Here is a 144,179-nt window from a genome sequence, read left to right as displayed (position 1 = left end):
TGCCCACCTTTGAACAAAACCCTGCCTGCAAAGGGGACAAAATATGGGAGCCTGAGTTCCATTGCAACATTTTGTCAAGGACCTGGGGAGAAAACACTTTCTGCATGTTGTCAGGAATCATATCTGGGACATGGGTCGATAGACAATAATGCATTAAATCAAAGGTAAAATCCATGTTACAGGAGTCTTCTGTATTCACTTATGCTAGGCCAACTTTCGATCTACCTGGGCTATACATTTCTGTCAAATGATCCACCCACTGCTGTGGTTGTACACAAAGCTCCGGTGGACTAATATTAGTGCTACTACTGTGTGGCAAGATGTGCAAAAAGGCTTTAGTATCTTTCTGCCTTGAAGCTTCAAATAGAGTGTTCGAATTGGAATCAATCCCGCCCTGTTTGGAGGTGGCCACCATGCGATTGAATTGTGCTTGCCCCACCCTAATAGCCTTTCAATCTTTTGACTTGATGGCTAAAGTTAATGCATTTTTAGTCATTCAACATTCTGCAGAGAACCAAGGAAAGGACTGATGAACCACTGGTTTGATAAAGGAAACATCCTTTGTACATAGCCCTTGCAAGGGACTAAACAAGAGATTATGAGAATCAAATATGAGGATCATTTTAGCCAGACAAAACGTGTGAAAAGCTTTAACAAACTCACTATAGATTTGTGATATTAAATTTTTATTATTTAATAGGTTACACCATTTCACAATCCTCCTGTTATTCCCTTGAAAGAAAACCACCTCTGACTGGTTATATTCAATGGTTTCGTTAGCAAATAAGCTCCCCCTCAATGTAAGCTGTAAGGCCTTGTGGTCACTATCAGACTTAATATTACAAAGTCCAGGGCTATATGCCATAGATTAATATTCAGTAAAATATAATCAATGCAGTTCTGACAGTTCCCTTTGGAGAATGCCCTGTGTCTGGCTGAATTGAATCTTCCATTAGAGACATGCAGACTATGCTATAAAGTTAGGGACAGTAATTGCATGGCAGAGATGGACCAGGGGCATAAAGGGGCATATTTATACTCCGTTTGCGCCGGATTTGCGTCATTTTTTTTTACGCAAATTCGACGCAAAACTAACTCCATATTTATACTCTGGCGTTAGACGCGTCTAGCGCCAAAGTTCATGGAGTTTGCGTCATTTTTTTGCGTGGACACCTACTTTGCGTTAATGATATGCAAGGTAGGCGTTCCCATCTAAAAAATGACTCTGAGGCATGTGCGCCGTATTTACACTCCCGGGCAAAAATGACACCCGGGAGTGGGCGGGTCAAAAAAAATGACGTCCAGCCGCTTTTGCGTCGTTTTTTAGCGCCTGGTCAGGGCAGGCGTTAAGGGACCTGTGGGCTCGGAAGGAGCCCAGAGGTGCCCTCCCATGCCCCCAGGGACATCCCCTGCCACCCTTGCCGACCCCAGGAGGACGCCCAAGGATGGAGGGACCCATCCCAGGGAACTTAAGGTAAGTTCAGGTAAGTATTTTTTTTAATGTTTTTTTGTGGCATAGGGGGGCCTGATTTGTGCCCCCCTACATGCCACTATGCCCAATGACCATGCCCAGGGGACATAAGTCCCCTGGGCATGGCCATTGGGCAAGGGGGCATGACTCCTGTCTTTGCTAAGACAGGAGTCATTTTAATGGGGGTTGGGAGTAAAAAAAAATGGCGCAAATCGGGTTGAGGCGAAAATTTTGCCTCAGCCTGACTTGCCCCATTTTTTGACGCCCAAGCTCCATATTCCCCTACGCCGGCGCTGCCTGGTGTACGTCATTTTTTTTAACGCACACCAGGCAGCTCCGCCGGCTAACGCCGGCTAATGTCATTGAATAAATACGGCGCCCGCATGGCGCTTCAGAATGGCGTTAGCCGGCGTTAGATTTTTTGACGCACAACTGCGTTGGCGCAGTTGTGCGTCGAAAAGTATAAATATGGCCCAAAGTCTCTGAATCCAGCTTCTGAATGCCCAAAGCTTCATCTTTCAACCCGATAATGGAGGGGATGGCATCTAAAGGCTCAAAGGTAGTGTTGAAGTCTCCTTCAGTAAACGGTGGTGATTTGTCTGCCCTACTTACAAGCTGGTGCATAAGTATTTTTACTGTAGGCATTCATACATTTTTAATTGTGGAACAATTATAAGCGGTTACCTTTTCATCATGATGGCCTTTTAGCTGCAATCTCAGAATAACTAAATTGTCATTTTCCAACTTTTTAATTCTTAGGTTCAAGGAGTTTCTAACCCAAATTAACAGCCCCCCAGAATGACGATCATTGCTAGACGCAACTGCATCTCACTAACAGTTGAAAACACTGTTCTGAACAAGGCTTCCAGGGCCCATGTTTTCTGCGTGAATCATTCATTAAATTAATCAATATAAGTTTCCCATTCGGGCAATAAGATTTTTCCCCATAAGCCTGTAAAATCAGAAGGGGGAGGTGAACGATGTTCTAAGGATACTGACAAGCATTTGTCTTGATGATCAATGGCTAATGGGACGGACAGGGGAGACGTGTTGGCAACACTGAAACAGGAGCAATAAGCTCTATTGTCAATCAGTCAATCAATCTCTGCCAGGGGTGAGTGATCCTACCTTGTTGTAACAGTTGGCAGCTGAGACCGATTTCTTAATACCAGATTCTTAGCACAAGACAAATTAAAGGTACAGGGTATTGCAGGTTTGCTAGACGTCCATGATTTCTGGGATTGTGAAACTGCAATAACTGTAGATCTTAGGCTACTTTTGAATTAAATATTAGACCCAAAAGTTGGAAATGTACGTGTATCCAGAGCCAAGAGTCCATCTGCAATGCTGAAATCTCTCACTGTTAGCTTGACAATATCAAATCAGAATTATCTGTGGTCAAGCGCTGGACATTAGTAATATTTGAATGAATTAGGGAAAACAGTGACGCTGGAACCATATTCAATAAGACACCTTATTTATCAGTGATTCTGTTTTCTCTTTGCCCCTCCTTTAGCTTTGGTATGCTAATCATATAAGCTATGGGTTCCCTTGGGACTTGCAAGTTGAGTACAGGGTGTCTGGGCTGGTCGCTGAGAAAGGGACCCTCATTATTCTGGCTAACCCCACCAATCTCTTTTCTGTTCGGTTCCGAGGTCCTGGTGCTATAGCTCGACGGGAAAGAGGAAGCACTCCTGTGATTGGAGTTGATTATAGTCGGTGTAAAACCTTCCTGATGGTTGATAGTGGGCGAGATCATTCTAGCTCATCCACCTGCTGGCCCCAGGTAATTACCAGTGGCGTTGCCCCTCGATTGTGTGGGAGTGATTAGATGGAACGACTCTCTGACCCCAGTGACCTGTCTGCCCCATAGCCTACCAACATCGTTGTGCCAGAATGATGACTCGAAGGTTTTCTAGGGTGGACAGTTTGGTCATAGGCTGGGAAGTCGTGGGCCTCTCAGGGAAGGTTTTACTAGCTTCCAAAAAACGGACAGCTTCACACAAAGCTTAAAAACTGCTTCCTTCATCTCTTTTAGGTCACTTGTCAATCAACAGCAGCTCTAATGCTGTCGCACCATTTTATGTAAAGCAATGGCTCAGAGTTTCTTATCTTCATCTAAGGCTGAAAGAAGTGAGTAGTGATTGGAGGAAAGCACTGGGGGCCTGCTGGTAGGCTGGTTAGTCATAGGAGCTGCAATCTGCAGCAGGCCATAGGTGGGAGATATCTGGGCACTGTGTGCGGCTATGGGGATTGGAAGTCCATTTCACTTCACAGGTTTGTGGAACGTCAGGAGTTTTTTTTCTGGAGCCTTTAGTGTTCAAAGTTCCTTTGTAAAGTTGAGTAATTTTAGACTCAGTCTTAGAAAGATGCACCGGGAGCTTTCTCGCACTGTTATTAAGGATGTCCGCTACATCCACAATACGATTACCAATGTCCTGCAAAGTACAGTTTTCTACCGCGTGCCTCCTGGCTGACTTTGGCTCATTTCCAGCACTCGATGGGAGGTCAATCGCCTTTCTTTACCCATGCTTGGAGCCCTCTAAATCAATAACATACATTAGGTACTTCACAGACCACAGTTCTTTGTGACTTGTTAATTTCATTTTAATGAGATTAATATTGCAAAAGACAGAGGGAACCCAGGGTCCAGTTTCGTAATGCAGCAGCAGACTTTTTGTCAAACACTCCAATAACTAGGCAACGAGCTAAGAAAAGGGTCTTACCAGCAAGGACCATGCTTGAAACTTAAAACCAAGAGGAGTGGCCCATTCCAGCCTCGTCCAGCCGCAGATGCCTGGGCCAGCCCGGTGTGTCCTGCGCTGCAGGGAAACACAGGGCCTTATATGCACTCGCCAGCTTCACCGTCACCTGACCATTCTGGCGCTCTGGGAGATGGAGTGCTGAATGCTGCATCACATGTAAAACTCACCCAAAGTGGCACACCACCGGTGGTGTGTTAACCAGAGTTCGGAAATTCATCAGTGTCTCAAAGCTTGTCAGTTAAGTGGATCATCGACCACGTGTCTTTGCCACGCAAGTCCATTACAAAATTCTAACTTATCACCAACAGATCACAGGAGACCAGTCCATAGAGGGAAGGATGTTGAAATCTGCACTCTATGGAGAAGACAAGGAGGTCCAGTTCTAGTATAACCCTAAGAAAAAGCTATTTAGTAGAGTTTGAGAGCCATGCCACTTGAGTAGAGCCACTACCAACATTTATCCTGCTGTTGTTGTCTGAGGCAAACAGGATTGTCTCGTGGTGGAATCTGCTCAGTTCAGGCCAGTCCACTAAAATCAAGTGGGAGATCAAAGCAGAGGCTTAATAGCCAAAAACATTATAGAAAGAGGATCCTCATGCTTGGGTACTCCATATGTACAAAGGTGGTCTAACCCTTGATATCATGGTGTGAATGCAGCCGTCCCTGCAATCACTGAGACGAGTCCCAGCTACTGTAATCAGTGTATGCTACAATGATACACAAGGAACTATTTACAGGTTAAGACAAACATTTTGCTAGCCAGAGGTACTGAAAATCTCCATGCCCAAGTAAGGAAGGCTTCTATAACGTCACTTTGTCTCAAGTTTTAGGGTAGCATACCAATCCATTTGTATTTGAGAACTGGTTTGGCAAATAAGGATAATGGACTGCAAAACTTGAGACTTCTCTCCTTCTGCTCAAGAATCCAGTTGTGGGGGCGTGGCCTGGCTCCTGCGAAAATGGCCGCCAACTAAACGAGCTCCGCTGCTCCGAAATAAAAACTCCTGAAATGAAGACATAATCCGGCAACATCCTGCCCTAAGGAAAAAAGGTCAAGAGACCAAACAAATTGCTGAAGTGTGAGGCCCTGAGAAATATGAAAATGGCCCTGAGGGCTCCCACCGTGAGAGGAGGTGACCCGCACATGGGGAGTGGAGCGGAATGAGCGCCTGGGCCCCAGTGTGTGTAGGGCACATGAACAGCGAGAGTGGATGCCGCTTCCAAAGCCCAGAAACCAAATAGGCAGCCACAAGAAGACAGTGGCGCGTACTTGCCCCGGCACCCTGACAGTGCGGTGAGGAGAACGGGGCCCAAGGCGGTGACCGGCTCGAGTGGGCCGGGGCGGAAGACCAAGCGGTCCCCAGAGTGGGACTGCCGAGTGTCTAGGTCCCATGGTGGGCTGCAATGAAGGAGATCGTGAGTTTCAGACCCATCAGTCGAGATTTGAGGAGGCTCGGCCTAACCCCCTGGAGATGGCAACAAGAGGGGCCGAGTGAACTGCAGAGACGAACCGGAACAGGCCTGGGACGGATAACTACATGATGGCGAGCGGCCCCGAATGAGACAGCCGTGTACCTGGGTCTGCCACTGAGTCGGAGGGGCCAGTAAACGGCAGGCAGAGTCCCTGACCCTCTAGCCCAGGGTCCAGGCACGATAATGAGGGATAGGAATGACGGAGACTCATTCTGACTGCTGAGAGAGAGTAGTAAGAGGGACCAGGTGAGCGACAATGGCTGGCTGAGGAGGGTGACCCTCTGAGCGGAGCTTCAGAGGGCTGGCAAAGACGAGAATAGGTTGGGGAAGCAGGTGGAGGGGAGTGCTGCACTTGTGCCCCTTCATCCAGGCCATCAATGACGGGTGCTTGCAATGGTGGATAGCCTGCACTGGGGAGGAAGCCAGAAGTCCTACAACCAGGCCGAGCAAGGAAGAACGTTCGGGTCCGCAGCCTGAAAGAGGGAGCACCCGTCCCATTAACAGAGGAGGCATCCGAGAGAGGGGAGTGGTGGAGAAACACCCCCCCCCCCCGGACAGAGAGGCCTGTGAGAATCACTCGCTGCAGTGGAGAGACCTAAGAATAGGAGTGCTAGTGAGGGAGCCTGAGAGAAACAGTGGACCTACCAGTGCAGACGGAAAGATCCTGGAGGATAAAAGAATCAATGGTGCAGAGGCCTGCTTGGCCACATGTTGAAAATCAAAGCCATCTGCAATCTAACATGATGGACAATTATGCAATCGACAAACAGGCCCCTACTTCGTCAAGGGCAAGACTCACCCAGATTAGGGATATCGAAACCTTCACTGGGAGCTATAATGGTGGCAATCTCAGATCTCAAGTCCACTTTAGAGCCCAAGTTGGACTCAGTGACGGCTGACATCTCCCTTCTGCATGCAGATCTACAGAAGATGGCAGACAAGATGTCCACAGCAGAATCCGAAATACAGACACTCAGGTCGACCTCCAAGAGCTCAAAAGAACAAGTGACCAGCAAGGCCACGCAAGACAGAATAATATCTGGGTGGATGGGGTCCTGGAAGGGGCAGAGAGGACAAGTGTGGACCTCTTTCTCGAAGACCTTAAAAATGTAAAACCCTTTGCCCCAAGAGATTATCAAACTTTTTCTTAGTGGAAAGAGTACACCTGCGCCATTACCGCCTCCAAGAACGAGGCTCCTCCAAGAACAATGATTGCTAGAATTTTTAACCACCGGGACCACAATACCATTCGACAGGTGGCTCACACCAATGGGGACTTGCACCACGAAAATGGGATCATGAGTTTTTTTCAGGACCATACACTCCAAGCCCAGAAGCAACGCTGTAGGTTCGACGAAGTTAAAAAAGTACTGTGCACCAAGGAACTCAAATATATAATGCTCTTCCCAGCAAACCTCTGTGTAATAGCAGAGGGTAAATCCTTGTATTTTACCTCGACATGGAGGCCGTGAGAAAGGGAAAGATGCACACTCGAGAACTCAGTAGCAGGCTGGCTCCTCCGGACCACCTCAAGACCATGGCGCCCGGGAGGAAATGAAAAGGGGCCAGCCATAAGGCCTACACAGCAGAAGGGCTAAGAAGCCGGATGAAAGCGGGCAGGATGTTGCAAAATGAACTGACTGATCAAATCAATAGGAGAGACGTATCCTGCCATTGTTCGGCATGTCTGAGCGGAGCCAGCCAACTCTTAACACATTTAGGCCCTCATTACGACTTCGGCGGTCTTTCTGAAAGACCACCGAAGCCACTGGCGCCACTATACCGCCAGTGCTGGCGGTATACATGGCTCCCTATTTTGACTTTTCCGCTGGGCCAGCGGACGAAACAGTGTTTCCGTCCACTGGCCCAGCGGAAAAGTCACATCAACTTTGCCGCCGGCTCATAATAGAGCTGGCAGCAATGTTGATGTGCAGGGGTGCAGCAGCACCCCTTGCGCATTTCACTGCCCGAAATGTGGGCAGTGAAATGCGCCAATGGCTGTGGCTGGGGGCCCCTGCACTGCCATGCCAAGTGCATGGGCAATGCAGGGGTCCCCAGGGGAACCCCAAGTCCCTCTTACCACCAGCCTTTCCATGGCAGTGTTTACCGCCATGGACAGGCTGGTGTTTGGGGATTATGACCGCCAGGCGGAGGGGCCGGCGGCAGGCCGTGGCTAATGAGGCAAGGTCCGAATACGCTGGCAGTACACCGCCAGCCTGTTGGCGGTGTTACCGCCAGCCGCCAGGGTCGTAGTGAGGCCCTTAATGTTACAGTTGGGGCAACAGGCACTCTGCATGCTGGGGGGTGGGCAGTTCTGAGCCTACTGCGCAGGGTAGCAGGGAGGGGGGATTTAGTTGGGAAGATGGGAGGTTAAGTCACTTCACAACCGTTAATGTTTATCTAAAGAGAGCTCAGGAAGTTGGTACTCAGGAGAAGATGGGAGGCCTTAGTGGGGAGGTTCGGGAGGGAGATCAGTCTGCAGGGGCCAATAGGCTTGAGCTGCCAAAGTATTGGATCCGACATGATGACCACTAAGGTGGTCATTACAACCCTGGCGGACGGTGTTAAAGGTGCAGTAATACCGCAAACAGGCCGGCGGACAAAAAAAAGGAATTATGACCCTGGCGGAAACCGCCAACAAAGACAGCCACTTTAACACACCACCCGCCACGGCGGTACAGACAAGCAGCGCGGCGGTTACCGCCAACAGATAGGCGGCAGACAATGTACCGCCCACACTATTACAACCCGCCAATCCGCCACCTTTTCCGGGGCAGAATCACTGTGGATAAAAACACGGCGGAAACAGTTTCTGCAATGGGAAAACGCTCACCTTAGCACATCCCACGAGGAAGGAGGACACCATGGAGCCGGAATTACAAATCCTACCTGCCCTTGTTTTTCTTCTCCTTTACGACCAACAGCTCCATAGGCGCAGAAGATACCAGTGAGTACTGCATCTACGACACTGGGGAGGGGGGAGGCAAAAGTCAGGGGGACACCCACCAAACACCCCCACCCTCGCATTATACAACATACACACCAATGCAGTCACAAAAATCACAGTAACAACCCACAATCCCCCCGGAAGAATGCAAAGACAATACGAAATTCGGGCAAACATTGTAATGTGCCAATATACATGTCATACAAAAATATACAGATAAATATCTCAAAATCACTCTTATTTACACATACAATCCGAGAAGTAGTGCAGATATGTACACAACAATGTCCGTGCACCAACAGTCCAAAAAAGCATGGGCGAGGCCCACAATAGATACCTGACCAAAATCGGAGAGAACACTGCCGGAGCATCAGATAGAAACACTACAGGCACCTCAGGGGGAAGGGAAGGGGGGGCACCTCAGCCAGATGAATGCGAAGCCAGATCCACGACGGGGCTCCATGCCCATTGATGTATCCTGGGGAGTGCAAAGCCACAGTCTTTCAAGTCTCTACAGTGGGTGGCTTGTCCACTGTACCATCCTGGGGAGTGCAAAGCCACAGTCTCTCAAGTAGATGCAGGTCTCCACTGGTTCTGGAGGGGGACTGGTGCCCAGACTGGATGAGTCTCCCCGTGAAAGTACCTGTCCTGTGACTGTCCCAGCTGCAAATGGGATAAGGATGCCTGATGTGGCGGTCCATTCATTCCTACACGGTGCATGCCCTGTTCAGCGGTGCTTTGCCATGGCGGTCTTTGCCCTGTTCAGCGGTGCTTGCCTTTGCTCTGTCTGACCTGGTCAGCGGTGCTTTGCCATGGCGGTCTTTTCCCTGTTCAGCGGTGATTGCCTTTGCTCTGTCTGACCTGTTCAGCGGTGCTTTGCCATGGCGGTCTTTGCCCTGTTCAGCGGTGCTTGCCTTTGCTCTGTCTGACCTGTTCAGCGGTGCTTTGCCATGGCGGTCTTTGCCCTGTTCAGCGGTGCTTGCCTTTGCTCTGTCTGACCTGTTCAGCGGTGCTTTGCCATGGCGGTCTTTGCCCTGTTCAGCGGTGCTTGCCTTTGCTCTGTCTGACCTGTTCAGCGGTGCTTTGCCATGGCGGTCTTTGCCCTGTTCAGCGGTGCTTGCCTTTGCTCTGTCTGACCTGTTCAGCGGTGCTTTGCCATGGCGGTCTTTGCCCTGTTCAACGGTGCTTGCCTTTGCTCTGTCTGACCTGTTCAGCTGTGCTTTGCCATGGCGGTCTTTGCCCTGTTCAGCGGTGCTTGCCTTTGCTCTGTCTGACCTGTTCAGCGGTGCTTTGCCATGGCGGTCTTTGCCCTGTTCAGCGGTGCTTGCCTTCGCTCTGTCTGACCTGTGCAGCGGTGCTTTGCCATGGCGGTCTTTGGCCTGTTCAGCGGTGCTTGCCTTTGCTCTGTCTGACCTGTTCAGCGGTGCTTTGCCATGGCGGTTCTGATACGGACATTGGTGTGTGGCATGATGATCTCTACACTGGGCATTGGTGTGTGGCATGACGATCTCTACACTGGGCATTGGTGTGTGGAATGAGGATCTATACACTGGGCATTGGTGTGTGGCATGACGTTCCATCATTGCCCAGCGGGGCATGGCATCCTGGCCCCTCATGGGCTGTGACTCCGGCGGTGGTTTCTGGACCAGTGACGATACTTGTGCCCTCCTGGGCTGTGACTCCGGCGGTGGTCTCTGGACCAGTGACGATACTTGTGCCCTCCTGGGCTGTGACTCCGGCAGTGGTCTCTGGATCAGTGACGATACTTGTACCCTCCTGGGCTGTGACTCCGGCGGTGGTCTCCTGACCAGTGATGATACTTGTGGCCTCCTGGGCTGTGACTCCGGCGGCGGTCTCCTGACCAGTGACAATACTTGTGCCCTCCTGGGCTGTGACTCTGGCGGCGGTCTCCTGACCAGTGACGATACTTGTGCCCTCCTGGGCTGTGACTCCGGCGGTGGTCTCCTGACCAGTGACGATACTTGTGCCCTCCTGGGCTGTGACTCTGGCAGCGGTCTCTGGACCAGTGACGACGGTGCTGGCGGTTGTGTCTGGACCGCCGCTAATGATGGCGCACTTCTCCGCCGTGACACTCACAACAGGCTGGGCAGACTTCCTCTGGACCTTCCCCACCTTTGCTGGAGTTACAGCTGACTCACCAATCCCCTTCGATCCCATGTCACTTGTTGTCCCACCAGGAGTCTTAAGACGGTCCCGTCGTCCACTCTCAAATCTTAGAGCCTTTACAGGGGGTGGGCTGCCAGTGCCTTGGCTCCGGGTCCTACTGTCTGCCCTGGTGGCCGGTGCACTCCAAAAACCTGGAACACGCACCACTGGTACTGGAGGCTTTTTGGCTGAGGCGCTACGACGGGACTGATGAATTGGAGGGGGGGGGGTGTGGGCAAAAAGGTCAATTTGACATAGGGACAGTTTCTGAGGGACACTGGGATGGGTAGCTGGAGGGGGTCTGGGAGTGGAGGAAGAGGAGGTGGTTGTAGGAGGTGTCACTTAAGGTGTTTTTGGGCCCGGTGCAGGTACTGGAGGCTGTCGTGAGGTGGATGGATGTTGGGTGAGTGATTGCCGGCGTTTGTGTACTTTGGGAGGGGGCGTCACAGACACACTGGGAGAGGACACGGGATGTGTAAATGGGAGTGGAGGTGGTGAGTGCAGGTGAGCGGGGTGTGGTGCTGGGTGTCCTGGTGCGAGTCCTAATGCCTGTAGATGTGGCGCATGCAGGTGTGTGTGTAGACGACACTGGGAGGGAGGAGGGAGAAGAGGAGGAGGGGGACACAGTGGAGACAGTGGATGTTGCTGTGTCTGTATGTGGGTGAGGCTTGCATGAGTGCCTCTGGTGTGTGTGGTGCCTATGTTTGCTTGAGCTACTTGTGTGTGCTGACTTGTGTGCATGCTGGTCTGTAGGTGTGCTTGGGATGGGCTGGGGTACAGGAGATTGGGTCTGGGTGGAGGAAGTTGGAGGGGGAGGCTAGACACAGGGACAATGGCTGCCATCAGTGCTGAGGCCAGAGATTGCAGGGTTCGCTGAAGGACAGCCTGACCAGAATGAATGCCCTCCAGGAATGCATTACTGTGTTGCAACTCCCTTTCTACACCCTGGATGGCATTCACAATGGTAGAGTGCCCAACAGTGAGTGACCTGAGGAGGTCAATGGCCTCCTCACTGAGGGCAGCAGAGGTGACTGGGGCAGGGCCTGAGGTGCCTGGGGCGAAGGTGATGCCCACCCTCCTGGGTGAGCGGGCACGTGGCAAACGCTGAGGGGCTGCTGGGAGGGCGGTGCTGGTAGGGGAGGTGGCGGATGTACCTGTAGAAGTGGGGCGCACAGATGGTGCCGCCACCACAGAGGAGCTCCCATCGGCGGACGAGTCCGTGTCGCTGGTTGGTGATCCGGTGGCCGACGTGAAGCTCGCCCTCCGTCCTACTGGTGCATTCAGAGTCTGTAGTGTGGTCCTCCATGGCCATGTGGGTAGCAGCTCCCTCGTGCTCCGGTGCCACTGTGCCTCCGCCTGATGATGCTGATGTACAAAAGGACAGGTAGAGCAAGAAAAGGGGGGGAAACAGAACAAAGAGAGTTTTAGTGCATGGCATTCCGCTACCGTTGGCGGACAAGACAGACGCAGCAGCCCCCTGCAATACGCCATGCTCCTGACCTCTGCACATGCAATTTCTGGGAAATGGCCTACATGGCAATGGTGGACATCTGCGCACATGGATGCCACAGGGGGAACTATACCTCAACTTGGCACTCCGCTGAGGTGGGGTTGAGTGCCACATGGCCTACATTACGGAGGGGCCTTGCCTACCTAACTCGCCCTGGCCTAGGGACACCCACAGCCCACCTCCCCCACCCAGACCCCTCCACTGCATGCAAAGTCCACAGAATGAGGTTGGACTCACCCCCGTGTGTCTGCTGTGATGTCCTCAAGCGCCCATCCAACTCCGGGTAGGCCACCGCCAGGATCCGGAACATCAGGGGGGTCATGGTGCGACGGGCACCCCTCCCACGTTGGGAGGCCATGCCCAGCTGAGCCTCCGCCGTCTTCTTGCTGCAGCGGCGAATGTCCTCCCATCTCTTACGGCAGTGGGTGCCCCGTCTCTGGTGGGCCCCCAGGGTCCGGACCTCCTTGGCGATGGCACGCCAAATGTCCCTCTTCTGGTGGGCGCTGACCTACATGACATGCACAAGGGAAGAGGAACAGTCATTACCAACTGCACCGTCAATGCGAGTGGCCCCCTCCCTACTCTGGCCATGAGGCCCATTCATTCCCATGCATTAATGTTCTATGAACTCTGGCCCCTTCCCTCTTCCACCCAGCCCTCTCCACCCAGGCCTAGCCCATACAACGTGCTCCCTGTGTACTAACCTGTTGGTCTGGAGGACCGTAGAGTAGCATGTACTGGGGGAGGACCCCATCCACAAATTTCTCCAACTCCTGTGCAGTGAAGGCAGGTGCCCTTTCCCCAGACGCAACAGCCATCGTCGCTTCCACACCGAGGTCACAGCAGCACTAGCAGTGTGGGTCCTCTCCTGTCGAAGGTCAGGTATCTAGTGATTGAACAGATAGAAAATGGCGGTGACGTCCGCGGCGGTGACATCCGCGGCGGGGCGCATCATCACCGCCGCCGCACCTGTTCATTGGCTCCTGGGACCCATAGGGTTCAATGTTAACCAATGCAGCATTGCGCCGCGGTCTATGACCGCCTAACGCGACGGTGTGCAACGCCAGTGCAGTTACCCCACAATCCCATTGTCCCAGTTTAGAGGTCAGGCAGCCGCCATTTCAGGGGCCCACATGGCTTCTTTTTCTACTGCGTCACACATAGCTAGGCCTATACTCAACACACAAACAGGAAGGGTTTATTGTCTGGTGTAGTCTTGTGTGTAACTGTGGGTACATACCTGGAGGAATAGTGACTGGTTCTTCGCTGTTGTCCTTCTTAGGCACCGTCAGCTGGGACATATGAGAAGATGGCGGAATCCTCCGGTGTACCAACCGCTGGTGGACCTGTTGGCAATGGTAGAAAGACATGTCATCGTCACCTACAGGTTTGACCGTGCCACAATCCAGGAACTATGTACCCAGTTGGAGCCAGACCTGATGTCACCAATCCGCCATCCGACTGGAATCCCCCCTGACGTGCAGGTGCTGTCAGTGCTCCATTTCCTTGCAAGTGGCTCTTTTCAGACAACAGTGGCCATGGCATCAGGGATGTCCCAGCCTATGTTTTCCAACGTGCTGTCCAGAGTGTTGGCTGCCCTGCTGAAACACGTAAGGAGATACATCATATTCCCTCAGGTGGCGGATTTTCCTACAGTGAAAGGTGACTTCTATGCCCTTGGACATATCCCCAACGTCATAGGTGCCATTGATGGGACCCATGTAGCTCTGGTCCCCCCCCACAGAAGTGAACAGGTGTACAGGAACAGGAAGAGTTATCATTCGATGAATGTCCAGATGGTCTGTTTGGCAGACCAGTACATCTCCCAGGTAAATGTTATGTTCCCTGGCTCAGTACATGACGCCTAAATCCTGCGGAATAGCAGCATCCCTGATATGATGGGTCAACTCCAGAGGCACCGTGTATGGCTATTGGGGGACTCTGGTTACCCCAACCTGTCCTGGCTATTGACCCCAGTGAGGAATCCCAGGACCAGGGCAGAGGAACGGTACAATGAGGCCCATGGGCGAACTAGGAGGGTTATCGAACGCACCTTCGGCCTTCTTAAGGCCAGGTTCAGGTGCCTCCATATGACAGGTGGATCCCTATTCTACTCACCGAAGAAGGTGTGCGACATCATCGTCGCCTGCTCCATGCTCCATAATTTGGTATTGCGACACCAGGTGCCTTTTCTGCAGGAGGATGATCCAGATGACGGTGTTGTGGCAGCTGTGGAGCCTGTGGACAGTGATGAGGATGAAGCTGAGGAAGAAGAAAACGACAACAGGGATTCAGTCACACAGCAGTATTTCCAGTGACACACAGGTGAGAACATCTTCAGGTTTAACATTACATTAACTTTCACACGTCTACCTCTATCCTGTACCTCCATTTCACTCACTATTTGTTAATTGAGTTGTACCCTTCCATTTCAGTTTCACAAGTGTGGTAACCTACGTGTCAACTGCTTGCATCCTTGAAGGGCTTGTGATGTGTGACATTGGTATGTTAGCCTTACAATGGGTAACCCATTATGACACTGTAATTGATAATACAAAGTTCCAAATAATAGACTGACTCCTGAATTGTTTGTGTTTCAAGGGTGTTTATTTAAGTGCTCAAAAAAGTGAAGAGGGGTTGTAAACTGGGGATGGGTGATGGTGGAGGAATGTCCATGGCAGAGTCCAGTCTATTAGTCTCACAGGTGCACTGCCCATCTGGGCTTTGGAAGTGGAGCTGGGGCAGTTCAAGTATGGACAGGGTGACAAAGTGGGACAGTGGGGGGACAATCAGGGTGGTCTAATTTCCTGGCGGGGTCTTGCCATCTTGCTCTGTCCTGTTCCTGGATCTCAGGGCCCACTTGCGTGGTGGTTGTCCGTCTGCAGGGGGTGGGGTGCTGGTGTGGTGGTCCTGTGGCGGGGCGTCCTGTCCACTAGCGCCGGCAGAGGTGGTGGGCAGTTAGTCGTCCTGGCTAGTGTCAGGGGCCCCTTGGAGTGCCACGGTGTCCCTCAAGGTCTTTTGAATGTCTGTCAGCACCCCTACGATGGTGCCCAGGGCAGAGCCGATGGTCCTGAGCTCCTCCCTGAACCCCAAATACTGCTCCTCCTGCAGTCGCAGGGTCTCCTGCAACTTGTCCAGTACCGTCGCCATCGTCTCCTGGGAGTGGTGGTATGCTCCCATGATGGAGGAGAGGGCCTCGTGGAGAGTTGGTTCCCTTGGCCTGCCCTCCCTCTGTCGCACAGCAGCCCTCCCAGTTCCCCGTTGTTCCTGTGCTTCCATCCCCTGGACCGTGTGCCCACTACCACTGCCCCCAGGTCCCTGTTTTTGTTGGGGTGGTGGGTTACCCTGGGTGCCTTGTAGTCGCGGACACACCGCTGATTGACCTGTCCTGGGTAGGGAGGTTTGGGCCTGCTGGGTGGGTGCTGTGCTGGTGTTACCAGAGGGTGGCAGCTCGGTGTTGGGCTGTGGCTGGGCATGGGGAACCAACTGTCCTGAGGCCCATGATGGTCCGGGCTGGTCATCAAGATCCAGTGGGGCAGAGCTGCTGTCGTCACTGTGGGACTCTTCTGGGGGTGGAGTGGTGTTGTCTGGACCCTCCTGTGTGGTGACGTTCCTTCGGGTTCCTGCAGGGGTATAGGAACATGATTATTGCATGTGTGTGTTTCATGGTGTGCAATGGTTGGGTGTGCGTGAACCCCAGTGCAGGCATTCCTGTGTGGGGTCTTGTGTGATGATGGTTTGGGGGGTGTTCCGGGTATGTGCAGTGAGCATGCTTTGGTGAGGGGTGACCATGCTTAGTTGTGTCATGCAGGGCTTGGTGTTGGGATGGGTGGTTGGTGTCATGGGTAGATTAGTGAGGATTTGGGGTGATGGGGGGGTGTGAGGGTGGGGGTGTGTGATAGCATGCAGGTAGGGTGGGGGATGTGATAGTTGAGATTTGACTTACCAGTGTCCCATCCTCCACCGACTCCTCCGAAGCCCTCAGGATGCATAATGGTCAAGACCTGCTCCTCCCATGTTGTTAGTTGTGGGGGAGAAGGTGGGGGTCCGCCGCCAGTCCGCTGTACCGCGATGTTGTGCCTGGAGACAGTGGAACGCACCTTCCTCCGTAGGTCGTTCCACCTCTTCCTGATGTCCTCCCTATTTCTTGGGTGCTGTCCCACGGCGTTCACCCTGTCGACTATTCTGCGCCATAACTCCATCTTCCTGGCTATTGATGTGTGCTGTACCTGTGAGCCAAATAGCTGTGGCTCTACCCGTACGATTTCCTCCACCATGACCCTGAGCTCCTCCTCGGAGAAGCGGGGGTGTCTTTGCCGTGACATGGGGTGGTGTGTGTGATGTGTGGGGTGGTGTATGTGTTGATGAGTGTGGTGAGTGTAGTGGTGTGTGGTGTTTTGTGCGTGGATGTTGTGTGGGTGATGGTGTTGTGTGCCTCTGTGTGATGGGGTTGTCAATAGTTGTGCTCTCTCTCTTGCCTTCTCTCAGAATTTGTGGTTGAAAGACCGCTGCGTGGATTCATGGGTTGTAATAGCATGGGCGTGTTTCTGTTGGCGTGGAGGTGGAGGATTTTTTTCCGCATGTTTATCGCTGACCTTTGTTGTGGCGGAGTTGTGTGGGTGTCTGAATTTCGGCGGATTCCGTGACTTGTGTCATAATAGCTGTGGCGGTCTACCGCGGCCGCGGCGGTGTATTGGCGGTGTTCTGCATGGCGGTAAGCGCCTTATAGCGCCAATGTTGTAATGACCCCCTAAGTCTTTGCCATTAAAGGTCATGACGTGGAACGTAAATGGCCTATTTAACAAAATTAAATGCACTTTAGTCCTGCAGTATATTAAGAGACATACAACAGACTTAGGGGGTCATTCCAACCCTGGCGGTCGGTGTTAAAGCGGCGGCCAACCCGCCAACAGGCAGGCGGTAAAAAAATGGAATTCTGACCCTGGCGGGAACCGCCAACACAGCCCGCCACTTTAACACTCCGACCGCCACGGCGGGACAAACAAACAGCGCAGCGGTCACCGCCAACAGACAGGCGGCAGACAATGTACCGCCCACCCTATCACGACCCACCAATCCGCCACCTTTTCCGGGGCGGGAGCCCCGCCGATAAAAACACGGCGGAAACAGAGCACGAACGGGAAAACGCTCACCTCTATACACTCCACGAGGAATCTGGACAGCATGGAACCCGAATTAAACATCCTACCAGCTATTGTCTACCTGCTCTTCTACCAGGAGCACGAACGCCGGCGCAGACGACAACGGTGAGTACTGCACCGGGGAGGGGGGAGGAGAAAAGGTTACGGGCACACACATACGCGACACACCCAACCCCCCCCCCCCCAAAATCCCTACACACCAATGCAGAGCAACAAGTCAAAGTGACACCCCCCAAACCCCCCAGAATAATGCAAAGACAAAATAAAAAGATCATTAAAATTGAAGTATATTATAGCATATTTGAAGTTAAGTGAAATATGAAATCTATAAAATAAATATATTACAACATGAACAATATATACATAGTCCAAAAGTCCGGCACATATTGGCAACATTCCATTGTTCGTGGGACAATGTGCATAAACACATGGGCAAAGCCCATACACAAGACCCGATTCCATTGGAGAGAACACTGCTGGGGCATCAGATAATAAAACGACAGGCACCTCAGGGGGAAGGGAAGGGGGGGCACCTCAGCCACATGAGTCCACGACGCCAGATCCACGATGGGCCTCCATGCCCACTGTACCATCCTGGGGAGTGCAAAGCCACAGTCTCTCAAGTCTCTGCAGTGGGTGGATTGCCCACTGTACCATCCTGGGGAGTGCAAAGCCACAGTCTCTCAAGTCTCTACAGTGGGCGGATTGCCCACTGTACCATCCTGGGGAGTGCAAAGCCACAGTCTCTCAAGTCTCTGCAGTGGGTGGATTGCCCACTGTACCATTCTGGGGAGTGCAAAGCCACAGTCTCTCAAGTCTCTACAGTGGGTGGATTGCCCACTGTACCATCCTGGGGAGTGCAAAGCCACAGTCCATCAGGTGGATTACAGACTCCACTGGTTATGGAGGAGGCATGTTGGCCAGAGTGCTTCGTGAAGCCCTGCCCGACACAGATCCGGCCCTGCCAATGGGCCAGCGGTGCTTGAGATGAAGGGCCCAGCGGAGCAGTTCAGAGACGGCGGTGCCCAGCGGAGCGGTGCTTGAGATGAAGGGCCCAGCGGAGCGGTGCTTGAGATGAAGGGCCCAGCGGAGCAGTTCAGAGACGGCGGTGCCCAGCGGAGCGGTGCTTGAGATGAAGGGCCCAGCGGAGCGGTGCTTGACAGGAAGGGCACAGCGGAACGGTGCCTGAGATGAAGGGCCCAGCGGAGCGGTGCTTGACAGGAAGGGCCCAGCGGAGCGGTGCTTGAGTTGAAGGGCCCAGTGGAGCGGTGCTTGAGATGAAGGGCCCAGCGGAGCGGTGCTTGACAGGAAGGGCCCAGCGGAGCGGTGCTTGATAGGAAGGGCCCAGCGGAGCGGTGCTTGACAGGAAGGGCCCTGTTCAGCGGTGCTTGTCTTGGCGGGACCCTGTTCAGCGGTGCTTCTCACGGCGGGGCCCTGTTCAGCTGTGCTTCTCACGGCGGGGCCCTGTTCAGCGGTGCTTCTCACGGCGGGGCCCTGTTCAGCGGTGCTTGTGTTGGCGGGGCCCTGTTCAGCGGTGCTTGTCTTGGCGGGGCCCTGTTCAGCGGTGCTTCTCACGGCGGGGCCCTGTTCAGCGGTGCTTGTCTTGTGTTCCTAGGGAACCAGATCTGGCCAATAATTCCCGCTCAGTCGCCATCCGACCTTTCGCTTGCGGGGCCCTCCTGTGCTGGAGTCCTGGGCCCGTGAGTGTCCTCCGTCACACCCCAAATGGGGCTGGTGGGGCCCTCCTGGGCAGCTCGCCTGCTGCCGGACTTGTCCATCCTGCTGCCCTTGCCCTCCTTGGCAGAATCTCTGGGGCCCTTGCCTCCCTTTGTGGATGGGCCAGGTGACGGTGCAAGGGTGGTGTCCTTGGGGGCAGCCGTCTCAGGCCTTGCGCGCCGGCCCTTCCCTTTTTTGGTTCTTTTCCCAGGGGGTGGGCTGGCTGTCCCCTTGCTGCTGGCCGATGTTCCGGCCCTAGGAGCTGGTGGACTCCAATAGCCCTGAACGATGGTCCTAGTAGGTGCAGGGCTTGTGGTGGCTGAGGTGCTGATTGGAGTCTTATGAGATGGAGGGGGTGGGTCAGTTGTTGGAAAGAGGTCAAGGTTGGAAAGGAAAATCAATTTAGAAAGACAGGGACGGGTAGTTGTAGTGGGTATGGGAGTGGAGGAAGAGGATGTGGTTGTAGGAGAGTGAAGTCTGGTGTCTTTGGGTGCAGGTGCAGGTGCTTGTGCTGGAGGCTGTCGTGAGGTGGATGGCTGTTGGGTGGGTGGCTGCCTGCGTTTGTGTGGTTTGGAAGAGGGGGTGACAGACACACTGGGAGAGGACACAGGGGACGTGTAAATGGCAGTGGGGGTGGTGACTGCACGTGTGCGGACTGTTCTGGTGGTTGTGGTGGTGATGGACGTACTGGCTGATGGTGGTGTGCATGCAGGTGTGAGTGGAGACGTCACAGGGAGGGAGGAGGGAGACGAGGAGGAGGGGGACACAGAGGAGGCAGTGGCTGTTGGCATGTCTGCATGTGGATGTTGCTTGGGTGAATGCTTGTGTGATCTGTGGTGCTTATTTCTGGATGAGCTGCCCTTGGGTGTTGAGGTGTGTGCAGGCTGATCTGTAGGTGTGTCTGGGATAGGCAGAGGAACAGGGGAGTGGGACTGGGTTGAGGAAGTTGGAGGCTAGACACAGGGACAATTGCTGCCGTCAGTGCTGAGGCCAGAGCGTTGAACGATCGCTGATGGGCAGCCTGACCCGAATGAATGCCCTCCAGGTATGCATTGCTCCGATGCACCTCCCTTTCTACCCCCTGGATGGCATTCAAAAGGGTAGACTGCCCAACAATGAGCGTCTGGAGGAGGTCAATGATCTCCGCACTGAGGGCAGCAGGGGTAACTGGGGCAGGACCTGAGGTGCCAGGGGCGAAGGAGAAGCCCGGCTTCCTGGCCGAGCGGGCACGGGGCGAAAGCTGAGGGGCTGCTGGGAGGGCAGAGCTGGTGCGCTGGGTGGCGGCTGTACCTGTTGTTGCGGTGGGCACGGATGTTGCTGCCACCACAAGGGAGCTCCCTTCCGAGGACGTGTCGGTGTCGCTGACGTCTCCACGGGTCCCCGTTGTGGAGCTCCCCTCGCCCTCCGTCTCACTGGTTAACTCCGAGTCGGTTGCAGGGCCCTCCGGGGCCATGTGAGATGCAGCTCCCTCGTGCGCCCATGCCACTTCTCCTCCGCCTGATGATGCTAATGCACACATGAACAGGAAAACCAAAAAAAAGGGGGGGGAGAAGAAAGAAAGACATGTTGAGTGCATGCATTGGCGGCACAGTTGGCGGAGAGGACAGACACAGAAGCCCCCTGCACTACGCCGCGCACTCGGGGTACACTACTCAATTATTGTGACTTGGCCTACAAGTCTATGGACGACAAATGCACACATAGGTGAGCCCGGACCATGGATAGCTGTACTTAGCACCCTACAGAGGTGGGGGGCGGGGCACAGGGCCATGCCTAACAGAGGGGCCTAGCCTACAGAAACCGCCCTGGCCTAGAGATAGCCACAGCCCTCCTCCCCCACCCAGACACCTCCACTGTGCGCTAATATAGCAGAATGTGCTGATACCCCTTGTGTCTGCTGTGATGTCCTCACGCGCCCATCCAAATCGGGGTAGGCCACCGCCAGGATCCGGGACATCAGGGGGGTCAATTGACGACTGGCACCCCTCCTACGTTGGGAGGCCATCCCCAGCAGAGCCTCGGCAGTCTTTCTGCTCCCGTGGCGGATGTCCTCCCACCTCTTGCGGCAGTGGGTGCCCCGTCTGTTGTGGACTCCCAGGGCCCGGACGTCCTTGGCGATGGCACGCCAAATGTCGATCTTCTGATGGGCGCTGACCTATGTGACATGTACAGGGTGGAAAAAGAAATATCATCACTTTTCTGCATGGTCGATGTGAGTGGCCCCCCCTCCCCAACCTTGCCATGTGGCACAGGCTCTCATCTGTCGTGCGTTGCACTCCTCATTCGCTCCCCTCCCCACCATCTTACATCCACCCCACTCAACACAGGCATAGCCCATACTACGTGCTCCCTGTGTACTTACCTGTTGGTCTGGAGGACCGTAGAGTAGCGCATACTGGGGGAGGACCCCATCAACAAGTTTCTCCAATTCCTCAGATGTGAAGGCAGGGGCCCTTTCCCCAGTTGCAGCAGCCATTGTATCTTCCAGACCGAGGTCACAGCAGCACTTGCAGTATAGGTCCTCTCCTGTGGATGATCAGGTCTCGAGTGATTAAGCAGTTAGAAAATGGCGGTCACGCCCGCGGCGGTGCGTACCGCGGCGGTGCGTACCGCGACCGCCGGCGCACATCGTCATTGGCTCCTGAGACCCATAGGGTTCAATGTTAACCAATGCTGCTTTGCGCCGCGGTCTTCGACCGCCTACCGCCACGGTGTGCCACGCCAGCGCATTGACCTCACATCCCATTGTCACACTTCACAGGTCAGGCAGCCGCCATTTCAAGGGCCCACATGGCTTAATTTCTACTGCGTCACACAGGCTTAGGCCTTGCATTGCCACTCATACAAGCCATTCAATGCATAGCGAATCGTGTACTGTGCAAGCTGTGGTTACGTACCTGTGGGTTGCTTGACCCTGTGCTCCATGTTGTCCTTCCTAGGCACCGTCCGCTGGGACTTGCGAGGAGATGGAGGAATCCTCCCGTGTACAGACCGCTGGTGGACCTGTCGACAATGGAAGAAAGACATGTCATACTGACATACAGACTTGACCGAGCCACTATACAGGAACTGTGTGCCCAGCTGGAGCCAGACCTGATGTCCCCCATTCGCCAACCCACAGGGATTCCCCCTCTGGTGCAGGTTCTGTCAGTACTCCATTTTTTGGCAAGTGGATCATTCCAAACAACAGTGGCCATATCATCAGGGATGTCTCAGCCTATGTTTTCTAAGGTTTTGTCCAGAGTGTTGTCTGCCCTTATGAAATACATGCAGAGCTACATTATTTTCCCTGAGGTGGGCGATTTGGCTACAGTGAAGGGTGATTTCTATGCCTTTGGACATATCCCCAACATCATTGGTGCCATTGATGGGACCCATGTGGCTTTGGTTCCCCCCAGTGGAAGTGAGCAGGTGTACAGGAACAGAAAAAGTTATCATTCGATGAATGTCCAGGTGGTCTGTTTGGCTGACTAGTACATCTCCCATGTAAATGGCAAGTTCCCTGGGTCAGTGCATGACGCGTACATCATGCGAAATAGCAGCATCCCTTATGTGATGGAACAGCTACAGAGACACCGTGGGGGTCATTCCAACCCTGACGGTCATAGACCGCCAGGGCCGGGGACCGCGGATGCACCGCCAACAGGCTGGTGGTGCATCCAGGCCAATTCTGACCACGGCGGTAAAGCCGCGGTCAGAAAAGGGAAACCGGCGGTTTCCCGCCGGTTTTCCCCTGGCCTGAGGAATCCTCCATGGCGGCGCTGCAGGCAGCGCCGCCATGGGGATTCCGACCCCCTTCCCACCAGCCTGGTTCTGGCGGTTTTGACCGCCAGAACCTTGCTGTCGGGAACGGGTGTCGTGGGGCCCCTGGGGGCCCCTGCAGTGCCCATGCCTATGGCATGTGCAATGCAGGCGCCCCCTAACAGGTCCCCACAAAGATTTTCAGTGTCTGCATAGCAGACACTGAAAATCGCGACGGGTGCAACTGCACCCGTCGCACCCTTTCCACTCCACCGGCTCCATTCGGAGCCGGCATCCTCGTGGAAGGGGGTTTCCCGCTGGGCGGGCGGGCGGCCTTCTGGCAGTCGTCCGCCAGCCCAGCGGGAAAATCAGAATGACCGCCGCAGTCATTTGACCGCGGTGCGGTCATTCGGCGGCTCCCGCCAGGCGTGCGGTTACCGCCGCCGGCGGGAGTCAGAATGACCCCCCGTGTGTGGCTAATAGGTGACTCTGGTTACCCCAACCTGTCGTGGCTACTTACCCCAGTGAGGAATCCCAGGACAAGGGCAGAGGAACGGTACAATGAGGCCCATAGGCGAACTAGGAGGATTATAGAAAGAACCTTCAGCCTCCTGAAGGCCAGGTTTAGGTGCCTGCATATGACAGGTGGATCCCTAATGTACTCACCAAAGAAGGTGTGCCATATCATCGTGGCCTGCTGTATGCTTCACAACCTGGCTTTGCGACGCCAGGTGCCTTTCCTGCAGGAGGATGGTCCAGATGGTGGTGTTGTAGCAGCTGTGGAGTCTGTGGAGAGTGAAGAGGAGGAAGACGACGGGGACGACACAGACAACAGGGACACAGTGATACAACAGTATTTTCAGTAGCACACAGGTACGAATCAACCACGCCATTTTACATTTACTTAAAGTCTCCTGCCTCTCTACTGTCTGAGTTCCCCCCCAGTTCCTGTTAACTGAGTTGTGACTTTCCCTTCTGTTTTCAGAGCTGTGGGCCCCACTGCGTGACCTCTGCTTTGTTTGCCCATGGACTACAGCTGTGTGACAGTGGTATGTTGTCATCACAATGTAACTGAACATTTTTGCACAGTTATGTCTAATACATTTGTTCAAAATACAAGCAGACTCCAGATTTTTTAAGTGCAATAAGTGATTTAATTAAAGTGCTACATTTAGGAACATGATTGTAAAACGGTGATGGGTGATGGTGGAGTAATGTCCATGGCAGAGTCCAGTTCTCAGTCTCACAGGTGCATTGTCCATATGCCTGTGGAAGGATGGAGCAGGGGCAGTTCAAGGTTGGACAGGGTGACAATGTGGGACAGTGGGATGACATCAGGGGGTATTGTTTGCTGGCGGGGGTCTTGGCATCCTACTCTGTCTTCTTGTGAGATCTCAGGTTCCGCTTGCGGGGTGGTTCTTCTTCTGCAGGAGGTGGGGTTCTGGTGGCCTGTCGTTGTGTGGGGGCCTCCTGTCCACTAGCGCCGGCGGAGGTGGTAGGCTGTTCCTGGTCCAGGCTAGTGACAGGGGCCCTTTGTGGTGCCACATGGTCCCGCAATGTGGTGACTATCTGGTTAAGGGCCACGACGATGGACCCCATTGCGGAACTAATGTTCCCCAGTTCCTCTCTGAACCCCATGTACTGTTCCTCCTGCAGTACCTGGATCTCCTGGAACCTGGCCAGTACCGTAGCCATCGTCTCCTGGGAGTGGTGGTATGCTCCCATGATGGAGGAGAGGGCCTCTTGGAGAGTCGGTTCCCTGGGCCTGTCCCCCCCCTGTCGCACAGCAGCCCTCCCAGTTCCCCTGTTTCCCTGGGCCTCTGTCCCCTGGACGGTGTGCCCACTACCACTGCCCCCAGGTCCCTGTTGTTGTTGGGGTGGTGGGTCAACCTGGGTGCCCTGTAGTGGTGGACACACCGCTGATTGACGTGTCCTGGAGACAGAGGCATGGGCCCGCTGGGTGGGAGCTGTGCTGGTGTTCCCAGAGGGGGTTAGGTCTGGTGTAGCCTGTGGCTGTCTGTGGGGAACCGACTGTCCCGAGGTCCCCGATGGGCTGGGCTGGTCATCTGGGTCCAGGGAGACAGAGCTGCTGTCATCACTGGGGGCCTCTTCTGGGGGTGGGATGGACATCTCTGGACCCTCCGTGGCGGGGTCCTGCAGGGGTATAAGAGTATGGTTATTGCTTCTGTGTGTGGCATTTCGTGTAATGGGTGGGTGGCCGTGTACCCCAGTGCTGGCATTCCCTTGTGGGGGCTTTTGTGACGGTGGCTTGTGGGGGTGATGGGTGTGTGCAGTGGGCATGCTTTGGGGATGGGGGTCCATGCTTTGGGGACGCATGCAGGGCTAGGTTTTGGGATGGGTGGGATGTGATGGTGAGCCATTTGCAAGGAGTTGTTGTGATGGGGGTGGGGGTGAGGGTGGGGGTATGATTTGGCATGCAGGTGGGGTGGGGGGAATGAAGTAGTGGAGATTTGACGTACCAGAGTCCATTCCTCCGCCTACTCCTGCGAGGCCCTCAAGATGCAGGATGTGCAAGACTTCCTCCTCCCATGCTGTGAATTCTGGGGGAGTAGGTGGGGGTCTGCCGCCAGTCCGCTGTACCGCGATGTTGTGCCTTGATACCATGGAACGCACCTTCCCCCGTTGGTCGTTCCACCGCTTCCTGATGTCGTCCCGATTGCGTGGATGCTGTCCCACAGCGTTGACCCTGTCCACTATTCTTTGCCATAGCTCTATCTTCCTGGCAATGGTGGTGTGCTGCACCTGTGCCCCGAAGAGCTGGGGCTCTACACGAACTATTTCCTCCACCATGACCCTGAGTTCTGCGTCAGAGAACCTGGGGTGTCTTTGGGGTGCCATGGGGTGGTGTGGATGAGGTGAGGGGTGGTGTATGTGTTGTAGAGTGTGGTGAGTGTGGTGGTGTATGGTATTTTGTGCGTGGAAATTGTGTGGGTGATGTTGTGATTTGCCTCTGTGTGATGGTCTACTCTATGCTGTGCTCTCTCTCTCTGTCCTTCAGTCGCAATTGTGGTCGTAAGGGTTTGTGGGTGATGTGGGTGTGTGTTTTATATTTAATTGGGTGTGTGGGAGTGGTGTGTGTATGTGTCTCAGGTGTGTGTATTTTGATTTGTCCAATGTGGTAGTGTTTTGTAAAGGTGTGTGTATTTTGAGCGCGGCGGTGTGTACCGCCAATGGAATACCGCAGTTGAAAGACCGCTGCGGGGATTTGTGGGTCGGAATGGTATGGGCGTATTTCTGTTGGCGTGACGGTGGAGGTTTGGTCATCGCCAGTTTCCTGCTGACCTTTGGTGTGGCGGACTTTTGTTGTTGTCGGGTTTTTGGCGGTTTGCCAGTTGCGGGTCAGACCGCGGCGGTGTTATGGCGGTCTTCTGACCGGCGGTAAGCGCCTTTTACCGACGAGGTCAGAATGACCACCTTAGTTTACATACAGGGAACTCATCTGAAGGGCAATCACCAGAAAGCCTTTGACAGAATGGGGTACTTTATGTTGGCACATTCTGGCTTTACTGACGCCTCGAGAGGAATGTGAATCCTACTGAGGAAGGCAGCGTCATTTATTCCTGGTCCTATCTGGACTGATACCCTGGCCAGGTTTGTGGCCCGACTTGAAACCAGGCACGAACGAGCCCTCAACCTATGCTCTATGTACATCTCCCCTAGACTACATTCAGATACCTTTCTAGCCCTTGGGACACTGCTGTTGCAACTGCCCCGGGAATTTTAATCTTGGCGGGGCATGGACGATTCTAAGTACCCAAAATGTGGTTGGTCAACTCAGATGGAAGGGGTTGAGGGAGATACCATACTGAAATCCTTCGCAGACTCGATGGGGCTAATGGACCTGTGAAGAGCCCATAACCCCGGTGCAAAGCATTATACCTTTTTGACCTCATCTCACAAAAGCTTCTCGCGTCTAGACTATCTATTCACCCACCACTCAAGTGTAGGCAACTTCCAAGGGATGACCCATTTAGTGCGAGGTATTTCTGATCATTCACCAGTTGGGCCACACTAAGGGGAACCAATAGAGACACAACACAAATGGCCAGACTAGATCCATTGTGGTTAAGAGAGGAAGGCTTCTCCAAAAAGATACGGGAGGGAGCAGAGAGATACTACTAAAATTGTGTGACAGTAGACTCAGCAAGTGCAATCTGGGAGGCATTCAAGACGGTACTCAGGGGGCAGACCCAGGCATTAATCGTGGCCAAAAAAAGGAGCAGAATAGTAAACATGCGAGGTCTCCGAGTTGGAGGCAGAGATACTTAGAGGGGGGGTGGTTAAGCCGCATCAATGTCACAGGCTCCAACTTAAACAAAAAGAAATGCAGGATATAGGGACCAATGAGGCACGAGCCCACGAGTGAACTAAGAAAAGGCAGATCTATGAGGTTGGAGACAAGGCAAATAAACTACTAGCATGGCTGGAAAAAAAGGATAGAAGCAGGAACTGGGTCGCAGAGATCTGTGACAAGGGGGGAGTGCGGCAGTCCACAAGTGAAGACACAGCAGAGGCCTTTGCCACCTATTATGAACGTATATACTCTTCCCAGACGACCACTAACTAGGAGGACTGTGATGAGCTGCTGTGGGACCTACCATTGGAGGGATTGTCAGGGACTGATAGGGATCTGTTAGATCAGGAACTGATAGTGGAAGAAGTACAACAGGCAACAGGCCTTAGAAGGGATTGCATCAGGGAAGGCGGTGGGCCCCAAAGGACTCCTGGTGGAACTCTTTAAGGGCATGAGAGATATTGCGACTCCCCATATGTTGGAAATGTTACAAGCAGCTAAGATAGAGGGAGTTCTTCTGGAAGACCAGAGACTCGCCGCCATAGTCGTCCTACATAAAGAAGGCAGGCCCGAACGTCCTGTAGTTCATATGGTCCCATCTCCATACTGAACCTGGAAGTCAAGGTATTAGCAAAGATTGTGGTTAATAGATTATGTCCACACATGGCCAAACTAATGCATAAGTATCAAAAAGGCTCTATACCACACAAAAGCACTAGGTTAAATCTAAGGTGTATATATGGGATCTTGCATACTACAGGGGTCCCTAGGGCGGAAGAAGCTGCGGTGCTCTCACTAGGCGCCAGGATGGCTTTTGACAGCATTGAATGGCCCTATGTCCATATTGTCCTAGCCAGGCTGGGGTTTGGCATTGGATTTTGTGCTTTGGTTCATCTGTTATATACTGCCCCCCAGGCACAGGTCAGAGTGAATGGGGTATTGTCCCACCCATTTACACTCCAAAGAGGAACTAGGCAGGGATGCCCACTATCGCCATGGTTATTTGCCCTTGCAGTGGAGCTACTGGTCACATGGGTACGCCAGGACCCCCTGGTGTGGGGTATACCCGAAGGAAGATGGTGGGAAGCCCGGCTATCATTATAAGCCGGTGATATTCTCCTATATATCACAAGGCCCCACCAGTCCATAGATAGATAATCGGGGACATCTCCCTACCGGCGCGGTTCTTAGCCCCAGTGAATACCAAGGGGTTTTCATATTTGAGAATTTTTGTGACAAGGAACACGACAGAGTTCCTCAAGAAGAACCTTTATCCCCAACTGGACCGGCTTGGAGCGGAGGTCCTATATTGACAGAGGCTCCCCCTCTCCTTGATGGGCCATGCCACCCTATTTAAAATGGTGTCCCTGCCTCGCCTACTCTATGTGTTCCAAAATACCCCATTTGAAATACCTCCTGACTTCTTCACAAAGATCAATAGTGAAATACGCAAACTCTTTTGGCGAGGAGGATGTCCGCGGATATCCCTGGTTAAACTGCAGAGAGGAGTATACAATGGAGGTATAGCGATCCCTAATATACAGGTGTACTACTAGGCAGCTCAAATACTCTCGTGGGTGACTGGGTGTATGCAGACATAAGGGAACCCACCTACAGAATAGACAGGGAGTCAATGGGAGAAAAGGGGTATCCCCTGTGCTGTACTTCCAGGGTGGGGAGGGCCTATTCCCGCTCCACACACAAGCTGCGGTGAGTGCATGGAGAGAGGCAACTAAATATTTGGGCTGGGACGATAAATTGACGGCTGTGTCTCCAATTTGGTGTAGTGACCAACTATGCAAACTTCGCACATTAAAGGGCTTCCGTAGCTGGGGATAACTCGGCATCGATAAACTTGGAGATATCTGGAGGGGTGGTTCACTGATCACTCTGACAGACCTACAGACCGAACATGAACTGGGACCCTAAGAGAATTTGAAGTACATCCAACTGGGTCACGCGCTTGGGAAGCATCTCCATGTAGGAGAACAGATTCCCGACTTTTCCCCGCTGCAGGACTGCCTTCTAATAGACCCTGTGCCGGAGAAAGCGATTTCTCTAATCTATAAAAAATGAATGAATAACTCACCCGGCACTGGGCAACCTCTCCGAGAGGCATGGGAGTGAGATGAAGGACAGATTGAGGATGATGACTGGCAGGACGCCCTTCAGAGCCCTAGAGAGGTGCCAATGCGGGCGAGGTTCCGCCTCGTGCAACTGCGAATCCTACACAGGTCATACTACTCTCGACCCCCTCCTGCACCACCTGGGCCATGGGGATTCAGACCTTTGTAAAAGGGGATGTGGTGTGGTGGGGACATTCTTTCATATCTTATGGGACTGTCCGTTAATACAACAGTTTTGGGGAAAGTAGTACACATCATGACCCAGGTCACGGGGCTCTTGGTTCCTCGGGAGCCCCGATGGTTGATACTCCAGATCTCGGGGAGGAGACCTGGCTGAGGCATCAAAAGACCTGGCTGATACTAGCGGCGGGTGTAGCCAGAAAAGATATTGCCCGATCCTTGTTGGCATTGAAGCCGCCAGATGTACAGATTTGGGAGAGAAATATGGATTGGTGTCATAATGCAGAACGAGTGATCTAATAAGGCAGGGGTTGCCCCCGGAAATTTGACAAAATATGGTCCCTATTGGATGGATATAGGGGACTGTAAGGGGAGGGCCTAGGGTGACTAAAGGGGGAAATTGGGGGAGGAGGCTTTACCACAAGGGTTCTTGCTTCATAAGGGGCCACAGGGCATGATATGAATAGAAGGTTTGACAATTGATGTGATATCCAATGCAGGCATGATTGTTTTAATAAAAATGGATACCTCGGACCAAGGAGTATTCAATGACTATATTCGCTAATACTGTACTGTACTGAGCTATGATTTAATAAAAAGATGTTTAAAAAGAATCCAGTTGTACACTGCAAATTTCCCACAAGAAAGATCTAAGATTGTTTTGTCTGAATAATGGGTGAGCGACCTTCTGGGCTGACCCCGTTTATAGTACACCAGAGGTACCCTCCCATCTCAGAACAAGCAAACACCCGCTAGCGCTTCAGTTCTCCCATCACCATCCCAGGTTCACAGCAGATGATTTCATTGTTCCCTGAAATGGGGAAAGCACTACATATCTGGGCCAGCCCACTCCGGCGGGTCAGGAATGATCAGCAAGCTGCATTAGGCAAGCATGTTCATCCTGCAATGCTTCTAAATGGCCAACAACTTTCCAAAGTTGAAGACCACCCGGCTTCTAATGGGAAAGAAAAGAAACGCAGAGTTAGTAAGTGCAGCTAGCTTGTTCCTCACGTACCTCCCTTCCCCGTAATTACCTTCGAGGCGTACAAGTCAACCCTGCCACGTTTATCACTCTGTACAAGTAGATATAAGGGGAGAGCAAGAAAGAACGAGTTGGGTTTGTGTGCAACACAGGACAGGCTGAGAGACTGGAAGAACTATGGGGTAGGAGAAGAATGGAGAAGGGAGAGAGATAAAGACTGAGAGGAGAACAAGTATGGTGAAGATCTGTTATGAAAATGATTATAGGAAGACTGAAGGGAGTGGAAAGAGAGAATGATTAAGGGGAGAATAAAAAGAAGGAAGGTGTCGAGGAAGGAAAAGTACTGAGAAGAACAAAGTGGAGAACATGAAGAGAACTCAGGGGAGGGAAATAAAAGAGAAGTGGAAAGAAATGAAAAAAAGCTAAAGGAGAAAGGGGAGAGGAGAGGAAGAAAGAGGAACATAGCCTTGACAGGAAGTAAAGGAGTGAAAACAAGGCACGTGGAGATAAAAGGGAAACGTAGCTGAGAAAATGAACCTGAGGTATGAAGGGAAGAGGGGTGGAGATGAAGAGAAAAGAGAAGAATGTGGTGGGGAGGTGAATACATAAAGAGGGTGGTGGAAAACGTGGAAGAAGGGCTGGAGAAATAGCTCCTGTTTTACCACATACTTAGCCACAAATCAGACCCCTGTACTCACTTGCCAATGATTTGCCAAGAATACATTTTGCAAATGTGAACCTACTTATTTTGGTATCATGCCCAATGTTTAATCAACTCTAACTCGGGCTTTAAAGCCCTAGCCCTCATCACTGCCACGGAGGCTACTTTGTGTGCTTAAAGCAGATGGAAAACTGAGCCAAGACACCTACAACTTGTTATAATCTGTTTTTTTTAACTGTGCTCATCCAGAGCTCATACTCCTCCCGCTTAAAACCAGTACTTAGTTTGAACTAGTGCTTGTAGGGGGGGCCAAATCGATATTTTCGGAATGTGACTAATTTGTTATGATCAGACATTAACCCAGAGCATGACAAAGAAAAACAGAAAAAGGAAGAAAGAAGGAGGTAGTCAAATATAAGAAAACAACGAGAAAAGGTGAAAGAAGGGCTGAAAAGCCCTTCAGGTGTGGGACAATAAGGCAGGGACTATTTGATGGTAGTTGAAAAAGACAGATAGGGCGACCATCACCTCTAGGCCATTACAGATACTATGTTCAATTACATTTTCACATACAGATTATTGATTTCAGTCGCGTTATTCTAATTAGTGCGTTTAGGCCAGTGGTTCTAAACCTGTGGTCTGGGACCCATGGGGATCTGCATTGCCTAGTCAGGGGTAACCCCGGCTGCTTAGAGAATTATAAAACATTCATAAATTACAGAAGTGGTGAGAAAAGCAGCGGCGGCCGCTGCAAATCACAAGGGCAGAGGTGGGCAGGGGGGAGGGGTCAGAGCAGACATGGAAGGGAGAAAATAAAATGATAAAATAAAATAAATTGAACTTACTTTCAGGGCGCCGCAGCCTTGTTTGTTGCTCCTTTTTTGCTGATGTGGTGTCCCAGGACACCAGCACAGGCTCCCCAGCTATTCCGGCGCTGTTTACATGCTAAACATAGCATGTAAGCAGTGCTAGATTGGTCTGGGCAGCAGTGACCGCCTTTCAGACATGAGCCTGGGGGGGTCTGTGCTATTTCTTCAGCCCGACTCTGGAGAAACCTAAGTGCCTCAGACGGCCGGCCAAACACACATGTGCACTTAGGTGAACTCTCCCCTCTTCCCCCATCCCAACTCCCCGTGGCCCAGCCCCGCTCCTTCCTGCAATTATGAGCCAGAAGCAGAAAAATAAAACGATAGATAACTATCAGTTTTTTTTTGTGCTTCTGGCTCAGCCAGTGGGACGACGCTCCTTCACCATCGTGAAGGAGTCGCCCAAATGAAAAAGTAGAATGTAAAATTGAAACATTTAAAACGTTCTGTACAGGAAGTAGTTTGAAATTAGGGACCAAAAATCTACTAGGTATCCTCGGATTGATTCATGGGAGCTATTGCAAGTGTATAAAGCAGAATATAGAATGAAAGATGGGTGGCCAACATTGCATTTAGAAAAGCTTCAACCTTCCCATTAAATTTTCAATTTAGATTTTTTAATGTATTTGTGAACGCAATACAATATTTTATAATTAATATATTTGTTTGATGGATGCATGTTTCCATATATGTGTGTATTGCTTTGGGGTTCAAATCATCAAAATCATCGCGTATACCCTGATTCCATGACCACTGCCTAAGGCTATCACAAAAATGTCCAGGACATCAAACAATGTCTGTAATGACCAGGAGGGGATGGCCATCTTTAAGAGGCACGAGGTGGCATCATGACCAGACAGACAATGTTCATCAACCCCGACATTCAACCCACGCCGGAGCGGGCTTCTGAGAAAACCTTGGGCTCCCACACTTAGGTGGTCATTACAACCCTGGTGGTCGGTGTTAAAGCGGCGGTAAAACCACCAACAGGCTGGCGGGAAAAAAATTGAATCACGACCGTGGCGGAAACCGCCAACATAGACAGCCACTTTAATACTCCGACCGCCACAGCGGTACTAACAAACACTGCGGCGGTAACCGCCAACAGACAGGCGAGGACAATGTACCGCCCACACTATTACAACCCACCAATCCGCCACCTTTTTCGGGGGGGTTTCCTTGCAAACAAAAACACGGCGGAAACAGGACTTCGAAGGGAAAATGCTCACCTCTACACACCCCACGAGGAATCAGGACACCATGGAACCCGAGCTCCAGATTCTGCCAGCCTTTATCTTCCTGCTCTTCTACCAGGAGCACGAATGCCAGCGGCGAAGACAACGGTGAGTACTGCACCTACGACACAGGGGAGGGGGGAGGGAAAAAACAGTGACACACACACGCAACACCCCCACCCCCACCCTCACCCACTACAACACACACGCTAATACATATTGATACATAACAGTTACACCCCCCAAACCCCCCTGGAAGAATGCAAGGACAAAAGGAAATGAGTCGAATAATTGTGATATATTCAATTACATACATCAAAAATATTTACAAATATATACATTTATACTATATCCAATTATATACACCAAGAACACAAGTCCAAGGGATTCCACCATCATAGTGCCAAAAGGCATGGGCGAGGCCCACACTCAATACCCGAACAAGACGGAGAGAACACTGCAGGGGCATCTGTTAGAAATAAAACAGGCACCTCAGGGGGAAGGGAAGGGGGGGGCACCTCAGCCGGTTGAGTGCACGACGCCAGATCCACGAGGAGGCTCCATGCCCACAGTTCAATCCTGGGGAGTGCAAAGCCACAGTCTCACAAGTCTCTACAGTGGGTGGGTTGCCCACTGTTCAATCCTGGGGAGTGCAAAGCCACAGTCTCTCAAGTCTCTACAGTGGGTGGTTTGCCCACTGTTCAATCCTGGGGAATGCAAAGCCACAGTCTCTCAAGTCTCTACAGTGGGTGGTTTGCCCACTGCTTTATCCTGGGGACTGCAAAGCCACAGTCTCACAAGTCTCTACAGTGGGTGGTTTGCCCACTGTTCTATCCTGGGGAGTGCAAAGACACAGTCTCTCAAGTCTCTACAGTGGGTGGGTTGCCCACTGTTCAATCCTGGGGAGTGCAAAGGCATAGTCTCTCAAGTGGATAACAGTCTCCACTGGTTTCTGGAGGGGGCATTGTGCCCAGAGTGCTTCATCCTGCCAAGGACTGAGGTAGTGGATGTATCTCTCCACTGGTTCTGGAGGGGGCTTTGTGCCCAGAGTGCTTCATCCTGCCAAGGACTGAGGTAGTGGATGTCTTTCTCCACTGGTTCTGGAGGGGGCTTTGTGCCCAGAGTGCTTCATCATGCCAAGGACTGAGGTAGTGGATGTCTTTCTCCACTGGTTCTGGAGAGGGCTTTGTGCCCAGAGTGCTTCATCCTGCCCGTGGCGGACTCAGTAGCGTCGGAATCATTGGAGCTCACTGGCCTGCGGTGCTGCTGGCGGCGGTCTCCTGGGCAGCGGTTCAGCTGGTGGCAGTCTTGTCCTGGCCTGCGGTGCTGCTGGCAGCGGTGTCCTGGGCAGCGGTTCAGCTGGTGGCGGTCTTGTCCTGGCCTGCGGTGCGGTGTCATGGGCAGCGGTGGGGCTGCTGGCGGTCGCCTCCTGGGGAGCGGGGCTGCTGCTGGCGGTCCTGTCTTTGGCAGCGGGGCTGCTTGCGGTCACCTCCTGGGCAGCGGGGCTGCTGCTGGCGGTCCTGTCTTTGGCAGCAGGGCTGCTGCTGGTGGTCCTGTCTTTGGCAGCGGGGCTGCTGGCGGTCTTCTCCTGGGCAGCAGGGCTGATGCTGACGGTTATCTCCTGGTTAGTGGGGCTGCTGCTGGCGGTCTTCTCCTGGGCAGCGGGGCTGTTGCTGGAGGTCTTCTCCTGGGCCTTGGGGCTGCTGGCAGTCTTGTCCACCGTGCTGATCTTCCCAGACTTGCCGGTTTTACTGTGCCCCTTCCCCACCTTGGATGGTGTCGCAGCTGTCTCCACACTCCCAACTGTACCCCTGGGATCGGCTTTGGTGGCTGATTTCTTTCCCCTCTCCTGCCGGGCACTGGCCAACTTTTTATGCTTGACAGGTGGGGGACTGTCCGTGCTGTGGCTCCTTGCCACATTGGCTGCCCTGCTGCCTGGTGCACTCTATAATCCGGTGACTACTGGCACCACTGGTCCCGCAGATGTTGTGGCTGAGATACTAGGTTGGGACCTGGAGAGTCGGGCCCTAGGAGACTGAAGGGGTGGGGCAGGTGAGGGAAAGAGGTCAAGGCTGGCCAGGAAAAGTTTCTTAGGAACACTGGGACGGGTAGCTGGAGGGGGTTTGGGAGTGGAGGAAGAGGTTGTGGTTGTAGGAGGTGTACGTTTGCTGACTTTGGGTGAAGGTGCATGGGCTGGAGGCTGTCATGAGGTGGATGGCTGTTGGGTGGGTGTGTGGCTGCATTTGTGTACCTTGGGAGGTGGCCTCACAGACACACTGGGAGAGGACACTGGGGATGTGTGAATGGTAGTGGGGGTGGTGACTGCACGTGAGCGGGGTGTGGTGGTGTGTGTGCTGGTGATGGACGTAGTGGCTGAGGATGTAGTGCATGCAGGTGTGAGTGGAAACGAGACAGGGAGGGAGGAGGGAGACGAGGAGGAGGGGGACACAGTGGAGGCAGTGTATGTTGTTGTGTCTGCATGTGTGTGATGCTTGCGTGAGTGCCTGTGGGATGTGTGGTGCTTATGCTTGCCAGAGCTTCCCTTGTGTGTTGAGGTGTGTGCATGCTGGTCTGATGGTGTGCTTGGGATAGGCTGAGGTAGGGGTGTGGGTCTGGGTGGAGGAAGTTGGAGGGGGGAGGCTAGAGGCAGGGACAATGGCTGCCATCAGTGCTGAGGCCAGAGTCTGAAAAGCTCGCTGAAGGGCTGCCTGACCAGAGTGAATGCCCTCTAGGTATGCATTGGTTTGTTGCAACTGCCTCTCTACACCCTGGATGGCATTCAAAATGGTAGACTGCCCAAAAGTGAGGGACCTGAGGAGATCAATGGCCTCCTCACTGATGGCAGTAGGGGTGACTGGGGCAGGGCCTGAGGTGCCTAGGGCGAAGGTGATGCCCACCCTCCTGGGTGAGCGGGCACGGGCAAACGCTGAGGGGCTGCTGGGAGGGTTGTGCTGGTAGGGGGGGTGGCGGCTGTACCTGTAGATGCGGGGGGCACAGATGGGGCCGCCACCGCAAGGGAGCTCCCATCAGAGGAGGAGTCCGTATTGCTGGTGTCAGCTCCTGTCCCCGCCGTGGAGCTCCCCTCGCCCTCCGTCCCACTGGTGAATTCGGAGTCCATAGTCTCACCCTCCAGGGCCATGTGGGATGCAGCTCCCTCCTGCTCCGGTGCCACTGCTCCTCCGCCTGATGATGCTAATGCACACAAGAACAAGGAGATCACAAAAAGGGTGGGGGAGACAGAAGAAAGACATGTTCAGTGCATGCAATACCGCTACCGTTGGCGGACACGACAGACACAGAAGCCCCCTGCACTACGCCGCGCACTTGGGGTCCACTATTCAATCCCTGGGACATGGCTTACAAGGCTATGGCCGATTTCTGCACACATGGATGTCACAGGAGCCTGACTAGGTGTAGTTGGCACTGTACACAGGTGGGGTGGGGTGCCACAGGGCATGCCTGAAGAAGGGAACTTAACTACCAACTCGCCCTGGCCTAGGGGAACCCACAGCCCACCTCTCCCACCCAGACACCTACAATGCGCGCTGAATCAGCAGAATGAGAGTGTACTCACCCCCTTGTTGCTGCTGTGATGCCCTCAAGCGTCCATCCAACTCCGGGTACGCCATCGCCAGGATCATGAACATCAGGGGGGTCATGTTGCGACGGGCACCCCTCCCACGTTGGGAGGCCATCCCCAGCTGGGCCTCCGCCGTCTTCTTGCTCCAGCGGCGAATGTCCTCCCATCTTTTACGGCAGTGGGTGCTCCGTCTGCGTTAGACCCCCAGGGTCCGGACTTCCTTGGCGATGGTACGCCAGATGTCCTTCTTCTGGTGGGCGCTGACCTACAGGAATTGTACAGGGGTAAAAGAGAAGTAATTGCCAACTGCACCGTCACAGTCATTGGTCCGCATCCCTACCCTTGCCATGATGCACATGCACTCACCGTCGTTTCATGCACGCCTCATTCTAACCACCCCTATCTTTCATCCACCCCACTCCACACAGGCATTGCCCATACAGCATGCTCACAGTGTACTTACCTGTTTGTCTGGAGGACCGTAGAGTAGCGTGTACTGGGGGAGGACCCCATCCACGAGTTTCTCCAACTCCTCTGTGCTGAAGGCAGGGGCCCTTTCCCCAGACACACGAGCCATTGTCTCTTCCAGACTGAGGTCACAGCAGCACTTGCAGTGTAAATCCTCTTCTGTCAAAGATCAGGTATCAAGTGATTGAACAAAGAGAAAATGGCGGTCACGTCCGCGGCGGTGCTTACCGTCACCGCCGGCGTACATCGTCATTGGCTCCTGGGACCCATAGTGTCTAATGTTAACCAATGCAGATTTGCACCACGGTCTTTGACCACCTACCGCGACGGTGTACAACGCCAGCGCAGTTACCTCATATCCCCTTGTCCCACCTTACAGGTCAGGCAGCCGCCATTTCAGGGGCCCACATGGCTTTATTTTTGACACACATACCTAGGCCTTGCCTGAACACTCATACAGGCAAATTTCGATTTATGAATATTTTCAGAGTAGCTGTGTTTACGTACCTCAGAGATGGTTGACTCTGTGCTCGCTGTTCTCCTCCTTAGGCACCGTCCGCTGGGGCATGTGAGGAGATGGCGGCATCCTCCGGTGTACAGACCGCTGGTGGACCTGTCGACAATGGAGGAAAGACATGTGATCATCACCTACAGGCTTGATCGTGCCACAATCCAGGAACTGTGTGCCCAGTTGGAGCCAGACCTGATGTCAGCTATCCGCCATCCCACAGGAATCCCCCCTCAAGTGCAGGTGCTGTCAGTACTCCATTTCCTAGCAAGTGGGTCTTTTCAAACAACAGTGGCCATAGCATCAGTGATGTCCCAGCCTATGTTTTCCAACGTGTTGTCCAGAGTGTTGTCTGCCCTGCTGAAACACATGCGGAGCTACATCGTTTTCCCTCAGGTGGAGGATTTGCCTACAGTGAAAGGTGATTTCTATACCCTGGGACATATCCCCAACATCATAGGTGCCATTGATGGGACACATGTGGCCTTGGTCCGCCCCCGTAGGAGTGAACAGGTGTACAGAAACCGGAAGAGTTACCATTCCATGAATGTGCAGATGGTGTGTTTGGCAGACCAGTACATCTCCCATATTAATGCAAAATTCCCTGGCTCAGTGCATGACGCTTACATCCTGCGGAATAGCAGCATCCCTTATGTGATGGGGCAACTACAGAGGCACCTGGTGTGGCTATTAGGTGAGCAAATGGACCCAAATTAGTGGGAATAGATGTCTGGGTCTGTGGATGTCCCTATGAGTTAGTGTGTGTCTAACAGTTGTCCCTCGCCATTTGCAGGTGACTCTGGTTACCCCAACCTGTCATGGCTACTGACCCCAGTGAGGAATCCCAGGACAAGGGCAGAGGAACGCTACAATGAGGCCCATGGGTGAACTAGGAGGATTATAGAGCGGACCTTCGGCCTCCTGAATGCCAGGTTCCGGTGCCTCCATATGACAGGTGGTTTCCTATTCTACTCACCAAAGAAGGTATGCCAGATCATCGTGGCCTGCTGTATGCTTCACAACTTGGCTTTGCGACGACAGGTGCCTTTTCTGCAGGAGGATGGTCCAGATGGAGGTGTTGTGGCAGCTGTGGAGCCTGTGGACAGTGAAGACGAGGAAGCAGAAGAAGAGGACATCGACAACAGGAACACAGTGATCCTGCAATACTTCCAGTGAGACACAGGTAAGAGGACAACACTGCCTGCTACATCTAATTTAAATCTAATACCTCTCTACTGTCTGTCATTTTCACCCAGTGTATGGTCACTGAGTTGTCACTTTCTCTTACGATTTCACAGATGTGGGTCCCACTGTGTGACATCTGCTTTGTTTCCTCATGGTCTAGACCTGAGTGACATAGGTATGTTGACATTACATTTGAAAGAGCATTTTGGCACTGTAATTGCTAATACACTATTTCGAAATCACAGACAGACTCCAGATTGTTTTGTGCTTTAAGGGAGTTTATTTAAGTGCTCAATATTGGAGGGGGTTGTAAAATGGTGAGGGGTGATGGTGGAGGAATGTCCATGGCACAGTCCAGTCTATTGGTCTCACAGGTGCATTGTCCAAAGGGGCATAGGAAGTGGAGCTGGGGCAGTTTAAGGATGGACAGGGTGACAAGGTGGGACAAATGGATGACAATAAGGGTGGTCTCATTTCTTGGCGGGGGTCTTGTCATCGTTCTCTGTCTTTGTCCTGGATCTCAGGGACCGTTTGCGGGGTGGTTCTCCCTCTGCAGGGGGTGGGGTGCTGGTGTGGTGGTCCTGTGGCGGTGCCTCCTGTCCACTAGCGCCGGCAGAGGTGGTGGGCAGTTCATCATCCAGGCTAGTGTCAGGGGCCCCTTGTTGTGCCACAGTGTCCCTCCTGGTGTTCACGAGTTCCTTCAGCACCCCTACAATGTTGCCCAGGGTGGAAATGATGGATTTGAGTTCCTCCTTGAAGCCCAAATACTGTTCCTCCTGCAGCCGCTGGGTCTCCTGAAACTTGGCCAGTGCTGTTGCCATCGTCTCCTGGGAATGGTGGTAGGCTCCCATGATGTTGGAGAGGGCCTCGTGGAGAGTGGGTTCCCTGGGCCTGTCCTCCCCCTGTCGCACAGCAGCCCTCCCAGTTTCCCTGTGTTCCTGTGCCTCTGCCCCCTGAACCGTGTGCCCACTGCCACTGCCCCCAGGTCCCTGTTGTTGTTGGGGTGGTGGGTTAGCCTGAGTTCCCTGTAGTGGTGGACACACTGCTGATTGACGTGTCCTGGGGACAGAGGTATGGGCCTGCTGGGTGGGTGCTGTGCTGGTGTTTCCAGAGGGGGGAAGCCCTGTAGTGGCTTGTGCCAGTGTGAGGGGAACCGACTGTCCAGAGGTCCCAGATGGGCCGGGCTGGTCGTCTAGGTCCAGTTGGACAGAGCTGCTGTCATCACTGTAGGCCTCTTCTGTGGGTGGAGTGGACATGTCTGGACCCTCCTGGCCGGTGATGTTGGGTAGGGGTCCTGCAGGGGTGTAAAAGCATGATTATTGCATCTGTGTGTGCCATGGTGTGCAATGGGTGGGTGTACCCCAGTGCTTGCATTCCTGTGTAGGACCTTGTGTGATGATGGTTTAGGGGGGTGTATGGGTATGTGCAGTGGCCATGCTTTGGTGATGGGTGTCCATGCTTTGGTGTTGCATGCAGGGCTTGGTGTTGGGATGTGTGGTTTGTGATATTGGGACATGTGTGAGGAGTAGGAGTTATGGGGGTGAGGGCAAAGGTGGGGGTATGTGATGGCATGCAGGTAGGGTGGGGGATATATTAGTAAAGATTTGACTTACCAGAGTCCATTCCTCCAGCTACTCCTGCGAGGCCCTTAGGATGCAGAATAGCCAAGACCTGCTCCTCCCATGTTGTTAGTTGTGGGGGAGGAGGTGGGAGTCCGCCGCCAGTCCTCTGTACCGCAATGTGGTGTCTGGAGACCACGGAACACACCTTCCCCCATAGGTCGTTCCACCTCTTCCTGATGTCATCCCTATTTCTTGGGTGCTGTCCCACTGCGTTGACCCTGTCCACGATTCTTCGCCATAGCTCCATCTTCCTAGCTATGGAGGTGTGCTGCACCTGTGATCCGAATAGCTGTGGCTCTACCTGGATGATTTCCTCCACCATGACCCTGAGCTCCTCCTCAGAGAACCTGGGGTGTCTTTGCCGTGCCATGGGGTGGTGTGGGTGATGTGTGGGGTGGTGTGTGTTGTGATGTGTGGGGTGATATTTAGTGGTGTGTTGTGTGAGGTGCGTGGATGTTATGTGGGTGATGGTGTTGAGTGCCTGTGGATGCTCATTTGTAGATGGTGGTGTCTCTCTCTGGCCTTCAGTCGCAATTGTTATCGTAGGGGTTTGTGGGTGATGTGGGTGTGTGTTTTATATTGTATTGGGTGTGTGGGAGTGGTGTGTGTATGTGTATCAGGTGTGTGTATTTTTAATTGTCCAATGTGGTAGTGTTTTGTAAATGTGTGTGCATTTTGAGCGCGGCAGTGTGTACCGCCAATGGAATACCGCGGTTGAAAGACCGCCGTGTGGATTCGTGGGTCGTGATAGTGTGGGCGTATTCCTGTTGGCGTGACGGTGGAGGTTTTGTTATCGCCAGTTTATCACTGACCTTTGGAGTGGCGGATTTGTGTGTGTGTCTAGATTTTGGCAGATTCCAGCCTTTGGGTCATAATGACCGTGGCGGAATTCCACGGCCGCGGTGGTGTGTTGGCGGTCTTCTGCGCGGCGGTAAGCGGCTTTTACCGCCAATGTTGTAATGACCCCCTTACTCTTTTACAAATTATGTACTAGTTAGAACGTACCTTTTCTAATTATTTTTTGGTAATCCGAGTCTGCAGATTGCTGATAAAAATAACATGGAGTTTGTTTTCATTCTATTTTCCGTGAAAATCTGTGTTTTTTGTTGCTTTTGCCGCTTTCAGATTTGGCCTCAAAAGAGCCGGTAAACTCCTAGCTATTCAGCACCAGAATTACTAAAGAGAACCTGGAGGAGCCGAGATGATAACACAGACTTACACTGGCATCTAGTGGTATAGTTTGGTGTGACACTTATTTCTCCTAAAACTTACAAGGGCTCTTGATTATCAGCTAATGGTTTGACTGACTACCGATCCGAGAAAAAAGAGGCCGTCACTTCGAGCGACCTGGCAAATGATGTGATATTTATCACATCTGATAAAATCTGTGGTGCTGGAATTTATTGATGCGATTTTAAAGAACATAATGCAAAATTTGGTGATTAACAAACCAAAATACCAGGCATTTCCCCGCTTGTGTCGTCAGGTTTGACCCGACAAAATGCATCATTAAAGCCATAACTACAATGTGTCTTGCAATCAGCGTGTTAAATACCGATTATACATGTTATTCCTCATTTGCTTGTTTAAAACTCAGAAGAGGCACTATTTACGCCACATGGTAAATACCTAAACCTGGGTTATAAATACTTCACCTTAGTCCGCCTCACGTGTAATGAAGGCATTCGTTTTTTTCCCCCCGATTGCGTGCAAAAGCACTGAATGACGCCATGATACTGCTGGAATAGTCAATATCTGCTTTTGCGTCTACTTTTTCATGAACATTACGTAGTACTTTTCTTAAAGATATTACTTTGCATCCGTGGAAGCTCAATGTTATCATTTTTATAACCTCTTCAAATATAATTCATACAATCAAATGAATAATATTGTTTGTATTTATGTCAAATTGCAATACTCTCCCTAGAGTGCCTCAACAATTTTTTTCTTTTTACAGATTTACTTTTTCACAGAAGACTCCATACCTATTTTATTGACCATGAAAGTCTGAGTACTCCGCCTGTTGATGCTAGCTGCTGATGTGTGTATTAACAGCTATGTGGGATTTTACCTCGTCCCCTGCATAACGCTTTTGAAGGCTCTTGCCATCCGAACTGATCATGTCACGCTCAACAGGCCTGCACACTTCTCTCTTTAACCCTTCCATCCACTGCATGCCCTACAGAAGTACTGATGCTGTGAGTGCCCAGACCAACGCCCATCTACTTACCATATTTACCCTGCATGCCCCATACTCCAGACAGAAGAAAATTGACGCTATGCATAAGAAGTTTATGTGGCTGCTGACAAAACATTTGACGTCTGTAATAAACGGCTAGCCAGCTTACCAAGCAGTCCATTGCAAGGTAGGAAACTTGGAATAGGGTGGTAATACCTGTAAATACCGCACTCTGTGGTATCAGATCAGTATTTTCCAAGGGTGTAATAGACCTAAAAAAAATGAAAGAAGGCCTACTCTGGTCAACACACGACTTAGAAGGGAAACGTGAAGAAGTGTATATTGTACAAGAGAAATACAGGCCTCAATCTGGGTACGATGTTAGCCTGGAGTGCAAGGACAAGAGGGAGAATGGAGTAAAAGGGCAGGTGCAGGGCAAAGCAGTTAAAGTCGGACTTCCCATACCACGGAGAGTTTAGGAAACACATACATGAGAGTCTGAGCCACTATCTGATTCCAGGGTAAGGAGAAGGGGTAAATCATGACAGGCCTGAAAGGGAGACACAAGATGCTTGTGTTTCAAGGCTGGCAGGGAGTTGGAGACAGACCGTAAAACTTTAAAGCCTGGTAGATGTGTAGGGAGGACATATTGATAGAGTTCAGAGGGTAAGACCGAAGGACACTGTGCACATTAGAAGATGTATACATATATTATATATGTTACAGCTGCATTTTTGTGACAAGCGGTCAGATGTTTATTAAAGAATTATTGCCTTTGTTAATTGTAAGAACTGCAAAGGAGGTGGACCTTCAATAGCCAACTAAGACTGTAAAAGATGCTGTCTGTAAGAGCTGAGTTGAGTGTGGTTTCAGTTACAGAACTGGACTGTACGCCCGGCTGTATTGCTTATAAATATACTCAATTGTTATCAGATTCGTGTCACTTCTTTATTTTTGAGAATTCGACTACAAGGGCAATATAACTACTTAGGTCCTCATTATCAGTGTCCTGTAAATGTTACTGGTTCTCTCACAGGAGTTACTCGGCCCGTTGGATTAATTGTGTGTTTTTTCACACGGTTCAGAAGCCAAAAACTTTGTGTGAAACGCCAGAGGAAAATATGTGGGAAGTCGCATGGAAAATTGATTCCCACATTTTAGTTCCCATAAACTTATTTCCATTATTTCTCAACCCCCTAGAATTACTGGGAATCACATTCCCCTCAAATGCTGGACTGGCTGTCTGGGGCATCAGGTGTTTCCCCGAGAGGCTGAAAGGGTGAGGTTGCGCTTTTGTTACTGGGGGCCGGTTTTGTTGCAGTGCAGCAGTTTTAAAAACACTGCAGAGTTCCTTCTATATCCAACGGTGTGCAGGCAATAATAAAAGGGCTGAGATAACCTCAGTGAATAATGTACCTGCTGGAGAGAGATTGGAGTTTCGTCTAGTGACAGTTTTGTCTTCTCAAAGGGCTATGCCTGCTGCAAAGAACATGTACTATGCAGATTACAGAACAGTATTGTATGTGCAATGCTCTGGAGAGTGCTGCTTTTGTCACAGAGATCCTAACCTAGCACAGTGAGCCATAAACTGCCATGAAAGAGATGCATGCAAACTACATGGTACACATTAGAAAGTTATGTTTTTTCCAATCTTTGCTTACCCTAATTTTGCTAAAAAGGGGTTGTGTGGGTAGAAATAAAATGTTTTTAGTAACTTCAACCCTAAGCACTGGGTTACCAGTGGTGTAACAAAACTGGAAGGGCCCTCCCCCCTACAAAGTACATGAGGCCCCCCCAACCCAGTCCGTAGCTCTCATGGCCGTCACCTGTGCACAGTTTTCGTCCATTACCCGATGCTTGACTGCGTGCACAAGTGTATCAAACTAACTGGTCCCAGACCCCATCAGTGTCCTGTGCTGAGGGGTCCCCCGAAGCTCGCCCCTCCCAGCCCCCAACCTCCTGCACCGTGGGGGCTAATTATACACCACTGATATCTATATATAAGACATGGGATTCTGCAATCCCTGAATGTAAAACCCATCTCTATTTCTTTATAATCGGTGACTTATGACACACTGAATCACTGATTATCATCTATGCCATAACTCAACAGTAATTACTTATTACAGTCAAGTTATGTCACAATGCTTGCTGCCAGAGCAAACAGCCAGGGGAAAGGCAAGTGGTTAGCTATCATAATTTAAGCAGCTGTTTCAAGAAGGAAAACAAATCATTGCTTTAAATTTTCTGATCTGTTATTCTAGCTGTACCATAATAAACAGAAAGGGGTAATTTATAGCAACATGTTTATTTTTTGCCCTCCTAAGATATTTATAGAAGTCTTTGGGCATGTTTTTATACATTCCAAGAGACTACACCTTTTAACAAAAACTGTCTTGTATTAAACCAATTCTAATATCTTTTTGCAATAAATATCTAACAGCTTTTGAGATTTCTTTAATTTTGCACTAGACATTCTATTTTTATTATTCATGTTTGCAAACATGCTTTCTCTTTCCTACGAAAGAGCCACACACCAACAATGTAAGTGGTTTGTGGGAAAGGTGATGGCGTGATCACTGTATTATAAGGAATAAAGCAATCTCAGGAGTACGTAATAAGGATGTTGTAAGTCACCAGTGAGTTCCATATCCTTGTAAAGGAACTAGGCCTTCAGTCATGATCCTTTATATGGTTATGGAAATCCTCAGTGACTTACAATATCCTTATAATGTACAGCAGGGGGTACTTTATCCCATAAAGTACACTCCACCAGTTAAACTATGGCTTAGTGTGTGCCCCATAAAATTAACTTCTAAGGCTGCTGTAGATAGTCTGACTAGATTTTAGTGCAACTAATAAATAACTGATAGAGAAAATAGTGTAGGTGTATGTGATAGCCCACTGAGTCACGGATATTTGCTATTTTGGGTAACAAATTTAAAACACATATTGATGGGTTCCCATTCACTATACGAGATGCTGTTACCTTTTCAATTCACACGCATGGATGGAAATAAATTATGTCCCCAGACAACACCTCCCCTTGGTTTATTGCATTTGCATATGACACCATGTCTGCATTTAACTATTTAAAAATGGTATCCCTGACCTCTTATAGCATACCATTATCAAAAGAAGATCCCTGAGAAAGGCACACTTCTACTAGTCATTGAGAAAAAAAGGCTGGTGTTGGAGGAGAGTCTTTTGCAGGAGGGGTCCACTTCTATAGCGCTCTCCCACCACAGTCGAACATGTGCAATCACCCCCTCACAACTCATTCGACATTCCAGCTTCATTTTGTGCCTTCCACTACCGCTGCACGGAGTCCTTGTTATGTTTCTGGAGTTGCACACATACCAGCCTTGCCAAGTTTCTCAAGTCCATGCGTGATGTGCTGCTCCATTCCAGTCTTATTTTTTCCCAATATAAAACAGGACCACAACTCTCAGAATGCAAAGAAAAAACCTGCAGTGGAGCAGTACACCACACATGGACCTGGGAAACTTGGCAGCTATGAAATACTATTCCTAGGGTTGCCACCTAACCAGATCTATATTATGATATGATTATACTGTACATTCAATGAAATTTAATGAACGTTGAGACATTTAACGCATCTGATAATTATCGGATGCGTTAAATATCTTCTAACTCGCAATTTCGACCTGTGCCCAAAGTAGTTTACACATAGTTCAGAATATACTGACGTACCCTTAGTGAGGCCCCTGGATTATAATTCACAAAATGCAGTTATGCAAATCTGCCTTTTCACACACCTCGATGCCCGTAAGGGTAACAGTGCATGACTAAAAAAATAAAAACAATTTCTTGAGGAGCAATATGTGGAGTAATACGATCCATCGTAAAAACCTGGAGTCACAGCACCCCAGGGCTGCGAGTAAACTGTTATAAAATATTATAATCCCTCTTTTTGGCGATAGACACCATGAACCACAGTTCAAGAGAGACATTCTGAAGCAATGTCTTGCAGTGATGGACAGATGATTGGATGAAATTGGGTTGAATGCAATAACAGAACTGGGGCTTTAAGCTAGGTCTGAGTCCCGGCTGACATTGAAACCGGTTCTTTTTGGGCCCTGTATTCAGTCGTTAACTTTAGAGGGAAATACATGGATAGAATTCCGAACAAGAGAAACATTAAGCCAAGATATAAAAAAGAAAAGGCCAGTTGTAAAAATAGTTCGGCTCTGTGGCTAATAAATACTGCAGGCAAGCAAAAACCAAGTTAGTGGAAGCTTTCAAATCAAATAACAGAGAGAATGTATTGATAGCTAGGAAAATGTATAAGTCCATCGTAACCACAGAGAAGAAAGCTTGGGAAAGTTCCCTTAGGGATGACGTGCTGTTAGTCGCCAAATATAAGGACAACAATGCCTTCTGAGCAATAGTGGCTCCGGGGTTGTCTAAAGATGTAAGTGAGCTAGAAGACTTTATCGAACCACAGGCTTGGATGGACCATTTCAGCTAACTTTATAGCCATAAGAATGAGAATGTTGCTCATTTTGTGGATGAGGAGATCCTAACAAGAATTAAGGGGAGTCCAACGTTGGTGCTATTAGCAAAACCCGATGAGCAATTAAAAGCACTACAGCTGGCAAAGCACCAGGACCTGATAAAATTATGGGCGATTTATATCTGGCCTACCCTGAAATCTGGGCTTGTTATATCAGCTGCATCTCAAAATCTATTCTTCAGGGACATGCATGTATGCACCAGGACCTGATAAAATTATGGCGATTTATATCTGGCCTACCCTGAAATCTGGGCTTGTTATATCAGCTGCATCTCAAAATCTATTCTTCAGGGGCATGCATGTATGCCTAGCTCATGGGAAACAGAAAAGAGTATCTTGCTGCACAAAAAGGGGCCAAGGAGAGTCCCAATCGGAAGATCAGCCTTTTCAACAGTCTCCAGAAAGTTTTCTGTAGACAAATACTGAGCCAGCTGCAGGACTGGATCGATGAGAACAATGTCTTGTCAGACTACCAGATGGGTTTCAGGTCGGGCATGCGCACAATTGATCAGGTCTTCTGATATTGTCCCATCTACTGAAAGATTGTTCTGATCACCAGAGACCAGCTATGTGTGGACTTTGTTGAGTTGCCCTCCACCTTTGACCTGATCCCCAAACAAAAGCTGTTGGATGTTCTGTATGAGATAGGTCTACCACATGACCTGTTATCTACACCAACCCGGCTACATTCACAAAAGTATGTTAAAGGTAGGTGGGGCATGGATGGCCAATAAAAGGAGCATATCAATGTTCAGAGGGGCTTCAGGCAAGAGTGTCTCCTAGACCAAAAGCCTTTCTCATTGTACATAAACGGAGTGGTAAAATATCTGGATAAAAATGCCTGTGACACAGCTAAGTTAGGAAGGCAGAAAATCCCTGCCGCATGTTTGCAGTTGACACGCTCCTGCTATCAAAGTATCCCAAGGCCTGCAGCAGTTATTGAGAGAGTTTCACCTGTTCTGTCTTGGGAGGGAAATGGAACTTAATTGCTCCAAAACTAAGTTTATGATTTTTAACTTAGCAAAGGCCCCTAGAGTTAAGCTGAAAGTGGGTAAGGCAGAGATTGAACAGGTGAAAAACTCTTGAGTATTTGAACATTGAGCTCGCTAAGGGTTTATCTTGGCTTTTTCAGGTACAAAAAAGCCAAATAAGTTTAAATAATTTCTCATCTAGTGTATTGAAGATGTTTAAAGCCACACAGTCAAGAGCCATATCTCCAGCAATTGAAATTTATAATATCAAGGTTCAAGGGACGCTCTTATATGGTGCAGAAATATGGTGTTATGCTAACTGCAATCTGCTAACAGTTGCAGAGAAAAGAGTTTTGAGATCCCTTCTCTCGTTACCACAGAGTACCCCTCTAGTTCCTGTTTACTTAGACTCAGCCCACAGACAGATAAGTTAGAAAATATGCAGCCGTACTAAAACTGGGCCTTGGAAGATTCATGTATCAGCCAAAGGATCTAATTTCAACTTCTAGACATGCTATTAAAAATATTTTTTGAATTATGAGATGGAGGAGACTTTCTGATCATGTAAGCAAAGGAAGTTGGTTGAAAATTTCCTTGGATTCAAACCCTTACCATCGTTTGAAGCATTTATAGACTCACTGTCAACCCCGCAATAAAAAAAACAACTTTTCCTATAGTTAGGTATGGTGCCCTAAATACGAAAATATTCTGTAAAATGGTTGAAGTTGGGAGATACCTCTGCACTTTGTCCTGTTTGTAATGGAGAAGAAAAGTCAGTAACCCACAGATTATTTTTTGTAAGGCACATAGCGGACAGAGGAAGAAGTGGATAGTTCCATAGTGCCGAAGAACTTGTACTTCTAGATGCATGAAGGCCTTCAGAATTCTTAGTAGTGACACAAGTGTCATTGTTGTACACTGTGGGGGTCATTCTGACCCTGACGGGCGGCGGAGGCCGCCCGCCAGAGTACCCCCCTCCAGAACACCGCTCCGCGGTCATAAGACCGCTGCGGTGATTCTGGCTTTTGCACTGGGCGGCCGCCCGCCAGCCCAGTGCAAAAGAGCCTTCCCACGAGGACGCCGGCTCAGAATTGAGCCGGCGGAGTGGGAAGGTGCGACGGGTGCAGTGGCACCCGTCGCGTATTTCAGTGTCTGCAATGCAGACACTGAAATACAATGTGGGGCCCTCTTACGGGGGCCCCTGCAGTGCCCATGCCATTGGCATGGGCACTGCAGGGGCCCCCAGGGGCCCCACGACAACCCATACCGCCATCCTGTTCCTGGCGGGAGAACCGCCAGGAACAGGATGGCGGCATGGGTTGTCAGAATCCCCCATGGCGGCGCAGCAAGCTGCGCCGCCATGGGGGATTCCCAGGGCAGCGGAAAACCGGCGGGAGACCGCCGGTTTTCCCTTTCTGACCGCGGCCAAACCGCCGCGGTCAGAATGCCCTGCGGGGCACCGCCAGCCTGTTGGCGGTGCTCCCGCCGACCCTGGTCCCGGCGGTAGTGAACCGCCGGGGTCAGAATCACCCCCTGTGTCTCTTGATTTCTGAAGTCAGCTTTTTTGATCAGACGGTTCAGCGAGCAAAGTTCTTGTTAGTGTCTATTTAGTTAAACTTTGCATTTTATAGAAAGACACAAGAATATTGTCATTGATTTTGTTGTCTACCTTTTGCTATGTTGGCTTTTTAATATTTATTCTGTACAATGAAATATGATTATTGGAAATTTTTATTATTCACACTGCATTTTTAATAATTGTATCTCATTTTTTGGTATATATTATGGGGGTCATTCTGACCCTGGCGGTCCAAGACCGCCAGGGCCATGAATGACGGAAGCACCGCCAACAGACTGGCGGTGCTTCCAAGCCCATTCTGACCGCGGCGGTAAAGCCGCGGTCAGAAAACCCGGGCCGGCGGTTTCCCGCCGTTTTTGCCCCGGCTGGGCGAATCCGCCAGGGCAGCGCTGCCCTGGGGATTCTGACCCCCTTACCGCCAGCCTGTTTCTGCCGGTTTTCACCGCCAGGAAGAGGCTGGCGGTAAGGGGTGTCCTGGGGCCCCTGGGGGCCCCTGCACTGCCCATGCCATTGGCATTGGCATGGGCAGTGCAGGGACCCCCTAACAGGGCCCCATGAAGCTTTTCACTATCTGCATAGCAGACAGTGAAAAGCGCGACGGGTGCAACTGCACCCGTCGCACCGCCGCAACACCGCCGGCTCCATTCGGAGCCGGCTCCTGTGTTGCGGTCCCCATTCCCGCTGGGCCGGCCGACGCTAACTTGGCTAGCGCCCGCCGGCCCAGCAGGAATGTCGGAATGCGGGAAGCGGTATTTTGGAGTTAGAATGAGGGCCTATGTGTTTTTGTACTGTTCAATTGAATATACATGTATGTACGTATTGCGTGTATGTACATGTATGTGTTGTGAACATTTGTTTCTGAAATAGACTATATCTAAGTAGGTACGTTTTCTTTTCACACCGCATATTACTCTGTAATAGCCCTTACTATGAACCAGGCCAAGTGTGTGTGCCTGAATGAGGCTGTGGGTGGATGTTTACAAAGCAGCTCATTTGACAGCTCTGGAGCTGAGGCTAAAGGCACGGCGAGTTTCTCATTGTGCCTGTTGTGGGCATACAGGTGTTCAGAGTACATGCTTAAATGCTCACCTCGTCCTTGGCCTCTCCGCAGATTGCACAGATCAATAAGAACGAATGCCACTTGTACTTGTGATTCTAGACAAAAGTGCGCGAAGGAGGTACACAGCTGTCAAATTATTCACTCTGTGCAAGAGAATGAACATGCAATGCTTACATGATGGTGTGTGTTTAGAGTGTGTGTGTGTGTATGTGAAGTAAAAGAGATGTAAGAAAATATTAGCTGGAGAGAGTAAAAGGATGCAGAACAGGGAAAAGGTAAGGTGTGAAATATACAGATTCAAAAAATGTGTGAGAAGAAAAGGGTGTGCTTCACAGATGACCACAACCCTTTCCACAGACCTCAGTAACGTTTTCAATTAAGTATTCACAACTAAATAGTTGTTGTTACTCATTTGTCTGCTACTGCTAAAAAGAATTTCCAAAAACAATAGGTGTGGCTTATTTTAGGTGCATATCGATGATTGTGTGATATGTCTAGATGCACTAGCAAAAAGCTTAGAGAGAGGAACCAAAATACTCTGCGATGGTACACTATGAAGAGCACAGGAATTAAGTTTACATGCTTTAAGGCCACACATATTGCATAACCCATGCCTCTTGAAAAAGATTCCTCAGTACACTTCTTAGGCCACACCCCTTGTAAAGAACACCCATTTTTTCATCCCACTTAAAGCCCTGCTGAGTGCACTTGCAAAAGACAGACTACAAGACCCTGTTATCAGCCCTAGCAAGTACCACTCATTAGACGTTAGTCTAACGAATGTATGTCGGAACAACGCATGCTGGAACAACGCATGCCTGAACAACGAGGTCGGAACAATGACCGCATTGTTACCACTAATGCCTTTACCACGAATGTCTTAACAACGATTTTTTGTTGTAAAGGCATTCCTGGTAAAGGCATTAGTGATAGGCATGCATGGTTCCAGCATGCGTCCCCCATGACCCCCCACCCCTAAAAATTACCGCAACCCCCCCACCCCCTCCCCTAAAACCTAAAACCACCCTCCCCTAAAACTACCCTGAGCCCCCCACCCCACCCCTAAAACCTAAACCCCCCAAACCCCCCACCCCGCCCCTAAAATTACCCGACCCCCAACCCACCCCTAAAACCTAAAACCACCCCTAAAACAACCCCAACCCATCCCTAAAACCTAAACTACCCCAACCCCCACCCCTAAAACCACCCCAACACCCCCGCCCCTAAAACTAACCCAAGCCCCCACCCCACCTCTAAAACCTAAACCCCCAACCCCCACTCCACCCCTAAAATTACTCGACCCCAACCCACCCCTAAAACCTAAAACCACCCCAACCCCCACCCCTAAAACAACCCCAACCCCCACCCACCCGTAAAACCTAAGCTACCCCAACCCCCACCCCTAAAACCTAAAACCACCCAACAACCCCGCCCCTAAAACTACCCGAGCCCCCACCCCAAAAAACTAAAACCCCCCAAACCCCTCACTCCACCCCTAAAATTACCCGACCCCCCAACCCACCCCTAAAACCTAAAACCTCCCCAACCCCCACCCCTAAAATTACTGCAACCCTTCACCCTGCCCCTAAAACCACCCCAACCCCCACCCCTAAAACCTAAACCACCCCAATCCCCCACCCCACCCCACCCCACCACTAAAACCTAAACCACCCCGACCCCCGACCCCAAATACTAAAAATACCCAACCCCCACCCCGCCCCTAAAACTAAAAATACCCCTCCCCCAAACCTAAACCGCCCGACCCGCACCCATAAAACTAAAAATACCCCGACCCCCCCACCCTCGCCCCTAAAACTAACAATACCCCTCCCCCAAACCTAAACCGCCCGACCCCACCCCTAAAACTAAAAATACCTCGACCCCCACCCCGCCCCTAAAGCTAAAAACACCCCTCCCCTCCCTCCCCCGCCCCTAAACCTAAACCGCCCCTCCCCTAAAACTAAAAATGCCTTGACCCCCCACCCCGCCCCTAAAACTAAAAATACCCCTCCCTCCCTCCCCCCGCCCCTAAACCTAAACTGCCCGACGCCCCCTCCCCTAAAACTAAAAATACCTTGACCCCCCACCCCGACCCTAAAACTTAAAATACCCCGACCCCCCGGCCCTAAACCTAAATCACCCCTAAAACAAAAAATAACCCAACCCCCTCCCCTAAACCACCCTGACCCCCCAAAACTAAAAACACCCCAACCCCTCACCCCGCCCCTGAAACTAAAACCCCAACCCCCCACCCAGCCCCTAAAACTAAAAATACCCCAACCCCCCAGCCCCACTTACCTGACTCATCGCATCGTCCTCCTCAGCCGACTCCCTTCTTCTGTGCCTTAACCACGCATGTGCGTGGTTCAGCACATGCGTGGTTAAGGCACAAAACAACAAAGTCGTGGTTAACGAAAGCGTTGTTCCGCTTTCGGAGTCCTCGACTTCGTTGTCACAGAGTCGGGATTCAGGGCGTTTCCCTAGTCTAACGCATTTCAGAGTGGTGGTTAGCATCACTGCAGTGACATGCAATGTCACGCATTATAGCGCCTCTTCAGTTGTGAGCAGCAGCAAGGCAATATCTGGTATAGACTATACTGCTCAACAGCCGGCAGGCGCACACACAATGTATACTTCACTTTCGTCCCTGTATTTTTTGCTTCCATGCTCAATAACTGCTTAAACTGTCAAAATGTCTTACTACAGTTGTTCTAAAGGACTTTACTTACACCCAATGACATTCAATGGACAAGTGCATGCAACCGGAAGGTAACAGGCAGAAATCATCCTCACCCTCCCTCAAATTGGGAAATCCAACACGTATACTCCACCCTCACCTCCTCCACCATTCGTCAAAATCGATCTGCTTAGTGGTACAGGTTTTGATGAATGTCTAACCGGAGGGATTACATTGAAAAATAACATGGGGTTGATTAAAAGAGGGCAAAATCGTGCTGACAGAACTTTCATATAATAAAGCCCTTACCGTGAAAGACTTGTTCATTGTTCCATACCATGGGGTTACAGGGGCACTAGGTAAGAGCGCATCCATTTCTGGTGCTTTGCAGCAGTTTTAATATCTTCCTAGAGTTTCTCATTGTTCAATTGGTTGTAATTTTTGGCATTAATGTTTCCCTCACCTTCACTGCGTGATTTTGCTCACGAGGAAGAGTCACTCATAGTCGTTGAAATGTCACTCATAATTACACTCAAATGATGAAAATGTCACACATACCAATCTGAAACCTTGGCAGCTATGTGGTGTTCCTATAAGACTCCCTTCCTACATGCCCTTCAAGGAGTACGACTGTGTGTTGCGGGCCAGTCACTGTAAGTGTGTAGCAAACGTCCTGACTTGTGCAATGGAGTTGAGAAAGAGCAATATCTTCAAAGACTGCTTCTTATGGAGAAGTTGCTGTAATTGTAGGAAAATCGCTGTTGAATACTGGCCCAACATCTGCAAATGAAAAGGAAAAGGCCAGCATCTGCGAATAATGGACTGACATTTGTGACTAATAATTAAATGGTCAGCACTGCCGAGACTAACCACAAACATCCAATTGTGTAGTAAAGACCGCTTGCGCATGTTCTGGGAACAGCAGCTGTGAAAGACAGAGCTTCAGTTGGAAAACAAGGCTTGGTATTTTAAAGGAAAGCAGGGATCCTCCTGCAGGTGGGTACATTTGTAGATTAACTTATCTGCGAGGTGATGTTTGGTGGAGATCTGGAACCTCATGGGGAACATCTGGGCTTTAAGTGGCCTGGTTCCCTTCGGGTCTCAGACCCAGCAGTCATTAAAAAATAGAATTTGAAACATGTCTGTTTCGGACCCTATATTTTACAAGCAAAAAACTCTGACCAATTTCTGTATGAGTGTAAATAACACAAAGGTAATCACTGTTGTTTTCCTAATTATATTTCACATGCTTTACTTCATCTTGCATTCCCTATGAATGTTTATTATTTCCAGGATGTTGTGTTATGAGATTTTTTTTCAGGCAGCACGCTACTCTTGTGTAATGCATACTTGGAAATGAGTCGCCTCCATGTGTTTATAACAGGCCACGATTGAGTTGTGGCTGACGCCAGGTCGAGTTTCTCTAAGTGCCTGTTAAAAAAGATGTTCAGAATCCATGCTTATCCGGTCCTTGGCCTCTCTGCAGAGCACATGGAGCAATGGTCATATATGCTAGTAGCAGTTATGTGAGAAACATAGCACGTAAGGTGAAGTTTAATTTACATGATTAAGACAAGCACTTAATTTTACAGGCCACCTCGTTTTAGGGGCCATCCACTTTTTTTCCTCTACATTTAAATCCTTGGGGAACCCACTAAAAACCCTCCAAGACCCATGTGTTAGCTTAATTGTGGCGCATAGATCAAATGTGAATGGAGACACATTTGATCTACGTCGTGTGGAAGGGAACCGTAGGTATTCGAGGCTGCAGCAGTTAAGGGCGAAGGAGAGGGTTTACATCGTTCCTGCATTGAACCAGCACATTTATTGAAAATAAAGTATTTTTCTCACCCGGCTGTCCTCGTCTTAACAATGGCAACGAGACGGGAAAGCAGGGTGATGTAGGAGTGGTTTCCGACGATTGCGATCCCCGTTCTGGAGGCAGTGTGGCCATTTCGGTGAAGATTCCTGGCAGAGCTGAAATACCCAGTGGATTCTAGAGGTGAAGTTTTCCGAACGCGATGTGCAGCGACAAAGAAATCGTAAGGGCTGCGTGGACGGCACAATTGAGCGGCAAACAGGTCAGGAGACGATCGACAAAAATATATTATTTATAAACAGTGTCAACGTATTATTGACAATTTGAGTGAACAGCGCTTACCTCATGCTGGGTTCCTGTTGCCGTTGAGGATTGGTGCGCTCACAAATTGTGTTGAAATGACCGCACCAGCCAGTGGCGGCCGGCAGCATTAGGAGGGAGGGGGGCGGGCGGGGCACACACAGACACACACACACACATTCTTTCAGACACATACGCACGCACATCCATTAACAACACTCATACCATTCAAACATGCACGCACGCACCAAACATTCAATTTGAAACATCACACACATACACACACACACACACACACACTTACCTTCGGCCTCCAGGTCCCAGGAGGGTTGGGACTGCTGCCTTCCCTAATGAGGGAAGGCAGCAGTCTCAGCCTCGTCACAGAGTGGGATGGGGTCAGTGAGACTGCTGACCCCACCCCACTCTGTGACGCAATGTCACTGATTGACACTTGCCCTGGGCACTTCAGGGCTTAAACTGAAGCACCCAGGGAGAGTGTCAATTGGTGATGCTTTCCTCGTCACCCAGGGGAGGGCCTCGAGGCACCTTTGCTGGGCTGAGGAGGTCACGCCCATAGGAGCTGTGATCTCCTCAGAACAGCAAAGTTCAGCTCAGGCAGCTAGGAGTCTGCGCAAATCACGCATGTCTGCTCCTGGCTGCCTGACCTGAACATGAAGAGTGTCTGTCAGGCTGACCTTTGTTCAGCCTGACAGACACTCTTCATGAGGGGCAAAAGGTGGGGGGGCGTGGCCCCTCTGCACTAAAGGACGGGCCGCCACTGGCACGAGCCCTTTCCCAGGCGTGCGCGTTAACGTTACTTTTGTTTCGTTTTCCCTGTGAGGGCATCTTTGACGTCAGCCCGTCAAGAATCGCCTGCAGAAACAAGGCGAAAGGCAGACGTCAGAGGGGAAAGACGTTAATAGGTTCAATTTGGACACCGATCTGCCATTATCGGTGTCTGCTGCGGATTCAACTCTGTGAGGATTTTGTGCATGCTTCCATTTTGAGGACTGCCACTTCAATAAGAGGTGCTTTGGTGGAGTTTTCTGAAGCCTATCAGCTGTGTCTTATACAGCAACGACGATTGGAATTGTGGGTAGCAGGGTGCCCAAATTCCCCTAGAGAGCATATTACACAGTCTGCGGCCATCTTGGGATGTTGGGAAGGTTTCCAATTACCAACCTTATTCTACGGTGATAGGCACACCTTGTGCCTGAGATTTGGATGTTAATTATTTGTTTATCTACAAACAGTCTACAAACTGCTGGTAACTGTGAAAGGCACATTTTTGTGCACAATTTCTTTTTTATATATATATATTTTTGGTTTATTGGAACACCATTTTCACTAAACATCAAATATGGGTGCAATTTAAGGATATTTGAAAGACGTTTATGCAGTTTATGGATATTTAAAAATCTTTAACGACACATTTAAGACAAATTTTGCAGGTTTCAGTAAATTACTATGCGGCTCATGGATATATGAAAGACGTTTATGACTTTTGCAGTCTTCTGCTTAGAACCTTGTAGTTTTTATATATATACATATATATATATATATATATATATATACGTATATACGTTCTGTTTTGAAATTTTGTTCAGCAAAATGTCTAGTATTCAACTTCAGCCATTTTTTTTAATGAACCACCGGGGGAGCCACCTATTCAGTGGAAATTGTGGTTAGATCTATTTGAAGCGTATGTGGATGTATTAGAAGAAGGTGAATGTTCATCTGATAGACATTTATCGTTGCTTAAACATCGCTTGGGGGCTGTTGGTTTAAGAGAATAAAAAAAATTTCCACCTATAGATAATGCGAATGGAGAAGATGTGTACAAATTTGCGCTAAAACAGTTACAGGATAGGTAGGGCTGAAAAATAAATGTGCTTATGGAAAGGTATCAATTTTATTCAAGGGACCAGAAGACGGATGAATCCATCAACCCGTATATGGCGGTACTGAGAGGCCTTGCTGTTACTTGCGCTTTTGATTGTATGACATATGTTCAAATTCTAAGAGATCAGTTGTTAATGAAAACTAAATCTAAAAAAATACAAGAAGAGTTATGGTCTTCAGGAGAAATATGTTTAAAAACAGCTGTGGAGGTGGCAAGGAGCATTGAAATTACAGAAGATTGCATACAAACTATGAGGAAGGAAGTTAAGGATAATGACACTTTGTGTACTGTAGGAAGTGACAGAGATGGTAAGGAAAAAAAGAAATGGGCAGTATCATGTTCTGTTGGTGGGGATAACAAATCTGGAACTAATAACAAAGGCAAATTGTGTTTGCGGTGTGGTGCCATTTCGCATTTTGCTAATTTTAGTGGATGTCCGGCAGTTGGGAAGGTTTGTAGTATGTGCAAGAAAAAGGGACATTTTGCGCGAGTCTGTAAAAGTTTTGGAAGAAAGGTGAGTTGCATTGTGGAGAGTGTGAGCGATAATTAATTTGAGGAGAAAATGCAGAACATGGTATTTAGCATTCAGAGTTGTAACACCAAGAGGGGAGATCTTCAATTTCCCAAGTGTTTTGTGAAGATAGATGGCGTACAAGTTGAAGTTATGATGGACTCGTGTGCATGGTACACCATAATGGGCAATCCCATGTTTAACCAATTATGGCCTGGAAGGAAATTACAAAACACTAAAACCAGTCCCTGCAGCTATTCTGGCCACAAAATTGTGATTGTAGGGAATATGCAGGCAGAGATTGAATTTGCTGAGAAGAAGTGTTTGGGAGAAATTCTCATTGCAGAATGTAGGACGACAATTTTGGGTTGGCCGAATATATGTGAATTGGGATTAAAAGTGGACTTTAGTGCCAGTCCACCAGTGTACACTGTAGAAATGGATAATGTACAGAATGATTTGTACTATGACGTAAAGAGAATGTTTCCCACTGTCTTTAGCAATCATTTGGGGAGTATGAAAAACCTTCCAACATACTATTGTGTTAAAGGAAAATGCCGTTCCTGTAAGACAAAAGGTGAGGAATGTTCCCTTACATTATAGGGGGAAATTGATGGACGTTTTGAGGTATTTATGTGACAAGGACGTTATTGAACCTATTGAATGTTCAGATTGGGTTTCTCCGATTGTAATTTCAGTACAATCTAATGGGGACCTCAGGTTGTGTGTTGCACTCAATGATGCAATTTGGGTAGATGCATTTCCTTTATCGAATCTTCAAGAATTTATGTCGTCCATTGGAGATGCGACAGTATTTTCAACTATCGATTTGACGAGTGCGTATCATCAAATACATTTGAATCCGGAGTCTAAACATCGTACAGCATTTATTACACCAGAAGGAATGTTTCAATTTAAAAGAATACCATTTGGTTTGGCTAGTGCGTCTGCTGTTTTCCAAAGGGAATTAGCTAAGATACTTTCAAATGTTAAGGGTTCAAAGGTATTCCAGGATGACATATTAGTATATGGTATAAGGACAAAAACGAGAATGACAGTCATTTAAAGGAAGTATTGCTGGCATTGAGAGACTATGGTCTAACTGTTAAAGATCAGAAGTGTAAATTTGGAGAAAGTCGAGTAGAATGTTTAGGTCATATCATTTCTAAGGATGGTATTCGGCCTGAGATTAGTCATGTGAAGGATATTCGTGAAGCTCCAGAACCTAAATGCAAGGAACAATTGCTATCATTTTTAGGACTGGCAGAGTTTTATTCTTGTTTTGTGGAAAACTTTGCATCTAAAGTGGAGAATCTCCGTGCCCTGTTGAAGACAAATGCGACATTTTGCTGGGATCAGACACATGCCAAGGAGTTTGCATCTGTGTAGGAAAGTAGCCTCTTTCTAGCATGGTTACCCCCACTTTTGGCCTGTTTGTGAGTGTGTGTCAGTGTGCTTTTACTCTGTAACTGGGATCCTGCTAGCCAGGACCCCAGTGCTCATAGATAAAAACCTATATGTCAGTATGTTTTGCCTGTCTCACTGGGATCCTGCTAGCCAGGACCCCAGTGCTCATAGTTTGTGGCCTAATGTGCATACCTGTGGAGTGCCTAACTGTGTCACTGAGGCTCTGCTAATCAGAACCTCAGTGCTTATGCTCTCTGCTTTTAAATTTGTCACTGTAGGCCAGTGACTTCATTTACCAAGTTCAATTGGCACAATGGACATCCCTTATGAGTCCTTAGTATATGGCGCCTAGGTACCCAGGGCATGGGGGTTCCAGGAGATCCATATGGGCTGCAACATTTTGTTTGCCACCCATAAGGAGCTCAGACAAACCCTTACACAGGACTGCCATTGCAACCTGCGTGAAATATTTCACAGCTATTTTCACTGCACTTAAGTAACTTATAAGTCTAACCTTCACTTGCTGAAAGGTTAGGTGCAAAGTTACTAAATGTGAGGGCACCCTTGTACTAGCAAAGGTGCCACCACATAGTCCAGGGCCATTTCCCGGACTTTGTGAGTGCAGGGACGCTATTACACATATAGGTCAATAGCTATATGTAGCTTCACAATGGTATCTCCGAATATGTCCATGTAACATGTCTAAGATCTTGGTATTGTCTCCCCATTCTAAATCTGGTATTGGGGAGTCAATTCCATGCATCCCCCATGGACCCCCAGTACTGCCAAACCAGCTCTCTGAGGCTTGCACTGCAGCTACAGCTGCTGCCACCTCACAGAAAGGGTTCTGCCCTCCTGGAGTCTGGGCAGCCCAGTCCCAGGAAGGCAGAACAAAGCATTTCCAATGAGAGCATCGTGTTACACCCTCTCCCTTTGGAAATAGGTGTTAAAGGCTGGGAAGGGGTATCCTTCCTCAGCCTCTGGGAATGCTTTGAAGGGCACAGATGGTACCCTCCTTGCATAAACCAGTCTACAGGTTCAGGGACCCCTTCTCCCCTGCTCTTGCGGGAAACTGGACAAAGGAAAGGGGAGTGACCACTCCCCTGTCTATCACCACCCCAGTGGTGGTGCCCAGAGCTCCTCCAGTGCATCCCAGACTTCAGCCATTTTGCTTTTCAAGGTGTGGGGGCACTCTGGAGGGCTCTGAGTGGCCAGTGCCAGCAGGTGACGTCAGAGACCCCTCCCGATAGGTCCATACCTGATAAGGTAGCCAATCTACCCCTCAGGGCTATTTAGGGTCTCTTCTGTGGGTTCTCTTCAGATTCTGCTTGCAAGTTTCCTTTAGGAATCCTCTGCAACAACTTCAGCATCCTCTGACCTCGGATCAACCCCAGCCTGCTCCCAGAAACGCTGTAACTGCAACAAAGTGTCTACAAGAGACACTTTTCTTCAGCAACCTCAGCTCCAAGTCAGCAACTGCAACAGTTTCCACGGTGTGCACACTCTGGGGACTCCCTGTCTTCATCCTGCACCAGAAGAACCAAAGAAATCTCCCGTGGAGTGAGGGAATCACTCCCCTGCTCCAAGCAGGAACCTTCCAAGGTGACGACCTGCACCCTGGGACTCCTCTCACAGCAACGAGCATGCTCCTAAGGACACAGAGGGTGGACATCATCAATATAGACTGTCCTTAGGTCCTGCTCACGCAATTTGGAGGAGGTAAGGCCTTGCCTTCCTTGAGAATGACGGTACCCCTGTGTATTGTGTCTTCTTCGCCTCCTGAGGCCTCTGCGCACTCTTTGCAAAATTCCTTCATGCACAGCCTGTCCAAGATCCCCAGCACTCCACCCTGTGATGCTCAATTCGCTGAGTTGTTTTCCAGCGGCGTGAGACCTTCTTTTGTTGTGCTGCATCAACTGCACCTTGCACCTCCTTTGAACCCGGTTCCTGTGGCTTCTAGGGTCACTGGCTGGCATCCTGAGGGCTCTCTAATGTGCTGAGAGCCCCCTCTTCCTACTCACACAGAGTTGAGGCCCCCAGGTCCCTCCTGGGCCAATCCAGCACCATTTTGATGAAAAACACACTTTTGTCGTAGCCAAGGCTTGTTGGTGCCTTCCAACATGAAATCTCATCTGCAACAATCTTCACGCCGTGAGGCATCTTTTGCATCATGCAGAAACCCGCTGGCATCTTCCCAGGGTCCGAGTAATGGAGACTTGTAGGTGCTTTACTTTGTATATGTATTTAGTAAGTTTAATTGATCAAATAACAGTTCTTTGGCTCTTTTCTTTTTATTTGGTTTTAATGTTCTTTGTTTTCCGTCTTCTTGGAGCAATCATGGGATCTTCATCTTCTGCTCTTCTTCTTCTTGTTCTCAGATGGTGACACAGGAGGCACACAGGGAAAAAGAAGAAGACAAGCCCATTGGTGGACTGGTAAGTATTGCTATTACTCTTTTCCCTGATCTGTCTCGCTCTCCTCTCTTTTCTTTCTTACCTTCTTCATTTTTTCTACTCTTACTGGTTTTCTCTTCTTTTTCTTTTCTTGTATCTTGGTTTTCCTTTTTCTAGGTTTTCTATTCTTCTTCTTTCCTTTCTTTTGTTTCTTTCCTTGTTTGTCTCTTCTCCTGTCTTTGCTGTCCCTTTTTTCTTTCTTTGTAGGGTTGAACGACGTGGGTTTCTATCTGATTTGTTATTAGGTCTATTTTCCCCTTGATATCTCTTGATATTTACCTCAAAGACCCAACTGAATGTTACCACACTCCTGACCCGATTCAGCTAGTTATATGTGGGTCGCAGTACTGATATTGTGTTTGTTACCCTGTTTCCCCCACCCTTCCAGCATAAATCATAATACGGGTAAAAAATATCACCACACAAAGTAGGTAAAGTAAAGAAGAAATCAAAGAAAATCACTCAACGTTTTCCTGTACTTAATTTCCCGCCTCCCTCCGTTCCCGTTTTCTTCTGGTCTTCCCCTGTCCTGTTATAGGACCATTCCTGGCAGGGCCACGCTCTCCCCAGAGCGTGGCCGGTCTGCTAGCTTCGCCGCCTCCTGGTCCTTCACCGGGATGCCGGTACGGTGGTCAGGTCATCCTTCTTATTTTCTTATCATCTTTGCATCTTCTCCTCATCTCCACTTCCCACTGGAGTCCGCCAGCCGATGTTCTCGTCTCCGCAATCTTCCGCTCATCTCCTTCGCGCTGTCGTCCCTCTTCCGGTGCAGTCACTGCCGACTTTCCCCTCCTCCTGTATGATGAGATGGGTTTTAAAAACCCCGCCTTGTGGCGCAGACCGCTCTGGATTGGTCCGTGGGCGAGGCACATCCGGGTCATCCACCTGAGACTCGATAGTGTCCCCGGGATACTGCTGAGCCGGCTTCTTGAAGATCAGCCCGGCACATTCCCAAAAAAATACTTTGACTATGTGGGAACACAAAACGATCTGTTTAAGTTTGTAAGAAAATTGAAACTGATGAAATGGACTGTACTAAGAGCTGTTCTGGAGACATGAACATTATTAACAAATATGAATAAAATGATTTATCAAATCGGATTCAAATCAGAGATGTAGAAACATTATCAATCCTACATGAATTAAAAGGCTTTGAACCAGACTCTGATAATCCTTATGGGGTATTAGATGCTCTTGGACTGGCATATGATGATTCCTATCCCAGTGGGTGTAAACCACCCTCTACGTTTTTACCATGTATGCCTCATGATGATTTAGACACTTTCCAAGAATTAGTCATTAAAGATTTGATGAAACTTAGAACTACTTAGAAGAAGAGAATGGATCACAATATTACTGTAGAACAGCAATCAGCCCTTGAGCACTTGCATGTGATGCAACCATTATCATACGTCCGGCTGATAAGGGTGGAAATATTGTGACCCAAAATCATGAACAGGATATATTTAAAGCGAATCGACAACTACAGGACAAAAAGGCTTATGTAGTGACCAGCAGATAAATATATACACAGAGCATAATCTCTTTGTGGGATAAATTGTTGGTTTGGAGAAACAAGGGTGTTCTTGAATGGGAAGAGTATAGTTATCTAAAAAAAGAATATCCCAGAATACCTGTTTTATAGTTCTTGCCTAAAGTCCATAAAAACTGTCGCAATCCCACAGGCAGACCTATTGTATCCTCAAGGGATAGTGCTTTTGAGAATATATCCAGATATGTGGATTCGATCCTGCAAGATTATGTGGTTACTCTCCCTTCATGTGTGAAAGATACTAAAGATTTTCTAGGAAAGGTTATAGGGATCAACTGGGAAGATGACTTTCTCTTAGTAACACTAGATGTAAAGTCCTTATATAAGGTCATTGAACATGAACAAGGGATAGAAGCATGTTACCATTTTTTGAGAGCTAAACCAGTCAGGATGTTGGAACATACAAATATGATCCTAGAAATTATGAGACTGTGCCTTGAAAACACAATTTTTCTTTTCAATAATAAAATAAAAAACTATGTGTGACATTAAAAAAGAAATGGCTATCCTGCCTCCCACTTGCACTGCTTGGCTTTGAAAAACACCCCAGCCTCAGCTCACCATTTGACTCCTCATCAAATTGTGACAGGCAGAACAATAAGTACATTTGTGCCTTTACCTCGGCATAAGTTCAAGACTGATAGTTCAACTGAAGTTGTACAAACTAAAATGAATGTATATGTGTTTGTGTTACAGAGATTGCAAAGTTGTTCTCTAACCAGGTTACACATACAGCCTACAGGTGCTCCTGTAGATGACCAAAAGACTCCATTACCATTGGGAACATTAGTTTGCATCCAAAATTTTGAGCGCAAGTGGAAAGATAGCAGATTTAATAGATCCTTCCCTGTGACTAAAAGCACGATTACAGTGGTGAAAGTTCAAGGCCACAAACCATGGATCCATCTGACAGATATCCACTTAGCCCTGACCATGCCATCCATCCCTTTGGACACCAAGCAGGAAAAAGCAGGGGGAGAACAGGAGAAGCAACTAGAGTAAAACCCCCATCTATTGTTCCAAAGATAGACAATATTTTTTTAAGTTATGTATTTCTTGTATGTTTTTCATTCTCAGTGCACTAGTACTGCTATTCTTAGTCTGCTGTATTTTTATTCCTTTGATCCTACATCAACTATTACATGCAGTGCAGAACTGTTGATAATGATACTGACCATCACCCTCTCCATACTGTGTTATTTGAGAATATGTGGTACCAGCACATGCATAGTATAGGCACATCTACATCCAACACCCTCATCCCCCATGCTGCTGTAGTAGACAGATTCCATCTCCTTAAAGAAGAATTCCCAAATATTACACACTGTCTCCTGCACCTCTATTTATACAGATGAAAAGCACAGCTGCAACCAACTCATGTTAGTCCTGTAACTGCACAAGTTACTATAACTAGATTTGATACCATCCCTGAAGTCCTACAAATTCTGGCAGAAAAATAAAAGATAATGGAAAAGATATCAAGAATGAAGAAGGTAGGGCAAAAGAGGGCTCATACAGAGTGGGAAAAAGGGTATTACATCGAGGCATTTTTGGAAGGCCTTACCCATTGTTCGAGTGTAGTAACTATTTAGCTAACCCTCTACCCCCTGATTGTGTGAGCAGACCACGTCCTAGCATTACGGAATCAGTATTTGCCCATGACAAGTGACACACTAGAGCAAAGTTCACCTGTAGAGCAATATCCTTATGGAATGCTACCAAGACAAACGGTCACCTAAGATTTGATAAGCTAATAGGCCAGTGTCAAGAAATATGGGATGTAAATATACAGAGACATACCTGGACCAGAATTGCCATGCACCCTAGAATAGAAATTACATTAATACAGTCTTCTCTTTGTTTGAGAGGAAATGAGGCAGTAAGAGTGGGGAGTAACCTCAACTGTAGGATCACTACTTACAACACCGATAGCCAGGGCAGCACCTACAGCCTGATGGATCACTATTGGATTGTGGAACCCAGCTCCACATGCAACAACCGCTGAAGTAGAATTACCTCTTCTCCCTCATACACCCCCTCTCTGGTGATACCAGGTGTGAACATCTCACAGTTACATGATCATTTCATGGGTCATTCAACGAACTTGCTTCATCAGCACTGGACAAAAAGAACTGCTGAATACTATGGTATTACAGTTTGGAAAGAAATCCCACAGGAATATAGACTATTCAACAATGCCCAGCTCTTTTTTGGAAGCATTGCACTGTTTGTTCAGGAATAAGCAACTGCCCACTGGCTCCAAGTGACGTGCTGGAAGTTAATAAAGACAATCAATGCAATTGAGGATGGATTCAGTGCTGTCAAGGAAGAACCCTGAGTTCTTAGACTGATGGTAATGCAGTAGAGATATGTATTGGACTTAATGATAGCCATGGAAGGAGGGGTGTGTAAGAAGATTGGGTCGGCTTGCTGTACTTATGTGCCGGTCAATGATGTGGACAATGGACATTGACTAAGGCCATTCAGACACTGCAGGACCTGCACAAGAAAATGGTCAATGAAGAGGATGCCCCTGATGGGTGGTTCGAGGGATGGTTTGAATGGGTGCCGTCCTGGATGTTGCGGTTGTTTAAGGACTTGTTGCCTTTTATAGTGATATAGCTCTTGATATGTTTTATTTTTCAGGTAATAATAGCATGTTGTAAAAGGATGACAGCTAAAATGTGAGGAGCCTTTTTGGTTAAGAAAAGCACTAAAGGATGTCAAGGGATAGACTAGTGAGCATAAGGTGATCCCCTAGTAAGTGGGAAGTTGGGAAAGGTAGCTGAATAATCAACTAGAGGGGGGACTGATGTAGGGAAACAATAGGAATATATTTTATAGACATATACACAAATCTACAATCCCAACCCCCAATACAAACATTTCAGGTGATGGATAGTTTTACAACCTATGTAAGTAGTGAACCGGTCTAAGCCTAATAAATGGATGTGCTGAAAAAGATAACTTAGGCAGAAAATACATAGGTCATAGTGCACATTAGTTGTAAAAAACACATCAAGAGGTTGGCAGAAGAAAATGGTTTTGCATCGTCATTGAGCACAGGGTGTAAACAAGGGTGGATTCTGCCTTAGTGCAAGCCTGTTGAGAATATGTTAAAGTCAGATAGGCTGGGCTTGGCCCAATGATGTCAAACAAGAGATAAGCACTCGCTATGCAGAAAACCAAGAATGTTTTGTCTCTGTTATCTCGCCCTTATTCTGAGAATTACAGGCTTCTGCTACATATGGACACGTATACAATTCTTGAAAATACCTACATATGTTGACAATATCCTATCTGCCCAGCTTGCTATTTATGTAAATAGGAATTTATAACTCTTGTTTTTTGTGGCTTTTATAGTATGTATACCACTGCTTGTAATCCAGAACTTTGAACTTCAGACTGGTCTCTTTTTTCAGACAGGCTGATGTTCCCAATTGATCAATTGATGAAAAACATATTATTGTGTAAAGTTGTTCTCTTACTTTATTGGTAGATTTTCCTTCAACAACTTCCCACCAGGTTGTCAACTATGCACCAGCACCAAGTCCCCTATGTCAATGTTTTAGTCTCAAGCATCAAGGGTCAGGCTAGAATTCTGGTTGTTTCACCTTCTTCTCTGTTGGTTGGCTGTCACATCAATAGGCTCCGGTATCCAGTCTTCATTGTGTGTGGTGGTGTCTCTTAGTGCTCTTCCGAATAGGACTTCTGCTGGTGCTCTTTGAGTTGTGCTGTGTGGAATGCGCTGGTAGATTTTGTAGGTGACATACTCTACACCAGCTTGCTGTTCACATGCTATCTAGATAATTTGTTGAGTGTGTGCATGCGTCTTTCAACTTCTCTGTTTGCTTGGGGCCAGAGGGGGCTGATCTTCATGTGGGTGACAGCAAGGGATTGGAAATACTCTTTGAAGTCTTGGCTTTGGAAAGGAGGCCTGTTGTCACTGTGACTGGGACTCTGAAGAGTGTGAAGTTTTTGTTGATGCTCTTCCTGATGTGTTCAAACATGGTGTTTTGCAGCACTTGTACTATGGGGAACTTGAAGAAGCCATCTGGCACAATGAGCATGTGGCGCTCGTCAAGTAGGGCACCGAAGTACAGGTTAGTGTCACATCAGGTGCCTGTGCTGGGGCTGTCGGTTGTCGGAAAGAAGTCGGTCTTGTAACGTGCTCACCTGGCAACCATGTAATTGACTTCAAAATCGTGTGCTGGGAATCAGACTTTCTGCCTTAGCCATACTTTGTGGACCCTTGGTATCCTGTATGTGTTGACAGCCAGTATGTTTGGCCTCAGTGACTGGGGAGGACAAGATGGTGGCACTTCAGGAGAAGGCCTGGCTCAGTGGCACTGAGTTAATGGCAGATGTTCTATAATTTGTTCAGAACAATGTGAGAGATATCGTCATGGTTCCCCAGGTCCTGTAGGCAGTCCTTCCCTTTTCCTGACTCAGCAGCCTTCCAGTTCTTCCGGAGACATGGATCCAATGTGGTAGTGATGGTGATGTCTTGAAGAGTCGTGATTCAGGACATCCAACTTCAGCTATCCAGTGGGCGTACTCGTAAGAATCAAACAGGGAGCCTGGGGAGCTACTTTCTGTCCTGCAGGGGCGTCTCAAGAGGTAGTCAGATGGGTTGCCACATCCTGACTTGTAGCCTATTGTTGGCTGATATTTTTGGAGCTGCAAAGTCAATTTCTCGATGCAGGGTGGTGGGTGTGGTGTGATCCAGGTTCAAGCATGTGATCTGGAAGACCTTGTTGTAATTATCTTCGGCTGCAGTGTCGCAAAGGGTGGAGGTGGGGGCAGCTACTTCTGGGAGGGACACTTGCCTAGACACTTGGGATTGCCACACCACAGTGTACCAGGGGCTCGGCACCTGACACATCACACCTTTGCGAAGTGGTTGGGGCATTGGTACATTGAACAGGTTTTGCCAAGTGCTGGGCATTTAGCAATCAGGTGTGTGGTTGTCGGCGAGCGGAGGAGCCTTTGGAGATGGCTGTGGCCGTTTTCCATTTTGATGGGCTTTGGTGCAGGTTCCATTGTGGCAGACAGCCTGTGGAATGCCATCTTGATCTGGTCTCCCCAGTCATTATACACTTCATGGGAGCAGGTGAGTGTTAGACTTTCCCGTAGCTGCATGTTGGGCTAGCAAAGGATGTGATGCCTCCAGGAAGCAGACCAGCAACCTTGGATGATTTGGCCTCTCATCTTCTTCTATAGTTCAGCATTTGTACAAGTGCTCGCATGCTCTCAGCGTAGCCAAGGTTAATGGATTCCACTTGCGTTGTCGGGCTTGACAAAGCTTGAACCTCTTAAAATCATGATTCATTTGGGGGTCAAAGTAGGCATTCAAGGTAATGATGGCTTTGTCATAGTCAATGTCTTCACCCATGTCTGAGAGATTGCGGAAGAGCTTGAAGAACTGCTTGAAGATTTCCATCACTACGTAGTGCAGCAGCAAGGAGAATGTATTGCCATCAGTCTCTTTTGTCGCCCTGAAGTAGTTGTTCAGACTATGACCCACATACGCCAGTGTGGTGCTGCTATGGCAGGTTCGCTGAGTTCGCTGAAGTGTAGCTAAAGGTCAGCAGAGCTTCTCATCCTCATGGCCACTCTGGTGATGCGGCCCAGCAGGCCTTATGCAGCAGCTAAACACAGAAGCTGGGTGTGGTCAGTAGCTCTCCATGCGCACACCGTGTGAGTGGCCTGGGCTGGCCCCTCTTCATTGGCTCACCCGTGACCTCCAATGAGGGGTCGGGATGTGCATGCGTGTGTATGCCACAGGACGGGCCCTATTCAAACTCTCACACAATTCTGGGAAACCTGAGAGCCATGTGCCAGTTGTATGCCACCTTCTTGGTGCATCAAAACATTTGTGTTCTTTCCACGTATGAGGTGGGCTGCCATCTTTCCAAGAGAAAAATACAGACCCTTTGTTGTTGTTTTAAGGGTCTACAAAGGCCTGGATGTGATACAAAATAGGACTGTAAACAAAGTTGTATGTATTTATTTGTAACATAACTTTTCTGTCTTTATTTAATTTTCTTCTTAGTCATGGATCATTAACGTAGCTCTAGAAAACATTTAAAGTGTTTTCTGTTTATATTTAATATTTGAAGTACATTCAGATATGGGCTACAAATAGAGGATTTAAGAGATTTTGCTTATTTTTGTACTTGCAGGAACATCAAAATAATGGTGGTGCCAGTAGAAAACCATTTTAGGTGGCAACCCTATGCATGAGTAAGTCATCCAGTCCATCCCTGCCAAGAACCATGCATCAGGCGTTAGACTAACGCATTTTAATTTGGTGGTCCGCATCGCTGCATTAAAATTTATTATCAAGCATTTTTAGTGCCTTGACCACCTGGGCATAGCGCGCGGCTGAGCATCAGCCTGGGGGAACTAAGTAGTGGTGGTCGTAATGCGTTACACGCAGCAGAGTAGTGCAGGCACGCAAGACTGTGTTAAATGATGTTATAATGTCGGGCAGGCCTGGGGCAGCAGAGCCAGCCCATGGCGGGGTTACACAGGCAACCAGTAGCTCCAAGTGTGTCCTAACCATACTGAGTTCTTACCAAACCAAGTTCTTTCCAGCCCAGGAGGGTGCCTGGACTTCACTTTTTATGCTTTAGTTTATTTTATTTTTAAGGCCCGTTTGCTTTTGTTTACTGCTTTTCTAAAGCCTGAACGCTCACACACCCGAGTAGTTGGGCGAAGCAGCAGTCACTGCTCTCCTCCTGCTCTATGGTTGGCATCTTGCAATGCGGGTTCGCATAATTGTAATTGTAATTGTATTTAAATAACGGTTACCACCCCTGACAAGGCGGTGCTGGAACTCCTGCACCTTTCACGCTTACTTGCAGGTGAGAATACTGTATTTTGTATTTGAACTCCAGTCTTTTAAACCAAGCCTACACACACACCCTTTGCTGTTTATGGTCAAGTACCTCTACGGAAAGCCCTTTATTCTGCCTCTACTACTACAGGGTTCCATGCACCCTTTGTAGCAAGGGAGGCCCAATCAAACCCCTCCGAGCTCAACTGCCTTCAAATCTCTACCCATTAAAGGACTGGCCTCGCTTACTCTAGAAGCCCCACCTTTCTGGGGATCAGATGCTCCTATACAAAAATCAGACCGCTTTACAAACATAGAATTTACTGACCGCAAAACATCATGAGGATGGCATCTATTTTACAGTGACTTGTAACATTTTACAAAAAATGGTCCATTATACTTATTTACCTTTATTCATGAAAATAACTCCTTTCTTGAACCTGCTATAGAGTGTCACTAAAAGTGTCCTACGTGTAGTGTCGTCACCGGGACTGGACTGCACCACTACGCGGAGGCAGAAGTGGTGGGTGTAATGTGACACCTGCTATTTCGGCGGGATGGATCGCACCGGGTTGAGGAATGGGAGGAGATAAATAGAAGGGGAAAAAGGCGCGAGAGTTAGTGCGAGCGGAGGAGTAAAATAAAAGTGTTGTATGCAACCCGCAGTGGTTCCGCGTCGTTATTTGCCGGCTACGCGCGACTTGACAATTGGCGACGAGAGGTGGGCCTACCACCAATGGTAGTGGCACCACCCTCGACCGCGGTACACCAGACTGGGGGCCCCGACACACGGCGGAAAGAAAAAAAAAACAGCGCGCTCCACGGAGTTCACCTACCTGCAGAGGGACGGCCGACTGTCTGTCCCTGGAAGCGGCAGGTTCTACACGACAGGCGCCGCTGGAGGTAGTGTGCCGAATTGACGCTGGCACCGAGTTGCTGCCAGCCCTTCAAGAATCGCAGCTCGGGAGGAAAAGGCAGCCGGCGTGCAGACACGTTCCAGGTACCCGCCCCCTCCCTGCAGAACCACGAGCTGCTCAGCGCGAGTGCGTCGGTCAACAGGGAAGTGCCCCACCCGTCCCGGAGGTTCCCCAATCGGAGGCGCCCACCCCGCTGGGCTGTCCTAGGCGCCGCACAACACCTGAAAGAAAAAAAGAGAGACTGAAAGAGGACTGTGGGCTCACAGAAACACACGGTCTGCAAGACAAGTCCCACACACACAGGCCAGCTCCAGTATCGTGCACCTGGAGAAGAAAGGGAAAAAAAAGGAAGGGAAGCCAAGCAAAACGGAAAAAAAAGAGACACCTAGTAAGAAAGCTTTTTCTTTTGTCTGTCTCTCACTCCCACAAAAAAACAAATATATATATAAATAACCTGACCCACAAGGGAGGCACCCGAAATAAGCCCTATCCTTGCAGGAGTCCCTTTGCCTTACAGTTCAAGACACAAGTGCCCAAACAAAATGTGTCCTGCATTCTCTCACCTCAACCAGACACTTTTCACGATGGCTGGTGTACCACCATTGGAGCCCTTCACCATCACGGGCGCACCCCCCACCCAAGCGGCAAGGTGGAAAGTCTGGGTGGAACGCCTGGAGACATATTTTGAAGCCCTGGACGTCCAACCAGAACGGCGCAGACCTCTTCTTCTCCACATTGGTGGAGCAGATATCCGCAAAGTATTCAAGTCAGTCATGGAAGCGCGGCCACGCACGTATGAAACACTAAAAGGTGCGATTACCGTGCATTTTGGGCCATACGCCAACCCTGACTATGAAAGGTTCCTAGTACGCCAAGCCCGCCAAGTCACAGATGAGTCTGTCGACGTCTTTTACGCCAGGCTGAAGGAACTAGCCAGCACCTGCACTCTGCCCACCGAAGAGGACGAAATCCAAGCACAAGTTATACAGGGATGCTCCTCGTCAAAACTCCGAGAACGCATTCTCCAGCAACCCAACATGCTGATGAAAGATATCCTCACACTAGGACGCTCCCAAGAACTGGCGCGGGCTCGAGCAGCCCACATGGAACAGGCACCGGCAACCCAGGTAAAGGCAGAGGCAGCCAACGCAGTGACAAAAAACACACCACGACAAAAAGGGGAACCCTATAAAGGAAGGCTACGGGGCAGACCATGCAAGTGGTGCGGAGGCCCAGCACCACATCCGACCACCCGCCCAGCGTGGGGCAAAATGTGCAGCGCATGTGGTAAACTCAATAATTTTGTCAAAGTCTGCAATTCAGCACCTAAGCAAGCAACCAACGCCACAAGGAAGACCGTCAAAATGGTTGAAACCACGTTGGGCCAAGACTCAGACAGTGACATGGACAATGACCAACACACAATCCATGTAATTCACGCCGTCGGAGGCCGACGCCTACCTACTTGCACCGTCATAGTCAAAGGCTCTCCAACACCGGCACTGGTGGACACAGGCGTGTCCATAAACTTAATGGCCATGGACATATATAACAACCTACTACAACCGCTACCAGCGCTCCGACCCACGAACATACAGATATTCGCGTTTGGAAACAGCCGACCCCTAGACATAGCAGGGGTTTTCACAACCGACATCGCCTATGACAACACGGAAACAGCCACGAAAGTCTACGTCTCCAAAGATGGCACAGTATTCCTCCTTGGCTGCCGAACTGCTCAAGATCTAAACCTAGTACATTTCGCTTTCGCCATCCATGTAAACACACTCCAAGACTTAACGCAAGAGTTCAAGACGCTATTTGAGGGCATTGGGTGCCTTAAAGGACCTCCGCTACGATTACATATCGACGAATCGGTCACCCCCACAGTGCTCAGACATCGTCGAGTAGCATTTCATCTGCGCCCCAAAGTTGAGCAAGAACTGCAACTCTTGGAACTGGCGGGAGTCATCGAAAAGATATCGGGCCCAACACCGTGGGTCTCCCCCATCGTAGTCGCTCGAAAGCCCAAACAACCGGATGCCGTCAGAATCTGCGTCGACATGCGTATGCCCAACCTGGCGATAAAAAGAGAGCGACACTTAACACCAACGATAGACGACATCCTCAGTGAACTATCAGGGTCATACTGGTTCTCCAAAATGGACCTCCGGTCAGGATACCACCAAATCATGCTGCACCCAGAGTCACGGCCCATTACCACCTTTTCCACCCCCAATGGTCTCTGGAGATACAAGAGGCTCAATTTTGGCATCTCTAGCGCAGCGGAAGTCTTCCAGCATGTTATTAAAGAGGTCCTGCAAGGGCTCCCGGGAGTCCTCAACGTGAGTGATGATATCCTGGTCCACGCCCCCACCGTTGAAACACACTTGAAGAGGTTGCGAGCCGTGTTCGCCAGACTACAAAGCAGAGGACTAACGCTACACAAGGACAAGTGTGAATTTCTGAAACAAGAAATCTGCTTCTTCGGGTATCGCTTCTCAAAAAATGGACTCGGGCCAGACCCCCTGAAAGTCAGAGACATCCAAGAAGCACCAGCTCCCACCTCAGTTTCAGGGGAAAGGAGCTTTCTGGGTATGGTCACATACTGCAGTCGATTCATGCAAAACCTGGCAGATATCACAGGGCCTCTGCGGCAGCTCACACAAGCAAATCGCTAATGGGAATGGGGCGAGAAACAAGAGAATGCATTCCAAGCCACGAAAAGAGCACTCTCTCCGTAGAGACCACACTGGCATTTTTTGACCCGCAACGCCACTCACAATTAGTCGTCGATGCCAGCCCCACAGGCTTGGGAGCAGTGCTGGCACAGAAACAAGATTGCAGAGAGTGGGCCCCCATCGCTTTTGCCAGCCGCACACTCACGCCAACGGAGCAGCGGTACTCACAAATTGAACGAGAAGCCATTGCCATACACTGGGGGTGCAGTCACTTCCATCTTTACCTATACAGAAAGCCGTTCTCGGTGGTGACAGACCACAAACCCCTATTACCGCTGTTCAAAGGCTCATCCTCAAAGCCGCCACCGAGGATAGAGAAATGGATCCTGCAGCTCCAAGAGAACGACTTCACACTGGAGCACCAACCGGGCACAAAGAACCCGGCTGACTTCCTGTCCCGACATGCCCGCACAGGCACGCCCCAGGAAGTGGAAGAAGCAAGGGAAACAGAAGAATACGTCAGGATGGTGGTAGAGCGCGCCCGACCCCTGTCCATACCACTCAGCGAAGTCATCACGGCAACTGCCCAGGACGAGTGTCTACAGATAGCCATAGCATCCACCAGGACAGGAACCTGGCGGTCCCTCCAACGCCCCGACACCTTCCGAACACAAGAAGCCCAAGCCTGGTTGCTTGCGCTATTTAATATACGTCAGGAACTATCAGTGAACGAAGAGGGCTGCCTGTTGAGAGGTCTCCGTTTAGTGATTCCATCTAGCCTGATGGCCAGAACAGTAGCCCTGGCGCATGGAGCACACCAAGGCATTGTGAAGTCAAAAGCCCGCCTCAGGGACAAAGTGTGGTTCCCTGGTTTGGACAAGCTGGTGGAAGATACAGTCAAACGGTGCTTGGTATGCCAAGCCAGCGGTAACGCTGACCCACCAGCGCCGATTCTTACAGAGAAAGGGCCCACAGCACCGTGGGAACGAGTCAGTGCAGACTTTGGGAGTCTCCCCGATGGCTCACACATGGTCATAGTGATGGACGACTACTTGCGCTATCCGGAAGTCGAAGTGGTACACTCCACATCTGCCCACACAGTCATCCCCAAGTTTGAAAAACTGATGGCCACCCACGGACTCTTCGGAGAGGTGCGCACAGATAATGGGCCCCCTTTTAACAGCCACGAATGGGCGGATTTCCTAGCGTCAACGAACACCAAACATCAGCGCATCACACCGCGATGGCCACAAGCAAATGGAGAAGTGGAGAGGTTTGTAAAAACACTAAACAAGGTCATTTGCATAGCTGTGGCAGAAGGCCAGAACCTGGAAAGTGCGATATATGCCTTTTTGAGAGAATACAGAGTCACCCCACACGCAACCACAGGAGCCACCCCCAGCCAACTCTGTTTCAGGAGAGCAGTGACAGATGCCATCCCCCATCACCCATCTTGGGCAGCGAGGTCACCGCCACCAGACAAGTCAACAGCAAGAAGAGCCAGCACCAACGCGCAGGCTTCCAAAAAACGGAGAGTCCGTGAGGTGACGGTACAAATAGGTGACACCGTCCTGGTAAAGGACCGCCACCCAAGAGGGAAATTCCGTCTCCTGTTCGAGACACAGCCGTGGACCGTGACTGCAGTGAAAGGCACCATGATAACAGCCCGGCGAGGACCGGAGACAGTAACACACAACGCAGTATTCTTCAAACATTTACCCCAAGCAATATCCATTGAGAAGGACAAGGATAGAACTGACGAATGGGCAGATTTATATGTGGACACCGAAAGCCCAGAGTCCACAAGCAGAGAAGCGGGAGGTGATGCGGAACACTGCATAGCCCACCCAACAGTGGAGCAAAGGTGGAGCCAACCCACAGCAGCGACAACACCCGAGAGTGCAGAGGAAATCCAGGTGTCGGACCGGTCAGGGAGCGGGAGATACATGTTAAGACACAACCCAGGCCCCTCCCGACGATACGCAGTCTATGCATGTGATTGATTAACCTCAGGGCACCCTCCAGAAGAGGAGAGAACCGTTCTACTCAAATAGAGCCACAAAGGCTAAGTAAACACTTTACCCCTTTGTTTTGTTTGTTCATGTTTAATCGTTCCCTTGCCCGTTGGGGAGGGATGTAGTGTCGTCACCGGGACTGGACTGCACCACTACGCGGAGGCGGAAGTGGTGGGTGTAATGTTACCCCTGCTATCGGGGCAGGATGGATCGCACCGTGACGAGGAGTGGGAGGAGATAAATAGAAGGGGAAAAAGGCACGAGAGTTAGTGCGAGCGGAGGAGTGAAATAAAAGTGTTGTATGCAACCCGCAGTGGTCCTGCGTCGTTATTTGACGGCTGCGCGCGACTTGACACTACGCACGGCAATGAAATGTCACTCATAAATGCAATGAAAACCTGTAAATGTCACACATAAGTAAAGAGAAAACTTGGCAGCTATTCCAGTCAAGTGCTGTTGCTGCAGCTTGACTGGAGGTGGAAGATGAGTACAGGGAGGGTGACACCTAGGATTGCCACGTCAGACAATTGTTTTCTTAAGAGTCTGCATAGGTTGGGACTTGGTGCTAAATATGACTAAATAAAATCGCATGAATTCATTTTTAGCAAGTCTTTTCTGTATTTGTTTACTTAAATTACTAGTCATGGATCAATAATGCAGCTCTAAAACAAATTTGAGACTAATATCAATGTACATTTGCTGTCTAAAGTACGTACCGAAAAAGGCTAGAAAATACTGGCTTTTGTGATTTTGCCGAGACATTAAACTACTGGTGGTGACGGTAGCAAACGCCGGTCAGGTGCCAACACTAAAAGCAATTGAAAATGAGAGTAGGTTGAAAGGCACACATTTCTCAGTAGGCCTGATGAACCCGATTATAACGTGACCGCTATATTAAATATGAATTTTAAAAAAATGATAAGTACCAGTCTTTGAACGGTTATGTTAAAATACAGTTTTCATTGTCTTTTGTACTGTATGTGTTTAGCAGAGTAATAGTTTTGCTCTTTACAGAGTGCGATACATTATGTACTAGATATTTTATTTTAAATGCTTTTATAACTACATGCAAGGAAATACAATAGAGTTAATTTCTTATTACCGGAAACGGTAATAGGATGAATGTTATAATTATTAGATTCCTTTACACTCGTCATAGACGTACATTCCCCTGATACTCCGTTAACTTTTCATACAGCGAATAGAAACGAAGGTACAACCCTAAGATGGCTGCTTTGTTAACTTTGCAGTCCGTCTTCTTTTCAATACTGTCAGCTTGGGTTCGTCGTGACGTAGAATGTAGGCGACTCATTGGTGGTTTTAGTTATGGCTGCGGCGTTGTGCCGGGTGCTTGGTGTGAAGGTGAGTGACATCTCCCATTCCTTGTTCAGCTTAGGGAGTGTACCGCGATTGAAAATATCAAGGAGCCTTTTGCAGTTACTGTTCATTTATGATACTGCTGAGAGATGTCCGACTTTGACTAAAATGTTAATTTAAGCAATATTACAGCACAGGAGCGCAGTTAAACAAGACCGACCACATGGGGGAGCTTGGGCATGGAATGTGGGTAGGACATAGTTGCTAAGATTATCGTTTGTCTATATGTCATATATTCTATATTTTCGATCTGCTGAAGTGATGTATTTCAATGAACGTGTGACGCTTTGAGTGACACTTTATTCTAAGTAAACAAAGCTTTATATCCATGTAATGAAATAAATATTAAAGGGACTTTATACTCTTTTGTGAAGCTCAATAGTCCAGACACCACCCTAAAACAATCCAAATGTAAAGTAACCTTGGCCTTAAAGATGGAACTTCCTGAAAGCTTTGGTCACACAAGTTACGGGGCCATTTGGCAACTCTGCAATGGGCTTATCACTTCCCTTTCAAATCTCTACAACACCCCCACAGCATACTCAGAAATTTCACATTTCTCTAGTTTGTTTACGACAACATCAATTTATCATTCCCAAAACTAAGTACTCTGTTATTTTGTTATTTTCGTTAACATGAAGTGAATAAAGACTTAATTCGTAGACTTAGATATTATTTTATTGTCTTGAGTGCAGGGCTGCATCATCCATTTATCAGTAACTTAACCTGTCAGTACATAATCAAAAACAATTACTTTCGTTACCTCAGATGGATGAAAGACATAGAAGGCCCTAGCAGGAATGCAGCTTGTGACATAGCTGGCCAGGTCTTCAAAGAATGCAACTTGTGACATAGATGGACAACTCTTCACAGCTGGGGTCTTTCTATCTAGCTACATTTTCATAAATTGTAACTGTAATGGTAAAGGTATTTATAGGGCGCTTACGACCCCTGACAAGGCTTTTAAGTGCTTATTGTGGCAGCAGATCTCTCAAATAGAGTATCATCGAGAGGTATTTAATTTATTAAAATGTCTATGAGACAGGTTGCTTCATAAATCCATTTGTCAAGTAAAAAAAATCCACTTGTCCCTTTGGTGTCAAGTAGTGCAGCAACAAATTATGGCAGCAATCTCAATATATAAAAGCTCTAATATGAGCCTCTCTGGTTATGCCAGGGCTCATACTATAGTAGGGTTTGAATCCTAGCAATTCCCTAATTTTGCCACCTTTTCGCAGATTTTCTTGCTGTGGCTGGGGGTATCATTAAGCAGTAGTTCCAGGGTTGGAATGCCCTTTTAAGCCCGCACGAACCTACTAACATGTATGTTTTAGGGGTTTTCACCAGCTCTTCTCTAATCTTTTCTATTCTGAAAAAGGTGGGAAATGTACTTCCTACAAGGGCGGAAGTAAAACCTCTTCCAAATTTGGGGAAAAAAGTGGCTGGAGGGAGAGTGAACTTGTAAAAGCTCAACAGATTCTTGTGTGAGCAAATGTACTCATTCTTGTTTGCGCGTGTTAAAATGCATTTCACAGATATTTTCAAGGAGTATGATTTCCTGGACTACATCTGTAAAATCTTGTGAATTACTGAAAGTTGTAAATCTGCACTCATGCAAGGACATATACCATGGGTGCACTTTTATGACTTTCTTTAAGAATTGTGCCCCTAATTGGGCGCTTAATTAGGTCTGAAGTTAACACAAACCTTTTGTTTTTATTAAAAATCTATCTAGCTATCTATCAACTGGCTTCTGCTCTTTCACAAGGAGCATATTGGCACACAAAGTAATTTTTTACAGTGCCAGAGACAACTGTGGCAATGTGTGCTTTTGGAGACCAAAAATATAATTACTTTTGCCTATGTTTGTTATAATGGTGAGGGACTGGAAGCTCCCCCAAGAATAAAGTTTTGCAGAAACCACGTCACACCAAGACACACATTTGACAAAACCAAAAGCCTAACCCTCCAATGTCATACCTATTAGCTTGCCAATGCTTGTTTCTTTTGATGCTGCCCATAATCTTGTTGAAATTAGTTGCTCTGATTTTTCATTATGAATATTTTTTGGAAATGCTAGAATGCATCATCCTCTTTTACTAAATGATGCTTCAAAGAAATAGTACCTAAAATGTCAGAGTTGAGTTACGTTTTTGGTGAACATTTTACTTTGAAAGAAAAAGACCATCAATCTTGCTTTCAAGCAGCTACAGATATTTACATTTAACCAGAGAGCATTCTGGGAGCATTATACATAGCCAGCTCATGTTAAAATTTACAAACGTGTGTACACATTTTTACACTGGAACGAGCCATTGTAAATAGTGCAGCCTGAGGTTACATTTCCTTTCAGCACTCACCCTAATAAAGACTTTCGTGAATGAACCATAAATTCAATTTGGAAGAGTATTAACTTATTGATGCAAATATTAACGTCAGCCAGTACCCTTCCCTGATCCATAATGTGGTACTGTCAATCGGCAGCCAAAGGGTTTGTACTGCAGTGGGTGATCAAACACAAAATAAACATGAAAACTTGTTGTCCTTGACCCCAAACAATATGTCCTGGGAGTCGGGCAATAGGGATTCTGCACCCATGTCATCTCTCCAAATGTGACACAATCAACTTGCATGACAATACATCTCCTTGAAACAGATACCATGTATTGAGAAGGAGTGCCTACAGACAAGGAAAGGGAGCGTGGGCTGTATAATAATGCTAGTATTCAGGTAATAAGCTTTGAAAGTTGGTGTGCCTTTCTTAAAACTATTTGCTGGTTTGGCCTCCAGTCAAAAACTTGCTAAGTGTTCCCAAATTATGATTGATACCTGCCAGTTCTACAATTTTGTTTGCCACCAACACTTGCCAATCACGAATGTGTAGTCATGCTTTTCTCATTAAAGGCATAGTCTGCAATTTCCTGTATGCAAATACTGATGGCTTAAAAGCAGATCGATTATTTGAGTTCCAAATCTAGCTTTTGAAAACAAGAAAATGTTCTCAGTTTTATCTCAGACATTAGAGCAAAGGTACATACTGCAGAGTGACTATAGTATGCTTAACAAAGGTAGAGTTGCACAACAATGTACAAATTACTTGTGCCGCAGCAGATACCACTCCCAATGACCAAAAAACACACAATGTGCAATAATGCAAGAATATTTTTATAGCTGGTTAGCATACAAAAGTTTAAACTTTTTCCCCAAAAATTCGATCATTTCAAATGTGCATCAAATTGATATTGTACTTGCTAGGTTTTGTTTTTAGTCTGGGCTAGTGTCTTCGGATTCTTTATGTGAGTTAATATTCCTTCTTGCAATTTGCATTTTGCAGAAAATGGGATTGTAAGAGGTGTAGAAAAAACAAATGTTGTTGCAAGGTTATGAAACACCTTTTGCAGACAGCACTCCATACACATTTGTAACTTACGTGGAGGCTGGACTGGAGCTCCCATAGAGGCAATGCCCTCTCTAATCTCGAAGACCTGATTCGGTCTATGGTTCTGTCCTCAACAGAGGCTGGGTGTTTCTGGGCTGTGGACTCAACAGAAGTTAAGCTCTGAGCAGAATGCAAGGTGCAGGGGATTTTTGGCAGCTCCTCAGATAGGGCTGAATGTGGTAGGCCATGAACAGGGGATGAATCACAGTATCAGCAGCTTTGTCTCCGACTGCTCGATTAGACATGCTGCATGATCCGCCGCTGCTTGTTCTCCCCTGATCTCTCCTTGACCCTTGCTGGCATGATCACTGAGCTGAAACAGGAACACTGAAGTGACACAGAGTGAGTCAATCTCTGTGATCAGGATGCCCCTGGAAATGTATTGGAATGTACTTAACAATAGAGCGACTGGAGGTGCTCTGATTTGTGTGACAAAATATTAAATTGCGGGAAAACAGTAGCACATTTGTGTTAATTTTAACACCTGATGAAGAACTCTCTTGGCTGCACTTGTAAGATGGGACTTTTGGTACAATAAAACAACCATTGGAAGAGGAATAGCTCTTCAGAACTCAACTGTTTGAGTGCCCAGTTCAATGGGGAATGGAATTGAATCAATCAATGGACATGAGAAATTTTGGAAGGTGAAGAAGCTTTTCAGTGGGGTAATCATATTTGGTCTTATGGGAGGCATTTAGCTTTTATCAAGGGTTAAAGACCTAAACAGTGTGGCATTCTCCTTTAGGATTAAGAGGTTTTTAAGATGGACTAAGAGTAATGAAAAGAACCTGTAAGTAACAGGAGCATTCTTCCACATTACACCTTAATACAGTTGGCAATAAAGTCTCTCGGACCTGGCCAAGACTGAAGTCCACCACCTACCTGAATCACCAAGAGGTGGATCATCGAGGCAGGGATGTGGAATTCCTATAGCCCGACGCCCAGGACATCTTGTTTGGGGTCAAGGGCAACAAGTTTTTATGTTTACTTTGTCCTTGGGACAAGTAGGCCCAACCCCCTGCAGCACAAACCCTTTGGTTGCTTGTTTACAGAGAGTGGAATTCTCTGCAGTTGAGGTAATGTGTTTCCAAAAGATAATGCTGTTCGAACTTGTATATATGGTTCATTATTTGAAAGCCTTCATTATTAGTGTGAGTGCTGTAAATAAATGTTTTAAGGTCACACTTCACTACTGACGTTGGTTCCAGTACAAAAAAAAATAAAACGTGTACACACATGTTTGAAAAGTTTAGGCTAAGAGGCTAAGTATAATGCTCCCAGAATGCTCTCTGATTATATGCAAATGAAGTGTCATTTAGTAAAATGTGTTGATGCATGCTAGTATTTCCCAAAAATATTTCTAATGGAAAATCAGTGTAACCATTTTCAACACGATTATGGGAAGCATGAAAATAAACAAACACTGACCTGACATATTTTTATAAGTCTTTTAGTTTCATCAATGCGTGTCTTGTTTTGACATGGCTTTTGTAACACTTTATTCTTGTGGGAGCTACCAGGCACTCAACATTGTAACAAACATTGGCAAAACTCCCCCAAAAAGTTTTTGAACTCTTAAAGCACACGTTGCCACCAGCGGCATAACAAAGGCCCCGCAGCCGCCCTCCAGGGGGCCCCTCCAGCACAGCACCTGCCCTGAGTGAGTCTGGAGAGGGGGCTCCTCCATGTTCTTTGCAAAGGGGCACCCTCCAGTTTTGTTACGTCACTGATTGCCACTGTAGTTCCTGACACTGAACAAAACTACTTTGTGTGGCAATATGCTCCTTGTGGAAGAGCAGAATGCGATCGCTCACAGTTAAGCCAGCCGAAAGAGAGAGAAATAGAAGTTTAATAAAAACAAAATGTCTTTGTTAACACCAGACCTAATTAGGGACCAAGACCCACATGTAGGTAGCTTTTTGCATGTCGCAAACAGCGACTTTCGCTGTTTGCGACATGCAAAAAGCACATTGCGATACACAAACCCAGTTTTGCGATTCAGTAACCTGGTTACCGAATCACAAAACGGGTTTGCGACTCGCAATTGGTAAGGGGTATTCCCTTCCTAATTGCAACTCGCAGTGCAATGTAGGATTGTTTTGTGACCGCGAACGCGGGCGCAAACCAATCGCAGTTTGCACCCATTTCAAATGGGTGCTAACACTTTCGCAAAAGGGAAGGGATCCCCATGGGACCCCTTCCCCATTGTGAATGTCACTGTAAACATTTTTTCAGAGCAGGCAGTGGTCCTGCGGACCACTGCCTGCTCTGAAAAAATGAAACGAAAACGTTTCATTTTTCGTTTTTGTTATGCATCTCGTTTTCCTTTAAGGAAAACGGGCTGCATTACAAAAACAAACAAAAAAAAAAACTGCTTTATTGAAAAGCAGTCACAGACATGGTGGTCTGCTGTCTCCAGCAGGCCACCATTCGCGAGGAGGTCACAAATTGCGACCCACCTCATGATTATTCATGAGGTGGGCATTTGCGAAGCCCTTGCGAATCACAGATGGTGTCAAGGACACCATCCTACATTCGGATTTGTGACTCGCAATTTGCAGGTCACAAATCTGAACCTGCCTACATGTGGCCCCAAATTCTTAAAGAAAGTCACAAAAGTGCACCCATGGTATATGTCGTACCCCTATAAAATATTTGTGAACTGTATTTTAGCATGGGTAAATACGATGTGTAGATTTGCTCATGTGAAAATCTATTGAGCATTTGCAAGTTCATTTTCCCTCCAGCCACTTTCTTCCCAACCCTGGAAGAAGTTCTAATTCTGCCATTGTCAGGAGTAAATGTCCAACCTTTCTTATTATGGGAAAATATTAGAGAGAAGCTGGTAAAAATCTTTAAAACATGCAGTTTAGTAGGTTTGCAGACTCAAAGGCATTCCAGCCCTGAAACTATTGCTTACTGCTTCCTCCAGCCCCAGTATGCAGATCTGCAGAAAGGTGGCAAAATAAGGAAATTTCTACAGTAGCGATTGAAACTCCAAGTATTCAAGCCCTACTATGGTAGTAGCCCTGGCATAATCAGAGAGGCTATTAATTGCTGCCATAATTTGTCGCCACACTACATGGCACCAAAGGGACAAGTAGATCTTTTTACAGGACAAGTAGATTTGAGAAGCAACCTGTCCCCTGGACAAGTAGATATTTTAATAAATTCCACACCCCTGCTGGAAGAAGTTCTAATTCTGCCATTGTCAGGAGTAAATGTCCAACTTTTCTTATTATGGGAAAATATTAGAGAGAAGCTGGTGAAAATCTTTAAAACATGCAGGTTAGTAGGTTTGCAAACTCAAAGGCATTCCAGCCCTGCAACTATTGCTTACTGCTTCCTCCAGCCCCAGTATGCAGATCTGCAGAAAGGTGGCAAAATAAGGAAAGTGCTACAGTAGGGATTAAAACTGCAAGTATTCAAGCCCTACTATGGTAGTAGCCCTGGCATAATCAGAGAGGCTATTATCAGAGCTCTTACATAATGAGATTGCTGCCATAATTTGTCGCCACACTACATGGCACCAAAGGGACAAGTAGATCTTTTTACAGGACCAGTAGATTTGAGAAGCAACCTGTCCCCTGGACAAGTAGATATTTTAATAAATTCCACACCCCTGCATCGAGGCCACCGTATATGGCCTCGTAGTTCACTTTCTCTTTTCGACTGCTTGCATTTTTCTTGGGAACATCTGTTAGCAGATAAAGCAATTGTTGCTGAGGCTGAATTGGAGATGTACCTCTCCTGGGGTTATAAAGAAAGGAACTTGTGGCTGCAACTACCATCTGTCCATGCAACATACAGACAGAAGAGCCGGTGAAAGCTACACTGCACTCGTTTTCCTCTTTTGCTTTCAACAACAGTTACCTTTGAAGATTGCGCAGAGGGCACAAGCACCGCTCTTAGCCAGTGCCCGGACATCGTTTTATCCTCTTGTGCTCCTGAGTAAAGGTGGATGACATTATTTACGAAATTGGGAAGTACACTCATTTTAAAGTAGTCTGCTATGCAAAAGTGGGCTATGAAGCCGGCCAAATTTGCCCTGCTTGCAAACCTGAGAAACAGGTGCATTTCAAGGTTCGAGCAGTTTTGATAATTCTCTCTGGCAAAACAAGGTCCAAGGAGAACTACACAAATTGTGCGAACTACCAGAAGCTGAGTAGTTGATCTTGTTTTTTGTGGACCTCACTTTGCTGATGAGATTCACAGAAACTACCCAAAACTGCCCAAACAGGCCAGTTATTAGTTTGTGCGACATTTTTCCATTGTAGGTGGAAACTAATTTTACGCAGTTTCATTGGCATTTTCTTCTGCATATTTTGGAACAAAAAAAATGGTTTCTTACGTGAAAGATTCTGTCGGTCTACCGAAGCAACTCCATCAAAGCAAAGGGAATTACAGATGCTGTCAAGAAATGTTCTATGGTAATTATAGAATGCGGGTGTTGAGTAGTAGGATTTTACTATAGCAGTGACTACTCATCATGCAGTTTGATTCCCCAAATACAAATATAGTGTGATTGAGTGGGGCTGCGCCAGACTTGCCAGGAACTTGGCAAATCCATCAACATGTATGTACATCAGCAAGAGATTGTGCCCAGTGACCGGTGCTAAAGAGAAGGTATGGGTAAGATGACTAAAGTTACAGCAGCCTATCCTGAGGCACAGCTTTAGGAGACAATTATCACATGTAAACACCTGTTCCATTGAAATATGGAAACTATTGGACGAAAGTCAATTGCCAGATCCTGATGTCATCCAAAATCGTACAAGAACTGTACAATTTGTATGTAACACGAATGGCAGTAGAGCCCGTGGGAGTATGCTTGCATATCTTTTGAAGACACTGCCCAGTATGTTTTGTTTTCATCATTATGGTGATTTGTATATTCGTCAACCCAGTGCTTGAGGGGGAATGTGCAATTAAAGCTAGTGAGGACTTTGCCTTATTCCTCATGTGGTCAGTGCATCATCAGAGAATTTGCTTTCTTTTAAAACTAATTTGTGCATGAGGCTCACATTTACTAATGTTTACAGAACTTTTAAGTCTTCCCCATTCTTCTTCTTATGAAACAGATCAAATATTCACCTGCCTTCAGTGAGTTATAAAATCAGTGTTCATACAATTTAGAATATTTCTCTTTTTTTATTTAATGTTATCCTGGGTATAGAATTTCGCCCCTGTTTGCATGTCCTTCATATTTGTGAATGACAGCATTCTGCAAATTACATGTTTTAGTCTTGCACACATGCACACTTCGCTAGCACTTCAAAAGAATTGTTAACACTTAAGTGACTGTCCCTGAGGTCGACATATTTCAGAATAGAAGGTATGTTACTAGCTATCCTCAAGTTAGGTTTCGAAGGTCACTGGCTTCTGATCCATTCAGACAAATATTTATTGATTGATTAGTTCAAATCATTCCAAAGCATCAACAGATCACAACTGATCGTACTTAAAATACAAAAACTCTTGGACAGTCGTTAGTCAGGGAGAATATTGCAATAATGAAAACAAATGTAAAATGTTTAAAACATGAAGCATTTAAAACGAGATAAATAACAAATGCTGACAAGCGAGATAGATAACATATGCTGTCAACTAAGATAACATGAGGTGGGCTTTCCTGAGCTGCATTCGCTACACTAGATAAAACAATGGAATATCCCAATTTAAGCACCGGTTTAGAGTATCTTGGCACAACTAAATGCCCCATTTAAGAAAGTGTGATCCCACCCATTACCTTCTCTCATGCTTAAGCTGCTTGCCAAAGGGGCAGTACATGCAAAAATATTTAATAAAAAGCTAAGTGAAATCTGCATTACCATTGATTTAATATCAAACCGAGGCGATGCTGCTTGAATTCCAAAAGTGGATTTTGGAGGCGGCATTGACAAACAATCCTTTGTCTTGCAAGAAAGGGCAGCTCTGAGACTAAGGTAAAACATGAACCCTCAATGCTGCAGAAATGTAAACTAAGTTTCAGCTAACAAGAATACCAAAACAATTTTTTCTATAAAGAACATTGAAATCAGAGCAACCTGCGGTGGGGAATGGGGGTGTCAAACTTAGAGCAGTTGGTTAGTTGCATTTATTCTAGTTGATAAATCTGCTTCTAGCACTTCCCTGACTAATTGTTTGTGATGGATTAATGAATTGTATTTAGTCCCCGGAGAACTAGTTTTATGTCTGATTGTTTTAATTGGCAAAAAACTGAGGGCCATATATCTTGGGTAACGATCTTAAAGAGAGTTAATTGATTCTGATTCTCGAGAAAGCGCAAGTAGGTGGAGCATTTTTCAGATGCAATCAAATGCATACAGGATCAACCTCCTTACATTTGTAGCTTCACTTTACGGATTGACAGTTGAAGCTTGGACATAATTATATCTCTGTCCTTTGAACTTAGATGGCATATAGGTTGGTTGGATTTCAAAAGTCTAGTGATTCTTTTTCTGTTCAAAATATCCTTTTAATCTATCACAAGGTACCCTGGTGTAAGGAGGAGGGGAAATGCTCATTCTCTACTTCTCCATTAAGGGCTTGAAATTATCTTTGCAGGCAAACTTGTTGGGCCTTAACGAAGCTCCTCCAATGGAGTAGATATTCTTTTAACGTACTTAGTATTGGGTGTCTCTAATAAAGGAGACCCCCACCTGTTTAACAAAGACTCCTAAACTATCATGTTCAGGCAGGGCAAACTCCCAGAAGCGGATGCTTGTATGGCATCTGTCAAAGTGGCGCTATCATTACCCCTTTTGTTTTTATCAAGAAGAATTTATGGATGAACTTTATTGATCAACACTGAGGGTGGTGCCTGAATGTTTGTTAACAGGAACCCCTGGGCTATTAGATTCAAGTCCAACAGATCAGTATATTCTTTTGATTAGGATGTCTAACCAGATGGCTTTGCCTTCACTTCTCTGCTCAGAGAGGTTTGTGAGTGAACAGAGATTTTAAAGATGGATTTCAACCTCTCATCATTTTTAGCGGGTGAGAAAGGCTAGTTTGTCTACAGAACTGACCCTTTCTCTTCCATAGCCATTTGAGCCTTAGTAGTTAAACCCTCTGTGTGGGATTCCCTTACTTCCTGCACCGCAGCCTACTTTAGGAGAGGAATTTGTACTGCTGCCCTTTAGATAAATGAAATTGCTCAGTTATTTTTCGTCTGTTTCATAAGTCTGTTGTTGTTCTTCTGGGGAAAAAGGGATTATAGTGGCATTGTCTGTGATGCATGGATACATTTCCGGTGTTGCTGGTGACCTATTATTCACAATGCATAAAGCATTGGTCTCACTTGATTAAACTGAGTCAGTTGAGACCACATCCTGTGCTCCCAATGCTACCATTGTTCATCATGATGGATCTATCATGCTTGCTATAACTTTATTCTAGTGAAATGCCGATTGAAGACTGCTCTTTGGCATTTGAGGCCTCTCTGAAGTCTTCAATAATTGTTTCAGTAGCCCCATGTAGGTGGCTAGAGGGAAGCAGTGGCAAACCGAAGCTAGCATCCTAAACTCTTACCTAAAGGAAACTTAAATGTGCCTAGTATATGGTCAGTTGAAGAGACCTATGTTGCTAAGGTTTGTAACAGTTTCACCTACTCAAGTGTGTCCATTTGACATTTTAAAGCCTTTAATATCGCCTTCAGTATCTGACATAAAGAGCCGCCAGCTTATTAGAGATGATCCATTCTTGTTTCTCGTTCCTATTCTTAGTATAGCACTCTGAGACAGTCTGAGCTTACGGTTTGGAGCATAATTTCTCTCTTGGCCTGCTACCACTAGTTTCCAAGTCTGTATGAAGATAAGGGGCTAGTGGGCTATTTACTGAGTCTTGGGAATTAAATGTAGGTTTTAGGAATGCTGGATATATTGCTAAAGGAAACAGTAAGATGAGAAGAAGTGTTAGTGAGTCTCACTGCTATGGGCCATCACAGTTGTCTGTTTTCTTTGGGTTCTGTCCCAGTTTCATTGACATTTCTATTTATCTGGAACATAAATAGAACTTAGCAGCTGAGGAGGAAAAAGTAGAAGTTTATGTACCATACTTAAGCGCTTTGCATTCCGTTAATGGAAATGTCAGAAAAAGTGTCCTTACTTGTGTTTGCATGCCTGATCCTTTAAATTTTCCTCATGAAGCCTGTTTACCCATGGTGGATAATTTTTACATTTGGATTGACTTGACCAGCAACGTGCCAGGCCCCTGTCCTTCTGCCTAGTTGTCAATACACTTTGCTTAGAACACTAACAGCGCCCCAGGCCATGGCTTCCTCTTGAGATGCACATGGGCCATTAAGAGGGTGTTGTGTTTAGTTAGCTCTACCTCAGTGCTTTTGGTTGATTACCCCCCCCCCCCCCCCCCCCACACACACAATATGTTTATGAATTACAGTGCCAACTCAGATTGGCAGGTTGAGAAGATGGAAGGTAATATATCAAATTAGACAGTGCTATTAACATCTAGTTATCACCCCTCAGTTTCCAGGTCCATTTGCAAGCTGATCAGATCCTAGGTGAACCAATGTTTATATTACTATATGTTCTGTTTTAAAACTTTTCAAGACGTTGGTTCAGACGCTCTCTATTAAATCTCACTTCTATACGCTCACAGTCACAGCTGTGCTAAATATAACTACATTTCAGTGTAATTCCATGAAAACGAAAACAACTGATAAATACTCCGTTTCACCATATTCCTCATATTCACAAAAGCAACACATGTAATGTTTTAAAGAAATCAATATGCAATCAAACGTTATGTGCTGTCTCGGGGATCAGTTCTGTATTTACAGCAGTTAAGGAAGATTTGCACTCACTGGAGGCAGAGAATTTGTAAGACAGTGTTACTACAGAGTTGAATTGGGAGTTAGAATCTTAAAATGCATAAAATGTCCTGGAATTTAATAAAGGATTGCACTCAGTTTGTGCTCTACACTCTCAATTTTAATCAGCGTGCCACGAGATCTGTACACAGTGTGTATGCAGCAAATTAAACTTTGACCCAAATATTCCCCTTGAAGCACCGTAAACTTCCTGGCTTGCGCATGGCATAATATTTCCAGTATTTTTGTTCAAGCATACAGCATGTTTCACAGTAGAATTTAAGATTCAGAATGCATGTCTGCACCATTACTGGAGGCTACCGATTGAGTGCCATGGTTTATGTTACTATGCACTGTTTAATTAGGAAATCACATGTGAGAATCCTATTGGCCACACCTTGATTTGTGGCTCTGTTACTGTACAATGAGAATTTGATGGACCTAGGGTACAATGTGCAATCAACAACACTTTCCACATTTTAATTCAACAATACTTTTTTCTCCTAAATGGCCCCATCTCGTGTAAGAGAACTATTCTTGCTGGGGCCTTTGTGGCTATAGAGTATGCGCTTACTGTTTTAGCGCTTCTTCGCTGTTGCGCGGTACACATATTCTTACCACCTGGCAGTGTGTTTTCTGTTATCAATAAGCCTGATATTGATTCAGTTTCAATGAACATTGATACACTCTCAAAGCTGTTTGGCCATTTAACCAAAAAAAGGATATTGCTCTTACTTTAAATAGATTTTTCCGTTGAATACATTGTGAGCTACTGACATTTCAGAGCTGCTTTGTACTACATATCACAACTATTTTGCAGATTTAGTGCTGAAACTATTTGGGGGCATCAAATTATCACTAGATCATCTCGGTCTTAAAAGACAACTTGCACTGGACTAGCCCATGTTTTTAGGACTATGGCAGTGTCTCCTCAACATTTGGAGGTATAACTTAAAGTTTAGTTTCTGCACATTTGCTTGTTTAGTTGTTGATTGCTGCCATGGGCCTATTTGTGCTACTAATTTGAAAATGAGCATCTCGTATCCAGCGGCGTGGCACCGCCAACCTGTTGATCTGCTCAGTCAAGTACTTAATTCGAACCGGTGTTTGGCGGTGGCTCTACAGGCACTCATTTTTGGGGTTGGTGGGGACAGCGGGCACCTATTTTCTGTATCGGACATTCCCCGAGAGGAACAGAGGGTAGAAAACACACACACACACACACACAGGAAAGAAGAAATATAAGACTGAAAAACCTTCAACAAGGGAGAAAGGAGGACCCTGCAAGAGTGAGAAAAAGGGGCATGAAGCATCTGGCAGTGGATTAAAGAGGCCTAAATTGGATGCTGGACTACTCAAGCTTGGTACTTGGCCCAGGGACATCCAATTGCATCCGCTGCAGTCTTTTGAGCAGTGCTCTGGACACCGGCACTCATGTTACAAATTAAGCACTAGCTCAGACACTTTTAAACGCTACACGTTTGCTTTCTTTACACTGGAAGCAGCACCATGTGTCCAACCGGTTTTTAGTTGCTGCCACAGTCTGAGGTTATGCTGCATGTTTCTCTGGGTGACTGTGAAGCCTTAGTTAGAATGTGCTGGTGGTTCTGCTCCAATTCATCCAATGAATGTAAAGCCTTCACTCTGCCTACGAGAGGGTCACTTCTGCATCCTCGGCCCTGTGTGTGCCAGAAGAACGCCACGACTACATATATTGTCAGATTGGTTCTGTGCTGCCTATACCACCTACAGAGCCTGCTTAAAGAGCTTCCCCGCCTTTTGCAACATTATTTCTTGAATTTACAGTCACCATCTTTGACAGTGGAAATCAGATCTGGAGTTTATTTGATGTGGAGGTAAATTCTTCTTCCACCGTACCTAATCCACATCAGTGGCTTTATTTTCGTCTGAGTTAAATCCCAATTTTACTTTAGAGGAGTGGACATTTCATGTTTTGTGCCTCACACGCCAAAGTCTGTTTAGTTGAATATTTAATTTGCCGAATTTAGGGCCTGATTACGATCTTGGCAGATGGCATACTCCGCAACAAACGTGACGAATATCCCATCCGCCGCATTACAAATTCCATTATATTCTATGGAACTTGTAAAACCGCGAGATGGGTATCCGTCACCTTTGTGGCAGAGTATCCCATCCGCCAAGGTCGTAATCAGGCCCTTATTCTCTGCTGCAGTCCCTTATTTTAATACTGCAGCTCACTGCTTTGTTTTATTTTTGCATAGGAGCCTCCACCATTTTAAGCATTGCTTATTGCTTTTTGCTTTTGTACCTGCTCTATGCCAAAATTATTACGCTTTTATCTGCTGTTCTCTTTGAGTGACCATAAATGTGCATTTGTCAACACTGTTCTCTTCACTTCGATTATAGACGGTAGTAATAAAGATGATGATATATATTGCATAGACACTTTTTGGTTATTCTTTTATGTAAATGTTTCACATTCCAAATACCCTCATCGGCGGTATTGTGATTTTCCATGTTTCATTTATGGTTTATATCCTACAAACCCTCCTCCACTGGTAGGGTTCTTATACTTTTTATTACAAAAGTTTGCCAGTTCCTGATGTTTTTATGTATGTTCATAGATGATGTATTTTAGTTATTAGTAATGTTTTTTTTTACCAACACACGTACACTTGCATTGTGAAAGTCTCACGCCCGGCGCTCACTAGTATATTTCTCATGCTAATCACCCCACTAAGGGAAATTTTGTTTAGCTGGTGAAATACTATAAAAACCTAAGTTTTACGTGTTAGTTGGAGAGGACTATTTAGTTCTGGGTGACTCTGTGAAAGACACAAGCATGATTTTCCAGTGTACTTGGACTGCTGAGAGCATGAGGGCTGTGCTAATTTGTTATGAGGTGATTTTGGAACAAGCAGAATACAGGACGCCATACAGACATGCCCCTTTCCCATTATTGGTTCGATGATATCCTTGTCTCTTTTTGTTGCAGATGTCTGTTTACATGGGTGTAGTAACCAAAGGAAATTCCCTTTTTTGGGGGAGCAAAGGGACAAAGCCCTTGGATTTGCGTCAACCACAGGGGCAGTGCTACTTAATTGCAAGTCTCACCCACACCACCCAACTCGTCAAATGGAAACATTTATCACTATAAACGTATGAATGCTTTGATTTCATGAGTCCTAGGTACCTCACTCATGTTTATGCTGAACTGTGAATGAGTTTGTAATGTTTTAAAACCGTGGTTGACATAGTATTTTACTTAACTAATTTATGAAAATGATGCCTTAAAACCTGCATTTGAGCTAGTGAAATAGGCTGTCTCTTGTAGATACAAATATTTCACTTCAAATGCTCTGCTAAAATTAGAGACCACCATCACAATTGCTTATGTGCTAACATGTGATGGACACATCCTGAACACTGCCTATATTGTGCTATTACCACTGGCTAGGAATACCTCTGGTACACACATTAGAGATTTTTCCTGTTCACGCGACACTTAGGTTTGAGGGAGAAGAGCTTCTTTTGTTTGCATCAGTGCACTAAAATCATCAGAGTGAACACTGCCAGAGCCTTAAGCTTCGCTGCTTTCACTGTAATCGGTACAGGAGGCAGAGGTGGGGGCCACAGCTTAACCCTCAAGCACAGACTAATGTGGGAGAGATATAGTCAGGAACGGGATAATCTTCCCTTTCTAGTGTTACCCCTGCCCAGTATATCTCTGCTTGGGCATCACCATAGGAGAGGAATCCCCGAGCAGGGTTCTGCCCACTAGACACAATGTGGAGGGTAGGGGTGCCCAGGTATGGCATATTACTCCCTTTCCAATTAAGAACCACAGCAGTCTTACTGTCCCCTTTCCACAAGTGCGACAGCTAGGAGGATGCACCACCTAATCGGTCCACTCCAGGGGTTTAGAAAGTGACACTAGCCATCAAGATAAGTGGTGGGGCTTGGCATGCACTGGCATCCGCCGCACTGCTTGACCCTCGGAGCACATGCAGTCTTTCTGTCCCTCTAGGAGGCATGTTGGAGAATTTACCACCAATCTGTCAACCTGTGGCATGTGTGGATCCCTGCCCTGCATATTTACAAACCCAAACACACTGCCTAAACCCCCAATTTGTTTTTACTTTTGGAAGATGTGGAGCTGCAGTATTTAGGCCTGAGGTTTCAACACCCAGCGAAGCTTATCTTCACATGGTATCTGAATTATAAGAAATGGCAAGGAAGTCAGATTGGTTTTGCTTGCATGGATTCACTCAACTTTTTCTATCTAGAATGCAGTGCAAATATCAAAGGATGAGTGGAAAAAAGACAATTTCCCCCTATTGATTTGACAGGAAACTCTGAAACTTTTAGCCCACCTCAAAAGTCCTGCTATCCAGCGTTTCCACACATCTGATAAAAATAATATCCCACATTTGTGGGATGGCTTATTCCACAGGACTGGAATGGACCAAAATAAATTTCTTCACTCAGTCTTTGACATTTGCTGGAAATTCTGGGTAGGAAAACCTGGGATCCATTCAAGACTCGCCACTCTGGAGATTCCCAGGAATATCTAGATTTCAGAATGCCAGGGTTTGGTAGTATTCAGTGGGTATTGCCCAACCCCGGTCATCCACTTGGTAAGAGAGAATAAATTGGGTTATTGTGGGCATAGCATTGAAGTGTGTCCGACATTCTAGGTAAGAAAATGTACTTGGACCAGTGCAAACCATACTACCCTGGATTATCCTTGGTCTTTGGTTTCAGCCATGTGTCAAATACAGCAGCAACTCAGTTCCTAAGGATCAATGTAACTTCAAAGCAAAATTCTTAACATTGCCGCTGTTTGTTTGGGCTGTTTCTTATCCCAGGTGATTGGTCCACCCAAACACGTAGGGAACTAATTTTTTATTGGCAGAAGTGTAGGAATGCTCAGTGGTAGGACCTTTGTCGATCCCCACGGAGTTCAAAACTTTCCCTAAAAATATGCAGAAGTTATGTTATTTTAGCCAATGTTTGAGTTGGCAGAACAATCGGGGTAACAAAAAGTAGTGGGATCCAGGGAAGCTACACCATCCAGAACTCTCCCAAGTGTCAAGTTGCTAGAAACATCTGGGATTGGTAGGTTTCTGTGTGTGCCAGCCAACCCTGGGCCCAAATACAGCAGCTGCTTGCATCCAAAGAGTCAATGTAATTTAAATATAAAAGTCGTAAGGTTTACGCATTTTTTTTCTGGGCCGTTCTTGTCTTGGGCAATAGGCAGGGCCACTGGACTTATGTGGCAGTGAAACACTAAATTATGCAGCAAACGTCGGCAAATTACATGGCACAATACAGCACATTTTTGACCGTATTACTTTATTGTTTTGTGTTTGTGCACATAGTACCACTGTCTGGGCAAAGATTTCACCTCACTGGTATCAGTTTAATAAGTACAGAAATAAGCAAATGAAAGATGACCAGTTAACCTTTGTGAAAGGCATTTAGCTGCATGCAAACACATATTGCCACGTTTTTTAGAAGCTTTTGTCCTTTTGAGCTGGAAACAACCTTTTAAAAAAAATAAAAAATAAAATCTATAGATAATGTGCCAGATGATTGGTTAAGAGTCCAATGTGGCAAATCCATAAGTATGCAAAAAAAGTCGTGGGATCGCAAAATGCCAGTGGCTCTGGCAATCGGTGCACCCACACAAGTGTAGGTACTGTGCTTTTAAAAGGAGAAATGTGAAACCCTGAGAGGTATAATTTTTGCTGGTCCCTGTGAATTTCAGAACATTTGTCTTGTACTTGAGGAATTGCCAGCATGTCGCATGCTGGGAATTCCAGTGATTTGTAAGACCAGCAGAGGCTTTTGAAGTGACAGTTACCCGAATGCTGGCGAGGGAGCGCCATGTTTTCTGTGCTCCGTTAAGACTAAGAAATAAAGCACACAATACTCTCTACCCTTGTGTGGCAGTATTTGTGGAGGGCCGTGATTGTAACATTGGAGACGAGTGCCAGCTGTAACAAAGGAGCAACGAACCCACCAACATGACGAAGAAGTAAATACCGAACTCAGAACCATTAGAAAACAACCCATGCTTCCGACAACAGATAATTTGTATTAGGAGTAAGGCGCATTAGTAAAGTTTAGCATTGGCAGGCAAGCACTTACGGAGCAGAAGCTGGCGTTTCATTTTTGAGCAACATGAGGGTTCGACTATAAAAACATACGTGCAGCCACATTGCATAACAATAAGCTCTATTTCCCGCAAAAACAAGATGCATAGCGACATCGTGGCACCATATTGGGAATTCGGGAACAAATGTATAACAAACTGCAGGGAAACCACTTGAGTTTACAAGAGATTTTTTTGTCAGTGCTTGTCCATCAGCGACAGGCACACTCATAAATCCAGTCAACAACACACAATATCTTGGGCAAGAGATATAAGCCAAGTGATAAGCACAACATAAAGAATTATCAGCAACACTGACGACTATTGTGTAAAACAACATAATTTCATTTTAAGAAAAGTATTAAGACATTTATATTAATAATCGTTATAATGGCAAACAACAACCAAGGAATAGTACCACTACCTTTTATTCCTTACCCAGTCAGGTAATCCACCTATTCCATGGGAAGAGTGGGTGGATATGTTTGAAAATTATTTGGTAGCATTAGACGGCCAAGATTTACGACCTGCAAGAAATAAAGCAATACTTCTCAGCACTTTGGGACTAGAAGGACAATGTATATTCAGATATTTGCCCGTGGTAGACCAGGATGGGCAACAAGTGTCAGATGTATTCAAAGAAGCAATGAAAAGATTGCAGAAAAGATTTGCGAAAGAAGTTAATAATGTTATGACAAGGCACAAGTTTTATACCCAACCACAAGGGATAGGAGAAAGTATAGATAAGTTTGTTTCAAGATTAAGAGAACTGTCTGTCAAATGCTAGTTTGGGAAAATGACAGAGGAATAAATATGCGACCAATTGATCGTAGAGTGTTGAAGCAGGAAAATGCAAAAAAGGCAGTGGGCAGCAAAGACCCCGACATTAAAAGATGCTATTGATATAGCGAAGATAGTAGAACAGTCTGAATATTGCATGAGGGAAATGGAAAGGAAGGACAAAGGAAATTAAGCTTGAGCTGACGTTAATAGTGTAATTAAAAGAGATAGTGATGTTTTGGCAAATACTTAGAGAATGCATAAGTCTAATAACAAAAGTACATGCAGCAATATTGGCAAATCTAATAATAAGGTGTGCAAAGAGCGTGGAAGCAAATTTCATAACACAGAGTGAGTTGTATTTTACGTTAGAAAAAGAATGTATGAAAATTGGGAGAAGGGGGCATTTTGCACGCATGTGTAAAACTGGATCCAAGTCTAGAGTAGAAGTTATCCATGAAGAGTATTTAGACACTAATCCAGATGGTTACCAGTGAGAAACGATAGACATAAGTGGTTACATGTTAATAAAAATTGAATTCCAAAAAAGACAGATAGAGGAAAAAGTTTATGTAGCGGTTAGTGGTCCACCAATTTTAGGCTGGTATTATGAATACGACTTGCACATTTAAGTAGACCCAAGAGCACAAAATCGAGTTATGTTAGTAGAAGACATGACACTTTAAAAGTGTTTAGAGGAAAATAAGGAAGTCTTTACTGATAGATTAGGAGAACCCAAAGGGATATGCGCATAAGATTGTGTTGAGAAATTATGCAGTTCCCATTCAACACAAGGTGAGATTAGCAACACGGCTGCAAGAATATCAACTTACTGTTGAATATATTCTGGGGTGGCGTAATGTCCAGACAGATTGTCTAGCCTGTCTACCACAGGATTGGCAGGAAGTAGTCAAGGAACATGTAAAAAAATGTGAAAAAGAAGGAATGGTGGTGAGTGTTGATGATGTAGTAAAGTGTACCCAAGGCATAGAATTACAAGAAGAATGGTGTAAGAGTATGGAAGATGATGCAGTCATGAAGGGGGTAAATAAAATTATCAAAGGAGGAGGGAGATGCGAATGTACAGTGAGTATACATATTAGACCATTTATAAAGGTGTTAGAAGAATTGTCATTGACATTGTTGTGAAGGGGGACAGTTTTATTCCTCCTGAGGTTGTAAGACGTAAATTAGGTCAAACTCTAGCCAAAAGAACATCTTTGGAAAAATTGTAGTGGCCTGGTACCGATAGAGATGTGGATGATTTGGGTAGAAAGATGTATAGATTGTAAGGAAGGTGAAGAAATGTTTGAAGTGATGAGCAAGATAAATTAAGCGAAATACCAGACCCTGGAAAAGCTTGGCATACCATTTGCATGGACTTTATTGGCCCATTAGGTGGGGTTGGATGTAATTTGAAATGTGCACTAGTGATAGAGGATATTCATTTGAAGTGGTTGATTGTCAAGTTCTTGAGGGAAATCAATACTGGAAACACTATTAAATCTTTCGGGAGGAAGGTTGCCCTGTAAGATTGATTGCATATACTGGGACAAAATTAGTTTCAATTGAGATGGAGAAATTTCTAAAATCATGTGGGATATGTCACTCTCACACCTCTTTCTATAATCCACAGGCAAATGGAATAGTTGAAAGATGTAATCAGACGGTGAAAGGCGTTATTCTAATGGAATTAAGCAGTGGAAAGAATGTGCGTACAATAGTGTACGATTTAGTGTGGGCTTATTGCATTTCAAAACGTACAAGATACCTTTTGAGGTAATGAGAGGAAAGAAGGCAGGCACGAAAATGAATCCTGCTTGGATGTCTGCATTGTTTGACGGTAAAGGTGAGGTGGAAACACCTATCCAGAAGGTTAATTTGAAAAGTGGCATATAAAAGTGAGATTTAGTGAAAATAATATCTGGGCGTGTGGAAGGTGGTCTTAAAACATTCCGTGGACCATACAAAGTGAAGGAAGGGATTGACTTCTGTGTTGTGTTGGAGAATGATGAACAGTGGAATAAAAGGAAAGTAACTCTCTACAGTAGAAGCAACAATGGGGAGAAAAGGAAAGTTGAATTATTGAAGAGTAATAAAACAATAGGAGAGAACTGTAGTCAGACATTGGATGTTGGTCATGGAATGCAAACCAGAGAGGTAACTCCAATGTGTCGTAATATTCTAAAATATTTGCATGATTATGTTATGTGTTTTACTTGTAGCTAGAGGAGTAGGTATCTTCCAAATAAGTTATAGCATGTATATTGGTTTACCAATATATATTTGATTTCCTTTCATATGCAAGATTTTATGTTTGAATTAGTTTGGCAAAATGTACTGTGTTTATATAAAGGGGATATGTTGTACTTGAGTAATTCCCAACATGTGTTGCATGCTTGGAATCCCAATGATTGGAACGACCAGCTGAGGGTTCTGAAATGACAGTTACCCAGAGGCTGGCGAGGGACCGCCATGTTTCCTGTGCCCCATTAGGACTAATACATAAAGCACAAGATAATCCTCTACCCTTGTGTGGCAGTATTTGTGGAGGGCCGTTATCATAACATTTCTGTCACAGAAATGTGAAGAAATATATATTTGTTCTAAAAGTGTGATATTTGCAAGGCATTTATTGTGAAAGAGTAATGGGATCTAGTCAAGCTAAACCATCATGGACTTCTTTGAGTGACTGGTTTTCAGAAATGTATAGGGCTGCTAGGTTTCCCTCCATGCCAGCCAATCCGCGGCCTCTATACCATAACTACACACTTTCCAAGAATCAATGTAACTTCAAAGCAAAAGTCTTGACATTTCCATAGTTCATTTCTCGGCCTCTACATTTATTGGGGGAGTGCTGGATGGTAGGACATTTTTGCATTTATTGAGGATTCTGGTAGTTTCCATTTAGGTGATTTGAGGAAATTTTTTGATTTCACCTAAAAGTTTGACATTCATAGGTCATTTTGGATATGAAAAAATGGTGGTGGGATCCATACAAGACACTACATTATAGACTCGTCAGTCTCTAGTTTTTCAGAAATATCTTTAGTTGGTAAGTTTATTTGAGTGTTGGATGACATTAGGCCGAAATGCATCATGCAGCTATTGCCACAAAAGCCTTAGTTGTCCAGACATAGCTTCTGCTCTTCACTGGTCACGTTTTGGGGCCTTTCCTGTACTGCCCCATAGGTCCACCCACTCATTTGGAATAAAACGTTTTTCGGGAGAAGTGTGGGAACGCAGATTGGTAGGACATTTGTTCTGTATTGTCTTTATATTTTTTGACTTTCGGTTACAAGTTTGTGTGCACAGAAAGACACATTTTGTGAAATACACAGAGGATGTTCTAGAATTATGGGTAGTCCAGAATTGAGAGTGGAACAAAAAACCCAGCTCCCTAATCTCACATTCTTGGATATATTTGAAAACTGCATTGTGTTCCCATTTTTATTAGATTTTTCCTTATGAAGTTGATGCTTGGTGAATACACAACAAAATATTGTAAGCGATAACTCGGTTGATTGCCCTGCATGATATGGGGTTTTGGACATCTTACATAAAATAAATATATATATATATATATATAAAAAACTGTGACTGGAAGAGTCCTGATATAAAGGTAAATTAACTTCATGGATCGACCCTCAATGCAAAAACTTACAGATGAAAACCTTATTTAGTATTTCTTTTTTCCCCACTGAGCATCACACAAAATACTCATTCATTACTAAAGTCATAACTTTGACCAGTCTTTTTAAATAGCCAGCATTCTGGATTCGCATATGTTTGCCTCACGGACTGCAATAGATAGAAACCATAAAAATGGTAAATACTCACTACACGGATCAAATTGCAAAAACTGTGGTGGAAAAAATATCTTCTCCCGCTCTGCCTGTTTTTTAAAAAGCCAGGAAGAAGAAGGCTATACCAGAACAGCAACCCTTTTCCTGATGCCACATTTAGAAAAAAAACATTCTTGCCTATCACTTTTTCTCAGCAAACCCTCTGTACCCCCAAGGTGATCACAATTTAGATAATTACAAAAGCTACGATTTTTTTTTTTACCTACTCTTCCTGTTTCCAAAACCTGGTAAGGTGCTATTAAGGCACAGCAATATTTATGTTGCTTGTAAAAAAAAAAAACACATTCTTGCACAGCACATTTTGCCCTGTTTTTAACAAAATCTAAATATTGCCGTAGTTTGGTTTTTCTCCCTGATTATCTCCAATATGAGTGGAATAAAGGATGTTTGGGTATCTTTTGTGGAAAAGAAAGTTATGAAGCTTGAAGCGCGAACTGCCTCAAAAAAATGCTCCACCATGAGGAAGGAAAGGCTTAACAGCGAAATGATATGTGGCGTACCACCCTAAGCTCTTGAGTCTTTTGGTTTCAAAAGTATTGTTTGCTTCACACTTTTGTAGACTAAGCTATATTTTTTTTAACTCTTAAGCAGAGTGAAACTTGACAGGAGTTGCTTATCGAATACGAGGCTGATTTGGTAACTTCATAGTGAGTTAAAGATTTAATACTTTATTGAGAACGGTGAATTTGAATGTCCTGGCATGACACGAGTAGTGCAGTACTAATAAAAAGATTCAAGACTTTGCAAAGACACTGCATTTGAGCGGGTAACGTAGGCTGCCCCTGAGTATGCTAAATGTGAACTTATTTCACATCAGTAGAAAAGTGGTCCTATTTAATCTCCTGCATAATTGTTGATGGATCCTTCAGTGTGTTTTTGTTTGCCTCCAAGCAGGTCGTGCCATGGCAGTCAGCTGCCTTGTTTCACGTGGGCACAAGACTTTTGTCAGCAGATAAAGATCTCCTGGTGAAACTGAGAAAAAGAACCGGCTACTCGTTTGTGAACTGTAAAAAGGCATTAGAAAAGTTCAGCAATGATTCTAAGCAGGTGGGTACTGCACATGTGTACAAGAGAAAAGCCTAAAATGCTAAGTATAATAATTGTAATTAAAATGGAACAACATGCCTACCACAGTAGTACGTTTCTGTAATCGGTTGTATACTGTTTTTCGTTTTGTCTTGTATATTTCACAATACACTGATCTGACCACAGTAAAATAAAGCACCGAACCAAACATAAGGAGAAAGAAAAATCCAATTTTGGAGAGTAAATGGTGCAAATTTGTGGATGGTCTCCAAAACAAAAGCTGTTTTAAGATGGCTAGGATCCTGTACCCTGAACAAGGTGCAAATTAAGTCAGATATGCACAATATATTATAGGTTCCAAAACATTAAAGTTTAGTTACTTGCTGCTGTACATTATACAATTTATTTGAAGGTTTATTTGCTGTGTCAGTGAGAGTACGAATGTTCCTAAATTCATGTTTGAAACTATCATTTAAAAAAAGAAATATATGTGTATATATATATATATATTCCAAACACAAGTCCCGGAATACAGGAGCTCATACAGCGGTCCTGGATGGGCTCCGAGAAGCCCTAATATATCTTCAAACACTCCCTTGAAATAACAGGAGAACCAGGACACCTCCAAAATACAGTATTCCTTGAATTAATTTATTCCAGCATGAAACATCCAACGCGTTTCGGCATCCGCCTTACTCATGGATAAATTTTTTCTAAAGTGCTCACCTTAAAAACCAAATTGATCACAAACATAGATGACGGACAATTCTTAAATACATCAACCATAAAACACATAGTGTGGCGGCCATCTTAAAGTGTCCAAAGAATTGATTCACACATTAATTTGTACCCCATTTTTTTACAAAATTGCTCCAGTTTGTTCTAATATCCATTGCCATCCTTTCGTAAAATGTATCATGATGTTATTGCTCAACATATAAAATCTAAAAGGAAGAATACAATATTAAATGATGTTAATAGATTCTAAAATTCGTTAATCCAACATTAAAGTATACAAGATATAAATATTCCATAAAGTTAATCATCCTCTTAAAAAACTATAAATATTCTCAGATATTGTAACTATATCCTCTATTGGCACCCAAATCGGAATTAATACCATTATTACCATTTAATCCTACAGCGCCCAAGTGGGTATAAATACATTTAAGTATTGCTATATTCCTTATAGGTATTCAGTAATTTAAATATATTAAATATTTGTACCAAATTTAGAATGAATACCATTGATTGACATACCATCTTGATGGACATATATACTTTAAAAAGATTTCTTTGGACGATATCTTGCTGCCCTAGATGTTATATCAGCAGATCTAACTCATATAGTGGACCTTTTCAAATTACATAGTCAGATATACATGTTCTTTTACTGTGGCAAATGATAAGAGAAACCACTGAATATTTTTCAAAAAAATATTGTTTTTATCTTCCCATACATGTCACCATTAATCAAAGTGTTATTCTAAAAAATGCCGCCTCACTTCCTCACCTTGTATCAAAAATTCTATGCCAAATAACTACCCTAAATGGATACTCAACTCCTCACTTGAATTCAGCCCGATAGGTTCTAACGTCTCAAAGTCTATTATATATCTAGACTCTAAAATACGTAGCAGTTTTTCTCTGTTACCACCCCTTTTGCTGATCTTCACTTGATCAATGACTACAAACTTAAGTAAATTCTTGTTGCCAAAGTGTTGGTTAAAGAAATGCCTAGCTACTGGTTAATTCTTATCATAGTTTTTAATAGCTCGTCTATGTTCCAGAACTCTCTTCTTCGCATTGTGAATTGTACTGCCCACATATAGCTTATTGCACGGGCATATCAGGCAATACACACAGTAAGATGTATTACAATTGTAACTTCCCCTGATTGCAAAGGTGTCTGATCTACCTGGAACAGTCAATGTCTTGCAGCTATTGCTGGTTTTACACGCTTTGCATTTCATACAACAAACAAAACCATCCACTATGGTATTCTGTAGGCAACCTCCCAATGTCACATCGTTGCGACATAGATTGTCTTTGAGAGATCTACTTTTCCTAAAAGTTATTTGAGGATTATCTTCAATCCAACTTGTCAGATGGGGGTCCGTCTGTAAAATATGCCAACTCTTATTTAGAATGGTGCGTATTTTATATGACTGATTGTTATAAGTTGTAATGAATCTAATGGAGTCATTCTCCTTTACACGACCCCTTTTAGTCCCATACAGGACATCAGCTCTATTCAAAGATTCAACTTTCCGTCTAGCTTGATCAATAACCTTCGCCCCATAACCTCTCTTCCTAAACCTCTCACACATGACTTCACATTCTAGTTGGAAATCAGCTGTCTCACTACAGTTTCTCCGAGCTCTCAGTAGCTCCCCGAACGGTATACTGCGTATCAAAGTCCCCGGATGAGCACTATGAGCACATAGCAAGTTATTACCAGCTGTTGTTTTCCTATACAATTTAGATACCAATTTGTTGTCTCTTACAGCGATTTCAACATCGAGGAATTCAATACACCTCGGGTTTAGATGCTCAGTAAATCTCAAATTGTACTCATTAGTGTTTAGATCCCGCACAAATTGTAGAGCTGCTTCCTCATCACCTCTCCAAATTACAAAAATATCGTCAATGAAACGACACCATAGGACCACATTGGACTCAAATTGGGTTAATTTATCTGACACCTGCTCCTCCCACCAGCCCATAAACAAATTTGCATAGCTGGGGGCAAAGCAGGTGCCCATAGCTGTCCCTTGTAACTGCCTATAAAGATGGTTATCAAAGATAAACAGATTATTTTTAAGGCAGAATTCTATCATAGTACACAACATCTCTGAATGGAAAAAGAAGGACAATGATCTAGCTCGAAGAAAATGTCTAATAGCTTTTACCCCCAGAGAATGATCTATGCTGGTATAAAGGCTGGTCACATCCAATGTTAACAATAGGAAATCATCTTCCCAATGAATGTCATCAATAATCTTAAGGAAGTGTGTAGTATCCCTTATATACGAAGGTATTGATTCCACAAAGGGACGTAAAAAATAATCAATATATTTTGATGTGTTCTCTAGGAGAGACTCCATAGCTGAAACTATAGGTCTCCCTGGGGGATTGACTAACTCCTTGTGAATCTTAGGGAGAAGATAGAGTATTGGAATCTTTGGATGGTCACACTTGAGAAACAGGAATTCATCCCATTCTATCAATCCTTGATCTCTCCAATCAATAAGCATGTCATAGTATTTTACATTCATTAGTTTGACATCTCCCCAGCTTATTTCTTCATAACACTGAGTGTCACTGAGCTGTCTCATTCCCTCTGCCACATACTTTATGGTGTCTTGAATTACTACATTGCCCCCCTTGTCAGATTGTCTAATGACAATAGCATGATTGTAAGGAAATGCCTCCTTGGCATGGTTGCCCCCTGACTTTTTGCCTTTGCTGATGCTATGTTTACAATTGAAAGTGTGCTGAGGCCTGCTAACCAGGCCCCAGCACCAGTGTTCTTTCCCTAACCTGTACTTTTGTATCCACAATTGGCAGACCCTGGCATCCAGATAAGTCCCTTGTAACTGGTACTTCTAGTACCAAGGGCCCTGATGCCAAGGAAGGTCTCTAAGGGCTGCAGCATGTCTTATGCCACCCTGGAGACCTCTCACTCAGCACAGACACACTGCTTACCAGCTTGTGTGTGCTAGTGAGGACAAAACGAGTAAGTCGACATGGCACTCCCCTCAGGGTGCCATGCCAGCCTCTCACTGCCTATGCAGTATAGGTAAGACACCCCTCTAGCAGGCCTTACAGCCCTAAGGCAGGGTGCACTATACCATAGGTGAGGGTACCAGTGCATGAGCATGGTACCCCTACAGTGTCTAAACAAAACCTTAGACATTGTAAGTGCAGGGTAGCCATAAGAGTATATGGTCTGGGAGTCTGTCAAACACGAACTCCACAGCACCATAATGGCTACACTGAAAACTGGGAAGTTTGGTATCAAACTTCTCAGCACAATAAATGCACACTGATGCCAGTGTACATTTTATTGTAAAATACACCACAGAGGGCACCTTAGAGGTGCCCCCTGAAACTTAACCGACTATCTGTGTAGGCTGACTAGTTTTAGCAGCCTGCCACAAACCGAGACATGTTGCTGGCCCCATGGGGAGAGTGCCTTTGTCACTCTGAGGCCAGTAACAAAGCCTGCACTGGGTGGAGATGCTAACACCTCTCCCAGGCAGGAATTGTCACACCTGGCGGTGAGCCTCAAAGGCTCACCTCCTTTGTGCCAACCCAGCAGGACACTCCAGCTAGTGGAGTTGCCCGCCCCCTCCGGCCAGGCCCCACTTTTGGCGGCAAGGCCGGAGAAAATAATGAGAAAAACAAGGAGGAGTCACTGACCAGTCAGGACAGCCCCTAAGGTGTCCTGAGCTGAAGTGACTCTAACTTTTAGAAATCCTCCATCTTGCAGATGGAGGATTCCCCCAATAGGGTTAGGATTGTGACCCCCTCCCCTTGGGAGGAGGCACAAAGAGGGTGTACCCACCCTCAGGGCTAGTAGCCATTGGCTACTAACCCCCCAGACCTAAACACGCCCTTAAAATTAGTATTTAAGGGCTACCCTGAACCCTAGAAAATTAGATTCCTGCAACAAGAAGAAGGACTGCCCAGCTGAAAACCCCTGCAGCGGAAGACCAGAAGACGACAACTGCCTTGGCTCCAGAAACTCACCGGCCTGTCTCCTGCCTTCCAAAGATCCTGCTCCAGCGACGCCTTCCGAAGGGACCAGCGACCTCGACACCCTCTGAGGACTGCCCCTGCTTCGAAAAGACAAGAAACTCCCGAGGACAGCGGACCTGCTCCAAGAAAAGCTGCAACGTTGTTTCCAGCAACTTTAAAGATCCCTGCAAGCTCCCCGCAAGAAGCGTGAGACTTGCAACACTGCACCCGGCGACCCCGACTCGACTGGTGGCGATCCAACACCTCAGGAGGGACCCCAGGACTACTCTGATACTGTGAGTACCAAAACCTGTCCCCCCTGAGCCCCCACAGCGCCGCCTGCAGAGGGAATCCCGAGGCTTCCCCTGACCGCGACTCTTTCGAACCTAAAGTCCCGACACCTGGGAGAGACCCTGCACCCGCAGCCCCCAGGACCTGAAGGACCGGACTTTCACTGGAGAAGTGACCCCCAGGAGTCCCTCTCCCTTGCCCAAGTGGAGGTTTCCCCGAGGAACCCCCCCCTTGCCTGCCTGCAGCGCTGAAGAGATCCCGAGATCTCTCATAGACTAACATTGCAAACCCGACGCTTGTTTCTACACTGCACCCGGCCGCCCCCGCGCCGCTGAGGGTGAAATTTCTGTGTGGACTTGTGTCCCCCCCGGTGCCCTACAAAACCCCCCTGGTCTGCCCTCCGAAGACGCGGGTACTTACCTGCAAGCAGACCGGAACCGGGGCACCCCCTCCTCTCCATTCTAGCCTATGTGTTTTGGGCACCACTTTGGACTCTGCACCTGACCGGCCCTGAGCTGCTGGTGTGGTGACTTTGGGGTTGCTCTGAACCCCCAACGGTGGGCTACCTTGGACCAAGAACTGAGCCCTGTAAGTGTCTTACTTACCTGGTTAATCTAACAAATACTTACCTCCCCTAGGAACTGTGAAAATTGCACTAAGTGTCCACTTTTAAAACAGCTATTTGTCAATAACTTGAAAAGTATACATGCAATTTTGATGATTTGAAGTTCCTAAAGTACTTACCTGCAATACCTTTCGAATGAGATATTACATGTAGAATTTGAACCTGTGGTTCTTGAAATAAACTAAGAAAAGATATTTTTCTATATAAAAACCTATTGGCTGGATTTGTCTCTGAGTGTGTGTACCTCATTTATTGTCTTGTGTATGTACAACAAATGCTTAACACTACTCCTTGGATAAGCCTACTGCTCGACCACACTACCACAAAATAGAGCATTAGTATTATCTATTTTTACCACTATTTTACCTCTAAGGGGAACCCTTGGACTCTGTGCATGCTATTCCTCACTTTGAAATAGCACATACAGAGCCAACTTCCTACATTGGTGGATCAGCGGTGGGGTACAAGACTTTGCATTTGCTGGACTACTCAGCCAATACCTGATCACACGACAAATTCCAAAATTGTCATTAGAAATTGATTTTTGCAATTTGAAAAGTTTTCTAAATTCTTAAAAGACCTGCTAGGGCCTTGTGTTAGATCCTGTTTAGCATTTCTTTTAGAGTTTAAAAGTTTGTAAAAGTTTGAATTAGATTCTAGAACCAGTTTTAGTTTCTTAAAAAGTATTCCAACTTTTAGAAGCATAATGTCTAGCACAGATGTGAATGTGGTGGAACTCGACACCACACCTTACCTCCATCTACAGATGAGAGAGCTAAGGTCACTCTGTAAACTAAAGAAAATAGCAATGGGCCCCAAACCTACCAAAGTACAGCTCCAGGAGCTTTTGGCAGAGTTTGAAAAGGCCAACCCCTCTGAGGATGGCAACTCAGAGGAAGAGGATAGTGACTTGGAGGACAATTCCCCCCTACCAGTCCTATCTAGGGAGAACAGGGTCCCTCAAACCCTGACTCCAAAAATAATAGTCAGAGATGCTGGTTCCCTCACAGGAGAGACCAACACCTCTGAAATCACTGAGGATAACTCCAGTGAAGAGGACATCCAGTTAGCCAGGATGGCCAAAAGATTGGCTTTGGAAAGACAGATCCTAGCCATAGAGAGGGAAAGACAAGAGATGGGCCTAGGACCCATCAATGGTGGCAGCAACATAAATAGGGTCAGAGATTCTCCTGACATGTTGAAAATCCCCAAAGGGATTGTAACTAAATATGAAGATGGTGATGACATCACCAAATGGTTCACAGCTTTTGAGAGGGCTTGTGTAACCAGAAAAGTGAACAGATCTCACTGGGGTGCTCTCCTTTGGGAAATGTTCACAGGAAAGTGTAGGGATAGACTCCTCACACTCTCTGGACAAGATGCAGAATCTTATGACCTCATGAAGGGTACCCTGATTGAGGGCTTTGGATTCTCCACTGAGGAGTACAGGATTAGGTTCAGGGGGGCTCAAAAATCCTCGAGCCAGACCTGGGTTGACTTTGTTGACTACTCAGTGAAAACACTAGATGGTTGGATTCAAGGCAGTGGTGTAAGTAATTATGATGGGCTGTACAATTTATTTGTGAAAGAACACCTGTTAAGTAATTGTTTCAATGATAAACTGCATCAGCATCTGGTAGACCTAGGACCAATTTCTCCCCAAGAATTGGGAAAGAAGGCGGACCATTGGGTCAAGACAAGGGTGTCCAAGACTTCAACAGGGGGTGACCAAAAGAAAGGGGTCACAAAGACTCCCCAGGGGAAGGGTGATGAGACAACCAAAACTAAAAATAGTAAAGAGTCTTCTACAGGCCCCCAAAAACCTGCACAGGAGGGTGGGCCCAGAGCCTCTTCACAAAACAATGGGTACAAGGGTAAAAACTTTGATCCCAAAAAGGCCTGGTGTCATAGCTGTAAACAGCATGGACACCAAACTGGAGACAAGGCCTGTCCCAAGAAAGGTTCCACTCCAAACTCCCATCCAGGTAACACTGGTATGGCTAGTCTCCAAGTGGGATCAACAGTGTGCCCAGAGCAAATCAGGGTCCACACTGAAGCTACTCTAGTTTCTGAGGGTGGGGTGGATTTAGCCACACTAGCTGTCTGGCCGCCTAACATGCAAAAATACAGACAGCAACTCTTAATTAATGGGACTAGAATAGAGGGCCTGAGGGATACAGGTGCCAGTGTCACCATGGTGACAGAGAAACTGGTTTCCCCTGGCCAATACCTGACTGGAAAAACTTACACAGTCACCAACGCGGACAATCAGAGAAAAGTACATCCCATGGCAATGGTTACTTTAGAATGGGGAGGGGTCAATGGCCTGAAACAGGTGGTGGTCTCCTCAAATATCCCAGTGGACTGTCTGCTTGGAAATGACCTGGAGTCCTCAGCATGGGCTGAGGTAGAACTAAAAACCCATGCAGCAATGCTGGGTATCCCTGAACTGGTGTGTGTGAAAACCAGAGCACAATGCAAGGCACAGGGTGAAAAAGTAGAGCTGGAGTCTGGAAAAATGGCCCAGCCTACCAAGAGAACAGGAAAGTCAGTTGGGAAACCAACTGCAACACAGCAAAAGAAAGGGAACCTCTCTTCTCAGGAAGAAGTTCTGCCCTCTGAGGGAACTGAGCCTTTGGAACTTGAACCTTATCAGGTTGAGCTCTTAGGCCCAGGGGGACCCTCAAGGGAAGAGCTGTGTAAGGGACAAGAAACCTGTCCCTCTCTTGAAGGCCTTAGGCAGCAAGCTGCTGAAGAGTCCAAAGGCAAGAAAAATGGAACACATAGGGTCTATTGGGAAGATGGGCTCCTGTACACTGAGGCCAGAGACCCCAAACCTGGTACCACTAGGAGAGTGGTAGTGCCTCAGCTGTTCAGAGAGTTCATCCTAACATTGGCCCATGACATTCCCCTTGCTGGACATTTGGGACAAACCAAGACGTGGGAGAGGTTAGTCAACCACTTCTACTGGCCCAATATGTCCAACATGGTTAAGGAGTTTTGCCTCTCCTGCCCCACCTGTCAAGCCAGTGGTAAGACAGGTGGGCATCCAAAGGCCCCCCTCATTCCACTTCCAGTGGTGGGGGTGCCCTTTGAAAGAGTGGGTGTGGACATAGTTGGTCCACTGGAACCTCCCACAGCCTCAGGAAATATGTATATCCTGGTAGTAGTGGATCATGCTACCAGGTATCCTGAAGCTATTCCCCTTAGGTCGACTACTGCCCCTGCAGTAGCCAAGGCCCTCATTGGTATCTTTACCAGAGTGGGTTTCCCTAAGGAGGTGGTGTCTGACAGAGGTACCAACTTCATGTCAGCATACCTAAAGCACATGTGGAATGAGTGTGGAGTGACTTATAAATTCACTACACCTTACCATCCACAAACTAATGGCTTAGTTGAGAGATTCAACAAGACATTAAAAGGCATGATCATGGGGCTCCCAGAAAAACTCAAAAGGAGATGGGATGTCCTCCTGCCATGTCTGCTTTTCGCTTACAGGGAGGTACCACAGAAGGGAGTAGGGTTCTCACCCTTTGAACTTCTGTTTGGTCATCCTGTAAGGGGACCACTTGCCCTTGTTAAAGAAGGCTGGGAGAGACCTCTCCATGAGCCTAAACAGGACATAGTGGACTATGTACTTGGCCTTCGCTCTAGAATGGCAGAGTACATGGAAAAGGCAACCAAAAACCTTGAGGCCAGCCAACAGCTCCAGAAGTTTTGGTATGACCAAAAGGCTGCACTGGTTGAGTTCCAACCAGGGCAGAAAGTCTGGGTTCTGGAGCCTGTGGCTCCCAGGGCACTCCAGGACAAATGGAGTGGCCCTTACCCAGTACTAGAGAGGAAGAGTCAGGTCACCTACTTGGTGGACCTGGGCACAAGCAGGAGCCCCAAAAGGGTGATCCATGTAAACCGCCTTAAGCTCTTCCACGACAGGGCTGATGTCAATCTGTTGATGGTAACAGATGAGGATCAGGAGGCAGAGAGTGAACCTCTCCCTGATCTTCTGTCATCAGACCCAAAAGATGGTACAGTAGATGGAGTGATCTACTCAGACACCCTCTCTGGCCAACAGCAAGCTGATTGTAGGAGAGTCCTACAACAGTTTCCTGAACTCTTCTCCTTAACCCCTGGTCAGACACACCTGTGTACCCATGATGTGGACACAGGAGACAGCATGCCTGTCAAGAACAAAATCTTTAGACAGTCTGACCATGTTAAGGAAAGCATCAAGGTGGAAGTCCACAAGATGCTGGAATTGGGAGTCATTGAGCGCTCTGACAGCCCCTGGGCTAGCCCAGTGGTCTTAGTCCCCAAACCTCACACCACAGATGGAAAGAAAGAGATGAGGTTTTGTGTGGACTACAGAGGGCTCAATTCTGTCACCAAGACAGATGCTCATCCAATTCCAAGAGCTGATGAGCTCATTGATAAATTAGGTGCTGCCAAATTTCTAAGTACCTTTGACTTGACAGCAGGGTACTGGCAAATAAAAATGGCACCTGGAGCAAAAGAAAAGACAGCATTCTCCACACCTGATGGGCATTATCAGTTTACTGTTATGCCCTTTGGTTTAAAGAATGCCCCTGCCACCTTCCAAAGGTTGGTGAATCAAGTCCTTGCTGGCTTGGAGTCCTTTAGCACAGCTTATCTTGATGATATTGCTGTCTTTAGCTCCACCTGGCAGGATCACCTGGTCCACCTGAGGAAGGTTTTGAAGGCTCTGCAATCTGCAGGCCTCTCTATCAAGGCATCCAAATGCCAGATAGGGCAGGGAACTGTGGTTTACTTGGGACACCTTGTAGGTGGAGGCCAAGTTCAGCCACTCCAACCCAAGATCCAGACTATTCTGGACTGGGTAGCTCCAAAAACCCAGACTCAAGTCAGGGCATTCCTTGGCTTGACCGGGTACTACAGGAGGTTTGTGAAGGGATATGGATCCATTGTGACAGCCCTCACTGAGCTCACCTCCAAGAAAATGCCCAAGAAAGTGAACTGGACTGTGGACTGCCAACAGGCCTTTGACACCCTGAAACAGGCAATGTGCTCAGCACCAGTTCTCAAAGCTCCAGATTATTCTAAGCAGTTCATTGTGCAGACTGATGCCTCTGAACATGGGATAGGGGCAGTTTTGTCCCAAACAAATGATGATGGCCTTGACCAGCCTGTTGCTTTCATTAGCAGGAGGTTACTCCCCAGGGAGCAGCGTTGGAGTGCCATTGAGAGGGAGGCCTTTGCTGTGGTCTGGTCCCTGAAGAAGCTGAGACCATACCTCTTTGGGACTCACTTCCTAGTTCAAACTGACCACAGACCTCTCAAATGGCTGATGCAAATGAAAGGTGAAAATCCTAAACTGTTGAGGTGGTCCATCTCCCTACAGGGAATGGACTTTATAGTGGAACACAGACCTGGGACTGCCCATGCCAATGCAGATGGCCTTTCCAGGTTCTTCCACTTAGAAAATGAAGACTCTCTTGGGAAAGGTTAGTCTCATCCTCTTTCGTTTGGGGGGGGGGTTGTGTAAGGAAATGCCTCCTTGGCATGGTTGCCCCCTGACTTTTTGCCTTTGCTGATGCTATGTTTACAATTGAAAGTGTGCTGAGGCCTGCTAACCAGGCCCCAGCACCAGTGTTCTTTCCCTAACCTGTACTTTTGTATCCACAATTGGCAGACCCTGGCATCCAGATAAGTCCCTTGTAACTGGTACTTCTAGTACCAAGGGCCCTGATGCCAAGGAAGGTCTCTAAGGGCTGCAGCATGTCTTATGCCACCCTGGAGACCTCTCACTCAGCACAGACACACTGCTTACCAGCTTGTGTGTGCTAGTGAGGACAAAACGAGTAAGTCGACATGGCACTCCCCTCAGGGTGCCATGCCAGCCTCTCACTGCCTATGCAGTATAGGTAAGACACCCCTCTAGCAGGCCTTACAGCCCTAAGGCAGGGTGCACTATACCATAGGTGAGGGTACCAGTGCATGAGCATGGTACCCCTACAGTGTCTAAACAAAACCTTAGACATTGTAAGTGCAGGGTAGCCATAAGAGTATATGGTCTGGGAGTCTGTCAAACACGAACTCCACAGCACCATAATGGCTACACTGAAAACTGGGAAGTTTGGTATCAAACTTCTCAGCACAATAAATGCACACTGATGCCAGTGTACATTTTATTGTAAAATACACCACAGAGGGCACCTTAGAGGTGCCCCCTGAAACTTAACCGACTATCTGTGTAGGCTGACTAGTTTTAGCAGCCTGCCACAAACCGAGACATGTTGCTGGCCCCATGGGGAGAGTGCCTTTGTCACTCTGAGGCCAGTAACAAAGCCTGCACTGGGTGGAGATGCTAACACCTCTCCCAGGCAGGAATTGTCACACCTGGCGGTGAGCCTCAAAGGCTCACCTCCTTTGTGCCAACCCAGCAGGACACTCCAGCTAGTGGAGTTGCCCGCCCCCTCCGGCCAGGCCCCACTTTTGGCGGCAAGGCCGGAGAAAATAATGAGAAAAACAAGGAGGAGTCACTGACCAGTCAGGACAGCCCCTAAGGTGTCCTGAGCTGAAGTGACTCTAACTTTTAGAAATCCTCCATCTTGCAGATGGAGGATTCCCCCAATAGGGTTAGGATTGTGACCCCCTCCCCTTGGGAGGAGGCACAAAGAGGGTGTACCCACCCTCAGGGCTAGTAGCCATTGGCTACTAACCCCCCAGACCTAAACACGCCCTTAAAATTAGTATTTAAGGGCTACCCTGAACCCTAGAAAATTAGATTCCTGCAACAAGAAGAAGGACTGCCCAGCTGAAAACCCCTGCAGCGGAAGACCAGAAGACGACAACTGCCTTGGCTCCAGAAACTCACCGGCCTGTCTCCTGCCTTCCAAAGATCCTGCTCCAGCGACGCCTTCCGAAGGGACCAGCGACCTCGACACCCTCTGAGGACTGCCCCTGCTTCGAAAAGACAAGAAACTCCCGAGGACAGCGGACCTGCTCCAAGAAAAGCTGCAACGTTGTTTCCAGCAACTTTAAAGATCCCTGCAAGCTCCCCGCAAGAAGCGTGAGACTTGCAACACTGCACCCGGCGACCCCGACTCGACTGGTGGCGATCCAACACCTCAGGAGGGACCCCAGGACTACTCTGATACTGTGAGTACCAAAACCTGTCCCCCCTGAGCCCCCACAGCGCCGCCTGCAGAGGGAATCCCGAGGCTTCCCCTGACCGCGACTCTTTCGAACCTAAAGTCCCGACACCTGGGAGAGACCCTGCACCCGCAGCCCCCAGGACCTGAAGGACCGGACTTTCACTGGAGAAGTGACCCCCAGGAGTCCCTCTCCCTTGCCCAAGTGGAGGTTTCCCCGAGGAACCCCCCCCTTGCCTGCCTGCAGCGCTGAAGAGATCCCGAGATCTCTCATAGACTAACATTGCAAACCCGACGCTTGTTTCTACACTGCACCCGGCCGCCCCCGCGCCGCTGAGGGTGAAATTTCTGTGTGGACTTGTGTCCCCCCCGGTGCCCTACAAAACCCCCCTGGTCTGCCCTCCGAAGACGCGGGTACTTACCTGCAAGCAGACCGGAACCGGGGCACCCCCTCCTCTCCATTCTAGCCTATGTGTTTTGGGCACCACTTTGGACTCTGCACCTGACCGGCCCTGAGCTGCTGGTGTGGTGACTTTGGGGTTGCTCTGAACCCCCAACGGTGGGCTCCCTTGGACCAAGAACTGAGCCCTGTAAGTGTCTTACTTACCTGGTTAATCTAACAAATACTTACCTCCCCTAGGAACTGTGAAAATTGCACTAAGTGTCCACTTTTAAAACAGCTATTTGTCAATAACTTGAAAAGTATACATGCAATTTTGATGATTTGAAGTTCCTAAAGTACTTACCTGCAATACCTTTCGAATGAGATATTACATGTAGAATTTGAACCTGTGGTTCTTGAAATAAACTAAGAAAAGATATTTTTCTATATAAAAACCTATTGGCTGGATTTGTCTCTGAGTGTGTGTACCTCATTTATTGTCTTGTGTATGTACAACAAATGCTTAACACTACTCCTTGGATAAGCCTACTGCTCGACCACACTACCACAAAATAGAGCATTAGTATTATCTATTTTTACCACTATTTTACCTGTAAGGGGAACCCTTGGACTCTGTGCATGCTATTCCTCACTTTGAAATAGCACATACAGAGCCAACTTCCTACAATGATCTTCCCTCAATCCCCTGAGAGCTTGCCACTGTTCACCTGATAAGTTGCTCTTCTTTGCATTACTTGCACCATATCTCAATTTCTTCAATTGTTTAGTCACTGTTCGTTCAAAAACATCAAGTGCATCACAATGAATAACAGGTAAAAAAGTGGATTTCGGCTTGAAATTACTCGGGCAAGTATTATCAAGGGCAATGCCTGATCCCATCAAGTTCAAGATGGGATCCTCATGGGCAACCACCCCCTCACAAAGGTCGGTTGCTGTATGTAGCAAATCAATATCAGAAATACATAAATTACTGACATTTCTCTCATTATCCTTCACATCTAACCTCACATCACTTTTAACCTTGGTATGATACCACTTCTTCAATTTCAATTTCCTAATGAATTTAAATGTGTCAATCCTAGTTTGAGTATAGTTGAAGCAGCCAGTTGGGCAGAATGACAGGCCAAGAGACAAGAGGTCCTCTTCCACAGCTGACAGCACTCTCCTAGAGAGATTTACAACATTCATAGTTTTTACTTGCGTGCCCGAGTCACCACTCCCAAGGGCCTTGCATCGTCTCCTACATCCCCTCTTTTTGGCCTGTTTGTTCCTCTTCCTCTTCCCCTGGCTCCTCGTCCTCTGCCCCTCTGGGGGTAAGCTTCTTTGTGTTGTCCCATCCTTCCCTGGTTCAACAGTCTGAATTGTTTTAAAAAATTCATTCTATCCACTTCTTTATCTGATATTGCAGCCCCCGATAGGTCCGTGTCTGATATATCCGAAAGGTTTCCATCCGAGATGTCACTTTCTACCTGTTCTTCAACTGGTTGGTTAACCCGTTCAGATTCCCTTATGTGTATTTCAGTGGTTTCCCCACTATACATATGGTCGTATTTTCGGTGGAAAGTAAGAATACGACTGTCTTGATAATCCTTGTAGTCCCGTATGAATTTTCTCTGTTTTTTACCGGTGATCTCTTCCTCCAATTTGTCGAGTTTCATTTCTAAATTCTTCATATATTCATCAAATACTTCTTGTTTGACTAATGACAATAGTTCAAGTCTAACTTTTTCTATCTCATCTAAAATTTTACTGCTATCCTTCATCGCATATTTGCTCAGTATACGCATCATGTTCATTGAGCTCTGTTTCGAATTCTCAGCCCACTCCTCGAGCATCTCCGGATTGGGATCCTCGTAAGTTGGTATAGTGTAAATCCTCAGTCCTCTAGGGACACGCTCCACGTCAATATATCTTTGTAGTGATTCAACCTCCCACCATTTGGACAATTCCTTTCTGTGCAGTTTTTCCATTTTATCATATAGGGTCTGTAATTTCACTTCCTCCTTCATACTGCCACGACCGGGCTGCGTGTTGGGTCCCTTATCCATCTGGGCAAAAAATAACTTATTTGATTTTTCTTTCCGTTGCGCTTCCCACCCGGAAGCCATAGTCACTGGAATAAATTAAATAATTCTATCAGTCACCAATAACTCTGCTAATATTATGGATGTGGAGTAAGCAACATAGATTAGAAGCTTCATCCACTCTGTTCTTGTATCGTGCTGTTCTCAGGGATTAGTTCACAGCTTGACGGTCTCCAACCTTATAGACTTAAGTGGTTTGGAAATTAGTTTAGTTTCGTGCATTATAATAGTTCGGAAAGTAGTTCAAAGTGCAAATGTTCTTATATAGGGAAAAGACGGGAAAAGTTGATAGGTATGGCTAAAAAATTAATACCATCTAATCGAAATTCACTTTACCGATGTCCTATTAATCCAGTTGCTCTCCCCTATATGGGCCAGCAAAGCTCCTCACACTCGCGGGCAGCTCATTGGAATAGTTGACCACCTTTTTCTTCTTTTTTCACTTTTCGCCGACGCCTAAGTGCCGATAATCAGACGCCGCCGAAAAATAACATCCTCTAACCAGATGGCGTTCTGAAATCGCACCGAAGAACGCCTCTCGAACAGAGAAATAGCGTACTTAGTCACACGGCTTCAATTACACTTCCGTAGTGTCTGCCGTATCTATTTTCAAACTGCAAAATGAATTGTCGTTAAATCGTCCGTGCGTTATCACTTTCCGTGTCCTCCACAGACGCCGATTACAGTCTAAACATTCAGGGGTAAACCGCGCATACATGTACATCCAACTCTAGTTCCGGAGCTGAGAAACTCAACGCAGAAGTGCCCCTAGCTGCACGGTTCAATGCATATAAATATCAAACCTCGATCGTAGCGCGTCTCGCGGATCTAGCCTTTCCCTCGGTCTCACGTCTGAACAGCAGCGCTCCCGTAACGGCACCTTGTTTCCAATATGGAGGCCATTCCTTTCCGCATCAGCACAACCTCATGTCTGTGACTTTTAACATCCCATTAGTAATCCGATACAAGGGCTCCCGTATTTACAACAAAATAGTCCAAACACAAGTCCCGGAATACAGGAGCTCATACAGCGGTCCTGGATGGGCTCCGAGAAGCCCCAATATATCTTCAAACACTCCCTTGAAATAACAGGAGAACCAGGACACCTCCAAAATACAGTATTCCTTGAATTAATTTATTCCAGCATGAAACATCCAACGCGTTTCGGCATCCGCCTTACTCATGGATAAATTTTTTCTAAAGTGCTCACCTTAAAAAACAAATTGATCACAAACATAGATGACGGACAATTCTTAAATACATCAACCATAAAACACATAGTGTGGCGGCCATCTTAAAGTGTCCAAAGAATTGATTCACACATTAATTTGTACCCCATTTTTTTACAAAATTGCTCCAGTTTGTTCTAATATCCATTGCCATCCTTTCGTAAAATGTATCATGATGTTATTGCTCAACATATAAAATCTAAAAGGAAGAATACAATATTAAATGATGTTAATAGATTCTAAAATTCGTTAATCCAACATTAAAGTATACAAGATATAAATATTCCATAAAGTTAATCATCCTCTTAAAAAACTATAAATATTCTCAGATATTGTAACTATATCCTCTATTGGCACCCAAATCGGAATTAATACCATTATTACCATTTAATCCTACAGCGCCCAAGTGGGTATAAATACATTTAAGTATTGCTATATTCCTTATAGGTCTTCGGTAATTTAAATATATTAAATATTTGTACCAAATTTAGAATGAATACCATTGATTGACATACCATCTTGATGGACATATATACTTTAAAAAGATTTCTTTGGACGATATCTTGCTGCCCTAGATGTTATATCAGCAGATCTAACTCATATAGTGGACCTTTTCAAATTACATAGTCAGATATACATGTTCTTTTACTGTGGCAAATGATAAGAGAAACCACTGAATATTTTTCAAAAAAATATTGTTTTTATCTTCCCATACATGTCACCATTAATCAAAGTGTTATTCTAAAAAATGCCGCCTCACTTCCTCACCTTGTATCAAAAATTCTATGCCAAATAACTACCCTAAATGGATACTCAACTCCTCACTTGAATTCAGCCCGTCATAGTATTTTACATTCATTAGTTTGACATCTCCCCAGCTTATTTCTTCATAACACTGAGTGTCACTGAGCTGTCTCATTCCCTCTGCCACATACTTTATGGTGTCTTGAATTACTTAGAGTCTAGATATATAATAGACTTTGAGACGTTGGAACCTATCGGGCTGAATTCAAGTGAGGAGTTGAGTATCCATTTAGGGTAGTTATTTGGCATAGAATTTTTGATACAAGGTGAGGAAGTGAGGCGGCATTTTTTAGAATAACACTTTGATTAATGGTGACATGTATGGGAAGATAAAAACAATATTTTTTTGAAAAATATTCAGTGGTTTCTCTTATCATTTGCCACAGTAAAAGAACATGTATATCTGACTATGTAATTTGAAAAGGTCCACTATATGAGTTAGATCTGCTGATATAACATCTAGGGCAGCAAGATATTGTCCAAAGAAATCTTTTTAAAGTATATATGTCCATCAAGATGGTATGTCAATCAATGGTATTCATTCTAAATTTGGTACAAATATTTAATATATTTAAATTACCGAAGGCCTATAAGGAATATAGCAATACTTAAATGTATTTATACCCACTTGGGCGCTGTAGGATTAAATGGTAATAATGGTATTAATTCCGATTTGGGTGCCAATAGAGGATATAGTTACAATATCTGAGAATATTTATAGTTTTTTAAGAGGATGATTAACTTTATGGAATATTTATATCTTGTATACTTTAATGTTGGATTAACGAATTTTAGAATCTATTAACATCATTTAATATTGTATTCTTCCTTTTAGATTTTATATGTTGAGCAATAACATCATGATACATTTTACGAAAGGATGGCAATGGATATTAGAACAAACTGGAGCAATTTTGTAAAAAAATGGGGTACAAATTAATGTGTGAATCAATTCTTTGGACACTTTAAGATGGCCGCCACACTATGTGTTTTATGGTTGATGTATTTAAGAATTGTCCGTCATCTATGTTTGTGATCAATTTGGTTTTTAAGGTGAGCACTTTAGAAAAAATTTATCCATGAGTAAGGCGGATGCCGAAACGCGTTGGATGTTTCATGCTGGAATAAATTAATTCAAGGAATACTGTATTTTGGAGGTGTCCTGGTTCTCCTGTTATTTCAAGGGAGTGTTTGAAGATATATATATATATATATATATATATATATATATATATATATATATATATATATATATATATATACAAAAAAGAAGAATAGAGAACTCTGGGTAGTTCCCAAGTTTAGGTGGAGAGCAGCTCTAGTAAGGAGCACCCTGCAACACCAGCGACACTCTAGATTTGCTCACCTCAAATGTCTGTTTATCTAGCAAAGTTTTTAAGCATTGGATCAGCACAGTGCTATCCACGCCGAGCTAGATAGTGACAAAGTCTTTTGCCATTTGTACAGCAAAGTCTTTAAGCATAGGTTTGACACAGTGTCAACCTTGCCGAGCTGTAAAATGACAAAAGCCATTTACCACTCCAGGCACAGTATTACAGCTTTGGACTGGTAAAATACCATCCAAGCCAACCTGGAATGAGTAAAAGCAACCCCTGACACGTGTTTCGCTCTCATTAGAGCTCATCAGAGAGGTTTAGCTTTGTCCAGACACAAGGGAGCACCCAGTATAAGTCCAAACAAATCCCTTTCAGGGTTAGACATTTGAGGTGAGCAAATCTAGAGTGTCGCTGGTGTTGCAGGGTGCTCCTTACTAGAGCTGCTCTCCACCTAAACTTGGGAACTACCCAGAGTTCTCTATTCTTCTTTTTTGCATAATTTATGCGGCACTCTAACTCTTAAAGGGATTTGTTTTGATATATATATATTTCTCAGTGTACGTTATAATTGTATTTACTATGGTAAAACTGTTCTTCAAGTTAATTAAATACACATTTTGTATTCTTAAGAGACTGTATCATATTTTTATACTTTTTCTGCAAGACGTCTTTTAAAATGAAGGTGTCTAGCCTAAAGTCAAGTGGTGCAGGACACCCTTGTTACTTCCTTTATTTAACCTAAAGTCTTGACCATTTATTTAACATTTTTGGACATTGGTTCTGATTCAAGTAAACAGCAGCCAATTGCTGCTGTTGACAATGAGGCCACATTCTGTCACCTCTGTTAGGCTGTGCCATGTGAGCCATCAGAATTCATGACCTGGACAGGCAGCATCTCTGGCATGACCATGGCTGAGTGCACACACAGCTGGCACGGCACCCTGGTTAAGTTTGACAATAGGGATTTTCTTATCTGGAAACAGCACTTTAACTTTTTTGTAGCACATTATGGACAAGACCTTTGTACAGGGATATGCTGAATTGAAAACATAATGAAACTGTTCTTTATTTTCAGAAGATGGACTGGTAAAAAGTTTTAGCTTAACTAAAGATGGGCTCCCAAAGTATTACATGTTATCATATGAATTGTTCTGAGGATGGCAAAGGTTTGCTGAATGTGCTTATACATCTACAGGAGTGAGATTTGTTTACATGATGCATCAAATAGATTTGTGTTATTGTCGAATTCTTCTTTCCTCCATATACTCCGTTTATTTTTTCAAACTTCTTCCTCTCTTTCTTCTCTTCTTTGTCCTAGTGGTGTGATTATAAAGTAAACTTGCCATTCAGTGTTAACTAGGAAAATTACCCTTTTCTTTTCAACCCAGCTGCGTCCAATTTGGTTCCAGAAGAGCAAGAATCGTACTAGATGTTCAGAATAATCGCATTTGTAGCATGAATCCTTTTCTAGTCAGCCGCCTTGTGATTGGGTCTGGAATCGTGTTTTGTCCTTCTCTCTTTTTTTTTTTTCTTTTTCTGTGGAAGACGATGGCCACCATTTGGTGTTAAGTCCATCCCTTGTTTTATCAGGTGGTTCCCCGGAAGTTCCTTTGCATGGTTGCCATCTTTAGATTGTTTTCGACCATTGGGCTTGATTGGATGCCCGCTTCAAAGAATCTTGGGAAAACTGGAGGAAAGATAGTTCACCACAGTAAAACACCAGATTCCATGAGAAGAACCGAAGAACAGAGGAGAGACCCTTCTCTGCCCTGATAGGAAACCCTGCCAGTGAGCGCCATATGGCCTGAGAAGGGGAGGCATCAATGGGTCACCACAGATTTTCACAGAGGATTCCACAAAGAGTATGCAATCTGTGCCTACACAAGGACCATACTGCAGAAGATTGCGAAGCTTGTCCCTAATTTGTATTTAAAAAGAATCTCAAACAATTACTAGTAGACCACGCCATAACTAACCCACTATCCCCAGGAATCTCTGAAAGACCTTTGTCTGTCCAGCGAGGATGAGGATAATATCAAAGAGGCCAAACCAGTGCATAGAGGACAGTAGCATTCCAAAGGCCGCACCAGTGACGCCAAAGAGATGGAAGACACCAAAGGTGACAATGGCGCCGAAAGGCTCAAGTGCTAAGTCTTCCAACTCCAAGTCCTCAAAAACAGCGTCAGTCGAAACCACCCAATGACTGAAGGCCAGCACAAGCATAAGGAGCTGCGTGTGTCCCAACCAAAAGCCATCGATGGAGCAGAACCTCGATGAAAGCTGGAGCTTTAGAGGGAATAAAGAAAGAGGGCAAGGTGCCAACGGCCTACCCTAACAGGAAGGCACCTTCCATATTTGATGCCAAACAAAGAACTCTCTAGGTCGAACACAAAAAGCAGACTCTAGGCTGAAATGGCTGCCCTCCTTCAGAGAAAAAAAAGAAGTTTATCAACCTATTGAAGGATTTTGGCATCCTGGCAAGGTCTTCAGAAAGAAGAGAGATGGAGAATGGGTAGTCAGACATCATCCCGGAGCCACAGGAGGAGTTTTTTTGTTCGAGGGAGACAAATCAACAGCATTTGGGGAACATGGACAGTTCGAGGATACATGGCACGATCTTAACATCGATAACTATCTGTAGAGGCCTTCACAACTGGATGACATGTCCTTGTGCAACAGACTCATCAAGAGGGCAGCAGACACATATGGTGTCCAGCTGGGGGAGGAAAAGGAATACTCTTGCTTCCTACTGTAAACTCTCATGCCCTCCCAGGAGACTAATCTTTACTTGCCCATTCTCCCTAGCGTTCTGGATCAGGGGAAGGAAGTTTTTTAGGGATCCAGCCACAGTAAGGGTAATAACACCTCCTTGAGGAGAAAAAGTACAAACATTCCAAATAGGACCCCAAATACATAAAGAGGAAGGTCTCTGTGGTCTCTACCATTGTGGCGAACACAAGAAAGAGGAACAACACCCCCACATCAGTAGGCCTCCACCAAAAAAGGAGAGTGAGAGGTTGGATCTGGTGGGCAGGAAGTTGGAAAGGCAGGCAGCCACACAATGTGGCATGTCCTCCTTGACTGAGTGGTTGATTCAACGCCTCCCAGAGGCGTTCCAAAAAAGGGCCAAGGCTGTGGTCCGATGAGGAAGGAATATCTCCAATTCTTGCATTGAGTCAGCTCTGGACGCGGTGGGCACAGCCAGCAGGCTGATGTTCATGGGCACCAAGCTCAGGAGGGACGCCTGGTTGAGGGTCTCTGGCTTCAGACCGGAGGGGCAGGCATCTGTCGTCAATCTGCCTTTCACGGGCCCTCTTTGGGCAGGCACTAGATGAAGCACTTTAAGAAATTAAAGAAGATAATGATACTGCAAAGTCAATGGTGGCACTGCAGTCCTGGGGATCCTTCAGAATAGGGGTGGACATCTGCCAGCAGACCAACAGCCAGGTTGAGTTTCTCACCAGCCAACCGGCACCACCAGCAACAATAGAGCGTCAGCCAGCATGAAATGCAGCAGGCAACCCATCAGCAGTGGCAACACCCGGCAAGACAGCCCTTTTAAGGGAGGGCACGGCAAAGAGTACAGTCCCCAAGAGGAGGGCGACCAGCAAGCAAGTTGTGACTCCATTGCCCCACCACAGCACAGAACATCAGTGAGGCAGAATAGGAGGATTGGTCTAGGAGTGGAGATCGTTTACCTCAGACAATTGCTTAAACATAGTAAGGCAAAGTTACTCCATAGAACTCACCAGACCACCACCACATGTTCCTCCAAAGACAAGAACTTAAAGGGAACAAGAATTTGCATACTTGCAAGAGGAATTAAAGGAACTTATCAAAAAACAAGCCCTAGAGAAAGTCCATCCAAGGGCAGCCGTGGCATCTACTCTGCGTACTTCCTGGTACCAAAACAAGACTTGAGACACTGAGACTGATCCTAGACCGCGCACACCTAAACAAGTTCATACGGACTGAACACTCCAAAATAACAACACTGCAAAACGTAATGCCACTGCTAAGGAAGAAAGATTACTTGTCCACCTCAAACCTAAAGGACACCTTCCTACACATACCAATGAACCAAAGGCACAAGTAGTAGCTCAGATTCATCCTGGACAAGGTACGCTACCAGTTGAGTGCTAGTCTTTGGCATAAAATCCACGCTGTGTGTTTACAAAATGCCTTGCAGCAGTGGCATCACACCTGAGAAGACCGGGTATACACGTCTACCCATGCCTTGATGATTGGCAGGTAAAAGCTAACTCGAAACGAAAATGTCACCAAGACATGCAAATAGTGATCACCATTCTAAAATACTTCGGGTTCACCATAAACCACAAAAAATCAATGCAGCACCCAAAGCAGGTGAAGGTATTCCTGCGGTGAACCCTGGATTCAAGAACAGCTCATGCATACCCAGTCCCCTCAAAGGTGACCGCAGTAGCAGAGCAAGCTCACCTCTACTAGAAAAGGCAGTCTCTGCCAGTGAGGACTTTCATGAAGTTGATGGGCGTGATGGCATCATGCGTCACCCTCATACAAGACTGCATATTGGACCCTTACAGACATGGATCTGCAACGTATGTTACAAGCCATGGGGAGCTGGGAGGATCCCCATGGCTGTGGTCGTCACAGCAAAGGTTCAAAAGGAAATAGAATGTGGAACCCAACAAATTTGAGGATTGGGAGACCTTTCAAACTACCAGTTCCCACAGTGACCGTGACGAGGAACGCATCCCACAAGGGCAGCAAAGCACACATGGACAGTCTGAAGGTCAGAGGACTTTGGAGTCCTGTGGACACTGTGAAGCATATAAACTACCTTGAACTAAAGATTGTCTTCCTAGCGCTGAAAGTGTTCTAGGCATGTGTAAGGGGACAGACAATGCTGAACCAAATGGACAACACAACAACATTCTACTTCAACCAGCAGGGAGGAACCATGTTGTTCTCCCTGTCGAGACTAGCACAGGAGATAAGAAAATTGGTGATCTAAAGGAACATGGAGCACACTCCTAATAATATGCTTCCTAGGTAGACGAACACAGAGACAGACAGATTGAGCAAACAAGAAAACACCTTCCTCAAATGGAAGATAAAACAGGAAGTGCTGGGCAGGGTATTCATGCTCTAGGGCTCACCTAGCATAAACCTATTCACAAGTCTAGAAAATGTAAAATGGTAAGACTTCGCATCCAGGTTCCCACATCACCAGTCTGAGGGAATGCCTTGTTAATAGACTGGTCGGGGAGACTTGTATACTACTGTACACTGATTTCCTCTGATACTTCTGGACAAGGCCAGGCAACTGCTAACATCACTCGTACTCATTGCCCTGCAGCGGGCCAGCCAGGCAGACATGGTATTTGGTCCTACTAGAGATGTCCAGATTACAGGTCATTCCTATCAAAGAAACACAGGACTTGTTAACTATAAAATACAGAAGATCGTGCCCCCCAGAACAAGTAACTCTGCAACATGGCTCCTGAATACCTGGAGTTTGGACACCTACATGTAACCCCCGGACAATAGAAGCCAAGCACCAGGAAGTGTTACATGGACAAGTGGAATAGATGCATCCACCAGTACAGGCACAATAAAACCTGAAGACCAGGGCAAAGCACGGTCTGGTATTAACATATCTCACCTACCTACCTACTTACTGGACAGCATCCTGACCTCTGGCTGCCATAGTTGAATACACAAAGGGTACAACAGGGAACAGTCTCTTCACATTACTGGTATTAAAAAGATTCCTGGAAGAATCAAAGAGTGGCACCCCCAAGAGCAGCACTGACGCTGTTAAGGACCCTGAACACAATACTCACCCAGCTGATGGCAAAGCCATTGAAGCCAATACACAACACGGGGCTGAAGTTTTGAATTCTAAAGACCGCGTTCCTAATATCGATCGTGTCACTCCGCAGAGTCTGTGAGCTACGAGCACTGACAATTGAGTAACCATTCCTTCAAAACCACAAGGACAAGCTTGTCATGCAAACAAACCCACATGTACCTACCAAAGGTGGAATCGCAATTCCATGTTAATCAAAGCATCTAACTACAGACTTTTTGTCTAGGATCAAAAGCACAGGCCGAAAGGGCCCTACACACCTTAGATGTTAAGCGTATTTATTTGCTGCATACAATAGACAAGCAATTTTGAAAAGGAACCAACTTTTTATCTCCTTTGCGGGGAAAGGAAGCGCAGACCGGAAACAAAGGGAATGATTGCACAATGGACAGTGAAAACTATCCAAACCTATACAAGGTCAAGAAAAACTTTACCCGCACGCCCCAGTGCACACTCAGTCAGGAAGGGTGCAACCCAAGCATTCCTAGCAAACATACCTATTGGCAACATCTGCATGGCTACAACTTGTACATCTCCACACACCTTCATAAACTACTACTGTGTGGACATCTAGATAAACAAGGGAGCACATGTGGCACAGAATGCCCCACAACACCTTGTGCCAACACATCCACATTTCAAGCCATCCTGCCCAAAGAACCAAACACTTCTACGTAACTAGATGCACAGCATGTGATCCTAGAAAAGGATTCATGCTGCAAAACTAAATGGTGGCATACCAGTATTGTAGCTGAAAAGTTTTTTTGGATTCACATGTGACCCAACTGCCTCCATGGAAATGGGGTCAAAAGCAAATAGGTGAGCTGAGTTACACTTCAAAAACCAGGAAAGTTCCAAATAATTTATACGCCAAGTGGATAAAAAAAAGAAACTGAAGATGGTGACCATGCACAGGAACTTCTGGGGCTCCAACTGATGTCCTTACTACCAAATGGTTGCTCAAGACACTCAGACTCAAAAAAATAAAATAAAAAAATAATATGATTCTGGACCCAACCACTAGTTTCTGCGGAATAAATGCACATCATGTGAATCCAGAAAACTCAGGCTGCCAAACTACTCCTTCTGCTAAGTAACCATTTTGTTACAGTGTTGCGGTTCTTCGAGTGTCATTGTATGTATAATTGTATCCTGGGTATCTTGAAAAGATGTCATGGTTCTTGACTCCCCTCACCCAGATGACACGCTGGACACTTCTGCTTTAAACACTTATTCTCATCAAGGCTTTTCATTCGAGAGATTAGAAGTTAATTAGGCCTGTGCCAGGGTAATTTTGTTGAAGGTCTAGTAGTTCTACTCAAGGTACAAATCAGCTCTTTTGTGTTTTATTTGCAAGGCAGAAGCATGGCTCCATGAGCAAGCCCAAAAAGAAGGCTGGAGCAAAGCCTCCAAGCTCCAGGGACGGAAGACCAAAGAAGGACTGGTTGGAGTTCTGCAGGACGGGCACTGCGCAGTGATGGTGGAGGTGAGGGCTGCTTTCTGTATGCACACACATCATTGCATTACACAGTAATGGTGAAACAACTTTTCACAAAGCTTTGACTTGTAGCTAGTGTGACATGTGAAAAAAGCAGTATGTAGTGCATGTAAAATGGAATATTCATGGGTACTGCTTAGAACCTACACTTACATATTTTACACAGATGTGTATATATATATATACATATATATATATATATATATCTTCGATTTCCTAGGAGAGTGTAAGAGAGAAATGTGAATTTGGTGCCCAACCATAAAGTAGTAACTTTTTGCAAAGGTCTGGGCAGGCATTTCCTAAACTTATCTGGTCACGGTACCTAAACTCAGCGGGAGCAGGCATAAGTGATGCTGTAACCATGTGGAAAATCCTCAGTACATTGAGTAGCTTATGCAGGTAGAATGTGAAAATGTTTGTATGCGGTGACATGCAAAGCATCATTCGGTTGTGAAAAAATTACCAGTTTGGCGCATGAATGTTTTATTTTTTAATTTCACAAATTAGTAATGATTGTTTTGAACATAACCTGTGGTTTTACCCAAGACTTTTATTTTATGCTTGGAGTTTCCTGCCCATACGTCCCCTTGGGATCCAGGGCTGGCCTCAACACTGCCGACTCCCTGTGCAACATTGTTTGTTGCAGCCCCCCAATGACCACCTCCGCCACTGATTCTCTCACTGCCACCCTTTAACAGGGCCCCTCAAGTCTCCATAACCACTCTCGGATGCATTTATCTAGCTTTGTAGCACCACTCATTTCAGTGTAGGTTGTCAGAAGACTTTACATCGCACACACATCACACAGAGACAATCAATCCTAAGTGTGTAAGTCAGTATATAAGAAATGTTATATAAGACAAAGCATTAAAAGGTGTAGGAGTCACAAGTTATCCATATTGGTGGGCTGTATAGTTTGAGTGCTTAGCGTAAAGAAGCACAAACTCAGAATTTAAAATGTAACACTATGGTTGAGGGTTCTTTAATAATAAGAATTTATTTGTATCCAAATGAACCCTTTTTGCAACATTAGAATAATGAGGAGGGGGGGGGGGAATAATAACGTTTGAATATTTACCTTGAGAAATGCATGCAGTTCTTTGATGAGAGTTGCGAGCTTACTGTTCTATATTAGGATTTGAACTTCTACACTGTAACAAAATGTTGTCTCTCTGACAAAAGCAGTAACCCACTGACCTATTTGTGTTATATGCACTTTGTGATCTGCATGGTACATGTTCTTTGCAGGAGGCATATTAACCCCTTGCGCTACCTTAAAACTTACACTAGAGAAAACACCGAACTCTCACCAGGCAGAACATTAATCACCAGAGTTATCTTGACAGTTTTATTGTTGCTTGAAAATTGCTGGAGGCAAGGAATGATGCAGCAAGGGCCTTAAAACCAATTATATACTTGCAAAACAAGCTCCCCTCCCCCCACTCAAAGTCAGCACTGGGTGCAGTGGCACCAGTGGTACCGCCATAGAGCCGGCCATGCTGGGTCCAGTGTTCCCATTACCTGCTGGCCTCCTGTGTCTGTGTGCTCCCAGGTAACTGGGCGACCAGGACCCCGAGTGTTGATATATATATATATATATACTCGTACATATCTTATATAGAGACATGCCCATGAACTGTAATCGTTATACCATATGTCTGTGTGCGGTCTTGCCAGCTGACTTCATGAGAATACAAGAGCAGACACCGGGTTGACCGGATATTAATTTACTCAGCGCTAAGGCCTAGAGGAGTAGGAACATGCCCTTCTGACGTCTGATCATGTGGAGGAGCAGTTAGAACCCGCTATGTGCTCAGACCTTTCTGCGTTGCAATGACGGGTGGTAAAGAGAGCAAGTGAATGGAAGGATTGAATAAAGAATGGATTTATCGAGTTAGAACGGAAGTCTGAAGGGAACTTCTTGTCAAGTAGGGTAGCACAACTTTTGCAAATTGACGGGTTGGTAAGGGACTTGAATGTAATTGAATATTGATAGTTAAGTTTGCAAATGTACAGAAAACCTTTACAATAGCAGATTTCGGATTTGTTTTCTCTGTTCAGGTGAACTGTGAAACCGATTTTGTGGCCAGAAATGTAAAGTTTCAACAGCTGGTGCAGCAGGCAGCCTTGGGCACCATGATGCACTATCAGGGTGAGCGAGAGCAACATTCCACCTATGTCAAGGTGAGGACTGTCTTCATATTGCCTAATCTTCACAAGGGTCACATAATGCCATTCCGCGGTTTGTCACTTAAAGTGCTTGGAACATTAGGCATCTCAATTAGTTCATTTGTGCTAAACTGCCACATTGATTAGCAGACTTATACTTTTTTATTTATTTTTATAGAAAATTGAAGTTTGCTACAGAGTCCTGAGACAAAAAGATGCCTGTGAATAGGTATCGAATGTTATATACAATGTAAAAAATTGTCTGTTCTTTCCAAATTACGAGACTGTACAGAGTGTAACTCCTTTAATAAGTTCTACCTGATGTATGTAGGTGGACCTGATGGTGCTGGCATTTATTTTCCAGAACTTCAATGTTGCCAAAAATCCAAAGCATATTTAAAAAAAAAAAAAAATATATATATATATATATATATATATATATATATATATATATATCCAAGTTTCACTTTGTGGGTACTTAAAGCTGGTTATGTTCTATTGCAGCGTTTGTCTTTGTCAAGGTCCATGATACGGGTTTAAAACGCAAAGAGGAGGAAATAAATGTTTGACCGTCATTCAACATAATTGAACTGTGTGAAATATTAAGCAAAATTATACTTATTTTTCTAATCTCTCTTGTGAATGTATGTCTGATATAAATTCACAAATACTATTCAGTAGTGAACCTAGGCCTTTAAAGTGACAATAGCTTAAAAAAGACCCTTTCTTGCAACCGTTTTTCTGAAGATCCCTTTGTTGTAGAATTGTAACCTACCTTCCAAATTACATTTAGAGATTTCTTAAAGCTGATGAAATGACCAAGCTCAAAATGGGAACTGGAGAATCGGCGCTTAGCGATCAGGTTGCATTGGCAATAGGTGAGTGTTTGCAATATAGTTCTACCTATGTTTTATGCTTGTTGTGTTGAGGTCTTGTTCGTCCTGCATTATTTATATATGGGATGAAGTACCCTTTCTGTACACTTTAAGTATATTGCAAGTCACGAAGAAGTTCCATGGCCTATAGAGAAACGCAGACGAAGGCAGAAATCTTGAAAAAGTTTATGGAACTCCAAGGTGACTTGCAATATCCTTATGTATGGCAGGGTTGCTGTACTTCTTATAATACTTGATCACATCATCACGTTTCCCGCAAACCACTTAAAACCGTAGTGCGTAGCTCTTTCAGTAGAAGAGAGAGCATATTTGCAAACAAGAAGAATAAAACATGCTCTCTAGTGCAAAATGAAACACATAAAAAAGATGTTAGATATTTGTTGCAAAACGATAATACAATTAGTTTAATTCAAGTCAGTTTTTTCAAAAACTACACAGTAGCTCGGAAGGTGTAGAAACATGCAAAATATTCTAACTTTTCTATAATTACCTAAGGAGTGTAAAAACACAAATATGTTGCCATAGATATTTCCTTTCTGCTTGTCACTATAATGCTAGATAAACGAAGAAGAAGAAGAAAGAAAAAAGCTGTTTTAATTATGCTCCATGACCCTGACCAGCCTTCCCCCCTAGCTTTGGTCAGGCATTATAGCATCAGATCGTAGCTGTAATAGGTCATTGCAGATCGTTTCTGTCGTCCTTTCTTTACAATACATGGGATTCTGCAATCCCTGTATAAATGCCTGTCTCTAATTTCTTTCTAATGCAACTTCTGACACTCTCAACCACAGATTAAATTTATAAAAAATATATCAGAACTCAGCTGCAATAAGTTATTGCAGACTGGTTTTGATATCGCAGTGCCTGCTGTACATCTAATGGGAGACAGCACACTCCTCTTTCTTTCTTTGGCTGTTGCAGATAATGTGAGAACATTCTCAGTATGTTTCTGGTGCATGAAGGTATCACCCTTCTGACCTCGGGTGGCGTTATGATCCACAGAAATGTGCCAACTCCAGGATTGGAGCGGCATCCCTTCAGTGCACTCACCAAACCCCCACAAGAGGTTTTAGACCAGATTGTTCAATTTCCTTATAGGTAACATGAATTTCTTCACACTGTCATTAAATTTCTGCTTAGTTTTATTTCCATCTCCTATTTTTTTCCACCCATTTACATTTGATTAGGATAATTTGTTACATCATTCTGAACGTTTCCTGTGATCCCAATGCATTTTGGGCACCTACCTTTCTTCAGGGGATCTTAGAAACATGTGAATTACTTATCATTCCAGTTCGGCGCAGGGGTTTGGTGAGTTCACTGAAGGGATGCTGCTCCAATCCTGAAGTTGGCGCATTTCTGTATTGCAATACCTTCTGCCAGAGGCAGCACCTGAAGGGAACAGCATGTCAGATCACAGAGCATAATTAACCCCTTTACTGCGGGTGGCAGCCAGTAGCTGACACCTGCACTACCTTCCCCCATTGGCCATGAGGGCATGTAAGGTCTTTTTTTGTGCAGAGCACCAGAGGGATTCCTTTATTATTTTTCAAACTTAGGTTTGTCCCAATTGGAGAAATTACCCCAGATATGCCCCTTTGTAGGTAGAGAGAGGAGGGCAGGGAGGTAGAAAGTCCACCTGACACCAGGGATTTTGACTTTGTGGCAAATGAAAGTGGTGTGGGTGTTGCAGTCTGGCATTGGCCACATCCCACCCCCAAACAAGAAGCAAACCAGTCTTCTTGAAATCCCCCCCCATACCAGCTCACTCCTCTTCCCCCTCCTGTCCTAACCCACCCTCCTACCCCACCTCTCCACCCCTCCACCCCCCCTTCCCCACACACACACACACACACACACATCCATTCGGGATAGACAGGAAGTCTGCCCCTGGGGGGCCAGAAAGCCCACTATATGGCAGGAATATATTTTTTATAAAATAATGCAGTGGGTCTGGTCCATCCTAACATTCACCCCTGAAGCCTCACCAGTCTTTCTGCTCCACTGCAAACCAAGAAATACCATTCCAATGACAAACTAGAGGAAATTTGATTCCTTTGAGGGGTGTTTTTCACACATGGGCCAGGAGAGTGTGGCTAACTTCCAATATCATCCCACTTCTAATGGTGAATGGCTGCACTTGTTGGGCTTGGGTAGGCTGCCACCTGGGACAACCTATCATGACCCAGATAGTTCCGAAAACTAGACAGCCGGGGTGGGCCAGGGTGGTTTGTTTTATATGGATCCCACAACATTTGCTTATCCACAATGCCCTGTAAACAGCAAACTTTCACTACAAACACACACTCTCTTCACATGTCGGTGACGGAAACTTTTGGAATCTGCGGAGAGGCACACATTTCCTACAACCCAACATTTCCCCAAGTCTTCCAACAACAATGGTACCTCACTTGTGGGGGGTGGGCCAAGAGACCTTTTATACATAAGGGTTTAAAATGCTATGTGTAAAGATAAGCAGGATTTGCGGCCTTGCTCAGTCACCACTCATGGAAACCTATGAAACAGCCATTTTTAAAAACTAGACAACCAGGGATTCCAGGGTGTGGGTGTCTTGCATGGATCCCATGAGGTTTTCTTACCCACAATGCCCTGCAGACAGCAAACTTTCACTAAAAACACACACTCTCCTCACATGTTGGTGAGGGAAACCTTTGGAATCTGTGGGGAGCCACACGTTTCCTTCCCTTCCAACAACAATGGTACCTCTCTTGTGGGTGTGGGCCAAGAGACCTTGGTACAAGAGGCTCTAAAATGCTATGTGGAGAGATCAGCACGATTTGCAGTCTTGCTCCGTTGCCACTCATGGAAACCTACGAAACAGACATTTAAAAAAACTAGACAACCAAGGGATTCCAGGGTGGTGTCCCTTGCATGGATCCCATGAGGTTTTCTTAACCACAATTCCCTGCAAACCTCAAACTATGAATTAAATCACACATTTTTCTTACATTTCTGTGATGGAAACTTACAGAATCTGCAAGAATCAAAAAAAATCCTACCACCCAGTGTCACCCCACTGGTGCCGATAAAAATGCTGTGACACTTATATAGCTGAGAATAGTTATAGCAACAGGAACGGAGCCCTTGACTCCACTGACCTCGGTTTGATCCTTTCTTGTCTCCATGCACCAAGCATTTAAGTAGTTTGTGGGAACAGTAATGGTGTGACCATGAATTATAAGGGATAAAGTACCCTCTGCCACACGTGATAAGGATATTGCAAGCCACCTCAGAGTTCCATAACATTATACAGGGAGTGCAGAATTATTAGGCAAGTTGTATTTTTGAGGATTAATTTTATTATTGAACAACAACCATGTTCTCAATGAACCCAAAAAACTCATTAATATCAAAGCTGAATATTTTTGGAAGTAGTTTTTAGTTTGTTTTTAGTTTTAGCTATGTTAGGGGGATATCTGTGTGTGCAGGTGACTATTACTGTGCATAATTATTAGGCAACTCAACAAAAAAAAATATATACCCATTTCAATTATTTATTATTACCAGTGAAACCAATATAACATCTCAACATTCACAAATATAAATTTCTGACATTCAAAAACAAAACAAAAAAAAATCAGTGACCAATATAGCCACCTTTCTTTGCAAGGACACTCAAAAGCCTGCCATCCATGGATTCTGTCAGTGTTTTGATCTGTTCACCATCAACATTGCGTGCAGCAGCAACCACAGCCTCCCAGACACTGTTCAGAGAGGTGTACTGTTTTCCCTCCTTGTAAATCTCACATTTGATGATGGACCACAGGTTCTCAATGGGGTTCAGATCAGGTGAACAAGGAGGCCATGTCATTAGATTTCCTTCTTTTATACCCTTTCTTGCCAGCCACGCTGTGGAGTACTTGGACGCGTGTGATGGAGCATTGTCCTGCATGAAAATCATGTTTTTCTTGAAGGATGCAGACTTCTTCCTGTACCACTGCTTGAAGAAGGTGTCTTCCAGGAACTGGCAGTAGGACTGGGAGTTGAGCTTGACTCCATCCTCAACCCGAAAAGGCCCCACAAGCTCATCTTTGATGATACCAGCCCAAACCAGTACTCCACCTCCACCTTGCTGGCGTCTGAGTCGGACTGGAGCTCTCTGCCCTTTACCAATCCAGCCACGGGCCCATCCATCTGGCCCATCAAGACTCACTCTCATTTCATCAGTCCATAAAACCTTAGAAAAATCAGTCTTGAGATATTTCTTGGCCCAGTCTTGACGTTTCAGCTTGTGTGTCTTGTTCAGTGGTGGTCGTCTTTCAGCCTTTCTTACCTTGGCCATGTCTCTGAGTATTGCACACCTTGTGCTTTTGGGCACTCCAGTGATGTTGCAGCTCTGAAATATGGCCAAACTGGTGGCAAGTGGCATCGTGGCAGCTGCACGCTTGACTTTTCTCAGTTCATGGGCAGTTATTTTGCGCCTTGGTTTTTCCACACGCTTCTTGCGACCCTGTTGACTATTTTGAATGAAACGCTTGATTGTTCGATGATCACGCTTCAGAAGCTTTGCAATTTTAAGAGTGCTGCATCCCTCTGCAAGATATCTCACTATTTTTGACTTTTCTGAGCCTGTCAAGTCCTTCTTTTGACCCATTTTGCCAAAGGAAAGGAAGTTGCCTAATAATTATGCACACCTGATATAGGGTGTTGATGTCATTAGACCACACCCCTTCTCATTACAGAGATGCACATCACCTAATATGCTTAATTGGTAGAAGGCTTTCGAGCCTATACAGCTTGGAGTAAGACAACATGCATAAAGAGGATGATGTGGTCAAAATACTCATTTGCCTAATAATTCTGCACTCCCTGTAAAGGCAGTCTGCCTTTGGTCTCGTTCCTCTATATAGCCATGCAACTCCTCTGTGACTTGCAATATCCTTATAATGTATGGCGGGGTACTTTATCCCATATAAATTAGGCGACTGGATGCATCATAAGTGACTACTCTAAAGAAATGAGAAAGCTTTTTATACAGGCTCTGCAGAATACCATGTAATATAGTACGTTATATACCGCTTTCAGACGCTTAAGGAATATTCAAATGTAATGTAAATCAAAATTTTACTCTTGAAGTCTCATCTACCCCTAATAACTGTTTCCTGTTTAGGTTTCTTGATTAGTTCTGAGTTCTCACCTTCAGAATTGAAATACATTTATAATTTGATGTAATATCACTTTATTAGAAAAGGTACCGATTTGTACTGCTGTAACACTTAACGGTGCTTGTAGTCCTGAAGCACATTTCTGTGGGCTTTATTATATTCCGAATGCAGTTTTAGTTTTTATAAATGCTGCAGTTGATTTCCACTTTTTAAGAATTCATATTTCTACCCTCATGAACGAGACCAGCTGTTGTGTGGCACCGCATTACCTCATTCGGGTTTTGTTAAAAGAGCAGCTTTTAAAGAATGTCTTTGTTTTAAAGGAAAGCTTGGAGAGAACATGGCCCTGAGGAGAGCTGCTTGGATAGCCGTGCCTTCCAACCTCTACATCGGCTCCTATGTGCACGGTGCAATGCCTGTTGAAAATACCTCGCTGTCCAGCATGGAGTTTGGAAAATACGGGGCCCTTGTAGTCTGTGAAACTGCAGATCCGAATCTGAAACCGGAGTTGGGGCGCAGGCTCTGCCAGCATGTGGTGGGGATGACCCCTCTCTCGGTTGGGACTTTAGAAGATGAGCCTGGGGGAGACTCTGAGACCAGAATGTTGGCACAGCCCTTTCTGCTGGAACCCAGCATCACAGTAGGACAGTATGTGCAGCCGAGGGGGGTGTCGGTGCTCGACTTTGTGCGGTTTGAATGTGGGGAGCTGGCAGAGTCTGTGGAAACAGGGTAGACCAAATAAACATGCACACTCTATTGCAGAATATTCGCATTTGAATTATGAGCAAAACTATTTTGAGATGTATCATCTTTGTGTACACGGCCAACGGAGGAAATAAATGCTTCCTGAAATGCTACTGTTTTTGGTCAGTATTTTATACATTATTTTGTTATTTCTTATACTTTTTGAGACTCTTCAAACTACATTGTTTTAAATTTATTAATTTTTTTGCTTCATCTGACTGACCGTTTGCCGCACATTTCCTTTTAGTTTTTTCTTTTTTTTAAAATTTAATGATAAGCTGTTTCAAATTGAAAAAAGGGGTACTTTTATCGTCTAGCTACATTTGGGGTACGGAATGGTTACCCACTGTGCCACTGACTTTACGTTATGGCTTTCTTATGTTATAAAATTGCATATTAAGATGTCTTGTGGTTTGCTATCAGTGCTTCAATACAACCACTCAAATAATGTAAAGAAATGAATGAAGCCTCTCAAAAAAATTACATAGCATCAAATGACCGCAAAGCAGAAAATTTATGAAACTAGTAACTTGCATAATTGGAATCAAATACTCTCCAATTTGCTTTTATCTGATTGTCAATAATTGAAAACTATAGTAATTATTATTATTTAAGTGCTTTATTTTTGAAAATTTGATTTAAATCTTCAGTGTGCATTAAAATGAGCATGTCCCTTTAAAAAAGAATAGCAGAATAAAGTGGACATGGCAGATGTATACAGACTTTTCTTCTTTATTGAAATTCAGTTAGTGAAAATAAGGTGGATGTTAAATGCCACACCAGAATCAGACCCTTCAACCCTCGGAAACTTTGTACAAATCATCAAAATCCAGGGCGCACACACTCTTTTGCTGTCTTCAACACCATCATTCATCACATATGTACAAACTCCAAGCACATAACACTGATTCGGCACATGTCATTTTTTGTTCAAAGGTCCAAATCGCAACAGACATCCCGCAACATGGAGAAGTTTGGGGATCTTACCTCTCAACAAAACAAACATCCATCCACACTGGGTGTCACACACTACTCGTTAAAGAACTTGAAGATGTAACAGTCCATCGCCTGGTGATGCAACTTCTATTGCAATAATACATAAAACCTATACCCTGGGAAGAATATATACAATGTTCATTACCTGGACATTATTTCATTTTAAAATGCTGAGAACTCGGCATTCATATCCATAGTACACACTCAGTGCAGGAACCTTAACCTAGAAAATGGCTGACGACCTCTGCCTTACATGCACCTCACCGCTGGGTAAAACTCTTGGACTGGCTGAAAGGTCGGGCAGGAAAGTACAAGTGCATAGTAGTGATTCCATTGTGAGCCATTGCAGTACCAGAGTATTTCATGGGTGATTGCTTTCATCTCACTGAAATCAGATTTGCCAAGTCCTACAGCAGGGTGATAACGTCAAGGGAAAGGGCCGAGACTGTTGGCTCTCTTCTATTTTCATCTGGACCAGGGGGTGCCAGCGTAGTTCCTGGAGAGCCAGTTCCATTCCAGACTTAAAGGATAACCACCCTTCGTGTAAATGGCTTCCACTTCGATGTATGTAAATGTATCTTACTGTGATATGCTGAAAATCCAACATGGATTGACCTACATTGACGATCCTGCCTTGTGTAACACATTTTGGGAAACCACCTCTTCGCCAGTCACTTGCACACAAGCTTGTACCAAAGTTTGGTAACTGGATTGGTTGGTTTCACCCGTTATATTTGGCTTCCCATCCCCAAGCTTGTAGCCACACACACCTTATACATTTACATAGGTACCATTGTTGTGTTACTTTATTTGATGAGCTAAATGAAGTTGCATAATAATCATGAACTTTTTCGAGCAGGCAGTTTAAAGTTAGTGCACTGTCAAGGATGCCATATTCATATTTGTTTTAGAAAAATAAAGAGGTGGTGTGCCCATGCAGTGTGCAAGGTGCGCCTATGGTGTTTTCACCCATCCACGAGGATTGATTTGAGTTTTGATTAAGGCATTCCTGCCTTCACTTTAGATTGGGAGTCTACACCAACCAAGCACTGGATGCACTGTGGATAGGCAAAGGTGAAGGGATAGTAAAGGTTTAGTGTGCTGTATTCACACCTCAAGGACATCTAAAGATTTACAGAGAAATGTGTTGGCGGAAGGCTCTCTGTCATGCTGCACCCGATGAACAAGCCATAGAATGACTGTCTCCCATGGGGCCAAACAGCTCTCTGCATAAATGCTATGAAAACCCAGAAATACAGATTATTTTATTGTGAAGGCATCTGGGCCAGGTCCGGAGCTGCAGTCACATGACTTGGGTTTCAGCAGTAATAAGGAAAAAGTAGATATTTAAGAGGCTGAATTAGTATAACCGCAGCAACTTTAGACTTTGATAAGAAACAGAACCCAGTCACTTTGTAGACTTCTGCCAAGGTCAGTTTCTAAAGCTATTTTGTCTTTTAAGAAAGCACACAGACTACAAATGTGAAAAATAATAATTGTGGCACCCGTTGTTCTAAAGTAAAATTAATTAGAATAAAAAATCAAATTATATCACATATACATGATTCTTCGAATATATCAAAACAACCACTAGCTATAATCTATCATTATTTAATATTTACATCTTAGTAAATTCTTAGTTTGAATTTCCTATTGTTTACATCATCCAATTAAACAATCAATCCTTAATATATTTCACAAGTCCCAATTATATCAGTCCATATAATTCCTAGTGCGCTTCATACACTGAGGTTGTTATATTAGTTTCCAAAGTCCATTTAATTCAAAACTGATGTTCCTATGAAATTTATTTTCACCTCCGATTTGAATAAGAATCCACATTGGAATCAAAAATTGTCCAAGTTTCTTGAAACAACCTCTCAGCCAACATGTGTTTCGTCATTTGACTTCCTCAGGGCTGGGATATAGTTGCTCCTTATAGTATAATAATCTGGAACCCAAGAGTCATCCCAAACACATTATTTAAACTCTATTTGACTTGAATAAAGTTATATATGGATGAATCAATAGCTAGTACCAGCATAAAAACCTATAACCAAGAGTGATTCAAAATGGTGAATAAGTGTCAATATCCAAATCAGACCCAACTCATTTAGGTTTTAATTTAATTTAAACAGACCACCACAGAGTGACTGCCTCAACATGCATACCCAACCATAGTGTCACCAGAGTACAAGAGAAACAGTGTGCAACCCTGTATAAAAAAGTTAATTTAAGAACTAAAGAAAAAGACGTTATCCTTATATAAACATACCCTTATTTGTCACAAAATAAATAGACAAATACGTCTTCCTATATAAGCCAATGGTCACCCCAAGAAAAACTCCAATGATAAATATATATATATAATAATAAAATACCTTCCAACTTGCCACCAGTATATGCACATTAAGTGTATCAACCAGTTGACTCCCCTGTCATCTGGAAAGTTCTATAGGTCATCTTTCATTTGCCTCGTACATAATTCCAAAAGGAGTAGCCTGTGTGAAAAAGGACATGTACAAATCTTCACTTGCATTCCACATATTACCGTTCCCCCGATAGTACTACAAGTCTACTCCAATAAACTTGTCAAGTTATATAACCTCCTGCCAGATCTCACCATAAAAACGACCTGTGAATAATTCGTAATACCGAACACATTAGACTCCCCACAGTTGAAATTATCCTAATTATCCGTACCTCTTCTCCAATCTCCAACCGGTTGCCCCAGGGAACGTGGCCTGCCTGCCGACCTCCCCGTAATTCTTCTCCTCGCGTGTCTGTATCTACGACCGCATAGACGCCATGACACGCATAGAGCAGCTTGTCTAATTTCAAACTATCCCCTACGTAAACGCCGTTTACGGCGTGTTCATAGACCCCTATTATAAGGGTTCTTCCATCAATAACATCAAGGAAGGACTACTTCCCTTCCACATTGATCAACACAAAAGTAGGACTGCTGCTACGCACTCATGTAATTTCAACCAAAATGCTGATAAGTTATTAAGACTCAATACAAAGGAAAAAGCCAATAAATATCGATATTGATCACAATATATATCTATAACTCCAACCATATTATTTAATAAATCAACTCATTTATTTCTGTCTGTTTATTTTGTATGTGACAACTAACAGTAGTTAGTAGAGTTAGTATGAAAAAAGGAAGTAAATTATTCAAGAATCCAACACCGGGAAAAAATCATATTTAATTGAATAACACTAAATATGAAAAATAAAAAATATCTAAACTATATAATAGTGAAATTTTATGAAAATAATAATAAAAATAAAATCAAAGAGTAAGTGAAAGCAGAGAAAGAAGGAGAAATGTTATAACAAACTCATCCCACATACCTTCAACAAAATAATCTATCATAAAATATTCAAGTCATACATTAATATAAATACAATCATAATTGCAATCTTCCTCTGTTATAACAGAATACCTTGTACTTTCTGGGATTAATTAAAGGCCATTCTTATAGTAACAACATCACATATTACATATCCTCAGAGAATTTTTTACTTCACAATCTAATAAAACACTTCACAAAGCTACTTCTAGAGTACTCTCAAACTTATGTAAATTTAATATGTTCAATCTCCCAAAAAATACTCTAATTCCCTATCAGTATTCAATCCGTCTTCTACTGCCCTTAACTGGATGCACTGTGGATAGGCAAAGGTGAAGGGATAGTAAAGGTTTAGTGTGCTGTATTCACACCTCAAGGACATCTAAAGATTTACAGAGAAATGTGTTGGCGGAAGGCTCCCTGTCATGCTGCACCCGATGAACAAGCCATAGAATGACTGTCTCCCATGGGGCCAAACAGCTCTCTGCATAAAAGCTATGAAAACCCAGAAATACAGATTATTTTATTGTGAGGGCATCTGGGCCAGGTCCGGAGCTGCAGTCACATGACTTGGGTTTCAGCAGCAATAAGGAAAAAGTAGATATTTAAGAGGCTGAATTAGTATAACCGCAGCAACTTTCGACTTTGATGAGAAACAGAACCCAGTCACTTTGTAGACTTCTGCCAAGGTCAGTTTCTAAAGCTATTTTGTCTTTTAAGAAAGCACACAGACTACAAATGTGCCATAGAATAAAGACATATGTGCAAAAGATACTGAAAAAGACCCTAGACTGACCATAAAGAATTAGATTGCCCATCTCCTCCTCCCACAATGCCCAGTACTGTAATGAAGCGTTTGAAGCCCTCGGTGCCCTGTGGCACATGCATGTCATCAGGTAATAAATGTCCGTGTCAGAGGGCGGAAAACCTAGAGGAGCGACATGCCAAATCTACTCCAAAGAAAGTCTAGGCATGATCAATACAGGAGGCACTTTTTTCACCTTGGAAAATCTCACAATGCCGATAAGACTTTTAGCTTCAAAATAAGTGCTAAACCTTTTGGCACAAAACAAATATGGTAGCAGATAAGAAACTAAATATTTCATTAAGCTTTGCCTTCCGTTACTATTATATTCCTTGCACTACCCAAGAGATTACTTTGTTCCCTCTGATGGTCATACACTAGATTCAATCCATACCCCTTCTGCCACTGAAGACCTAGATTAAGACCTAGTATAACTTGTATATCCCACTGACGGTTTAGCCCAAGGGTTAGGAAGAATGGATATCAAAGGCCTGGCAGACACACAGGCACTGAGCACTCACCCTGGGCACCATTCCTGAGCATGGACTAGTGCCCAATTCAAGAATCGCTCTCTAGTCAATGGTTACAGGCTCTGTTGGTTGGGAGGATATAATCATTGTGCCATACATGGCTTCAAAAAGTCGGTCATCAGTTTATGCACTGGATGAATGTTGTTGTGGAACAGTTTAGGAGGCTGCACCATCTACCATGATGGCTCACAGTGCTATAAGGTCAAGTCAGATATCCAGACATTAAGTCACTAAATTTGCCCACTCGGCTCCTGAAATCCTAGAATATGGTTTCCTGGGTCTCCCCCAAAGATGTATTTCCATCAGAAGCTAGGGTTACTGGTATATATTTTCTGTTATAGTGTCAAATAGAGCATCTGCTACTTTTCACCACCAGTACAAAATGTATTACATTATTGACTGATTTTGTTAAATAGTTTTCTAGGTTACATATCCAGTTGTCTAACTTATCAACATTTGAAAACCAGTGATCTATCATTGTTCACATATTTTATAGATGCTTTCATAGAAGATATTGAAAGGGTCTGTGCACCGCATAGTACCCCACTACCATCATGAAGCCTCAATCAATTTTTGCACTGGATGCAACCACCTTTTGAAGACAAGCTTCACATAACTTCCATTATGAGGGGTGTGTGGAGTACATGTACTTGCTGTGTGTCTACCACTTGTTAGAGATGCCTAAGGAAAGTGTAGTTGTGTGCATTCATCAAGAGTTTTTTTTTTTAAGTGTTGTTTTCCACATTTATGGAACAAATGAGTTGGCGTCGTGTTTTTTAGATCCTCAGTCGCAGAAGGGCCTTTGCATTCCTTGAACGTGAGTTGGGCTCTTAACGTTTTGCATTGAAAAGAGACTGACCTATAAAAACACAAACTAGGTCGCTCGTGCTTCTGAAGCTTTAGTGAAACCTGTCTGTCTGTTCCTCTTTTTTCACAGTTTTCAATGTGAATCTAGAGATCTGCTCTTAACTTTTGGTGTTGTCCCAACATTTCCAACATTCTCTTTCTGACAGTGAACAGGGGAGTCTGCCAACCTAAAAACATATAATTTAAGCCATGCAGCATCTGTAGGAAGCAGATGTCAGTCAGGGACCCATAGGATATTAGTCTTTAGTGCCTTGGCTCCATGCACGACTTGAAGGCCTATGACAAATTCTCTCTGATGCATCCAAAGGCCAGCAGGTAGCGTGAAACCAAGCTTTACAAAATTTGGGAGGACACATTCGAAATCTCAAGACTGTTTCTGGTCCTGGTTGCCTTCCACAGGTAAGTCCAATACAAAGTCAAAGAACAAGTCTTTACACAAGCACAGGAAAGCTAAACCGGATTAAACCCAGTCCAATTCAGACTCAATTCCCAGTTTGGAGCCAGTGACAGCCTAATCTCCTAGGTCATAGGCAGAAAATTAAGGCCTTTAAAGAGGTATTGTTGCAAATTATTTGCAATCGTTTTGGGTCTCTGTGGTGCGCCTTTAGGACACATGGATCCCTCTGGACCTCTAGTTGGACTTTTCTTGGAGGGCCTTCCCCTGGTTTGACTTTACCACATTTGTCCTCAGTCTGGTCCATCCCAGACTGCACCTAACCTCACCTTAGTTGCAGGCCCTTTTGGTAGTGCTCAGTTTGAAGCCAGTTCCAGTGTTAGGTCTGGATCTGTCCTTAGCCAGATCTAGGCACGTGTCATGCTTTGAAATAACAAAAGTGCAGCCTGTGGCTTGGGAGTATTTCTCTGTTCCTTTACGTCAACGCCAGTGCTATCTGAGGTTGGAAGATATTTTTGGTTCTGACTCTGATGCAGTCTTAGGGCTCAAGCAGGTTCCCCACAATATAAATACCAATGAGAGGTGGACAATTTACTCCCTTCTAACTCTCCTAGTGCTAGCCTTTTTCTCAACGTTCAGCATGGCAGCAGTTTAGACCCTTCACTTGAAACTGAACTGGATTTGGCCTTAGGCCCCATCTCCTGCAAGGACAGCATCTTTTGCACTCATTGTATGCAAGACAGTTGCTTAT

General features: G+C 46.0%; 1 protein-coding gene across 1 annotated transcript; it reads left to right on the top strand.

Moving 5' to 3' along the window:
* Nucleotides 1-77,334: 77,334 nt before the first annotated feature.
* Nucleotides 77,335-136,587, top strand: TSFM (Ts translation elongation factor, mitochondrial). Its single transcript, XM_069230919.1, has 6 exons — nt 77,335-77,443; nt 101,410-101,562; nt 127,399-127,527; nt 129,601-129,723; nt 130,502-130,586; nt 136,054-136,587. The coding sequence occupies exons 1-6, from the start codon at nt 77,408-77,410 to the stop codon at nt 136,461-136,463; spliced, it is 936 nt and encodes a 311-aa protein (XP_069087020.1). The 5' UTR covers nt 77,335-77,407; the 3' UTR covers nt 136,464-136,587.
* Nucleotides 136,588-144,179: the final 7,592 nt, after the last annotated feature.

Source organism: Pleurodeles waltl, chromosome 4_2 (assembly GCF_031143425.1).
Source record: "Pleurodeles waltl isolate 20211129_DDA chromosome 4_2, aPleWal1.hap1.20221129, whole genome shotgun sequence".
NCBI classification, from domain to species: domain Eukaryota; kingdom Metazoa; phylum Chordata; class Amphibia; order Caudata; family Salamandridae; genus Pleurodeles; species Pleurodeles waltl.
Note: the sequence above shows the minus strand (reverse complement) of the source record. Positions and strands in the feature narration are given on the sequence as shown.

Excerpts from the sequence above, each read along its gene's own strand:
- TSFM (XM_069230919.1), top strand. The coding sequence starts at position 77,408 with ATGGCTGCGGCGTTGTGCCGGGTGCTTGGTGTGAAG. Across the intron at positions 77,444-101,409 it reads GCCGGGTGCTTGGTGTGAAG|GTCGTGCCATGGCAGTCAGC; the intron begins GTGAGTGACATC and ends GCCTCCAAGCAG. Across the intron at positions 101,563-127,398 it reads TCAGCAATGATTCTAAGCAG|GCAGAAGCATGGCTCCATGA; the intron begins GTGGGTACTGCA and ends TTTATTTGCAAG.